General features: G+C 38.5%; 5 protein-coding genes and 1 pseudogene across 7 annotated transcripts in view; all 6 read right to left on the bottom strand.

The window, feature by feature from the left end:
* Nucleotides 1-44,060: 44,060 nt before the first annotated feature.
* Nucleotides 44,061-54,245, bottom strand: LOC131246976 (ABC transporter B family member 9-like). Its single transcript, XM_058247428.1, has 12 exons — nt 54,015-54,245; nt 52,029-52,083; nt 50,124-50,299; nt 49,789-50,010; nt 49,455-49,693; nt 48,700-49,255; nt 48,356-48,593; nt 47,607-48,264; nt 47,297-47,525; nt 45,603-45,869; nt 45,252-45,515; nt 44,061-44,713 (listed from the first exon to the last, which is right to left on the bottom strand). The coding sequence occupies exons 1-12, from the start codon at nt 54,243-54,245 to the stop codon at nt 44,066-44,068; spliced, it is 3,783 nt and encodes a 1,260-aa protein (XP_058103411.1). The 3' UTR covers nt 44,061-44,065.
* Nucleotides 54,246-76,736: 22,491 nt separating this feature from the next.
* On the bottom strand, nt 76,737-86,399 carry LOC131245661 (ABC transporter B family member 9-like). 3 transcript variants are annotated; one of them, XM_058245266.1, is made up of 13 exons: nt 86,135-86,399; nt 84,139-84,193; nt 81,999-82,174; nt 81,661-81,882; nt 81,327-81,565; nt 80,598-81,123; nt 80,242-80,515; nt 79,950-80,150; nt 79,517-79,907; nt 79,212-79,440; nt 78,417-78,683; nt 78,072-78,335; nt 76,737-77,384 (listed from the first exon to the last, which is right to left on the bottom strand). In XM_058245266.1, the coding sequence occupies exons 1-13, from the start codon at nt 86,363-86,365 to the stop codon at nt 76,737-76,739; spliced, it is 3,723 nt and encodes a 1,240-aa protein (XP_058101249.1). In that variant the 5' UTR covers nt 86,366-86,399. The 3 variants fall into 3 exon arrangements, with proteins under 3 accessions (XP_058101249.1, XP_058101246.1, XP_058101247.1); XM_058245263.1 differs by having other exon boundaries at nt 79,517-80,150; nt 81,999-82,207; nt 84,127-84,193; XM_058245264.1 differs by having other exon boundaries at nt 79,517-80,150.
* Nucleotides 86,400-105,082: 18,683 nt separating this feature from the next.
* LOC131245660 (ABC transporter B family member 9-like) lies at nt 105,083-110,786 on the bottom strand (annotated as a pseudogene).
* Nucleotides 110,787-118,643: 7,857 nt separating this feature from the next.
* LOC131246975 (ABC transporter B family member 9-like) lies at nt 118,644-122,839 on the bottom strand. Its single transcript, XM_058247427.1, has 9 exons — nt 122,814-122,839; nt 122,190-122,715; nt 121,840-122,113; nt 121,627-121,692; nt 120,924-121,506; nt 120,620-120,845; nt 120,101-120,367; nt 119,730-119,993; nt 118,644-119,567 (listed from the first exon to the last, which is right to left on the bottom strand). Exons 1-9 carry the CDS (start codon nt 122,837-122,839, stop codon nt 118,920-118,922), a joined length of 2,880 nt encoding a protein of 959 aa, XP_058103410.1. The 3' UTR covers nt 118,644-118,919.
* LOC131246974 (ABC transporter B family member 9-like) lies at nt 122,713-128,676 on the bottom strand. The gene is made up of 5 exons (XM_058247426.1): nt 128,440-128,676; nt 125,174-125,228; nt 124,233-124,408; nt 123,241-123,462; nt 122,713-123,120 (listed from the first exon to the last, which is right to left on the bottom strand). The coding sequence occupies exons 1-5, from the start codon at nt 128,674-128,676 to the stop codon at nt 122,878-122,880; spliced, it is 933 nt and encodes a 310-aa protein (XP_058103409.1). The 3' UTR covers nt 122,713-122,877.
* An 8,617-nt stretch (nt 128,677-137,293) lies between these two features.
* The window catches only part of LOC131246973 (ABC transporter B family member 9-like), a 12,031-nt gene continuing 5,145 nt past the window's right edge, over nt 137,294-144,179 (bottom strand). The window contains exons 4-13 of the mRNA XM_058247425.1: nt 144,151-144,179; nt 142,737-142,958; nt 142,381-142,619; nt 141,243-141,768; nt 140,593-140,866; nt 139,742-140,402; nt 139,433-139,661; nt 138,661-138,927; nt 138,304-138,567; nt 137,294-138,163 (exon numbers count right to left, since the gene is read on the bottom strand). The exon at nt 144,151-144,179 is cut by the window's right edge and continues 147 nt beyond it. Of these exons, the coding sequence (XP_058103408.1) occupies nt 137,519-138,163; nt 138,304-138,567; nt 138,661-138,927; nt 139,433-139,661; nt 139,742-140,402; nt 140,593-140,866; nt 141,243-141,768; nt 142,381-142,619; nt 142,737-142,958; nt 144,151-144,179 (3,356 nt within the window). The 3' untranslated portion in view covers nt 137,294-137,518. The remainder of the gene's footprint in view (nt 138,164-138,303; nt 138,568-138,660; nt 138,928-139,432; nt 139,662-139,741; nt 140,403-140,592; nt 140,867-141,242; nt 141,769-142,380; nt 142,620-142,736; nt 142,959-144,150) is intronic.

Genomic DNA, 144,179 nt, shown 5'->3' with positions numbered 1-144,179 from the left:
ATGAGCCCTATTCGATCTTCCAAGGCATTGATATGATTTGGCCTATGTTTAGTGATCCAAACCCTTCAAGTGCTTTGGGCCAAGTTATATTCAAAGGCTGATGTTTGGTAATCCGATTGATTATATATTTCGATTCAATTTCAAATATCTAAACCAATCCTATATATTTGGGCTGATTTTCGTTGATCTAAACCATTCGTTTGATTGAGCCCTATTCAATCTTCTAAGGCATTGATATGATTTGGCCTATTTTTAGTGATCATCCAAACCCTTCAAATGCTTCTGGCCATTTCGTTGATCAAGCCAAGTTATATTCGATTGATTATATATTTGGATTGAATTTCAATTATCTAAACCAATCCTATATATGTGGGCTGATTTTCATTGATCCAAACCATTCGTTTTATTTGACCCTATTCGATCTTCCAATGCATTCATATGATTTAGCCAATGTTTAATGATCCAAACCCTTCAAATGCTCCGGCCATTTCGTTGATCCAAGCCAAGTTATATATATTGATGTTTAGTAATCAATTGATTATATATTTGGATTGAATTTCGATTATCTAAACCAATCCTATTTATTCTGATTTTCATTGATCCAAACCATTCGTTTGATTGAGTCCTATCGATCTTCCAAGGCATTCATATGATTTGGCCGATATTTAGTGATCCAAACCCTTTCATATGCTTCGGGCCATTTCGCTGATCCAAGCCAAGTTATATTCGATTGATTATATATTTGGATTGAATTTCAATTATCTAAAACAATTCTATATTTGGGCTGATTTTCATTGATCCAAACCATTTGTTTGATTGAGCCTATTCGATCTTCCAAGGCATTCATATGATTTGGCCTATTTAGTGATCAAACCCTTTGAATTTCGGGCCATTTCGTTGATTCAAGCCAAGTTATATTCGAAGGTGATGATTAATAATCCAATTGATTATATATTTGGATTGAATTTCGATCTAAACCAATCCTATATATTTGGGCCGATTTTCATTGATCTAAAGCATTCGTTTAATATATCCCTGTTTGATCTTCCAAGGCATTCATATGATTTGGTTAATGCTTAGTGATCCAAACCCTTCAACGCTACGGGCCATTTCGTTGATCAAGCCAAGTTATATTCGATTGATTATATATTTGGATTGAATTTCAATTATCTAAACCAATCATATATTTGGGCTGATTTTCATTGATCCAAACCATTCGTTTGATTGAGCCTATTCGATCTTCCAAGGCATTCATATGATTTGGCCAATGTTAATGATCCAAACCAATGCTTCGGGCCATTTCGTTGATGCAAGCCAAGTTATATTCAAAGGCGTGTTTAATAATCCAATTGATTATATATTTGGATTGAATTTCAATTATCTAAACCAATCTTATATTTTCACTTATTTTCATTGATCCAAACCATTCGCTTGGTTGAGCCCCTATTCGATCTTCCAAGGCATTCATATGATTTGGCCGTTTAGTGATCCAAACCCTTTAATGCTTCGGGCCATTTCGTTGATCCAAGCCAAGTTATATTCGACAATTATATATATTTTGATTGAATTTCAATTATCTAAACCAATCCTATTTATTTGGTTTTTTCATTGATCCAAACCATTCGTTTGATTGAGCCTATTCGATCTTCCAAGGCATTCATATGATTTGGCCTATGTTAAGTGATCAAACCCTTTGAATGACATGGGCCATTTCGATTGATCCAAGCCAAGTTATATTCGACGATTTTAATAATCCAATTGATTATATATTTGGATTGAATTTCAATTATCTAAACCAATCATATATTTGGGCTGATTTTCATTGATCCAAACCATTCGCTTTGATTGAGCCCTATTCGATCTTCCAAGGCATTCATATGATTTGGCCGATGTTTAGTGATCCAAACCCTTTAATGCTTCGGGCCATTTCGTTGATCAAGCCAAGTTATATTCGAAGGTTATATATTTGGATTGAATTTCAATTATCTAAACCAATTATTATATTTGGGATGATTTTCATTGATCCAAACCATTTGTTTGATTGAGCCTATTCGAGCTTCAAAGAAATGCATATTATCTGGCGTTTGTATACCGATCCTAATGCTTTATATGGGTCAGGCCATTTCTTTTATTGAAGCCAAGTTATATTCAAAGGCTGATGGTTTAGTAATCCAATTGACAATATATTTGGTTTGGTTTTCACTGATCTAAACCAATCATATATTGGGTTTGTTTTCATTGAGCCAAGCCATTCGTTTGAATGAGCCCAAATCAATCTTCCAAGGCATTCATATGATTTGGCCGATATTTAGTGATCCAAACCCTTTAAGAGCTCGGACCATTTAGTTGATCCAAGCCAAGTTATATTCGATGCTTAGTAATCCAATTGATTATATATTTGGATTGAATTTCAAATACCTAAACCAAACCTATATATTTGGGCTGACTTTCGTTGATCCAAACCATTCATTTGATTGAGCCCTATTCGATTTTCCAAGGCATAGATATGATTTGGCCTATGTTAAGTGATCCAAACCCTACAATTGCTTCGGGCCATTTTGTTGATGCAAGCCAAGTTATATTCAATGGCTGTTGTTTAGTAATCCAATTTGTTATATTTCAATTATCTAAACCAATCCTATATATTTGCACTTATTTTCATTGATCCAAACCATTCGTTTGATTGTGTCCTATTTGAACTTCCAAGGCATTCATATGATTTGGCCGATATTTAGTGATCCAAACCCTTTAAGAGCTCGGGCCATTTTGTTGATGCAAGCCAAGTTATATTCGACGGCTGATGTTCAGTAATCCAATTGATGATATATTTCGATTGAATTTCAATTATCTAAACCAATCCTATATATTCGGGCCGATTTTCGTTGATCCAAACCATTCGTTTAGTTGAGCCCCTATTCGATCTTCCAAGGCAATCATATGATTTGGCCTATGTTTAGTGATCCAAACCATTCAAATGCTTTGAGCCATTTCGTTGATGCAAGCCAAGTTATATTCGAATGCTAATGTTTAGTAATCCAATTGATGATATATTTGGATTGAATTTCAATTATCTAAACCAATCCTATATATTTGCATTAATTTTCATTAATCCAAACCATTCATTTGATAGAGCCCTATTCGATCTTCCAAGCCACTCATATGATTTGGCCTATGCTTAGTGATCCAAACCCTTTAAGGGCTCGGGCCAAGTTATATTCGAAGGCTGATGTTTAGTGATCTAATTGATTATATATTTTGATTCAATTTCAAATATCTAAACCAATCCTATATATTTGGGTTGATTTTCGTTGATCCAAACCATTCATTTGATTGAACCCTATTTGATCTTCCAAGGCATTGATATGATTTGGCCTATGTTTAGTGATCCAAACCCGTCAAATGCTTCGGGCCATTTCGTTGATGCAAGCCAAGTTATATTCGACGGCTGTTGTTTCGTAAACTAATTGATTATATATTTAGGATGATTTTCAATTATCCAAGCGAATCGTATATATTTGGGGTGATTTTCATTGATCCAAACCATTCATTTGATTGAGCTCTAGTCGATCTTTCAATGCATTCATTTGATCTGTCATATGTTTACTGATCCAAACCCTTTATAAGCGTCTGGTCATTTCGTTGATTCAAGCCAAGGTATATTCGAAGGCTGATTTTTAGTAATCTAATAGACGATATATTTGGGTTGATTTTCAATAATCTAAACCAACTATATATATGTGGGCTGATTTTCATTGATCCAAACCATTCGTTTGATGGAGCCCTATTTGATCTTTGAAGCCACTCGTATGATTTGCCCAATGCTTAATGATCGAAAGACTTCAAATGCTTTGGTACATTTCGTTGATCCAAGTCAAGTTATATTTGAATGCTGATGTTTAGTAATCTAATTGATGATATATTTGGATTGAATTTCAATTTTCTAAACCAATCATATATATTTGGGCTGATTTTCATTGATTGAAACCATTCATTTCATTGAGCTCTATTCGATCTACCAAGGCATTCATATGATTTGGCCTATGTTTAGTGATCCAAACCCTTCAAATGCTTTGGGCCATTTCGTTCACTCAAGCCAAGTTATATTCGTAGGTTGATGTTTAGTAATCCAATTGATTATATATTTAGGTTGATTTTCAATGATCTAAACCAATCATATATATTTGGACTGACTTTCATTGATCCAAACCAATCATTTGATTAATCCCTATTCGATCTTCAAAGAAATGCATATGATTTGGCCTATGTTTAGTGATCAAACCCTTTGAATGCTTCGGGCCATTTCGTTGAAGCAAGCCAAGTTATATTCGATGTTATATAATTGACGATATATTTGTGCTGATTTTCACTAATCTAAACCAATCATATATATAATTGGTCTAGTTTTCATTGATCCAAACCATTCGTTTGATTGGGCCCTATACGATTTTCCAAGGCATTCATATGATTTGGCCGATATTTAGTGATCCAAACCCTTTAAGAGCTGGGGCCATTTCGTTGATCCAAGCCAAGTTATATTCGACGGTTATATATTTGGATTGAATTTCAATTATCTAAACCAATCCTATGTATTTGCACTTATTTTCATTGATCCAAACCATTCGTTTGATTGTGTCCTATTTGAACTTCCAAGGCATTCATATGATTTGGCCGATATTTAGTGATCCAAACCCTTTAAGAGCTGGGGCCATTTCGTTGATCCAAGCCAAGTTATATTCGAAGGCTGATGTTTAGTAATCAAATTGATTATATGTTTGGGTTGATTTTCAATGATCTAAACCAATCATATATATTTGGGCTGATTTTCATTGATCCAAACCATTCGTTTGGTTGGGCCCTATTCGATCTTCCAAGGCATTCATTTGATGTGGCCTATGCTTAGTGATCCAAACCATTCAAATACTTCGAGCCATTTCGTTGATTCAAGCCATGTTATATTTGAAAGTTGTTGTTTCGTAATCCAATTGATGATATATTTGGATTGAATTTCAATAATCTAAACCAATCATTTAAATTTTGGCTGATTTTCATTCATCCAAACCCTTTCGTTTCATTGAGCCATATTTGATCTTCCAAGGCATTCATATGATTTGGCCTATGTTTAGTGATCCAAGCCCTTTAAGAGCTCGGGCCATTTCGTTGATCCAAGCCAAGTTATATTCGAAGGTTGATGTTTAGTAATCCAATTGATTATATATTTGGATTGAATTTCGATTATCTGAACCAATCCTATTTATTTGGACTGATTTTCGTTGATCCAAACCATTTGTTTGATTCAGCCGTATTCGATCTTCCAAGGCATTGATATGATTTGGCCTATGTTTAGTGATCAAACCCTTTGAATGCTTCGGGCCATTTCGTTGATGCAAGCCAAGTTATATTCGACGGTTATATATTTGGATTGAATTTCAATTATCTAAACCAATCCTATGTATTTGCACTTATTTTCATTGATCCAAACCATTCGTTTGATTGTTTCCTATTCGATCTTCCAAGGCATTCATATGATTTGGCCGATGTTTAATGATCTAAACCCTTCAAATTGTTCGATCCATTTTGTTGATTTTAGCCAAGTTATATTCGAAAGCTGATGTTTAGTAATCGAATTGATGATATATTTGGATTGAATTTCAACGATCTAAACCATTCTTATATATTTGGGCTGATTTTCATTGATCCAACCCCTTCGTTTGATTAAGCCCTATTCGATCTTGCAAGGCATTCATATATTTTGGCCTATGTTTAGTGATATAAATCCTTCAAATGGTTCAGGCCATTTCGTTGATGCAAGCCAAGTTATATTCGACGGTTATATATTTGGATTGAATTTCAATTATCTAAACCAATCCTATGTATTTGCACTTATTTTCATTGATCCAAACCATTCGTTTGATTGTTTCCTATTTGAACTTCCAAGGCATTCATATGATTTGGCCGATATTTAGTGATCCAAGCCCTTTAAGAGCTCGGGCCATTTCGTTGATCCAAGCCAAGTTATATTCGAAGGCTGATGTTTAGTAATCCAATTGATTATATATTTTGGTTGATTTTCAATGATCTAAACCAATCATATATATTTTGGCTAATTTTCATTGATCCAAACCATTCATTTGACGGAGCCCTATTCGATCTTCCAAGCCACTCATATGATTTGGCCGATGTTTAATGATCTAAACCCTTCATATGCTTCGGTACATTTCGTTGATTTAAAGCTAAGTTATATTCGAAAGCTGATGTTTAGTAATCCAATTGATGATATATTTGGATTGAATTTCAATTATCTAAACCAATCCTATATATTTGCACTTATTTTCATTGATCCAAACCATTCGTTTGATTGTGTCCTATTTGAACTTCCAAGGCATTCATATGATTTGGCCGATATTTAGTGATCCAAACCCTTTAAGAGCTGGGGCCATTTCGTTGATCCAAGCCAAGTTATATTCGAAGGCTGATGTTTAGTAATCCAATTGATTATATATTTGGATTGAATTTCGATTATCTGAACCAATCCTATTTATTTGGACTGATTTTCGTTGATCCAAACCATTTGTTTGATTGAGCCCTATTCGATCTTCCAAGGCATTGATATGATTTGGCCTATGTTTAGTGATCAAACCCTTTGAATGCTTCGGGCCATTTCGTTGATGCAAGCCAAGTTATATTCGACGGTTATATATTTGGATTGAATTTCAATTATCTAAACCAATCCTATATATTTGCACTTATTTTCATTGATCCAAACCATTCGTTTGATTGTGTCCTATTTGAACTTCCAAGGCATTCATATGATTTGGCCGATATTTAGTGATCCAAACCCTTTAAGAGCTCGGGCCATTTCGTTGATCCAAGCCAAGTTATATTCGAAGGCTGATGTTTAGTAATCCAATTGATTATATATTTGGATTGAATTTCGATTATCTGAACCAATCCTATTTATTTGGACTGATTTTCGTTGATCCAAACCATTTGTTTGATTGAGCCCTATTCGATCTTCCAAGGCATTGATATGATTTGGCCTATGTTTAGTGATCCAAACCCTTCGAATTCTTCTGGCCATTTCGTTGATTTAAAGCTAAGTTATATTCGAAAGCTGATGTTTAGTAATCCAATTGATGATATATTTGGATTGAATTTCAATTATCTAAACCAATCCTATATATTTGCATTGATTTTCATTGATCCAAACCATTCGTTTCATTGAGCCCTATTCGATCTTCCAAGGCATTGATATGATTTGGCCTATTTTAGTGATCCAAACCCTTCGAATTCTTCGGGCCATTTCGTTGATGCAAGCCAAGTTATATTCGACGGCTGTTGTTTAGTAATCCAATTGATTATATATTTGGGATGATTTTCAATGATCTAAACCAATCATATATATTTGGGCTGATTTTCATTGATCCAAACCATTCGTTTGGTTGAGCCCTTTTCAAGGCATTCATATGATTTGGCCTATGTTTAGTGATCCAAACCCTTCAAATGCTTCGGGCCATTTCGTTGACTAAAGCCAAGTTATAATCGAAGGTTGATGTTTATTAATCCAATTGATTAGCTATTAGGTTGACTTTCAATGATCTAAACCAATCATATATATATTTGGATATCCAAACCATTCGTTTGATTGCCCTATTTCTTCCAAAGCATTCATATGATTTGGCCTATGTTTAGTGATCCAAACCCTTTGAACTCATATTTCATATGAAGTTATATTGCTTTGCATGAATGTATTTTTTTTTTTTTGGAAGATTTTTTTGAAAATGATTTGTTTTTGACCGATTGATATATGTTTGAGCATATATTACTTCAATTTGGCCGATTCGCTGATCAAATTTCTTGCTTTTGATTATTATTTGAATTTTTTAAAGAAATTTTGATTTGAAGTATTCCAAGGTTCCAAATATCCATGTTGTATTGGCCGACGAAGCCATATAAGATCCATATCAGCCAGTTCTTCAACTATATTTAAACCATATATATTTGATACAAACCATTTCGATCACGCATCATTCAATGATTAAGAGCAATGTTGAGAATTGATATGATCTTTATAAGAGAATTCTTCTTTCATGAATGAATTTGGTTTCTATTGGAATTGAGTTTTCCTTTGTTTGGGCTTGATTTTCATTTCTCTCTCTTCCTTTTTTTTCTTATTTATTTATTTGAAAAGGATTTTTATTTCTTTCTTTTTTTTTTTTTTCCCCTTTGATGAATGATTATTTAACCTCGTTATACTATTTTTTGAATTTTCCAAATTACTACCAAAAACTATGAACACTAATTAAGGATTTTATAATTGATTCAATAATTCCATTTTGATTTACTATCGATCTAAACATATTGAGCCCATGATTCTATTTTTGTTGATCATATGTTTTCTGTCAAACTGATTTTGGTTTAAAATGATTATTATATATTTTTTTTTTCATATGATTTAGCCAATGTTTAATGATCCAAACCCTTCAAAGACTTCAGGCCATTTCGTTGATCCAAGCCAAGTTATATTCGAATGCTGATGTTTAGTAATCCAATTGATTATATATTTCGGTTGATTTTCAATGATCTAAACCAATCATATATATTTGGGCTGATTTTCATTGATCCAAACCATTCATTTGATGGAGCCCTATTCGATCTTCCAAGCCACTCATATGATTTGGCCGATGTTTAATGATCTAAACCCTTCTAATGCTTCGGTACATTTCGTTGATTTAAAGCTAAGTTATATTCGAAAGCTGATGTTTAGTAATCCAATTGATGATATATTTGGATTGAATTTCAATTATCTAAACCAATCCTATATATTTGCATTGATTTTCATTGATCCAAACCATTCGTTTCATTGAGCCCTATTCGATCTTCCAAGGCATTGATATGATTTGGCCTATGTTTAGTGATCCAAACCCTTTGAATTCTTCGGGCCATTTCGTTGATGCGAGCCAAGCCATATTCGACCGCAGTTGTTTAGTAATCCAATTGATTATATATTTGGGATGATTTTCAATGATCTAAACCAATCATATATATTTGGGCTGATTTTCATTGATCCAAACCATTCGTTTGGTTGAGCCCTTTTCGATCTTCCAAGGCATTCATATGATTTGGCCTATGTTTAGTGATCCAAACCCTTCAAATGCTTCGGGCCATTTCGTTGATCCAAGCCAAGTTATATTCAAAGGCTGATGTTTAGTAATCCAATTGATTATATATTTAGGTTGATTTTCAATGATCTATGCCCTATTCGATCTTCCAAGGCATTCATATGATTTAGCCAATGTTTAATGATCCAAACCCTTCAAAGACTTCAGGCCATTTCGTTGATCCAAGCCAAGTTATATTCGAATGCTGATGTTTAGTAATCCAATTGATTATATATTTCGGTTGATTTTCAATGATCTAAACCAATCATATATATTTGGGCTGATTTTCAATAATCCAAACCATTCGTTTAATTGAGCCCCATTCGATCTTCCAAGCCACTCATATGATTTGGCCGATGTTTAATGATCTAAACCCTTCAAATGCTTCGGTCCATTTCGTTGATTTAAGCCAAGTTATATTCGAAAGCTAATGTTTAGTAATCCAATTGATGATATATTAGGATTGAATTTCAACGATCTAAATCAGTCTTATATTTTTGGGCCAATTTTCATTGATCCAAACCATTTGTTTGATTGTGCCCTATTCGATCTTCCAAGGCACACATTCATATGATTTGTCATATGTTTAGTGATCCAAACCCTTCAAATGCTTTGGGCCATTTCGTTGATCCCAGCCAAATTATATTCGAAGGCTGATGTTTAGTAATCCAATTGATTATATATTCGAAGGTTGATGTTTAGTAGTCTAATTGATTATATATTTGGGTTGAATTTCAATGATTTAAACCAATCATATATGTTTGGGCTGATTTTCATTGATTTAAACCATTTGTTTGATTTTCATTGATTTAAACCATGCGAAGTTTAATGATCTACACCCTTCAAATGCTTCAGCTAATCATTATATATTTTTGTGCAGATTTTTAATTGATCCAAACCATTGTTTGATTGAGCCCTATTCGATCTTATAAGCCTTTCATATGATTTGGTGTATGTTTAGTGATCCAAACCCTTGCTATCCTTCGGGCTATTTCGTAGAATCAAGCCAAGTTATATGCTAAAGCTGATGTTTAGTAATAAAATTGATGACATATTTAGGCCGATTGACATTGATATAAACCAGTCCTTATATATATTTTGGTTGATTTTCATTGATCCAAACCATTTGTTTGATTGAGTCGTATTCGATCTTCCATGCCATTCATATGATTTGGCTTATGTTCTATGATCCAAAGCTTTCAAATGCTTCGGGACATTTCATGGAATCAAGCCAAGTTATATTCGAAGGCAAATGTTTAGTAATCCAATTGAGAAGTCTTTTGATATTCCTATTGCAATCATATATATTTGGACATCCTGCTTCAATTGAACTTCTACAGCTACATTGTCTAATTTCGCATCAACAATGAGTCTAGCCATTGGTTTGAAATATTTCTCTCTTCTTCAGCCTCCCCTAAGGGGAATCTCTTCCCTCTTTGATTGATATTATTTATCTAAGTTGCATCCACATGAAATAAGCTGAGTTGAGTCAAGATTTATTTATGGAAAGTTTGGTTCATAATCATTAATTTTCAATTGATTATAAACTTCCTATATATTCGATACATGAGCTTTTATATTTTAGTGAGTGCCTAGAGTTAAGACTATGTTTGGTTGCACCAAACTTCATGAAATGCCATGGAGTTTTTACACCAAATTAGATTGATTAATCATGAAATTTCTTAATTTTCAAACTCATCCTAAGAGAAGCTAATCCAAATTTGCTATTTTTAGAATTGGAGTTTACGCAACAATAAAGCATCATTTAAGCCCTTCATAGGATTTGAGTAATTTTCATCACTCATAGCGAAGTTAGCTATGGAGATCAATATTCATGATCCATCCTATTGATGATATATTTGGGTTGATTTTCATTGAACTAAACGACTCAATATATATATTTTGGCTGATTTTCATTGATCCAAACCATTCGTTTGATTGAGCTCTAGTCGATCTTTCAATGCATTCATTTGATCTGTCATATGTTTACTGATCCAAACCCTTTGCCTCGCCATTTCGTTGATTCAAGCCAAGTTATATTCGATTGTTTAGTAATCCAATTGACGATATATTTGGGTTGATTTCAATCTAAACCAATCCTATACCTAATCAATTTTTAATCCAAACCATTCGTTTGATTGATCCCTATTCGATCTTCCAAGCCACTCATATGATTTGGCCTATGTTTAACGATCTAAACCCTTCAAATGCTTCGGTCCATTTTCTTGACTTAGGCCAAGTTATATTCGAAAGCTGATGTTTACTAATCCAATTGATGATATATTTGGATTGAATTTCAATTATCTAAACCAATCCTATATATTTGCATTGATTTTCATTGATCCAAACCATTCGTTTCATTGAGTTCTATTCGATCTTCTAAGGCATTCATATGATTTGGCCTATATTTAGTGATCCAAACCTTTCAAAAATTTCGGGCCATTTTGTTGATCCTAGCCAAGTTATATTCGAAGGCTGATGTTTACCAATTGTTTATATATTTCGATTGAGTTTCAAATATCTAAACCAATCCTATATATTTGGGCTGATTTTTGTTGATCCAAACCATTCATTTGATTGAGCCCTATTCGATCTTCCAAGGAATTGATATGATTTGGCCTATTTTAGTGATCCAATCCCTTCGAATTATTCGGGCCATTTCGTTGATGCAAGCCAAGTTATATTTGCCAGCTGTTGTTAAGTAATCCAATTGATTTTATATTTGTGATGATTTTCAATGATCTAAACCAATCATATATATTTGGGTTGATTTTCATTGATCCAAACCATTCGTTTGGTTGAGCCCTTTTCAATCTTTCAAGGCATTCATATGATTTGGCCTATGTTTAGTGATCTAAACCCTTCAAATGCTTCGGGCCATTTCGTTGATCCAAGCCAAGTTATATTCGAAGGCCGATGTTTAGTAATCCAATTGATTATATATTTGGGTTGATTTTCAATGATCTAAACCAATCATATATATTTGGGCTGATTTTCATTGATCCAAACCATTCGTTTGATGGAGCCCTATTCGATCTTCCAATATTCCTATTGATGAAATATTGGCCATTTCTTTTATTGAAGCCAAGTTATATTCAAAGGCTGATGGTTTAGTAATCCAATTGACAATATATTTGGTTTGGTTTTCACTGATCTAAACCAATCATATATTGGGTTTGTTTTCATTGAGCCAAGCCATTCGTTTGAATGAGCCCAAATCAATCTTGTTACTATCATTTCATTAATTTTCACGTGTCCATATCTTCATATGATCGGGGTAATTTTCATCACTCAAAGCGAAGTGATATTAGAAGTCTCATCTAAACCTGCTTTGTTACCTGGCCCCTATGTAGTGATCCGTCCTATTGATTATATACCCCTATGAAGTGATCCATCCTATTGATTATATATTTAGGTTGATTTTCAATGATCTAAACCAATCATTATATATTTTTTGGCTAATTTTCATTGATCCAAACCATTCGTTCGATCTTCCAAGGGATTCATATGATCAGACCTATGTTTACTGATCCAAACCCTTTATATGTGTCGGGCTGTTTCACCGATTCAATCCAAGTTATATTCGAAGGTTGATGTTTAGTAATCCAATTGACGATATATTTGGGTTGATTTTCAATGATCTAAACCAATCATATATATATTTGGGCTGATTTTCTTTGATACAAACCATACGTTTGGTTGAGCCCTATTCGATCTTGTTGGTATGATTGGGCTGATTTTTAGGTGTCCATATCTTCATATTATCGGGCTTCTGTTTGATGTTTCAAACCATTCACATGATTAGGACTATAATTTGTGATTTAAGCTCTACATAGGATTTGAGTAATTTTCATCACTCATAGCAAAGTGATATTTGAAGGCTTATCTAACCCTGCTTTGTTACCTGCCCCCTATGTAGTAATCCATCCTATTGAGGATATATTTGGGTTGATTTTCAATGATCTAAATGACTCATTATATATATTTTGGCTGATTTTCATTAATCCAAACCATTTGTTTGATTGAGCCCTATTCGATCGTTCAAGAAAGCTGATGTTTAGTAATCAAATTGATAATATATTTGGGTTGATTTTCAATGATCTAAACCAATCATTATATATTTTGGCTGATTTTCATTAATCCAAACCATTTGTTTGATTGAGCCCTATTCGATCGTTCAAGGCATTCATATGATCTGGCCTATGTTTACTGATCTAGCGTCTGATCATTTCGTTGATTGAAGCCAAGGTATATTCAAAGGCTGATGTTTAGTAATCTAATAGACGATATATTTGGGTTGATTTTCGATGATTTAAACCAATCATATATATTTTGGCTGCATTTCATTGATCTAAACCATTCGTTTGATTGATCCCTATTCGATCTTCCAAGCCACTCATATGATTTGGCCTATGTTTAGTGATCCAAACCCTTCAAGTGCTTTGGGCCAAGTTATATTCAAAGGCTGATGTTTGGTAATCCGATTGATTATATATTTCGATTCAATTTCAAATATCTAAACCAATCCTATATATTTGGGCTGATTTTCGTTGATCTAAACCATTCGTTTGATTGAGCCCTATTCGATCTTCCAAGGCATTCATATGATTTGGCCTATGTTTAGTGATCAAACCCTTTGAATGCTTCGGGCCATTTCGTTGATGCAAGCTGATGTATTGATGATATATTTGGATTGAATTTCAATTATCTAAACCAATCCTATATATTTGCACTGATTTTCATTGATCCAAACCATTCGTTTGATTGAGTTCTATTCGATCTTCCAAGGCATTCATATGATTTGGCCTATATTTAGTGATCCAAACCCTTCAAAAGCTTCGAGCCATTTCGTTGATCCAAGCCAAGTTATATTCGAAGGCTGATGTGTAGTAATCCAATTGATTATATATTTCGATTGAATTTCAAATATCTAAACCAATCCTATATATTTGGGCTGATTTTCGTTGATCCAAACCAGTCGTTTGATTGAGCCCTATTCGATCTTCCAAGGCATTGATATGATTTGGCCTATGTTTAGTGATCAAACCCTTTGAATGCTTCGGGCCATTTCGTTGATGCAAGCCAAGTTATATTCGACGGTTATATATTTGGATTGAATTTCAATTATCTAAACCAATCCTATGTATTTGCACTTATTTTCATTGATCCAAACCATTCGTTTGATTGTGTCCTATTTGAACTTCCAAGGCATTCATATGATTTGGCCGATATTTAGTGATCCAGACGATTCAAGCCAAGTTACATTCGAAAGCTGATGTTTAGTTATATACGAAAGTTGATGTTTAGTAATCCAATTAATGATATATTTGGATTGAATTTTAATGATCAAAACCAATCATATATATTTGGGCTGATTTTCATTGATCCAAACCATTTGTTTGATTGAGCCCTATTCGATCTTCCAAGGCATTCATATGATTTGGCTGATGTTTAGTAATCCAATTGATTATATATTTGGATTGAATTTCAATTATCTAAACCAATCCTATGTATTTGGGCTGATTTTCGTTGATCCAACCATCTGTTTGATTGAGCCCTATTCGATCTTCCAAGGCATTGATATGATTTGGCCTATGTTTAGTGATCAAACCCTTTGAATGCTTCGGGCCATTTCGTGATGTTTAGTATTCCAATTAATTATATATTTGGGTTCATTTTCAAAGTTATAAACCAATTATAATTATATATATATAGGCTGATTTTCATTTATACAAATCATTCGCTTGATTGAGCCCTTTTCGATCTTCTTAGGCATTCATATGATTTGGCTTATGTTTAGTGATCGAAACCCTTCAAATGATTCGGGCCATTTCATTGATTCCATCCAAGTTATATTCGAAGACTGATGTTTAGTAATCCAATTGATTATATGTTTATGTTGAATTTTAATGATCAAAACCAATCATATATATTTGGGCTGATTTTCATTGATCCAAACCATTTGTTTGATTGAGCCCTATTCGATCTTCCAAGGCATTCATATGATTTGGACTATGTTTATTGATCCAAACACTTCAAATGCTTAGGGCCATTTCGACGATTCAAGCCAAGTTACATTCGAAGTAGTAATCCAATTGACGATATATTTGTGCTGATTTTCATTGATCTAAAGAAATCATATATATTTGGGATGATTTTCATTGATCCAAACCATTCGTTTGATTGGGCCCTATTCGATTTTCCAAGGCATTCATATGATTTGGCCTAAGTTTAGTGATCCAAACCCTTCAAATGCTTCGAGCCATTTTGTTGATCCAATCCAAGTTATATTCGAAGGTTGATGTTTAGTAATCCAATTGACGATATATTTGTGCTGATTTTCACTAATCTAAACCAATCATATATATAATTGGTCTAGTTTTCATTGATCCAAACCATTCGTTTGATTGTGTCCTATTTGAACTTCCAAGGCATTCATATGATTTGGCCTATGTTTAGTGATCAAACCCTTTGAATGCATCGGGCCATTTCGTTGATGCAAGCCAAGTTATATTCGACGGTTATATAGTTGGGTTGATTTTCAATGATCTAAACTATTCATATATACTTGGGCTGATTTTCATTGATCCAAACCATTCATTTGATTGAGCCCTATTCGATCCTCCAAGGCATTGACATGATTTGGCCTATGTTTAGTGATCCAAACCCTTCAAATGCTTCGGGCCATTTCGTTGTTGCAATCCAAGTTATATTCGACTGTTGTTGTTTAGTAATCCAATTGATTATATATTTGGTATGATATTCAATGATCTAAACCAATCATATATATTTGGGTTGATTTTCACTGATCCAAACCATTCGTTTGGTTGAGCCCTTCAAATGCTTCAGTCCATTTCGTTGATTTAAGTCAAGTTATATTCAAAAGCTGATGTTTAGTAATCCAGTTAATGATATATTTGGATTGAATTTTAATGATCAAAACCAATCATATATATTTGGGCTGATTTTCATTGATCCAAACCATTTGTTTGATTGAGCCCTATTCGATCTTCCAAGGCATTCATATGATTTGGACTATGTTTAGTGATCCAAACACTTCAAATGCTTAGGGCCATTTCGACGATTCAAGCCAAGTTACATTCGAAAGCTGATGTTTAGTATTCCAATTGATGAAATATTTGGGTTCATTTTCAATGATCTAAACCAATTATATATATATATAGGCTGATTTTCATTGATCGAAACCATTCGTTTGATTGAGCCCTATTCGATCTTCCTAGCCATTCATATGATTTGGCCTATGCTTACTGATCTAAACCCTTCACATGCTTCGGGCCATTTCGTTGTTGCAAGCCAAGTTATATTCGACGGCTGTTGTTTAGTAATCAATTTCAACGATCTAAACCAGTTTTATATTTTTGTGTTGATTTTCATTAATCCAAACCACTCGTTTGATTGTGCCCCATTTGATCTTCCTAGGCATTCATATGATTTGGCCTATGTTTAGTAATCCAAACCCTTCAAAGGCTTCGAGCCATTTCGTTGATCTAAGCCAAGTTATATTCGAAGCCTGATGTTTAGTAATCTAATTAATTATATATTTAGGTTAATTTTCATTGATCTAAACTAATCATATATATTTAGATGATTTTCATTGATCCAAACCATTCGTTTGATTGGGCCCTATTCGATTTTCCAAGGCATTCATATGATTTGGCCTATGCTTAGTGATCCAAACCCTTTAAGTGCTATAGGCCATTTCATTGATCCGATCCAAGTTATATTCGATTGATTATATATTTGGATTGAATTTCAATTATCTAAACCAATCCTATTTATTGGGGTGATTTTCAATGATCTAAACCATTCGTTTTATTGGCCCCTATTTGATCTTCCAAGGCATTCATATGATTTGGCCTATGTTTATGATCCAAACCCTTTAAATGCTTCGCCATTTCGTTGATAAAGCCAAGTTATATATATTGATGTTTAGTAATCAATTGATTATATATTTGGATTGAATTTCGATTATCTAAACCAATCCTATTTATTCTGATTTTCATTGATCCAAACCATTCGTTTGATTGAGTCCTATCGATCTTCCAAGGCATTCATATGATTTGGCCGATATTTAGTGATCCAAACCCTTTCATATGCTTCGGGCCATTTCGCTGATCCAAGCCAAGTTATATTCGATTGATTATATATTTGGATTGAATTTCAATTATCTAAAACAATTCTATATTTGGGCTGATTTTCATTGATCCTAACCATTCGTTTTATTGAGCGCTATTCGATCTTCCAATCCATTAATATGATTTGGCCTATTTACTGATCAAAACCATTGAATTTCGGGCCATTTCGTTGATTCAAGCCAAGTTATATTCGAAGGTGATGATTAATAATCCAATTGATTATATATTTGGATTGAATTTCGATCTAAACCAATCCTATATTTTTGTGTTGATTTTCATTAATCCAAACCACTCGTTTGATTGTGCCCCATTTGATCTTCCGAGGCATTCATATGATCTGGCCTTTTTTTAGTAATCCAAACCCTTCAACGCTACGGGCCATTTTGTCAATCCAAGCCAAGTTATATTCGATTGATTATATATTTGGATTGAATTTCAATTATCTAAACCAATCATATATTTGGGCTGATTTTCATTGATCCAAACCATTCGTTTGATTGAGCCTATTCGATCTTCCAAGGCATTCATATGATTTGGCCTATGTTATTAATCCAAACCAATGCTTCGGGCCATTTCGTTGATGCAAGCCAAGTTATATTCAAAGGCGTGTTTAATAATCCAATTGATTATATATTTGGATTGAATTTCAATTATCTAAACCAATCTTATATTTTCACTTATTTTCATTGATCCAAACCATTCGCTTGGTTGAGCCCCTATTCGATCTTCCAAGGCATTCATATGATTTGGCCGTTTAGTGATCCAAACCCTTTAATGCTTCGGGCCATTTCGTTGATCCAAGCCAAGTTATATTCGACAATTATATATATTTTGATTGAATTTCAATTATCTAAACCAATCCTATTTATTTGGTTTTTTCATTGATCCAAACCATTCGTTTGATTGAGCCTATTCGATCTTCCAAGGCATTCATATGATTTGGCCTATGTTAAGTGATCAAACCCTTTGAATGACATGGGCCATTTCGATTGATCCAAGCCAAGTTATATTCGACGATTTTAATAATCCAATTATTATATATTTGGATTGAATTTCAATGATCTAAACCATTCTTATATATTTGGGCTGATTTTCATTGATCCAAACCCTTCGTTTGATTAAGCCCTATTCGATCTTCCGAGGCATTCATAAATTTTGGCCTATGTTTAGTGATCTAAACCCTTTAAATGCTTCGGGCCATTTCGTTGATCCAAGCCAATTATATTCGAAGGTTATATATTTGGATTGAATTTCAATTATCTAAACCAATTATTATATTTGGGATGATTTTCATTGATCCAAACCATTTGTTTGATTGAGCCTATTCGAGCTTCAAAGTCATGCATATTATCCGGCGTATGTTTATTGGTCTAAACCCTTTATATTCTTCGGGCCAGTTTGTTTATTCAAGCCAAGTAATATTCGAAGGCTGATGGTTTAGTAATCCAATTGACGATATATTTGTGCTGATTTTCACTAATCTAAACCAATCATATATATAATGGGTCTAGTTTTCATTGATCCAAACCATTCGTGTGATTGAGCCCTATTCGATCTTCCAAGGCATTCATATGATTTGGCCGATATTTAGTGATCCAAACCCTTTAAGAGCTGGGCCATTTCGTTGATCCAAGCCAAGTTATATTCGATGCTTAGTAATCCAATTGATGATATATTTAGGATTTAATTTCAATTATCCAAGCGAATCGTATATATTTGGGGTGATTTTCATTGATCCAAACCATTCATTTGATAGAGCCTTTTTAGATCTTCCAAGGCATTCATATGATTTGGCCTATGTTTAATGATCCTAAACCCTTCAAATGCTTCGGGCCATTTTGTTGTTCAAGCCAAGTTATATTCAAAGGTTGATGTTTAGTAATCCAATTGATTATATTTCAATTATCTAAACCAATCCTATATATTTGCACTTATTTTCATTGATCCAAACCATTCGTTTGATTGTCCTATTTGAACTTCCAACGCATTCATATGATTTGGCCGATATTTAGTGATCCAAACCCTTTAAGAGCTGGGGCCATTTCGTTGATCCAAACCAAGTTATATTCGAAGGCTGATGTGTAGTAGTCCAATTGATTATATATTTCTATTGAATTTCAAATACCTAAACCAAACCTATATATTTGGGCTGACTTTCGTTGATCCAAACCATTCATTTGATTGAGCCCTATTCGATTTTCCAAGGCATAGATATGATTTGGCCTATGTTAAGTGATCCAAACCCTACAATTGCTTCGGGCCATTTTGTTGATGCAAGCCAAGTTATATATTCGAAAGCTGATGCTAAGTAATCCAATTGATGATATATTTGGATTGAATTTCAATTATGTAAACCAATCCTACATATTTGCACTAATTTTCATTAATCCAAACCATTCATTTGATTGAGTCTTATTCGATCTTCCAAGGCATTCATATGACTTGGCCTGTATTTAGTGATCCAAACCCTTCATAAGCTTCGAGCCATTTCGTTGATCCAAGCCAAGTTATATTTGATGGCTGATGTTAAGTAATCCAATTGCTATATGTTTCGATTGAATTTCACTCATCTAAACCAATCATATATATATTTGGGCTGATTTTCATTGATCCAAACCATTCTTTTGGTTGAGCCCTTTTCGATCTTCCAAGGCAATTATATTATTTGTTCTATGTTTAGTGATCCAAACCCTTCAAATGCTTCGGGCCATTTCGTTGTTGCAAGCCAAGTTATATTCGACGGCTGTTGTTTAGTAATCTAATTGATTATATATTTGGATTGAATTTCAATTATCTAAACCAATCCTATTTATTTGGGCTGATTTTCGTTGATCCAACCATTCGTTTGATTGAGCCCTGTTCGATCTTCCAAGGCATTGATATGATTTGGCCTATGTTTAGTGATCCAAACCCTTCAAATGCTTCGGGCCATTTTGTTGATCCAAGACAAGTTATATTCGAAGGCTAATGTTTAGTAATCCAATTGATTATATATTTGGGTTGATTTTCAATGATCTAAACCAATCATATATATTTACCATGATTTTCATTAATCCAAACCATTCGTTTGATTTAGTCCTATTCGATTATCCAAGGCATTCATATGATTTGGCCTATATTTAGTTATCCAAACGCTTTAAAAGCTTCAGGCCATTTCGTTGTTCCAAGCCAAGTTATATTTGAAGGCAGATGTCTAGTAATCCAATTGATTTTATATTTGGGTTGATTTTCAATGATCTAAACCAATCATATATATTTAGGCTGATTTTCATTGATCCAAACCATTCGTTTGATTACACCCTATTTGATCTTCCAAGGCATTCATATGATTTGGCCTATGTTTAGTGATCCAAACCTTTCAAATGTTTCAGGCCATTTCGTTTATTCAAGCCAAGTTATATTTGAAGGCTGAAGTTTAGTAATCCAATTGATTATATATTTAGGTTGATTTTCAATTATTTAAACCAATCATATATATTTGGGTTTATTTTCATTGATCCAAACCATTTGTTTGATTGAGCCGTGTTTGATCTTCCAAGGCATTGATATGATTTGGCCTATGTTTAGTGATCAAACCCTTTGAATGCTTCGGGCCATTTCGTTGATGCAAGCCAAGTTATATTCGATGTTTATATAATTGACGATATATTTGTGCTGATTTTCACTAATCTAAACCAATCATATATATAATTGGTCTAGTTTTCATTTATCCAAACCATTCGTTTGATTTTTTCCTATTCGATTATCCAAGGCATTCATATGATTTGGCCGATATTTAGTGATCCAAACCCTTTAAGAGCTCGGGCCATTTCGTTGATGCAAGCCAAGTTATATTCGACGGTTATATATTTGGATTGAATTTCAATTATCTAAACCAATCCTATGTATTTGCACTTATTTTCATTAATCCAAACCATTCGTTAGATTGTTTCCTTTTTGAACTTCCAAGGCATTCATATGATTTGGCCGATATTTAGTGATCCAAACCCTTTAAGAGCTGGGGCCATTTCGTTGATCCAAGCCAAGTTATATTCGAAGGCTGATGTTTAGTAATCCAATTGATTATATATTTGGGTTGATTTTCAATGATCTAAACCAATCATATATGTGGGTTGATTTTCATTGGTCCAAACCATTCGTTTTATTGGGCCCTATTCGATCTTCCAAGGCATTCATATGATTTGGCCTATGTTTAATGATCCAAACCCTTCAAAGGCTTCGAGCCATTTCGTTGATCCAAGCCAAGTTATATTCGAATGCTGATGTTTAGTAATCCAATTATTATATATTTGGTTCGATTTTCAATGATTTAAACCAATCATATATATTTTGGCTGATTTTCAATAATCCAAGCCATTCGTTTAATTGAGCCCCTTTCGATCTTCCAAGCCACTCATATGATTTGGCCAATATTTAGTGATCCAAACCCTTTAAGAGCTGGGGCCATTTCGTTGATCCAAGCCAAGTTATATTCGAAGGCTGATGTTTAGTAATCCAATTGATTATATATTTGGATTGAATTTCGATTATCTGAACCAATCCTATTTATTTGGACTGATTTTCGTTGATCCAAACCATTTGTTTGATTGAGCCCTAGTCGATCTTCCGAGGCATTGATATGATTTGGCCTGTGTTTAGTGATCAAACCCTTTGAATGCTTCGGGCCATTTCGTTGATGCAAGCCAAGTTATATTCGACAGTTATATATTTGGATTGAATTTCAATTATCTAAACCAATCCTATATATTTGCACTGATTTTCATTGATCCAAACCATTCGTTTGATTGTGTCCTTTTCGATCTTCCAAGGCATTCATATGATTTGGCTGATATTTAGTGATCCAAACCCTTTAAAAGCTTTGGGCCATTTCGTTGATCCAAGCCAAGTTATATTCGAAGGGTGATGTTTAGTAATCCAATTGATTATTATATATTTGGATTGAATTTCAATTATCTAAACCAATCCTATATATTTGGGCTGATTTTCGTTGATCCAAACCATTCGTTTGATTGAGCCCTATTCGATCTTCCAAGGCAATCATATGATTTGGCCTATGTTTAGTGATCTAAACCATTCAAATTCTTTGGGCCATTTTGTTGATGCAAGCCAAGTTATATTCGACAATTATATATTTGGATTGAATTTCAATTATCTAAAGCAATCCTATATATTTGCACTTATTTTCATTGATCCAAACCATTCGTTTGATTGTGTCCTATTTGAACTTCCAAGGCATTCATATGATTTGGCCGATATTTAGTGATCCAAACCCTTTAAGAGCTCGGGCCATTTCGTTGATCCAAGCCAAGTTATATTCGAAGGCTGATGTTTAGTAATCCAATTGATTATATATTTGGATTGAATTTCAATGATCTAAGCCAATTATATATATTTGGGCCGATTTTCGTTGATCCAAACCATTCGTTTGATTGAGCCCTATTCGATCTTCCAAGGCAATCATATGATTTGGCCTATGTTTAGTGATCTAAACCATTCAAATTCTTTGGGCCATTTTGTTGATGCAAGCCAAGTTATATTCGACGGCTGATGTTCAGTAATCCAATTGATGATATATTTCGATTGAATTTCAATTATCTAAACCAATCCTATATATTTGCACTTATTTTCATTGATCCAAACCATTCGTTTGATTGTGTCCTATTTGAACTTCCAAGGCATTCATATGATTTGGCCGATATTTAGTGATCCAAACCCTTTAAGAGCTGGGGCCATTTCGTTGATCCAAGCCAAGTTATATTCGAAGGCTGATGTTTAGTAATCCAATTGATTATATATTTGGATTGAATTTCGATTATCTGAATCAATCCTATTTATTTGGGCTGATTTTCGTTGATCCAAACCATTTGTTTGATTGAGCCCTATTCGATCTTCCAAGGCATTGATACGATTTGGCCTATGTTTAGTTTTGGGCCATTTCGTTGATTCAAGCCAGTTATATTTGAAGGTTGTTGTTTAGTAATCCAATTGATTATATATTTTTGGATTGAATTTCAATAATCTAATTCTACATTTTTTTGGGCCTACATTCATATGATTTGGCCTATGTTTAGTGATCCAAACCCTTCAAATGCTTCCGGCCATTTCCTTGATTCAAGCCAATTTATATTCGAAGGCTGATGTTTAGTAACCCAATTGATTATATATTTGTGTTGATTTTCATTTATCTAAAAAAATCATATACATTTGGGCTGATTTTAATTGATCCGAACCATTTGTTTTATTGGGCCCTATTCGATCTTCCAAGACATTCATATGATTTGGCTTATGTTTACTGATCCGATCCCTTCAAATGCTACAACCATTTTGTTGATCTAAGTCAAGTTATATTCGAAGGTTGATGTTTAGTAATCCAATTGATTATATTTTTGGGTTGATATTCAATGATCTAAACCAATCATATATATTTGGGCTGATTTTCATTGATACAAACCATTCGATTGATTGAGCCCTGTTCGATGTTCCAAGCCACTCATATGATTTATCCAAACCATTCATTTGATTGAGCCCTATTTGATCTTAAAGGTCATGCATATTATCTTGTGTATGTTTACTGACCAAATCCCTTTATATGCGTCAGGCCATTTCGTTGATTCAAGCCAAGTTATATTCGAAGGCTGATGATTTAGTAATCCAATTGACGATATAATTGGGTTGATTTTCACTGATCTAAACCAATCATATAAATAATTGGGCTTATTTTCATTGATTCAAACCATTCGTTTGATTGAGCCCTATTTGACCTTCTGATGCATTCATATGATTTGGTCTATGTTTAGTGATCCAAACCCTTTAAATGCTTCGAGCCATTTCGTTGACTCAAGCCTAGTTATATTCGAAGGCTGATGTTTAGTAATCCATTTGATTAGATATTTGCTTGATTTTCAATGATCTGAACCAATTATATATATTTGGACTGACTTTCATTGATTTAAACCATTCGTTTGATTGGCCATATTCGATCTTCCAAGGCATTCATATGATGTGGCCTATTTTTAGTGATCCAAACCATTCAAGTACTTCGGCCCATTTCGTTGATTAATGCCATGTTATATTCGAAACCTAATGTTTAGTAATCTAATTGATGATATATAATCTAAACCAATCATATATATTTGGGCTAATTTTCATTGATCAAAACCATTCGTTTGATTGGGCCCTATTCGATCTTCCAAGGCATTTATATTATTTGGCCTATGTTTAGTGATCCAAACCATTCAAGTACTTCGGCCCATTTCGTTGATTAATGCCATGTTATATTCGAAACCTAATGTTTAGTAATCTAATTGATGATATATTTAGATTGAATTTCAATAATCTAAACCAATCATATATATTTGGGCTAATTTTCATTGATTTAAACCATTCGTTTGATTGGGCCCTATTCGATCTTCCAAGGCATTTATATTATTTGGCCTATGTTTAGTGATCCAAACCCTTCAAATGCTTCAGGCCATTTCCTTGATCCAAGCCAAGTTATATTCGAAGGCTGATGTTTAATAATCCAATCGATTATATATTTGGTTGATTTTCATTTATCTAAACCAATCATATATATTTGGGCTGATTTTCATTGATCTGAACCATTCATTTTATTGAGCCCTATTTGATCTTGGAAGGCATTCGTATGATTTGGCTTATGTTTACTGATCCAATCCCTTCAAATGCTACAACCATTTCGTTGATCTATGCCAAGTTATATTCGAAGGCTGATTTTTATAAATCCAATTGATTATATTTTTGGGTTGATTTTCAATGATCTAAACCAATCATATATATTTTGGCTGATTTTCATTGATACAAACCATTCGATTGATTTTGCCCTATTCGATCTTCCAAGCCACTCATATGATTTGGCCTATGGTCCATTTCGTTGATTTAAGCCAAGTTATATTCGAAAGCTGATGTTTAGTAATTCAATTGATGATATATTTGGATTGAATTTCAATGATCTAAACCAATCATATATATTTGGGCTGATTTTCATTAATCCGAACCATTCGATTGATTGATCCCTATTCGATCTTCCAAGCCATTCATATGATTTGCCCTTGATTCAAGCCAAGTTATATTTGAAGACTAATGTTTAGTAATCCGTTTGATTATATATTTGGGTTGTTTCTCATTTGTCTAAACCATTCATATAAATTTGGGCTGATTTTCATTAATCTGAACCATTCGTTTTATTGGGCCCTATTCGATCTTCCAAGTCATTCATATGATTAGGCTTATGTTTGGTGATCCAATCCCTTCAAATGCCTTGGGCCATTTCGTTGATCTAAGCCAAGTTATATTCGAAGGCTAATATTTAGTAATCCAATTGATTATATATTTGGGTTGATTTTCAATGATCTAAACCAATCATATATATATTAGGGGTGATTTTCATTGATCCAAACCATTCGTTTGATTGGGCTCTATTCAATCTTCCAAGGCATTCATATGATTTAGCCTATGCTTAGTGAGCCAAACCCTTCAAATGCTTCGGGCCATTTTGTTGATCCAAGCCAAGTTATATTTGAAGGCTGATGTTTAGTAATCCAATTGATTATATATTTGGGTTAATTTGAATTTATCTAAAATAATCATATGTGTGTGTGTGTGTGTGTGTGTGTGTGGGCTGATTTTCATTGATCCAAACTATTCGTTTTATTGGGCCCTATTCGTCCTTCCCAGGCATTCATATGATTTTGCAATTGTTTACTGATCCAATCCCGTCAAATGCTATGACCATTTCGTCGATCTATGCCAAGTTATATTCGAAGGTTGAAGTTTAGTAATCCAGTTGATTATATATTTGGGTTGACTTTCAATGATCGAAACCCATCATATATATTTGGGCTGATTTCCATTGATACAAACCATTCGATAGATTGAGCCCTATTCGATTTTCCAAGCCACTCATATGATTTGGCCTATGTTTAATGTTCTAATCCCTTCAAATGCTTCGGTCCATTTCGCTGTTTTAAGCCAAGTTATATTCGAAAGCTGATGTTTAGTAATCCAATTGATGATATATTTGGATTGAATTTCAATGTTCTAAACCAATCATATATATTTGGGCTGATTTTCATTGATCCAAACAATTCGTTTGATTGATCCTTATTTGATCTTCCAAGGCATTCATATGATTTGCCCTATGTTTAGTGATCCAAAGCCTTCAAATGCTTTCAGCAATTTCCTTAATTCAAGCCTAGTTATATTCGGAAGCTGATGTTTAGTAATCCAATTGATGATATATTTGGATTGAATTTCAATAATCTAAACCAATCATATATATTTGGGCTGATTTTCATTGATCCAAACCTTTCGTTTGATTGAGCCCTACTCGATATTCGAAGGCATTCATATATGACTTGGCCTATGATTAGTAGTCCAAACCCTTCAAATGCTTTGAGCTATCTCATTGACTCAAACCAGGCTATATTCGAAGGCTGATGTTTAGTAATCCAATTGATTATATTTTTGGGATTACATATTTGGGGTTGATTTTCATTTATCTAAAACAATCATATATATTTGGGCTTATTCTCATTGATCCAAACCATTCGTTTTATTTCGCCCTATTCGTTCTTCCAAGGCATTTATATGATTTGGCCTATGTTTACTGATCCAATCCCTTCAAATGCTATTTTCATTTCGTTGATCTAAGCCAAGTTATATTTGAAGGCTGATGTTTAGTAATCCAGTTGAATATATTTTTTCGTTGATTTTCAATGATCTAAACCAATCATATATATTTGGGCTGATTTTCGTTGATCCAAACCATTTGTTTGATTGGGCCCTATTCGATCTTCCATGGCATTCATATGATGTGGCCTATGTTTAGTGATCCAAATCATTCAAATTCTTCGGGCCATTTCGTTGATTCAAGCCATGTTATATTTGAAAGCTGATGTTTAGTAATACAATTGATGATATGTTTGGATTGAATTTCAATTATCTAAACCAATCATATATATTTAGGCTGATTTTCATTGATCCAAACCATTCGTTTGATTGGGCCCCATTCGATCTTCTAAGGCATTCACATGATTTGGCCTTTGTTTAGTATCCAAACCCTTCAAATGCTTCAAGCCATTTCGTTGATCTAAGCCAAGTTATATTCGAAGGCTGATGTTTAGTAATCCAATTGATGATATATTTGGGTTGAATTTCATTTATCTAATAAACCAATCATATATATTTGGGCTGATTTTCATTGATCCAAACCCCTTCGTTTCATTGAGCCCTATTCGATCTTCCAGGGCATTCATATGATTTGGGCTATGTTTAGTGATCCAAACCCTTCAAATGCTTCCAGCCATTTCCTTGATTCAAGCCAAGTTATATTCGAAGGCTGATGTTTAGTAATCCAATTGATTATATATTTGGGTTGATTTTCATTTTTCAAAAAAAATCATATAAATTTGGGCTGATTTTCATTGATCCGAACTGTTCGTTTTATTGGGCCCAATTTGATCTACCAAGGCATTCATATGATTTGGCTTATGTATACTGATCTAATCCCTTCAAATGCTACGGACATTTCGTTAATCTATGCCAAGTTATATTCGATGGCTGATGTTTATAAATCCAATTGATTATATTTTTGGATTGATTTTCAATGATCTAAACCAATCATATACATTTGGGCTGATTTTCATTAATATAGACCATTCTATTGATCGAGCCCTATTTGATCTTCCAAGCCACTCATATGATTTGGCCTATGTTTAATGATCTAATCCCTTCAAATGCTTCAGTCCATTTCGTTGATTTAAGCCAAGTTATATTCGAAAGCTTATGTTTAGTAATTCAATTGCTGATATATTTGGATTGAATTTCCATGTTCTAAACCAATCATATATATTTGGGTTGAATTTCAACGATCTAAACCAATCATATATATTAGGGCTGGATTTCATTGATTCGAACTTCTAAGGCATTCATATGATTCGCCCTATGTTTAGTGATCCAAACCCTTCAAATGCTTCTGTCCATTTCCTTGATTCAAGCCAAGTTATATTCGAAGGCTGATGTTTAGTAATCTAATTGAATATTTGGGTTGAATTTCAATGATTTAAACCAATCATATATATATATTTGGGTTGATTTTCATTGATCCCAACCATTCGTTTGATTGAGCCCTGTTCAATTTTCAAAGTCATCCATATTATCTGGCGTATGTTTACTGATCTAAACCCTTTATATTGGTCGGGCCATTTCGTTTATTCAAGCTAAGTTATATTCGAAGGCTAATGGTTTTGTAATCCAATTGACGATCTATTTGGGTTGATTGTCACTGATCTAAACCAATCATATATATAATTGGGCTGATTTTCATTGATCCAAGCCATTCGTTTGATTGATCCCTATTCGATCTTCCAAGGCATTCATATGATTTGGCCTATTTTTAGTGATCCAAACCCTTCAAATGCTTCAGGCCATTTCGTTAACTTAAGCCAAGTTATATTCGAAGATTGATGTTTAGTAATCCAATTGATTATATATTGGGTTGACAAGGCATTCATATGATTTGGCCTGTGTTTAGTGATCCAAACCCTTCAAATGCTTCCGACCATTTCCTTGATTCAAGCCATGTTATATTTGAAAGCTGATGTTTAGTAATCGAATTGATTATATATTTGGAGTGAATTTCATTTATCTAAAGCAATCATATATATTTGGGCTGATTTTCATTGATCCGAACCATTTGTTTTATTGGGCCCTATTCGATCTTGCATGGCTTTCATGTGATTTGGCTTATGTTTACTGATCCAATCCCTTCAAATGCTACATCCATTTAGTTTATCTACGCCAAGTTATATTCGAAGGCTGATGTTTAGAAATCCAATTGATTATATTTTTGGGTTGATTATCTAAACCAATCATATATATCGAGGTTGATTTTCATTGATACAAAACCATTCGATTGATTGAGCCCTATTCAATCTTCCAAGCCACTCATATGATTTGGCCTATATTTAATGATCTAATCCCTTCAAATGCTTCGGTCCATTTCGTTGATTTAAGCCATGTTATATTCGAAAGTTGATGTTTAGTAATTCAATTGATGATATATTTGGATTGAATTTCAATGATCTAAACCAATCATATATATTTGGGCAGATTTTCATTGATCCAAACCATTCGTTTGATTGATCCCTCTTCGATCTTCTAAGGTATTCATATGATTTGCCCTATGTTTAGTGATCAAAACCCTTCAAATGCTTCTGGCCATTTCCTTGATTCAAGCCAAGTTATATTTGAAAGCTGATGTTTAGTAATCCAATTGATGATATATTTGGATTGAATTTCAATTTTCTAAACCAATCTATATATATATATATATATATATATATATATATATATATAGGGAAAAGGTACTATGCGCTCGAGCTCATGATAACGTCCCATGAGGTCGAGCTGTGTGGGCCCCACCGTGATGCGTGTCGACCATCTACCCCATCAGTCAGATGCACCATTCCATCATGGGCCTAGGTCTCAAAAATCAAGTCAATCCGTGACTGGTGTAGGCCACACCACATACAGAAGTTGAGAGGGGCCGTGCACCATTAAAACATTCATAATCATTTTTTGGGCCCATCGAGATGTGATTTGCAAATCCAGCCCATCCATTATGTGTGTCCCACTTGGATGAGGGTTCAGACCAAGTTTCAACAGCATTTAAAACTCAAGTGGGCCTCACCAAGTGCTTTTATATGTTTTTGGCATGTCTTCACATGATTTTAGATGGTATGGCCCACCTGAGTTCCGTATACGGCTGATTTTTAGGATATCCCATAATTTAAAGGGGACCCATCAAATGCACGGTGTTGATAGTCGACACGCATCACGGTGGGGCCCACACAGCTCGACCTTATGGGACGTTATCATAAGCTCGAGCGCATAGTACCTTTTCCCATATATCTATATATATATATATATATATATATATATATATATTTGTGCTGATTTTCATTGATCCAAACCATTCATTTGATTGAGCCCTGTTCGAGCTTCAAAGTCATGCATATTATCCGGCGTATGTTTATTGGTCTAAACCCTTTATATTCTTCGGGCCAGTTTGTTTATTCAAGCCAAGTAATATTCGAAGGCTGATGGTTTAGTAATCCAATTGACGATATATTTGTGCTGATTTTCACTAATCTAAACCAATCATATATATAATTGGTCTAGTTTTCATTGATCCAAACCATTCGTTTGATTGAGCCCTATTCGATCTTCCAAGGCATTCATATGATTTGGCCTATGTTTAGTGATCCAAACCCTTCAAATGCTTCGGGCCATTTCATTAACTCAAGCCAAGTTATATTCAAAGGCTGATGTTTAGTAATCCAATTAATTAAATATTGGGTTCATTTTCAATGATCTAAACCAATCATATATATTTGGACTGATTTTCATTGATCCAAACCATTCGTTTGATTGGGCCCTATTCGATCTTCCAAGGCATTCATATGATTTGGCCCATGTTTAGTGATCCAAACCATTCAAATACTTCGGGCCATTTCATTGATTCAAGCCATGTTATATTCGAAAGATGATGTTTAGTAATCCAATTGATGATATATTTGGATTGAATTTCACTTATCTAAACCAATCATATATATTACGGCTGATTTTCATTAAGCCAAACCATTCGTTTGGTTGAGCCTTATTCGATCTTCTAAGGCATTCATATGATTTGGCCTATGTTTAGTGATCCAAACCCTTCAAATGCTTCAGGCCATTTCGTTGACTCAAGCCAAGCAATATTCGAAGGCTGATGTTTAGTAATCCAATTGATTATATATTGGGTTGATTTTCAATGATCTAAACTAGTCATATATATTTGTATTGATTTTCATTGATTCAAACCATTCGTTTGATTAGGCCCTATTCGATCTTCCAAGGCATTCATATGATGTGGCCTATGTTTAGTGATCCAAACCATTCAAATACTTCGGGCCCTTTCGTTGCTTCAAGCCATGTTATATTCGAAAGTCGATGTTTAGTAATCCAATTGATGATATATTTAGATTGAATTTCATTTATCTAACCCAAACATACATACATACATACATACATACATACATATATATATATGGGCTGATTTTCATTGATCCAAACCATTCGTTTGATTGAGCCTTAATCAATCTTCCAAGGCATTCATATGATTTGGCCTATGTTTAGTGATCCAAACCCTTCAAATGCTTCGGGCCATTTCGTTGACTTAAACCAAGTTATATACGAAGGCTGATGTTCGGTAATCCAATGGATTATATATTGGGTTGATTTTCAATGGTCTAAACCAATCATGTATGTTTGGACTGATTTTCATTGATTGAAACCATTTGTTTGACTGCGCCTTATTCGATCTTTCAAGGCATTCATATGATGTGGCCTATGTTTAGTGATCCAAACCATTCAAATACTTCGGGCCATTTCGTTGAATCAAGCCATGTTATATTCGAAAGCTAATGTTTAGTAATCCTATTGATTTTATATTTGGATTGGATTTCAATTATCTAAACCATTCAAATACTTTGGGCCATTTCGTATGGTCACTTACCTTTTTCATAAATTGTTAATCATGTGTAATGTGGCATGAACATTCAATTGAATGCTAGAACCTATAGGGTGGTGGAATGAATCCTGCTTGACTTCCAATTTTCTTTTGCTTGACATAGCCACCGTCGGAAGTGTTATTTCAATTTATTTGAAAGTTTAGAAATGTCAAGAAGAGTGGCAGTTGTCAGGATTATTGTTTCGAAACTGTGCAGCTTGTGCTTGACCAAGCTGCTGCCAGGATGTTGCTTCCCCAATGCAGTGTGCAGGGATTCTCGGCTGGGCACTGCATGGAAATGCCTTTTGATGCGCACCTGATTTTGACTGCCAAATGCCATTTAATTCCACGCACATAACTGAGATGCATTTAAAGGACCAATTTTCTATCATTGTCCTTGCGTGGATCATTGGTAAACCATCACTTTAGCAGGTTGGAGTATATAGTCTTGATTATTTTGGTTTAAGTGAATAAATGGATTGTATTCACCAGTCATCTATCATTTCTATAAAATAATTGATGAATATTTGAAGAATGACAATGTTCTAAACCACGTCATATTATAAACTGACCTATGTTTTTAACATATAATGTGGAGTACCTTCCTTAATCTTAAAGCAAGAAATTTGGCCAAAATTTTGTGAGACCTCCTTTTTTACTCAAGAACATAGCTTTACATGGGATGATTTTTTTTATTTTTATTTTTAGACTTTAGGGCCAAGATATTTTGTATTTTGGAACCGTATGTATTTTGCTAGGATATGGTCTCATACACTGAACATTAAAATTTACGTTTATTCTAGGGTCCGTCGCATAGTCTATTTTAATTATATGAACGCTCAAATGCCAGGTAAAACGAACTATAAAATCCTGCTTCCGCAAAGCATAGGTGGCACTCCGGATATCGGGAGTCGAGTATCTACTCGGCCCCCGAAATTTGGGGTGTTACAGCCCTATTTGATCTTCCAAGCCATTCATATGATTTTGTTTTTGTTTAGTGATTCGAACCCTTCATATGCTTCGGGCCATTTCGTTGATTCAAGCCAAGTTATATTCGAATGCTGATGTTTAGTAATCCAATTGATTATATATTTGGGTTGATTTTCATTGATTTAAACCAATTATATATATATATATATATATATATATATATATATATATATATATATATATATATATATATATATATATGGGGACCATTCATTTGATTGAGCCATATTCAATCTTCCTAAGCATTCTTATGATTTGGCCTATGGCTAGTGATCCAAACCCTTCATATGCTTCAGGCTATTTCGTTAATTCAAGCCAAGTTATATTTGAAGGCTGATGGTTTGGTAATCCAATTGATGATATATTTGGGTTGATTTTCACTAATCTAAACCAATCATATATATTTGGGCTGATTTTCATTGATCCAAACCATTCGTTTGATTGAGCCTTATTCAATCTTCCTAAGCATTCTTATGATTTGGCCTATGGTTAGTGATCCAAATGCTTCATATGCTTCGGGCCATTTCGTTAATTCAAGCCAAGTTATATTTGAAGGCTGATGGTTTGGTAATCCAATTGATGATATATTTGGGTTGATTTTCACTAATCTAAACCAATCATATATATTTGGGCTGATTTTCATTAATCCAAACCATTTATTTGATTGAGTCTTGTTCGATCTTCCAAGGCATTCATATGATTTGGCCAATGTTTAGTGATCCAAACCCTTTATGTGCTTCGGGCCATTTCGTTGATTTAAGGCAAGTTATATTCAAAGGCTGATTGTTTAGTAATCCAATTGATGATATATTTGGGTTAATTTTCAATAATCTAAACCAATCATATATATTTGGGCTGATTTTCATTGATCCAAACCACTCATTTGATTGAGCTTATTCGATCTTCCAAGGCATTCACATGATTTGGCCTATGTTTAGTGATCCAAACCCTTCATATGCTTAGGAAGGTTTCGTTAATTCAAGCCAAGTTATATTTGAAGGTTGATGGTTTGGTAATCCAATTGATGATATATTTGGGTTGATTTTCACTAATCTAAACCAATCACATATATTTGGGCTGATTTTCATTAATCCAAACCATTTATTTGATTGAGTCTTGTTCGATCTCATATGATTTGGCCAATGTTTAGTGATCCAAACCCTTTATATTCTTCGGGCCATTTCGTTGATTTAAGGCAAGTTATATTCGAAGGCTGATTGTTTAGTAATCCAATTGATGATATATTTGGGTTAATTTTCAATGATTTAAACCAATCATATATATTTGGGCTGATTTTCATTGATCTAAACCATTCGTTTGATTGAGCTTATTCGATCTTCCAAGGCATTCACATGATTTAGCCTATGTTTAGTGATCCAAACCCTTCCTATGCTTCGGGCCATTTCATTGATTCAATCCAAGTTTTCACTTTCCAAACTGTCTATAGGATTGGGCTACCCTTTTGAAATGCTTGGGACATTTGGTATAGTTGGTGGATGGGTCTTCCACATTAGTCCTCTTTTTGTTGTAATCCTAGCATTCTTATGATTTGGCCTATGGTTAGTGATCCAAAGCCTTCATATGCTTCGGGCCATTTCGTTAATTCAAGCTGAGTTATATTCGAAGGCTGGGGGGGTTGATTTTCGGGGGGGTGATTTTCACTGATCCAAATCATTCGTTTGATTGAGCTCTATTCAATCTTCATAAGCATTCTTATGATTTGGCCTATGGTTGGTGATCCAAACCCTTCATATGCTTCAGGCCATTTCGTTAATTCAAGCCAAGTTATATTCAAAGGCTTGGGGGGGGGGGGGCGGTGTTGTGGTGATTTTCACTGATCCAAACCATTCGTTTGATTGAGCCCTATTCAATCTTCCTAAGCATTCTTATGATTTGGCCTATTGTTAGTGATCCAAACCCTTCATATGCTTCAGGCCATTTCGTTAATTCAAGCCAAGTTATATTCGAAGGCTGATGGTTTAGTAATCCAATTGATGATATATTTGGGTTGATTTTCACTAATCTAAACCAATCATATATATATTTGGGCTGATTTTCACTGATCCAAACCATTCGTTTGATTGAGCCCTATTCAATCTTCGTAAGCATTCTTATGATTTGGCCTATGGTTAGTGATCCAAACCCTTCATATGCTTCGGGCCATTTCATTAATTCAAGCCAAGTTATATTCGAAGGCTAGGGGGGGGCTGATTTTTTTATTTTCACTGATCCAAACCATTCGTTTGATTGAGCCCTATTCAATCTTCCTAAGCATTCTTATGATTTGGCCTATAGTTAGTGATCCAAACCCTTCATATGCTTCGAGCCATTTCGTTAATTCAAGCCAAGTTATATTCGAAGGCTGATGGTTTAGTAATCCAATTGATGATATATTTGGGTTGATTTTCACTAATCTAAACCAATCATATATATTTGGGCTGATTTTCATTAATCCAAACCATTTATTTGATTGAGTCTTGTTCGATCTTCCGAGGCATTCATATGATTTGGCCAATGTTTAGTGATCCAAACCCTTCATATGCTTCGGGCCATTTCGTTGATTTAAGGCAAGTTATATTCGAAGGCTGATTGTTTAGTAATCCAATTGATGATATATTTGGGTTAATTTTCAATGATCTAAACCAATCATATATATTTGGGCTGATTTTCATTGATCTAAACCATTCATTTGATTGAGCTTATTCGATCTTCCAACGCATTCACAAGATTTAGCCTATGTTTAGTGATCCAAACCCTTCCTATGCTTCGGGCCATTTCGTTAATTCAATCCAAGTTTTCACTTTCCAAACTGTCTATAGGATTGGGCTACCCTTTTGAAATGCTTGGGACATTTGGTATACTTGGTGGATGGGTCTTCCACATTAGTCCTCTTTTTGCTATAATCTAAATACTTGGCAGATGGGTCTTCCAGTATGTTGTTGTTTATAGGATTAATTCCATTATCACTTACCAAAATGTCCGTTGGATTAGGCTAACCCTTTGAAATGCTTGGGACATTTGAACTGATCCTATAGGGCTTACCTTTTGAAATGCTTGAGCCGTGATTCAAATTGTTCATATTATTGGGCTTGCTTTAAGTAATCCATACCATTTATATGATTTGGTCCATTTTAATGACCCAAATCTCATTTTGAGTGATACAAACCAATTGAAATTTTAAGGCTCATGTTATTGTTATTGTAGAGTTTAGGTATTTCATTTTCTTTTCTATCAATTTAGGGTTTAGGATGGATTGTTTTAGGTATTTTATGTTCTTAACCATCAATTTGTTAGAAGCATATTATAATGTTGTAAATTTTCTTTTATCTGGTATACTTGGGGGCTAGTGTTCGAATTATCTCTGATATTATCGAAATATCTCCTATATTATCTTTATCTCCTGCTCAATGATACCGATAACGCTGTTAGTATCAGAAATTCCAGGTATTAGCAATGTATCGCTAAGTATAGCCAACGTATCAATATCGCTAATGTAATCGTCAATATTTTCAAGTGTGTAAATTCTAAGTGTTGCTTGTATTGCCAATGTATCACCAATATTTTCGACTATGTAAATTCGAAGTAATGCTTGTATCATAAGTGTATCGACCAATATTTCAATAATATTGCCAACTTATTAATATCATCAAAATTTTGTTTATTAGAAAAAAATTATTTCATTTTTTTTTCATGGGCACATGATTTAAGGTAGTTTCAATTTGTCATTGATAATATTAATAATATCTCCATATTATCGATATCGCAACATGCACGATATTGTAACCACAATCTTTCATTTCCTTTCTAATTGTTGGATGGAAGATTGGATGGTTAAATAGGCTGGATGAGATGGTTGGACTGATTTCTTACGACACATGCTTTTAAGGCCCAATTAAATGGAAACATGTTATGTATGCATTCTTTTTGCAATTTTTTTAATTTCTAAATATGCAAATATGTAGATTTAAACGTCTCTTGAAGTTTCGTTTGAAAATTCCACTGTTTTCCCCATGTTTCCTCGCATTTCCGGTTATCAATGATATTATCGGCGATATTGATATTATTTCTGTATCCCTGGCCAGCGAAACTTGTAGCGATACCAATACTTCGAATATTGGTTGGGGCGTAGGTCATTCATATTAGGTCTCTTTGTTGTCATCTAAATCTCTTCTTGTGACTGGCCTTATATGATGTAGTGATCTATCCTGTTGATATGATTGGGATGATTTTCATTGATCGAAACCAATCACATATGATGGGGCCCCTATTTGATGTTTTAGGCTATTCATATGATTTGGCCTATGGTTAGTGATGTAAGCCTTTCATATGGTTTGGGACGTTTTCATCAATCCAAGATCGCCAAATGAACCAAATTATATGTACAATTTGGATCCACTGAATGTCCCAAGCATGTAAATGTTTTTTATCTATTGAAATTTCCCATGTCGAAGGTTTGGATCACTATAAATGGGCCAAATCATATGAATTTGGATCGTTGTAAAAAGAAACTTGATTCTTTGATTTGTGTATAGAACTGAAGAGAGTCCTACAAAATTAAAGAAGTGGATAACTGAGAACCAACCTCAAATATTACGAATAGATGGTTCAAGTTAGTAGATAAATTGGGATGGGTCATGGAAAGAGGCTTCAATCATATGAAGAGTTTAGATAACTAACAACAACACGAATCATATGATGCATTTGGATGGCAAAATGGGCTGAATTACATATGAAGTTCAAATCTGTTAAATTGCCCAAGCACGTTAAAGGTTTTGATCCATTGAAATGGCCCAAGCACGTCAAAGGTTTGGATCACAAGAAATGGGCCAGATCATATGAATAATTTGGATCATTAGTAATGCTGAAGAGGGTCCTACAAAATTTAGGCTGGAAGTGAATTCAACAAGATACACACCCGAGCTTCATCTTTGATCACTTCCTCCATCTCCAGCAATTTGCAGATCATCTTGTTAAAATTGCTGATATGGGCCTCAACATCTCCTCCCCCTGCCATCTTGAAGTTGAACAATTGCAGCTTCAAGTGTAAGCGATTTCAAGGGACTTCTTCGCATAGATGTCCTCTAACTTCACCCACAAATTCGTTGTGGTTTTCTCCCTCATAACATTGTAGAGGACCTCATTCATTAAACACAATTGGATTGAAGATTTTCTCTCTTATCTAATTTCTTCCATTTATCATCATCCATAGATTCCTGTTGGTTCTAAAAGACCTCATCCAATCCTTGTTGAATCAATAGGCCAATCATTTTGACCTTCCATAATTCAAAATTAATTTTCCCAGAGTATTTCTCAACATCGAACTTAGGATTGGTAGTCATTGTTACTCACTATCAGATTCAAGCCAGCGCCCCAACATTTGCTCTGATACCAATTTGATGCAGTACAAGTAACCACTTGCTCTAAAAGCTCGAACTGATAAAGCATGGTGAATTAATCCCTTTATCTCATAGCCCCACATCCATGGGTTAGGTCCTCGGACGAACCCTCATCGTGGTCCCCAAATCACATGGGTTCTGCCTCACACGTTTCGCCCACTCCGAGTGTGCCCCTGCATCCCACAGGCCACCCCACTTGAGCCCGGTGTGAAATTGCCCCTGCATTAATCACCCATGGCGAGGAGTATCAAACACGAGACATCCCGCTCTGATACCGCTTGTTGGGGGACCATAGAAGCACATAGAGATGAATCAAGTAATCCAATCACACCAAGCAAGCATAACGCAAACACTCCGTATTTAATGTGGAAAAACCCTTACAGGAAAAAAACACGTCATAAAGCTACAGAAAGCACTATGAAAGCAAAAATTACAAGAGATAAAGAGAATACTCAATTCGAACAAGCCTCGAATCTCCCTTTACAAGCCGTTGAAACCCTAGGAACGAATTAGAAAGCCTTAGATACCTCCCAATCCCTATTACACCCAAATATATAGCCTCTAGGAGAATTGCAATCAAAATTAGAAACAAATCCCGCAAATTCGTAAATCTGCATAAATCAATGTGGAAACGTTCGATGACATCGAACACACTTCGAAGTCATCAAAACTACAATGGCATCGAAAAAATACTAAAACGTTCCAGCGACCAAACATAAAAATTCAGATATTACCGATGACATCGACTTGAGCCCAGTGTGAAAATGCCCCTGCATTAATCACCCCTAGTGACGAGTATCAAACACGAGACCTCCCGCTCTGATACCACTTGTTGAGGGACCATAGAAGCACATTGAGATGAATCAAGCAACGTAGTCCAATCACACCAAGCAAGCACAACACAAACACTCCGAATTTAATGTGGAAAAACCCTTATAGGAAAAAACCACGGCACAAAGCGACAGAAAGCACTATAAAAGCAGAAATTACAAGAGATGGAGAGAATACTCGATTCGAACAAGCCTCAAATCTCCTTTTACAAGCCCTTGAAACCCTAAGAACAAATTAGAAAGCCTTAAATACCTCTCAATCCCGATTACACCCAAATATATATCCTCTTGGAGAATCCCAATCAAAATCGGAAACAAATCCGGCAAATTCGCAAATTTGCAATAAATCTACGGGGAAACGTTCGATGACATCAAACACACTTCAATGTCATCAAAACTTAACTTTCGATGACATCGAAGCCACTTTGATGGCATCGAAAAAATACCAAAACATTCTAACACCCAAACATGAAAATCCAGATGTTACCGATGATATCGACCAAGCCTTCGATGACATCAAATGGTCTTCGATGGTATCGAAAAGGGCACCAAAGTGTCCAACAACCAAATAGATTTATTCCGGAAAATCCCAATGGCATCGAGCTGACTTCGATGACATCGAAGCCTGCTTGATGGCATCGAACCTGTCATTGACAAACTGATGAATTACAAATTTAAGACATCTATCAATAGTAACTAAGCACTATATTGAAATTTATCAAGTACATTAATTTGACATTGGTTTCTTTTTGCAATTTATCTTTAGGTTATTATGAAATACATTTGACTTTTCATCTTCAGTTGCATCAGAGTATTATGTTCTTGAATGCTTTCTCCTGTGGGGATCATATCCTGGGTGATGCTTTCTTGATAGTGTTGTTATTATATACCTTTGTAAACTTTTTTGCCAACTGATGGTTTTCGTTGGTTTGGAATTCAGTGTTGTATAGTTGCTACAGGATATTCTATGGCAAGTCTGTAGAGGAAAGGTTGAGGTGTGTATTCTTCTTCCTTTTCTATCAAACAAAATTTGTGGAGTTCAGAGTTCTCACATGCCAATTGGCAAGATTTCTCATCTCTCTAGTTGACCAATTCATGTTGCGTTACTATGAGATGCATTCTATTTTATCGGTTACTTGAATGGTGCTATGGCAAGTTCGGCAACAACAGAGACAACTCTTTGTTTCTGCAATCCTCTTAACCTTCTGAAAGATCTCTCCCAACAAGTATGACTTATCTTAAAATATCCTATCATTGCTCTTGTGCCAAATCGTCCATAAGGTGGCAAGATGAGAGTGCCACCATAGATGTGTCCTCCTTTTGCTACCCCTCCTGCGGCATGCCGATATCTTTTGCATAAAGGAACATTGACCTGAACTCCAGGACCTGAATTTTGAATCTTGCACTTAAGATATGCTTTTATTTTTCAATGCACAAGAAGGATGTATGTGTATGTGTAGACCCCAACCAAAGTTGACTAGACCTGATACTTATCCAGGTCCAAACGGTGAGACCTGAGCCTGATCCAATTTCTCAACGGGTCCAAAGAAGGGGACCCGAACTGGTTGATGATTTAGGAAGGCTTAATCATTTGTGAAAAACCGAACATCCTTTCCGGCGTGGTTCCAACATTGATCATATATGACTCTAGCAATTAGGGGTTTCTTCTTCCTGTACTTGGTTTCACTTAACGTGTTCATGATGCTTAAAAGTTGCATTACTGAAACTGAATAACCAACTTAATGTTTTCTCTGGCCTTAGATAAGAAACTAAAATATCTGATTACAAATGTTAAACCATGCTTCATGTGATTAAAAGTTGCATTACTTAAATGTTTTCTTTGGCCATTTTCATATATTCATGCTTGTATGCTTTACAGTTTTGAATATTATTGATAAATTAAGGCATGGCCTTTACCCAACTCGAAACCTGAAACAAAATAAAAGGAGAAAAGTATGGATAAATCCATTGTCTAGAGACCCCTGACCTAATTTCTCAACAAGTCCAATTTATTGGACACAAATTCATTAAAATTAGGTCGAGTTCCTGGGTCGAATTCATTGGGTACCCATTGAGAGCTCTTCCGACCCTAACATGACCTATGTTATAAACAAGTAAGATTGGGTCAAAGGGCCAGTATCAACCCATTGAATTAATGGGCCAGTTGCTTATGATTTCGACTTTGACCTGATCTAGACCAGACCCAAATTTTTAATGGGTTGGGTCTAGGTCCAAAACTCCAATTGGATTCTTAAAAGAGTCAGGTACGAGGTGCCTCTCGACTCGTCCCGGTCCACACCAATTTTTTTTTTGTGGTTATAATTATATCATGGCAAGCAGCGGGGTTGGATCCAACAATAACCATATAAAGAAATTTGAATAAGAAAACAACATTTTCACTGGTTTTCTTACATCCTTTCTTGTTTGTACATTGATCAAGAGGCCCACATCATGTGTGCTAACACTAGCCATCATGAGCCATCTTGTATGAGTTTTAGAGGATGGGGTATGGGCAATCTAGCTCATCCTAAGCTCTTAGCTAGGCCCATGCCAAACTGTTTAGTAAGATCAAATAAACCGGTTGGACTTCGTTCTTGGTTCTGCTCTCGATAAAAAAACATGAGCCCATTTATCAATTGGGCTTCAAAATCAGGCCCATACTTGGGTCACAAGCCTGGTGAAAGCCCGTATAGCGCTGGACCTTAAACCGAAAGAGCGAATTTGGCATGTTTCTACTCACGTCTGTAGGTATTTAGTAGAGCATATTTTGGTGTAGTAGGGAGCCGTGTTTGAAATATCGGTATCACATTACATATCACACCCTTGGGATATGGATATGTATCGGTTATCACATGGGATATATCGGTTGTATCGTGTAATGTATCATTGTTGTTGGCAACATAGGAAAACATTAGGAAACAAGTGCACATAATAGTTTTCTTTGTATGGGGTCCTAATCTATGCGTTGTCTAACTGAATTGATGCAAGTATATTCAAAGTCTATGCATATAATTTATAAATGTAAGAAGATGTGTGTAAATACAAGCAATACATTCAAAAGTAAAAGAAAAATCACTAGATCAGGTTACATACATGTTTGATTTTATATTTGGACACAGATTGCAACCGATTTGTGAGAAATTGGGAATTTTTTATTTTTTCAATTTTCTGCAACTTAGCCCATCTACTCCAAATCTCGAAATCAAAGCTATAAAAACATGAAAAATCATGGATTTGTAACAATTTGATACTGATTTAACATGATTTACAGGAAAAAAAATGGTAAAAAATACTTGCCGGATCGAACATGTGGGATATATTGCACTACTATATTGTCGATAATTAAAACACTAGCAGGGGGTTAAGTAGGGTTGTTCAAGGGTCAGTTTCAAGTCTGCCCCTATAGTAGCCATAATCAAGCTAACTAAGTTTGGATCTTGCTGGGTTTGGCTCCTTCAGGCTTCGATTAGATGGTAGACACATGTGCCACTTTTACATTGTACTATTAAAACTAAGTGGACCCAACCCAAACTGGGGTCCCCCAATCCATATGTCCATCACATGGACCTGATAGACCCCAACCACAGTCAACTAGACCCGATGCTTGTCCAGGTCCGAAAGGCGAGGCCTGAACTGAATTCAAATTCTCAACAGATCCAGAGAAGGGGACCTGAACCCCTTAATGATTTAGGAAGGCTGAGGTATTTGATAATGCTTAAAAGCTGCATAATTTGCAATTGACTAGGAACAAGGTTCACTTCAAGTGGGTGGTCCATTACATAGTATTTTCTTTGATTCTTTGGATTTTCAGGTTACAAATGGTTTTGCACTATAAGAGCTTTATCCTAGCAAGTGGAAGATGCCAACTTCCAAATAGCTGTATTTTATTTATTTATTTATTTTGGTTTTCTAAGCTTCTAGAAGCAAGCTAATTTTGGTCCTTGATGTTTTCATAGAATTAGACAGTCATGATCTATCCATGCTAGTTGGCAGGTTCTTGGTCTTGATTCTCAAATTTTACTCTCACCCATTTGCTGCAATTGTTGTTGCTGTGAATGGCTAGATGTTTATTTGGTCTTTGGCTGTAATTCTATTTTGATCTCATAAATCAGATGGAAGCTCCTATTTACATCCTCATATAGAACGATGATATCTTAGATTTCTTAATTAAACATGATGTGAAGGCGTAGCTGAGGCATCATAAATTTACTGTTGAAATTGGAGGGTTTGAAGTCAGTGCTTTCCATCTTTTAATGGATCCTTTGCTGTTTAAAATATAAGTAAGATCGTGGAAATATCAATTGATGGCTTTCAATACATGCAGATGTTTCTGTTGGACAAAGGCATGACCTATTTATTTCAAGATATGCTACTTATTTCTATGTATTTCAATTTATTTACTCCCACATGTTACATGCTCATCCCACCAAAGCAGCCTTCTTTTAATGATAAAATGCGTCAGATATTAGAATTTGAGATCTATGGTGGATGAAGACATAAGCTTCAATGTACAACTGGTTTGTTGGGCAGCTCAATACGGTCCAAGTTTAATAAACAGATTGCCTCAAACTCTGCACTCTGCTAAGAAAGCACTGCTTTACGATTTGATCCTATGTGCCCAGAGAACGCAATCTTTGAGAAGGGGACCAATCTCGTATTTGAAGGTCGGTGTGGCAATAGGCTCTTTGAGGGTCCAAGTTTAATAAACAGAACTCTGAGGTTATGAATGTCCAGTCGATCTGATTTTGGGGTACTTTCCATTTAAAGTGTGGCCCATGACTTCAGCCTTCTGCCACCTATTAACAGTCTTTCACACACAAGCAATTGCTTGTTCCTATTAACAGAAAACATGATTCAAGCCCACATAGGGAACGCGCTAAGGGTTCTTGAAATAAACAACCTTGTATCCTAGAGAATGCACCTTTCTTCTTCTTCTTCTTTTTTAGTTCTTTGAAGTTTCCATTTGTTATGTGGAAGAACTTGACTGCACTGCTACTAAAGATGAGTATACTCCATCCTTCATCTTCGTCAGTGTTTCATGTCTTCCTTTCTCTGCAATCACTCCATTCTTCACCACAGCAATTAAATCAGCTCCCTTGATTGTGGTCAGTCGATGAGCAACGACAATCGTTGATCTGTTCACCATCACCCTGTCCAATGCTTCCTGGACCACATGTTCTGATTCCGCGTCCAATGCGCTTGTTGCCTCATCAAGCAGCAGGACTTTTGGGTCTTTCAGCACCGCCCTTGCGATGGCGATCCTCTGCTTCTGTCCACCTGACAATTGCACTCCTCTCTCACCTACATGTGTATTGTATCCCTTTGGAAGTGATGATATGAAGCTATGAGCATTAGCTGCCTCTACAGCTGCTCTAATCTCATCTTCAGAGACCTCCCCTTGCTTCCCATAAGCTATGTTGGCACGGATCGTGTCATTGAACAATATGGGCTCTTGGCTCACCAACCCCATCTGTTGTCTCAGCCATATTAGTTTTAACTTTTTTATTTCCACACCATCCAACAATATCTGGCCAGCATCAGGATCATAGAACCTCTGCAGTAAGGCAATTACGGTTGACTTCCCGCTACCGCTCTCACCCACAAGAGCAACAGTCTGCAAACAGATCAATTTCAAAATAAAATAAAATAAGGGGAAGATCAATCTCAAATTCGTGCCAGTCACAAAGAACTAGGATGGTAACTAAAAGTGATGAAAAGTTTAAATATAATAGTATCTGAGCTATAGAAGGTTTGCTAAGCCACAATCCCTATAGGACCATGCTCATCCACATGAAAGCTTGGTTCCAGTGTGGCACACATATTTGAATGCCATGCTTTCCATCTCATGGATGTGCTGATTTGATCTTCTGGCTCAAAAATTAGGCTGCTTCTCCTTTGGCAGCAATGTACAAAGCAAATGAACACTAAAACAATTCTTACTAGCCCTCTGCTTCTTTTGGACACCAAAGCCCACCTGAATTAAGCAGCCTGATTCTAGATTGTGTGACCTCCTAGATGGAAATCTCTGATCTCACTCACACGTGCCATACTGACACCTGTTTGATGAATCTCAAAATTAGGTCTCCTACCTCAGTATTGTCCAAAGATTTATTTTTATTTTTTATTTGTTAATGAAGCAAGAACAATGGTACCTTTCCAGAAGATATGCTGAAACACAAGTCTCTGAAGATCTGCACTTCTGGACGAATTGGGTACTTGAATTTGACATGTTGGAATTCAATGTTACCCTTCACATTGGACAATGTCATACCCTCATCCTTGCTCGAGTCGATCATGGATTGCCTATCAAGAATTGCAAAAATAGAAGCCACTGATTCCTTGGCTTTGGTGGCGTCTGGAGTTATTGCACTGCTTTGTGATGCTCCAATGGCTGCTGTTGACATAACAAAGAAAACCTGCAATTGAAAACCCAACATAAACACATAGAACAGGACCAGCACAAGAATGAGCTGAAATAAGGAGAGGGAAAAAAAGGTTCCTACTTTGAAAATTTCAGAAAATGTCGCCTTCCCATCTGCAACAAGACAAGCTCCCAAGTAGAAATTGAGGGCATAGGAGCAGAAGAGTACAATGTTAGAGAAGCCAAAACCAACACCACTTATAATTCCTTGACGCATTCCATTTCTCATTGGGGCCTCACATTTCTTCTTGTAGAGATCCATCACCTTTTGTTCTGCACAAAAAGATGCAACCGTCCTAATGCTGCCCACTGCATCGTTAGCTACTTGACTGGCTTCTTCATACATCATCTGCATCCAACAGTAATCCTGTCAATCAACATATTCTGTGCATAATGTGTACTAACATTTGTTGAACTTTCTCACTTAGGGACTGTTTGGATACCACCAAAATAAGTTACTTTTCCCACTTAAGTTAGTTTGGTAAGCATTATTGTAAAAGTATCTTATTAGCTGAAATTTACTTATCTTGATAAGTTCTTGTTTTTTAATAGCTTTTTGACCTATTACTTATCTACTTCTCTCTCTCTCTCTCTCTCTCTCTCTCTCTCTCTCTCTCTCCATGTCAAAGGAGGCTCTCTCACTGTCCATATCAAATAAGGCTGCACTTGATGGACTGTCCACATCGAAGGTGGGGGCCATACGCTGGACAGTCTACATTAAATGTGGCCCCACATGATGGATGATCCCACATTAATGTGGGCCCACATAATGGATGGTTCATGTCAAAGGCCAGCCCCTAATGGTAAACAACCGACATCCAAAGCAGGTTGGTATGATGGGCGGCCTACATCAAAGGTGGGGCCTACATGATGGATGGCCCACATCAAAGGTGAGCTCCACATGATGGGTAGTAGACGTTGAAGTGGGACCCCACACGATGGATGGCCCACATCAAGGTAGGCCCCACATGATGGACATTCCACATCAAAGGTCGGCCCTTAATGATGCATGACTTACATCCAAGGCGAGCTCCGCATGATGAGCGACCCACATTGAAGGGGGGGCCCACATGATGGACGGTCCACATTACAGTTGGGCTTTATAGGATAGGCAATTGATAATGAAGGTGGCCCCACATGGTGGTCGGTTCATGTTGGAGGTGGGGCCCACATAATGGACGGTCCTCAAGATGGGCAATGGATATTGAAGGTGAGTCCCACATGATGGACAATAACATTGATAGTGGGTCCCACATGATGGATGACCAATTTCAAATATGGACCCTACATAAAGGACAGTGCACATTAAAGGTCGGCCCCTAATGGTGAATGTCTCACATCCACAATGAGTGAATATGAAGGTGGACTTAAACAAACTTGAGGGATAAATACTCACTTATGTTGGCCAGAAACAGAATATGCTTTTCTACTTTTTAGCTCACTAGTATGCTGTTTACCAAAGAAGATTATCTACTAATTAAGTTGGTGCGAAGATTAAGTTACTTAAGGCATAAGTTACTTAAAAGGCATTAGGTACGTGAAAGTACGTAATTGCAATTTGAAGCCATGCCCTCAATATGAATCCCAAGGAAGTAAATTGCAATTCAGTTATGACACGCTTTATTAGATTTTCCAATTTGATGGTGCACCCAAAGACACCTTAAACATAAGTTTCTGACCATGTCTGGCAATACCTATCCATGCAGTTGTACTCAAGTTAAAAAAGAAAAGAAAAAAGGATGTTTTGTAGTTTCAGAAGCAACTGGAGCCACTGACCTTTGCATCTACACTGGAAGCTGTTAAAAATTTCATCTGAAGATATCCTTGCAGACCCAGCAAAGGTAGAATACCTAGGATTATAAGTGCCAACCGCCAGTTGGATAGCATGGCTACCACAATCCCTACAATGATCGTTGATATGTTCTGAACCATTATTGCTAAGGAATCACCTACAAGACTGCGAACAGTAGAAGCGTCTCCTGACAACCTCCCCCCAATCACCCCACTGCAGTGAAGCCAGAAAAAACCACAGTCAGAAAGGTTGAGAGATTTAAGAAAAACGAGGGTCAGAGTCTGTCGAAACAACCTCGAATTCATGGGGTCATCAAACCAGCTGATTTCTTGGTGGACCACCCTTTCAAATGACAAGGAACGAATGCGTTGGATGAGCTTACTGCCAGCTACTCCAAATAGATACTGCTGTAATGGCACCACAAACAGGCACATGATCCCTAGTCCCACGAACGATAGGGCCCGAAATCTGGAATCTTTCTGAAGCTTGGGTGGGGGTTCATAAAACATATTGACAGCGTTCGAGAGCAGCATTCCCAATAGAGGGAAGGTTAACCCCTGTATGACTGCAGCAATGGATCCTACCATCAGAACTGGCAGCTCTGGCTTGTTCAGGTATGCCAAACGTCCGATGGAGACCTTCTTTGGGGTTTTCTCACTCTCATTGCCTCTTTCCTTGCCTTCATCACTGGGCAAACCAGAAATAGGCTGCTTGCTGCTTCCCACACCTGGAGAATTGATGGTTACTGATCTCCTTGGAGAAAACCATGGGCTTCTCCTTGGAGAAAACCACGGGCTTCCAGGACTAGCTGCCCTTCTTCTGGCATCAGAGCTTGAACTAATCTTGTCTGGATCCACAGCTGGGGTTTGGTCGACTTGATTATTTATCTCTTGCAGATGGATGAGCTGAGAATAGACTCCATCCGGATTGGCAACTAGCTCCAAATGAGGGCCTGATGGAAAGTATAGAGCGTAGAAGATCATTTCATTGGAAGTAGAATTCATGAAATGGGACTTTATAACATGAAAATGTCAGACAGTTACCTTGTTCTACAATTCTTCCCTGATGCACGACTGCGATTGTATCAGCATTCCTCACTGTACTCAAGCGATGGGCCACAACTACAGTTGTCCGGTTTGACATGATCCTCACCAGTGCTTCTTGAACTATCCGCTCTGACTCAGCATCCAGTGCGCTCGTCGCTTCGTCGAGAAGCAAGATCTTGGGGTTCTTCAAAATTGCTCTCGCAATCGCAATCCTCTGTTTCTGTCCGCCGGACAGCTGGGTTCCATACTCACCAACCATTGTATCAAGTCCCTGCACAACACAGCCTTACTAACTTAATGAAGTCTAGAGCGATCTCCATGTGAGAGAATGGTGAAGTCACTGAAAGAAGAAGATTGAAGAAATAGATTACCTCTGGCATCTTGTCTATGAATGTCTTAGCATTAGCCAGCTCAATTGCTGTCTTGATTTCTGCAAGCGTTGCGTCTGCCTTTCCGTATGCTATGTTCTCTTTTATAGTAGTCATAAACAAGATAGGCTCTTGGCTCACCAGCCCGATTTTCTCCCTGATCCATCCAAGCTGCAGCTTCTTCAGGTTGATGCCGTCTACGAGCACCTCGCCAGCTTGTGGATCATAGAATCTCTCCACCAGACTGATCACTGTTGACTTCCCGCTGCCGCTCTCTCCAACTAAAGCCACTGTCATGCTGCTCGGGACATGCAAAGAGAACCCAGAAAATACCTGAATGTCCGGCCTTGATGGGTAGCTGAAGTATACATCCCTCAGTTCAATGTCACCCTTGATGTCTTCCAAAACCATCCCGCTCGTGTCGTAGGCATCAATCTCTGGTTTCCGGTGGATTGTCTCGAACATCTTGTATGCTGCGGCTTGCCCAGCCGCAATTGCATTAATTGAAGGTGAAGCTTGACCTAGTGACCTGGTTCATTGCAAGCAGTAGACCAAGCAAGTTTGGGAATAAGTATCTAATGTCATCAGCAGCTGCAATACTTCCATGGCTGCTGCATTGAAACCGGATTCCCATCCAATGAAATATAACTTACATGTGTGTTTGTGGCATGTCATGCATATCTATATATGTGTGTAATGTATGAATACATCGACGGATTCTGACTTACATTCCGCCGGTCATGACTGCAGTCATGACAGTAATGACATCTCCACCGTTGTACCCTTTCTGAATTATCAATTTGGAGCCATACCAAACAGCTAATCCATAGCTGCTATATATGGTTAACATGACAGCACTTATTCCCAAGCCAGTGGCCAGCCCTTGTTTGACGGTGGATTTGTATGCAGTTTTCAGAGACTCGTTGTATTTCATTATAGCTTGCTTCTCACCGGTGAAGGATGCGACCTTGTATGTATGTTAGAAACAAGAAATCAGTTTATGGTAGATGGTATAACTGTCTAGAAACGCGGCTACGCATCTCATTCATGAAATGTTCCTACCGTTCTAATGGATCCAATTGTTTGTTCTACAGTAATTCCCGCTTCGGCGTATGCAATCTGTCCCCTGCTTGCCAATTTGGATATGATGATTGCCATGGCTGCGCCCGCTGCGACGATGGGAGGAATGCATGACAGCATTACAAGTGCCAGATGCCATCCTTTTATGAATGCTACTGCGAAGCCACCAAAGAAATATGAAACTAGCTGTATTAACTTCCCGACCTGAAAAGAAATGCGAAGCTGCATGATGAGGCTTGGGTGGACCGCGAATTCTATGCTTCTTGAAAACAATTTGCATTTATCAGTTCTGCTGTTTGTAATTCATAAAACCTCACCTTCGCGCCCATGGCTTCTTGAATGAGGATGGTGTCCCCCGACATTCTCCCGATAACCTCTCCCGTCGACGTTTCCTTGTCGAAGAATGCAATGTCTTGTCTCAGTATGGTTTTCAGGTAGAGACCCCGAATGCGCATCGCCTGCCTTTCGCCTGTCACCGTCCAGCACGACACCTCTGCGAGTGGACAATGGTTTTCATTAGTTCCCTTTGATACCACTTATCCTGGAGTAAACCAGTCTACGGCTCCATGCATCTAAAATCACACGTGCATTGGATTCAAACCGTTGATTTCTCTCAATAGCTTACTTTTGTACAGTTACGGTCCACCTGCACTGACGAGTGGATCTGATCTTGCACACGTGTAAGAAGCGTCCATTTTCGAAGTCTTATTTAAGCAAGCATCTCGTGGTAGGGTTGAAAGTTGGGTGGGTTCAACCCGACCGACCTGACATTGGGTTGGGCTTGGGCAGGAGTTATCGTGTTTGGTCTCGGGATTGGGCCATACAAACACCAAACCGGTTGGGCTCAGGTTGAGGTCTCGGGTTGCCCGACCCAACCCAAACCTGATCAATATATGAGTTCCTTATAAATTAATTATAATTGGGTGCGTATTGTCTGTATTGAAGGCACAAGGAATTCCAATGCTGTTGGATTTCATTAGTCCATTTTGTTTCTAATGACTCAAGCTAATGAGATACGTGAGATTTCTCTCCCAAATAGATTGCTTGATACATAATGTCTTTTAAAAGTGTACTTGTCCTATATTTGAACTTGTTTGTTTAGAAAAAAATAAACTTCTTTACAATGAATAACTATATATATAACTAATAAAATTATAGGTACAAAAAACTAGATGTATATTGAAAATATAGTAAACTAATGTAATAATGAAAATATTATCATATATATATTCCGACCAACCCAGCCAACCCGGGCCTGCTTGGGTTGGGCTTGGGTTGAGAATTCCCAACCGAGGTTGGATTGGGTTGGGTTGAGGTACAGGAACCATGGTTAGGCTAGGGTTGAGCACCAACCAAACCCGCCCGAATTTCAGTCATATCTCGTGGCCTGGAATTTCCAGTGGGGAGGTTTTGATTCAGCAGCCAAACAGTATTAGCGAGGACACCGGTTGAAAATCCAGACCGTCCAAATATTGGATCCACTATATCCGGAAAATAAAGCAAAAATTGCACGAGTTACCTGTTGATTGATGGGCCCTACCATTTGGGCAGTTCAGATTTTAGGCACATGGCATATACTCGGCAGTAGGAGAGCCTACATGTACCCTAGCTATTATCATAACCTTCTATGTAAAAGACAAGTCCGTTCCAAGCATTTTACACACCATTTGTAGGGCATCTGGATGGTGTATAAGGTGGGCTCCACTATAAAACTAAACCGACAGAAAAATCAGTCCGGTCCAATTTTCAAGTGGACCACCATTGTACAAGAAAATCGATGGTTAGAAAAAATTCTTCTCGACCTATATGGACCACCCTGATTTTTGTGTAAGGCAACCATCATGGTGGAGCCCACCTTATCCACTGGCCAGATGTCCAAATGCGTGGTGTTGATGCCTACGCTGCATGTATTTTGCGTGTGGCACAATGCACTATAAGATGTGAAGCAAAGTTCCCCAGCCCATCTCATGCGAGCGAGTAGAATCTGATTTCTGATACATCCGGACTTATTGCTGTAGGATACATCGGGACCTTAGTCTATAGATCTTGTGTCATCTTTAAGTGATCCAAACCATTTATACGATGGGCCTCACCTCGGATGGTGTATATCTGTGAAGAAGACGGCACTGTAATCGGCCATGCGGTTTACCTGCAGCGATGGGTGTGTGCGCATAAAAAATGAGGGTATAAATATCAGCTTTGAAACGGATGTTTGTACTTACGTAGGAACGACGCTACACCAGAAGCTGCGGCCACGTACAGCAACCGAAGGGATCCCTGAAACAAGACCGTCCGACCAAAGGTCACCTCACAGAAGGTTACTTGGGCCCACACGCACCCGCACCTGGCTGGTATGCAGAACATCATTTCTGTCAGGTGGGCCCCACTGTGCAGATTATCTAACCTAAGTACGGAAACGGATTGGCTACTCCCCCTTCCACCAGCCCGGTGGCTGGTGGTCGGTGCTCTGTGTGCCCCACCGTGATGTATGTGTCTCATCCATTCGGTTCATCCATTTTTACAGATCATTTTAGGTTCGATTCCAAAAATGAGAGGGATATAAATCTCAGGTGGACCACACCATAGGAAAACAATAGTGATTGGATATCCACCATTAAAATCCTCCTAAGGCCTACTGTACTGTTTATTTGACATCCAATCTGTTGATTAGGTCATACAGGCCCAGATGAAGGGAAAAACAAAAATCAGCTTGATCCAAAACTTTTATGGCCCCCATAAGGTTTTTAATGGTCAATGCTCATTCAACACTGTTTCCTGTAACATGGTCCATTTGAGATTGGGATATACCTCGTTTTGGTCTTAAATCATGAAATGATATGGAAAAATAGATTAACCGCATGGATGAAACACAAACATCATGGTGGGGCCCACAGAGCACCGACCACCAGCCATTAGCTGGTGGCAGGGGAGTAGCCAATCCGTTCCCCCAAAGTACCAGGCTGGCAAATTATCAGGTCGTACAGAAATACGGAAAGGTGGACCGTGTAAAAGGAGTTGCAAATAGTTTTAGGCCGTCCATTATTTTTGTAAATGTGGGGCCTACCTGATTTTTGACCTGCCTATTTGTTGGGAAGATCATCTAAACGGTGGAGCTTACCCGATAAGCGGATCAGATTTTGTACAAACATGCTAATGGGTTCGTGTGGTTGTGCGTATAGGTGCGTGTGGAGGGACGCGGATTAGCTACTGAAAAGTTGAGCAGTGAGACTAGCTACTAAATTGACGCCGCCAGTTCTGCGAGCCCTATCATGATGTATGTTCTGTATCAACACCGCCAATCCATTTGGAGAAATCATTTTAGGGCATGAGCCAAAGAATGAGTTAGATCCAAAAGTCGAGTATACCCCGCTAAAGAAAACAGTTGGGAGAGTGACGCCTACCATTAGTGTACTGATGAACAGGTTGGATCTCAAATAAACATCATGGTGAACCTTAGGAAGGTTTTAACGGTGGGCGTCACTCTCCTCCTGTTTTCTGTGGTGGGGTCGACTCCAGCTTTGTATCTATCTCATTCTTTGGCTCGTACCCTAAACTGATCTCTCCAGACAGATGGACGGTGTGGATACAACACATACATTATGGTGGGGCCCACATAACTTGGTGACGTCATAGTCTCTAGCCAATCCGCGTCCAAGCGCCCCACACATGTATGCCATACGTAAAAACCAAAAAAAGCAGGTCGTCACCTTTTCCTCACTGTACAGATTTCGTACACATGTGGTACAGATGAACGGTGGATTACATGAACTTCAACCCAGACGATCCGAGTTGTGGGCCCCTTTCTAGATGAGCCTACTCATCGGACTATTTTAACCGTCTGACTGTTGAATGGAGTGCTGAACTTTTCTTTTAATTGAATCTTAGGTCCTTTCCATCAAGTTTCAGGGCCATAATTTCGATGGTCTGGATTGTCCTGGATGTATGCCATGTAAAGAGCGCATGAATATCCACCGTTTAATTAAAAAAAAAAAAAAAACTGTTTGTTTGAATAGCATATGAAAATGGTAGATTTATCAAAACAGTCATTTCCCGCTGTCCAAAGAGCAAGAAATGATAATCGAAAGGAGTTGCATGTCGCGTGTGTGACGTGGACAAATATTAGCCAATAAAATCTAGTTCTGTAATGGGCCCCACATGAGGAACCCTAAAATGTTGAACGATAAGACCAAGATGAGTTCGGATCATACCTTGGAAACCTCGGTAACAACATCGTTCTTGTTGGAAGCTCCAAAGGAGTTGATAAGCTGTCCAAAGATGAGTATCATAACAGGCATGGCGAGGCCATCACCAATGGCAGAGACTGTCCCAACACACATCAGCACTATATCCAAAGGATCTGCCAATGAGAATAGCTTGTGGAAGGAAACCTTCTCATCTCCACCGTTCGAATTACCAGCTTTCTCGGATCCTTCCTCCATCTTTTGCCACGTCACTCAACTAACACATGGGAGCCATTGATTTAATGACCAGCGGTGTGAATGATCTATATATGAAAAAAAAGAATTACATTGATCAATCAACCACTAATGCGAGATATCCAATGCATTAGCCGTTATTGACTGAAAAGTTGCACTAGCTAATTGGATGGCTAGGATTATGTTTATCAATGACCAAATGTAAGCTATTAAAATTTGCTTATATTTATTATGGTAACTTGAATTTGAATCAATGAGCCATGTTTAAAGAACTAACCTTCATACCATATATGCAAGTGATGGATAAGAGAATAAATTAAAATAAAAATATTTTATTATTTTTCAACTCTCTCTGTTACATCTCTACTCTCTCTTCCTATTTATAAATTTCTAAAGTAATATAATTCATATTTGAAAATAGAAAGCTAACTCTTGAATTTAAAGTATAAACTTGTGACAATTAATTCTAATCCTCGTTATACTAGCTAAGGCTAGAAATCAAGTTTACTTAACTTCTAGCTAAGGGTGTACATTGAGTTGAACCGAGTCGAGCTAGCCTTAGCTTGACTTGGCTTGGCCACTAGTTGACCCCAGCTCAAACTAATCTCGGCTTGTATTCGAGCCTGACTAGCTAACTCCGCTCGGTTCGGTCAACAAGTCGGGCCAATTCGAGTTGAGTTCAATCCAAAATCAAGCCTTTGTAGCATTTTCACAAACACATGCTGTGCACTTTCAATTTTTCAGTGTGTGTAAAATAGCAACAGCTGTTTACAAGTATTTTCATCAAACATCTTCCAGGCAACATCAAAATCAAGAAAAAATTATATTTGTTTTATATACATACCTTCCTTGCCACTAGCTGGTACTTTGTTAAGTCATTTCATTAAACACTTGGTGAGCAACATCAATATCAAAGTAACCGAATCACCAAACTAATTTGATTTGAGTTGGGGTTCAATCTGAGTTGAGTCAAGCTTGAATTCGGTTCAAAATTTTTTCGAGCTAAAAAAAAATTAGCTCGACTCGGCTTGAACTCAGCTACGAACAGAGTCGAATCGAGCTTTTTCGAGTCAAGTCGAGTCGAGCGAGCTAACCGAGCTAACACAGTTCTGTGTACACCCCCTACTTCTAGCATTCTCTCTTATACTCAACTTTCTCTCATTTTCATTAGTTCAACCAGAGAAAATCTTCTATCTTCAACACTTTTGTAAAAATGTCCCCCATTTGATTTTTAAATTTGTAAAACCTGAGCATGATCACCTTATCTTTTATTAGCTTGTGAATATAATTAATGATACTTGATGCCAATGTTACTGGTTTTGTAATTAATGAATTGTTTGCATTGTGATATTAGTGATCTAGTAAACTTATCCACTTCTACATCTCTTGGCTAGTAACACACGAGCTCTACCTTAGTCATGTCAATTACTAGGGTTACCATGGCCATTTGGACTGATGTGTGAATTATATTTGGCAATTTTGCCATTTTTAACAAACTCATGACATAACAAAATTCGAATTTTGCATGTTTCATCTTAACCTTCGCCTTTGGTTATTAAGTGTTCTCTTAATTATATTTTGTATCACAAGATACTGTTGCTTTCTCACATTCACCCATAGATCCTGATGGAATTTCTCTAAATTCAGTTCATGATACTTTAAGAAATAGTATTTCATTAATACAAACATACAAAAACCAGTTCATGCTTTCTTTTATATTCACAGAGCTTTTTAAGTTAAGCAGAATATCATTCTCCTTTTACAAAGAGTTCTTTGTTCCCCTAGTCATTATTTGCCACCTTATTGAAATTGAGGTGATTAAAACTTAACAAATTAAAATCTATAATTCAAACTCAGGGATACACAGAGTTTGCTATCGCCGTGCCGAGCGGATATTGGTAGGTGCATAGTGAGGTCTCTTCCACTTGCATGGTTGCATGTCTAGTGGGAGGCGATCTGGTGTATAGTGTACTAGACCTCGGTGATATATATATATATATATATATATATATATATATATATATATATATATATATATATATATATATAATTTTTTCGTTTTTCATATCACTTGGAGTGTCACAGGATATTTCACTTCTCATTTAATGCTTAAAAATCAAGCTTAGTAATTTTATCTTTACTAAACTCATTTTCTTTAAAATCACCAATCCCATAGTCTATTGGTACTTGTGAAACTCCATATTTTAAAAAATGTCCCTCAAATTTACTCTATATCTAAACATCTTGACACACGTCAGTGGACAAGATAGAGCCACGTGCCAAAGTTAGCGTGATCATTTCTCCACGAAAATGGAAAAAGAGTTACTTTTTCCTCTTTTTCCATGAAAGTTAGCATGATGATTCCTGCGTGAAAATGGAAAAAAGAAATGCATGCAATCCCGACAGGGAACTTTGCATGAGAGCAGCATACCGCTGATGTGGGTGTGGGATACATAGGTAAGATCCAAGCCTTTCATCAGGTGGGCCAGTCCGTGTAGACACCCTAGGCGAAAATTAGGCCAGTCTCACCACACTACGTTGTTGTTAATCTTTTCAACTATCTGTTTCTTTTGTGCGTGGTTGGCCCATCTGATTAGCAGACCTGTCTATCTTTAGGCAAGTGCGACTTGCTCTGGGGCCCACCTGATGAGCGGACTAGATTCGAAAAGTGGCAAATCCAATCGATTTAAAGGCCAAAAAGTAAAACAATAGCAGGAGAAAAAAATCGAAGTTTCTAAGAAACGAAGGGGTAAAGAACAATAGTTTCGAGAAGTCTAAAACGGATACTACCACCCATGCTGCCACAGCCCCACCACGCTGCTACTTTTTTTCCACCAATGTATTTCATGTCTAGGAAATCTGAGCCGTGCAAAATCATCTATATCACCCATCACGAAAATCAGCCACATCTAACTAGTACGTGGCCCACAGAATTAAAATGAATGGGCAACTGAAGATCTGACCTCTCACACACATACATAGCATATATCACAAATGGGTCAGTCTTATTTTGAGAGTGGGTGATCTTCCTGACGTGGCCAACCTTTTGAACGGATTGGATTTTCTAAACACGTCGACACATAGGCAGGAAAATGTGAAGTACGGTAAGTTTATTGTACTAAAAAAAAAGGAAGAAGAAGAGATGTATGGGCTTATCACCTGAACAAAAGAACACCACTAGATGTATCAGTACTCCTTCCTCATCCTTCTCTTTTAAAAACCAAAACCTAGAGCATCAATCAATGGAAAACTCCCTTGTATTTCTATGGAAGTTGTAGCTGTCTTTGAGGATGCACAGAAAGATAAATGAAGAAAATATGGCTATTCAAAATGCATTAGCTTGTCTTCTTGTGATTGACTTAACCTCAGATGCCACTGTATACCGATAAACCTGAAAATGACTTACAAAAGGAATGGAAATTTTCTTTTATCAGGTCTCAGTTTTGTCTGGCGGCAGACCTGAGATTCTTGAGTGCAGGTTACACGTTGGTGGATCTGAACCGTCCATACGGTGGGAGATGCTTTGGGTGGCCCATGATACAAAAGAAGTTACATTATTAGACAGATGTAGAAATCAAGAGGGTTCAACGGTTATGATTCGGTAGTTGGGGAGGCATCTACTAGAAAGAGTGGCTAGGATTTTGTACAGCAGGCCGTCCACGGAAGGATCTGCCAGATGCTGGTCCAGTTCACCAACGTTACAACCAAACTAACATGAAAGCTCCTATGCTATTTGCTGGCCACACCTGCCCTCCTTTTCACAGTCCACACCCAACACGCTTTCCAACGTGGCAACTCCCTGAAATCTGAACTGCAGGCAGGTGTGGCAATGGGTAGGGTTGCCTGTAGGTTGACTGCTCCGATATGCTTCAGAGGCAGGTTTGGGCCTACCTAAATACGTGGTGGGTATTGGGTTTGAAAATGTGATCCGATTTAGATGGAACAGGCTTGGGTTGAACCCAACCCAACCCGCACATATAATATAATTAGATGATCTAACAGTTGGGGTTGTAGGCTAGAAAATCAATATTTGTAATCTTTTATATATCTCTTGCTTATTAGTGATGCATTCATTCGGTAGCCTTATTAGTGGGTGTGGGACATGTAAGGATTGATGAGAGATATTCGTTTGTTTATTCATGAAAACTTGAGATTGGACACAATATATGTCCACTGGCTAAGGAAGAGTTACGTATCATGGATCTCAACGCTTAATTAACCAGTGGCCAGTGGCAATATATTGTGTCCAATCTCAACCAAGGGATGGGATCAATTTTAAGGTAATGATGGTGATGTCTGTGGATTGTTTTAAGATCCATGGGATTGCTTATATCCCGGAACAAGTTCACCTGGTCTGTTTGGCTCGACATGCATATCCCAGGATATCACGATCCCATCCCTCCTAATACCGTGGGATCGGTCCGACCAAACAGGCCCTAATGCACATGTACCGAATTGCAGGTGGGCCTGCCAAGTGCTTTTACATTATTTAGGCATGCCTTCACATGATGTTACATGGTATGGCCCACTTGAGTTCCGTATGCAGATGATTTTTTGGATATCTTATAATTTAAAAGGGACCATCAAATGCAAGGTGTTGATGTTCGACATACATCATGGTGGAGCCCACACAACTCAACCTCACTTTCCCATGATCACCTAAGAGGTTACACGATAAACTTGTGGTTATTCTTGCTTTGGTAATCTTATTTGAGGAGACTGGCGATGAGCTGGGATGTAAAGTTTTGAGTCGGTGTCCCTTGACCCTACTGCTCTTAGGTTAAACTTGTTGGGCATTTACATTAGCATCATCAAATAAAAGTTTTTAGACCGCTTGGAGTGGATTGATTTGTAAATGCATTAGCTTTGGCTATTTTTTAAACCGAAGGAGGTGGTGTAAAAGGTCTTAGTAACATGTGTTTTGGCTTGCTTTATGAGGTCATCTTATGGCCAACAAAAGTTAGTGTAGTTGGTCATAAAAATTAAGGTCTATTGAGTAGGGGTGTCAATGGGTCGAGCTTAGGCCCGACAAAATCAGAATTTTGAATAGGCCGGCCTGACGGACCGGCCCAAACAATTCAAAATCCATGCAAGATAGTACCCAATCAATGTTGTTGTTGGGTACGCAAAGAATGCAAATTGGATGAGACATGGATTGCCTAGCCCACCTAGTCGTGATGTTTGTGAGATATCCAACCCCTCCATCCATTTTGCTAGCTCAGTTTATATATAAAATGAGCAAAAAACGAAGCAAATTCAAAATTCAAGTGGGTCAAATGCTAGGAAAAAGTGGGGAGGAAATGACTATGGTTAAAACTTTCCTGGGTGTACAATGATATTTATATGCCTTCCAAACCATTCGTAAGGTCATTCTCTAGAGATGTACGGAAAACAAAAATATTAGACTGATCTAAAACTTCTGTCCCATGAATGTTTTAATGGTGATTGTTCAATTCCCTTTGTTTCATGTCATATATATAGCCCACTTGAGTTTTGGTTCTACCTCATTTTTTATATCATATCCTAATATGATCTAAAAAAATAGATGGATGGGTAGATTTCTCACAAACATTATAATGGGTCCCACCTAGGTTGTAACCGCAAGTTCCATTGGTTGGGGCACAGCAGTTGTCTTAAAACCTTCTTATGGCGTACTGTGATTTTTATTTGCCACCCAATCTGTTCATAAGGTCACTCTCACATGACTGGGTAACACAAACATCAACTTTATCCAAAACTTCAATTTCCTCTAAAAGCTTTTAACTGAGGGTGTTCATTCCCCACTATTTCCCCAGGTATATATGATCCTGATCATCTGCCTATCCCCACTATTTCCCCAGGTATATATGATCCTGATCATCTGCCTAATATTTAGGCTTATGTGCTAAAAGCTGGAGACTTGGATGGATAGCCTATATATAGCACATACATCACAGTAGGCTCACAGAACTTAGTGCTAGCTGCAAGAATCTCCTGCCGGCGCGTCCTGATGTCAATGACACTTGCAGGTGATACTTAGCTTGTGTACGACGCTTGATACTAAGCACTTAAAAATTATACACGTGGCAAAATAAAATCGATTAAACTGTCAAACCAGCTGTCGCCAGGTTACAATCCCTAGATCAGACTGTTTGAATATTCCTAACTTCTGATTAGTTGACACTAGTTTGCAGAACTAGGACCGTTGGCTAATTTTCATTACTAACCGTTCCATTAAATGTCCACCAATCCAATAGTCAGCTATCAACTAAGCTTAAATTTTTGTATCACTATACATCTATATAGGATACGATAATTTGGACCGTTTAATTATTATTGTATGCCACGTGTGTAATTTCTAAGTGCCCACGAATCATCCATCACATGCCAGAGTATATATCCAAGGCTTTTTCGTGATCCCACAAGCACACGCACATATAAAAATCCTATTTAAACTGCAGATTGTGTCATTGTAATGGAGACTGATTTTATATTTTTCCACGACAATTTGTTTTATTGATTGAACATGGTGTGCTCTCGTCAGCTAACTTGGATTGGGGCTACTCATCTGCCCTTCTTGTGTGGCATACAAACACCCAATCCAAACCATCCAATTTGCAGGCCTTGTTACGGATGGAGCATTCACAAGAAATCACACATACCAGACCTTCTTAGCCACTTGATGTCATCAGATGAATTTGGACAGTCAACCATCTTGGTTTCAACAGACCATTTGAGGCCTGGCTATTGGATTGTTAGGTTATCTGATCGGTCCCACTTTTGGTCAATGCTCTATCCGCAATGTGGTCTGCAATTTCAGTGGTCTGGATTGACATTCATAGGTGGGACGATTAGGGTGGATTAGCTTCACTTTCTGCCATCCATTAAATCGCTGCAAATACACCCCATAATATCGTCGGCCAGATAACATTTTTTTAAAGCCGCATGATGTTTGCTTTTGTCTCTCAAATCATTTATAATAGTCAGAAAATCTACAACGTGCATATCGATGCTAATGTAAGACGTGAGACAGTTTGATGTTAGATTACAGGTATAAAGTTGTTAAAAGTTATTTTGCAATATCTATTTATTTAAATTTAAATCTGTCAATCAAGGGCCATTTGATCATCAGTTGGATGGTATATCACAATCTCCGGTTCACTTATATTGCATATAATAATTCTGTAGCTTTGCACCTTGAGCTATGAGCATGATTTATAAGATTTTGGAAGGATGTGATGTGGGGACAAAGCTCCAAGTCAAATGTATGATGGTCTTTATAATTTTTGGTACATGATAGACGGTTCTTGGCTTCTCAATGATATGATCAAATTAGAGATCATATATATGGATGCTGGGTTAGGATTAATGTATAGTTAGGAGTTAAGTTTGAGGGGTAGGACATCAAGTGTATAGTGCTTCACTACCTTATAGGCCTTGTTGTGCAATACTTTATACAAAGCTTATGATCTAGCACATTCATGTACTTATATTGACTTAATCTTTTTTACTCTTATGGTCATAATCCTTGACTCATTGTATTATGCAAGTTCAAATGATAGACCAATAAATCTTAATTATTAGATATCCATCAAGATTGATTTAAGACAAATCAACGGTTAAAAGTGAATTTCAACAATTAAAATACTTTGATTAATCATTACAAAATATTAAATTGGCCAGCTTAAAAAACACTTGATGGACAATCCAAACTATAGGTCAATCCATAAACATATCCCAAGTAAACAAGCTGATTCCATGTTAAATTGTGTGAGCCTTAATTTGAACCTGGTCGTATGCATCCAACATCACGCATGTGTCTTTGGTCATTAATATAATCACAGAGTGAGCCAAGCACATATTATTAAAATCTTAAGCTACTCACATGTCTTTAGGTCCAAAGATTAGATTTGTTAATATTTGTACAATCACAAATTAGTCTAATTCAGGCATGATGGGTCTCTTGGTCTAGAGACCTGAAATAATCGACCAATGAGCCCATCACCAAGAGCCTATTCCTATGGCACACACTCCTGTAGAGAATAGTGGTAGTATTGATTCGTTACCATGCCGGATGGTAGATACCTTACATCTGGAGTTGTTATCAATCCATTCATACAAGATGACTACATCAGAAGTAATTAAATAATCATAGGTTCATTCTACAATCTGCTGAGTGGTTATAGTTAAATAGGGTATTGGAATCCATGGCCTATAGTTCTCCCTTACAAGAAACTGTTGTGTCCTATCTCAAGTTCTTGAAACATAGAGGAATTCTTTTCATAAACTCATACATGTAACGCATTATGTCAAGTTCCACATACATTAACGAGATGAAGGAATGAAACATACTATGATAATAAGGTCTATAGCATAAGCATTGTTTTTTTCAAGCTAACGTAGCTTAATTTGCTCAACCCGAGCCCAATTTGATTTGAAATCAAATCAGGTTGGTGTTCACCCAATCCCAACTTGCAACCCTACATAATAGGTGAAAGGGATGCTTGGATATGACAATATGAGAAGATAGGAATTTTTGCTATTGAATCTTTCTATGCTTCTTTGGTAAAGGGAGGAAAGAGGCTGGAGAGGGCTTCAATGGCTTGTATATAGAACTATCCTAGACTGCCACAGTTGATAGCATTTTGTTGGCTTTTCCATAAACGTGCTCATTGTTGATTGTCTGAGGAAAAGGAAGATGATTATTTTAAACTTTTGTATCTTATCCTTTGAAATAGGGAATTTGTGTACCTATTCATGCACTATGATTATTTGAAGGTGGTTTGTACTCTGTAATAGGCTTCTAGGAATCTTTAGGATGCCATGGGTGATGCAATGACAATTGAAAGCTTGTATTCAGGCATGACAACATTGGCATAGAGGAGGATGGGAAGTAAGGCGTAAAATTCTCTCACCTCTCACTTTGCACTCGGGCTTTGGTCAATTTAAAAAGAATGCAATAAAAGGATGTTATGTAACAAAACCAAAGTAGCCAACAGGAAAAGCTAGAGGAAGAATTGTTAACTAGGTGGGTATTTAGAAGCCTCAGGGGTTGCATTTTTGTGCAGATCTTAGATTTATTTTTCTTTTTATTTATTTATGTTTGGGTGCACTATTGGATTGAATTGCAATAATTAGTTTGATAGACAGGAATGACCTTAGCGACTTCTTCATGATGAGGAAATAGTTCTTAAATTGCAGTTCTATTTCTATAAACTGCATTTTCAGAGCCTAGTCCAATGATATGGACACTGAGGAAGGTGACTAAATTAGGTCATTGCTACTCTACTACTCAGAATAATATAGCATAAATTGAAGTGAGCATGCAGATGTAATACATAATAAACAAGGGTTTTTGCTATTGAATTTGTGAAGGCAGCCAAAGAACATCTCTCACCTTCTCCCTCATGGCCTCTTGAACGAGTTGGGTATCCCCTGACATCCTCCTAATGACTTCTCCGGATGGTGATATCGATGACTTGATGGTGAATGCAGATGATGGTATGGATGGTGGCGAGACAAATGGAGGTGATGCTGAAATGATGGATAAGAAGACAATAATAAAAAGAAGAATGCAGCAATAGAGGGAAGTGACTGAAGCTGATGAAGGGATGAATGCCAAAGTGAATGATGGTTTGTGTAGTAGTGATGGAATGAAGAAAAGCAAGGCTGAGAAGCTGGAGGAGAGAGGGAGGGAAGTGAAGAAGAAAGCCAGTAAGAGAAGGCAGTGAAATAGAGTGATTTGTTTTGATGGGGTTGTTTACTTGCTGCTTGTAAGTTATGTGTGTAAAAGGCATCACGTCGCGGAGCTCTTCGTCTGCTTGATGGACTTCATTGGAATTGAGTATGTCTTTCTATATTTAAGTCTTTCATTGCAGATTTTGGTTTTTGTATTTGTGTTTCTACTTAATTATGACCATTTACTTCCCCCCCTGAAATGTCTGGAATGATAGATATTAGCAAAGTGAGAATTCATGTATTAGTTACGAGGGTAGTTTGTTGCATAGCCAGACAAGTTGAATGACTTCCCAAAATATTTTAGCCGAGTAAAATGCACTAGTGATATAAGATGTGGTATAACGAATCCTTAACAATTTGATAGTGTGCTGGTATGAACGAAGTTTTGAATTGTGTGGCTAAGTTTATTTGGTTGACTGTCGACTTCTCATGTGACTCTGGATCACTTCTGTTCCTAGCCTATTATTTACAGATCAGATCAGACAATTCAACTTGATTCTTAGAGAAAGTGATCCATGATTAGACTTAATCCTGTTTTATAGGTGGTGTACATGAATTGTATGATTCACCAAAGAATGACATGGTGTAGGGTTCGCAATTGTTAATGATTTTAAATTGAAGGGAGATGAATTTGAATTGCAGCTTGCTCAGACTTGTTATTTTAACTATATACCAAAGTCCTGTATAACATTAATAGTGTGTGTGTGTGTATAATATAGGAGTGTCATCTGTTGAGGGTCAAATATTACACATCAGACCCCAATTATTACTCGAATTTACAAGTATGATACTGTTTAATGGCTCGTTTAATCGTATTTGTGATGCAGGTTGTATTTACGAGCTTGGATCGAAATAAGGTGCTAAAAGTATGGAGTTAACACTCAGAATTCACCAAGGCAAGGTACGGACTCCATGGGACCAAGATCGACGGATTTACACACTAGAGATCCAAGGAAATTGAGAAGCTGAAGCTCAAGTGGCCTAGAAGTCAGCCATAATGCAAGATCACAAGGTTTTCACCATCCGTTTAGCTCGAAACTCCATATGTGGCCTGAGGATCATAAATGAACCATACAAGTAAAATTTGAACCATCGGATCCCTCTGAAAGTGTCCCAATGGACAGATCAGCTTATAAATTAGTGAATTAGGGCCCACCTGCTGTATGAATGCGCTTCATCTTCAGTCCCCACGGTTAAAATGAGATGAGTGAACGGATGGACGGATCAGATTTTACACATACGTCACCTTGGAACCCAAACACATGATGCGTGTATACGGGGTGTGTATAGGGCTGGATGCGCGCCATAACTCAAGAAATCGATCAGCGTGCGCTGACCGATATTTCTTTAAAGAAATCTCAAATTCCAGCGCCTTCACCGCCGATTGGCGTTTTTGGCTTGTGGGACCCACCCATCATGAATTCTGATGATCAGAACCTTCCATTGTGTCCAAGGTGTGCCTATAAGCCTCACTTAGGTGCCCTTTTGGACCCATGAACGTAATAATAGGAAGATTACTGTCCAAACGGAAGATGGACGGCGGAGCAGAAGGATCAGTGGACCACACCTAATCCAAGCCAAACAAGCCATCTCCAAACGATTTTTCGAGGGTATTTCAACGGACGGTGTGGATTTTCTTCCTGATGTCAATCAGTGCAACACCAGCTATCACAGCGTGACGCGCGTCGGCTCTGTTCCGCAACATAGGTCGCAGTTGATCTCTATGGGCCACCATTAGGGCCCATTGAGCTAATCAGGACCATCCATCAGAAGCCTACGCTCCATATCATCCTAGCCTAGATGACGAAACTTCAAGAAACAATGAAGATCAGTTTTCGATCGTTCAAACAGAATACAGACGGTGGAATAAAATAATTCGTGGGCCACCACGAAGCTGATCCAAAACTGATCAAATCCGACTGGTTTTTCGAGAGGAGACCAATGGACGGCATGGATTTCGTTGATAAAAGAGATCATGGGCCCCATCAGCAGCTCAGCGCAAGTTTTGCGCAGACAGAGCATCCAAGGAGAACCCGGACGCTGCCGACTCCCATGTCTCACTGTATGATCTCGATCGTGGCCAGAATAATGATCCGTCCGTCCAAAATGTCCACAAGGAGGCCATAACCCTGTCTAAGGAGTCTGTTTTGAGAGATCTTGACGGCTAGTCGCTCACACTCGGCCCAAACGTAAGTTTTCTTGCGTTATTGCGCGTTCCGGCTGCGGAACAGGTTGCTGCGTAATGATTTTCGCACATGCACTGTCTCCCAGCCGAGCTTCTCATCAATAAAACGGAGAAAGAGTGAGAGAGGAAGGGAGGAAGGTTTGGGGAGTAATGGAATTTTGCAGGATCTTGGCTGCTGGAACGTGAGAGAGAGAAAGAGAAAACAGTGGGTTTTCTTCTTTTCCTTCATATTTCTTTTGCTTTTTATTTGTTTTGTTAAAAGGTTCAGCCCATTCATGTGTGGCTAAACCTCTTAGCTAGGGCTAAGAGGTGAAGCCTGTAGCAAGATGGGAGATACTATTTCATGCTTTTAATTTAAATTTATGAACTGAATTTGATTTTAGTTGATTATTAAAGGAATGTTTTCTTAGTCTTTAATGGTCTGTTGTGACTGAAATTACAATGGGTTTGCAATGGCTTTGAATATTTCTTTTTCCCTTTTGATGTTTATGACGTCAGGAAGCCCTGTTGTTCACCATCGTCTCCTGGGCATGGTTGGATGATGGTACCCTTCCTAACTTTCATGCACTGTTGATTGGTTGGTAATTAGTTTAATCCTGTTGTTTGCTTTGTCTCCTGGGCATGGTTAGATGATGGAATCCATTCTAATTCATATACCTTTCATCTTGTGAAGACTAGATCAAGTAAGTTCAGTTTGATTTCCATGATTTTTGAAACAGGCATAAGATTTCCCTGATCTCTACAAGTGGATCCTCTGAATCCCTAGTTTCTTATTTTTGATTCCTCTTAAGTTTTACATAGATTATTTCACAATTATTCCCTAAATTCCATTTAATTTAGATTTCATTTTAGGCTAGTTCTATTTCTACCTAGTTTCAGGTAACGTACAAGTATCAGTCCCTTGGGATTCGACCTCGGTCTCACCGAATTTATTACGACATCACAACCCTATACTTGGGGAGTGAACATCATCATTGTAACAATGGTCCAAAATATTGGCCAATATGTGTTGTTTTGCCTGATGTAGATTCCCGGTACGATGTTTTGATTTTTTATTGGTGATACACATTTTTGGAATGGAGAATCCTAATGAAGGATTAATCATTGTGGCACAGAGGTATCTCTCCTAAGTAGTTGGGAGATGAGGACCCCTATGAAGTGACAATCAAAGCAGTTGATTCCATGATATGGTAAAGTATCCTAAATGCTTGTCTGTTTCTAAATGAAGGGTTGCCTCATGTCGTGGGATCTGGAGAAAATATTACAAGTTGCACACATGGATGTGGTCCTAACCTCTTGTCCTCCAAGAAACTAACCACAAGGTTCAGGACTCTGTGCAAAAGCTAATTATCTCTGCTGGAAGGCAGAGGTGGAATGTAGATGTTATCAAGAGAATGTGGAGATAAAGAGCATGACCCTGACAATGAGAACAACATGATTATTTGGTGACTAGAGTTCCAATAAATTTCATTTGTAAACTCTTTGCTGATAGGGGAGATGGAGATGGCTGGTTCTCTAGAAATGTGAAAAAGCAGTCCAGGGAAAGCTTCTAACCCCCTCCAAAGTCAAGATTTATGGGAGCACCATTTTTAGAGCTTGCAAATGAGGACTCTACCAATCACATTCTCCTAAATTTCCCAGTGGCCTTGCTAGCTGTTAATCATCCCAAACTTACTGGATGCTTAGAGGTCATGATAGAATGGCTCAAACAGATGGCGAAAGGTAGTGCAGAGGAAAAATCCAAGTCAGACATTTTTCCATTTATCGGCTGGAATATTTGGTTGGCCAGGAATGAGCTATTTTTGAAGGGATTATTTCCAACCTAGAGACAACCAAATCCAAAGCCAAAATGGCAGCTCATAAGAAAGATGTATTTAAATAGCTTTTGCAATCTGAGAATGCTGTTGATGGGGATGGATTGATGCTTCTTGAGCATCTCTTCTTTGTTGTCCATACATGCCAGGTTGCAGGATGTGAAAGGCATGGTTGCTTTCGATTGGTTCTTGAGGTGGCCCTTTCCCATGGAAGCTGTGAGCCAATTTCTATGGCTTCCTTGACAAGGGTGGGGTCTGTGAGTAATATAGGACAAATCTGTCCAGCATCCATATGTAGATATTCTGGGAGACGGGGCAGTTCTGCAAGAGATGATCAATGGACTCTTCTCCCTGGCACAGAGATCATTGATATCCATTCTTCTTCTACTCAGCTTGTCTTTCATGGGGAATGTTGATTTACATTGGGGCATTCCTTATTTTGGTCAAGGGATCGGTATGGTCTTTGGCAGGGAGTACGCAGACTTGACAGAGATGTCTCTTTTGGGTGTGCTGTCAACTCAGGGTGTCCTGGGCTTGGAATTCGGGGTGCAACTTGGGGGGTTTACTGGGGTTGAGGGTTAACCCAAGCCCAACCTGTCCTCAAGAGGACCCAACCGGCAACCCAACCCAACCCTAATTCCAATCAAAGGTGCCCAGCCTGAAACCACCCTGAATTCCCCTATTCTCAACTGACCTGACCTATCGTAAATGCCATGTTATTTTCCCAACCCGACCTAACCGGACACAAATTTGCTCAACCCAAACCCAACCTAATTTTAGATCAGATTGGTGTTTTCCTACCGAACCCAACCAAAGGACCTTGACAACCCGACTCAACCCAACCTGAACTCAGGTTGGGTAAACTGACCTAAACCCAAGTTGGAGCCATACTTAGGAATAGAGGGATAGGGATTCTTTCAAATGTTATTCGCCTGGTTTTTCTTGCATAGCCTCTGAATTAGGTTTGAGTTCCATCCCTATTTTCTCAATCGGTTCAAACACTCTTACCATGATGTGACGGGCATTTCCAACTCTCCAATGAGCTAGACTTGAGGATTTCTTTTCATTTCACAATCTACTTCTAGCTGTGAGAATGGTTGGCTGCTGTAGCGTGTGGCAAGTTTGTGCTATGGACACAAATCATATTTTGGGAAAGGTCACTACTAGAACTATTTGGATGTCAATCTTTCCCATTGTAATCTGGCACAGCTGGTGAGAACAAATAATTATATCCTTAAGAACAATATTGTCTGATCGTTGCAAAGGCACTGGCGACATTAATGGGACTAACAAGAATACCATATGTCCTGCTCCCAACACAACCTTACTCCAGTCACACCTGAGGCACCCCATTAAAATGGATTTACCTGCTCCAGGATCCCTCTTCTTTAGAAGATGTGTAATTCCTTGTTCCATTTCAAATGTTATTCGCCTTGTTATCAAAAGAGAAAAGAAAGATTAAAGAAGAGGAATCACATGTTTTGCTTATTAGCAAAAACATAGTTCGTTGATCAGTTGGATTTCATACATGTGGGGTTCATGTTTCCATGATCCAAACTAATGATATGATGAGCCTTACTGTCGATGGAGATGCCTCAAAGTGTCCCGCAAAACCCTTTGACATTGTGGCCTACAAACACCCAGCTGGAAGGGAAAAAAAACTGTCCAAATTTAATGAGAAAGGGCCAAATATTAGTGTTATGATCAATTAGTTGGGTTAAGGATTTTTTTTAGATGATAATTAGTTGGGATAAGGCTTCAATGATAATGATACTCAGTTGGGATATATTTGGTATCCTACATCCAAAATTAGATCGATCATATCAATGGTTTTGGATCATCAATATGTGTACTTAACATGCTAGAAATTTTAGGACCCTACAATTCCTTTTCGTTGATCTTTATTTGTGATAGGAACTTTATCATTGTGGCATAATATTGCCATCTATCTCAAGCACACACGTGGCATGCATGTACCCAAGCCAAACTGTTCAAATAGTGGGCCCATTATAGATGGATCATAACCTATAAGTCATATGGATCTTTACAGATGCCCTAATTGTGGCCGACAAATGGACGATTAAAATGAAAGCATTTAAGCATTTAACGGTCTAAATTCATAAGAAAAAAGTCCATCGAAAGAAGAGACGTCAATAGAAGTTGACAACATTGTAACTCCTTTTTCTCATTCTCGTTATAAAGGTTTGCCTCCCTTTAACAAAGAACTTTATGATCTTTATCAGAAAATGTGGGGTTTGCTTACAAGTAGGATCAGTGTTGTTATGTGTGATTAAAATGAAAGCATTTAAGCATTTAACGGTCTAAATTCATAAGAAAAAAGTCCATTGAAAGAAGAAACGTCAATAGAAGCTATTGTAACTCCTTTTTCTCATTCTCTTTGGAAAGGTTTGCCTCCCTTTAACAAAGAACTTTATGATCTTTATCAAAAAATGTGGGGTTTGCTTACAAGTAGGATCAATGTTGTTATGTGCGATCGCACATTCGCATATGCGCACATATGTGGACAGATCGCATATGCCACATGTACCATGATATGCGATCACATATGCGATGTATGTAATCGCATATAGCATATGTGATTGCATATATAGTCGCCAACGGTCAGAAATCTAATCATTTTTTTATCGTTGGAATTTTATTTTATTTTTAAATCCTAATTTTTTCTTTATAAAAAAGAATTCTAAGCACTCCTACATACACTCAAAGCTCAAATTTTATCTCTATCTTTATTTTGCTCTCTTACACACTCTCTTACACAATTTCAAGCCTCAAGCTCCACTCCATCCATATTTCTTTCAAGAATCAAGATTGAAGTTACCTAACGAGGTTTGGGCAAATGGTCTTCACCATAGCTTTGCTCTCCATAGGTGAGGGTTCGATTCCCCTCCTTGGCTTCACCCGATACATGTGGTTATGGGTAATTGCCTGTATCTGCAGGAATTAGTCTTACTTCAAAAAAAAAGAGGTGGGGACACCATGTGCCTTAAAAAAAAAAAAAAAAAGAATCAAGATTGAAGTTTCAATCAAGGGACAACTACATATATCCACAAGGATTCAAGAGACATTACAAGACAACCAAACTTTCCATCCGTTGAATTGAACTCTCTTTCTAGTTTCTAATTTTTCTAAGTTATAAATATTCACACAACACACTCACCAGGCCACCATTCTCTCTTTCTAGTTTTAATCTATTATCTATCTCCCTTTCTACCTATCTTTCTATCTCATTCTCTCTTAAAGTTTCATATTATCTAAGTTCTAAGTTTTCTAACAACTAACATTTTTTTTTTTAGTTTGTTTGTTATTTTGTTACAAATTACAAGTTAGTGTTGTGTTAGTGACTTAGTATTACAACTTATAACTTACAACAACACAACTTTACAAGTCTACATTCTTCATAATTCTAAAATCAAGATCAAGACTCAAGTCAAGGGTCAAGGACTCAAGGCAAAAGTGAAGAGAAGACAACTTAGACAAGAAGTAAAAATTGAAGAATTTGGAATCTCTTTTTAAATTTTTAATTGTAATTATTTTTTTTGTGTGTAAATCTCACTCTCCCCTCTCTTTTCTACAAGTCTACAAGTGTAACTCAACTCTCTCTCTCTCTCTCTCTCTCTCTCTCCTTTTCTTTTCCCTCTCCCTTTTTAGTTTCTACTAGACTATTACTAGTCTGCTACTAGTGTAAGTGTGTAAGTGTGTGTGTGTGTGTGTGTAACTCTCTCTCTCTCTCTCAAGTCCCATCTCTTTAGTTTCTTTACTCTTAGTCTCTTACTTTACTTTAGTTTTTACTTTTTAGTAGTAGGATACAAGTAATCAATACACACACCACCAACATAATGTCTTCTTCCCAATCTTCCTTTTTGAAACCCAAGTCGAATGACCCGGGTTGGAAGTATGGGCATTACCGTAATGTTATGGAAAAGACTCACATAGTATGTGAGTTATGTGGGTATGTGAGTTTCGGTGGCATTGCAAGGCACAAGCAAAACCTTGCATATTTATCGGGTTCAAATGTAAAAGCATGCAACAAAATTACTCTAGAAATCTGAAGGAAAATCATGAAGTATATGAAAAAACAGTCAAGAAAGAGATGTAATAGTGCCCCACGTCAGGAGGAATATTTGGAACGAGATGCAAATGAAGATATAAATGTAGTTAATGTAGATGAAGCTAGTCCCACTCCCCCTACTTCGAGAGGCCGGTCTAGACCACAAGCACAACTAACGGTCTTGAAAAGAGCCCAAGGGCATAGGCCCATGAATAGATGGTGTAGACCACACCCTGAGGATGTGATCGACCAAAGAGGTAGAGGCAAATGGCTGACTCAAACAACTTTAGAGAACCGGTATAAACACAAAGATAAGAAAATCACTATTCAATATATTGCTAAGTGGTTTTACCAAACTGGCATTACTTTCAACGCCGTTAAATTGAGAAGCTTCAAAGTAATAGTTGAGGCTATAGGTCAATTTGGACCTGGGCTTAAACCTCCTTCATATCATGAAATGAGAGAGACATGCCTGAAAACTGTAGTTGAATATACACGATCCTTCATAACCGAATATAAGGAATCGTGAAAAACATATGGGTGTTCACTAATGGCCGATAGATGGACTGATAGATCCGGTTGTTCTCTAATTAACTCTTTGGTAAATTGTCCAGCTAGGACAATGTTCTTGAAGTCCATGGATGTATCGGGTCATCCACACACAGGAGAATACTTGTTTAGATTACTAGATAATGTAGTTGATGAATTATATAAGGAATATTTTATATAAGTAATTACAAACAACGCAGCCTCGTATGTAATGGTCAGGCATCTTCTAATGGAGAAGAGGCGTCATTTATTTTGGATCCCTTATGTGGCCCATTGTATTGATCTTATGTTAGAAGATATAAGTGGGTTATTTATAAGTGTGATTGGAAGGGCTAGAAGAATCACAGTCTTCATGTACGAACACGCCCTTTTTCTCAGTCAAATGAGAAAACACATTGGGGGTAACTTGTTAAGTCCAACAGTCACCCGTTTCATTATAGCCTTTTAACACTATAAAGATTACATGCAAAAAAATCAGAACTTAAAAACTTTGTAATATCGGTCGATTTTACAAGTGGGCCTTGGTCAAAGAAGACTGAAGGGAAACAGGTTCAACAAACAATCATTTCTCAAAGTTTTTGGACACAAGTGGTAAATGCACTAAATGTTAGTATACTCATTTTTGCACCCTGGTTTGTCAAACACGTGAGTCGTTGTGTTGTAAAGTCGGTTGAGCCCTTGGAATGTGAAGACCGAAGACACGGCGGAGCAGAAGCATCAAGATGGCAACAACGGGTAAACAAGAGGCCTTAGTGATCCTAACCCTTATCCCAAAATAACTCATTAACCTTTAGATGATTTGGACCCAAATAGGAAAACCCACTTGGATCATCTATTCAAGCCATTCTAAGTTCATATTTTCCATCATTTTAGAGTTGGCTTAAGGAAGAATGAAGTTGTTGAAGATTTAAAGGACAAAGAACTTAAACAGGAAAATCTATCCAATTTAGGTAGCAGAATGTGCCACCGAAGTTGCCACTGAAAGTGACTGTTTTTGTCCAGCAACTTCAGGATAAAATTTGGTACCACCGAAGCAACGGTGATACTAGCACCATAAACTAGCCATTTTCTATCCATTGAGACTTTTTCTTTATAAAAGCGGCTTGTAGAAACTTGCAAAATGGATGGATTAAGGCATTTTAGAGACTCTAGTGCATCTCAAGCCTAATCTGTAGCCTAGAACTCTTTTCCATTGAGATTCATGTCCTCTTCCCTATGATTCATCACTCAACAAGCATTACATGCTTCTATTAAGGAAGAACATGATCTCATGCCTTCTCTAGAGTATTGAGACCAACCTTATAGGTATATCTATAGTCTCTGTGATACTCTAGAGTGTCTATTGGTTGAATTACCTAGGATAAATAACTTCTCATTAGTTGTACGAGATTCAACTCACTCCCATTACCTTGGTCATCTTGAAGAAGAATCAAATGCAAGGAGATTGATCGTGGAGTTGAAGCCTTGGCGAAGCAGCGGTAACATGATCAAGGGAGCATCAGGGAGCTAATTGAAACACAGGAGAGCGGAGATCAAGCAACCCAAGATGAGCTACAAAAAGGGACTCAATCTAACAAGTAAGTGTCATTGTTAGGAGTCTAAAGGTAACCTCCTTCCTTGTGAAGGATCTAGGCTACGAGTTTACTATCCACAAACTCGATTAGGTTTGAGATTAGGATCTTGGCTTGTGTGGCCTAAATTGTTAGGTTCAGGAGTAGAGCCCTTGCTCTTAAGTAGAGCATAAATCTTAGGTTCGGGATTAGGACCTTGGCTTGTGTGGCCTAAATTGTTGGGTTTGGGAGCAGGACTCTTTCTCTTGTGAAGAGCATAAATCTTAGGTTCGGGATTAGGACCTTGGCCTATTTGGCCTAAATTGTCAGGTTCGAGATTAGGACCTTTGCTCTTGTGTAGGGCATAAATTGTAGAGTCCTTATGTAGGGCTGTAAAAGTTTAAGGTGAACCTGATTTGAAACCTCCAATAGTGAAATCCGGTGCACTCATAGGTTGAGTACGTCTGCCGGGAGTAGAGTAGGCACGTAGCTAAACCACTATATATGATCGTATTTGGGATTGCAATTTGCCCATTTATTTAATTATGCTTATGTGTCTTGAATATTTAAATATTATGCATAATTAGATGAATGTTTAAGATTGACTGGAATCACATCCCGCACACTCATATACACTATCTTATATAGACTAGTTGCTTAACTTGCATATCTAGTGTAGCTTACGTGATTGGACCATCTATTGGCTTGGAAGCCTTTAGAGTTATATTACCTTGCTTAGTTTAATTGCAAATTAGTTTAAGTTAAGCAATCAGAATTTTAAATTGGCATAATTTTTAATTGGTCCTAATCACCACCCCACCTCCCCCTCTCTAGGACTTAGTCTACATTCTATAGCTCCGCCACATTCTGCACTTAGATGCATTGCATCCCCATAACCGCAATTTCACTAAAAGCATTCGAGCCCTTAGTCACTGTATTGCGATTAGTGGACAGGGATGAAAAGCCTGCAATGGGTTACATATATGATGCGATAGAGAGGGCGAAAAATAAGATCATGGACTATTTTAACTATAGAGACTGTGATTACAAGCCAATTTTAGTTATTATAGATAGAAGATGGGGCAATCAAATGTCATCTCCATTGTATTCGGCTGCTTACATTTTTAACCCAGCCTGTTTATTCACTTCTTCTGATCTAGTAGAAGCACTAACTATGCATATGGTTGGATTTATTAATGTCTTGAAAAGAATGATTCCAGATAGAGAAGAACAGGACAAGATCTCAACTTTGCTGGACTTCTATACAAAAAGCGAGGGGATATTTTCAAGGGATATCGTAATAAGACATCGGACAATGAAATTACCCAGTAAGTACTAGTACTACTATGAATGTCAGTCTTAGTATCTTACAAATAGTCTTTCTACAAAGTGTCTCTAACTTACTTAAACTGTTTTTCTCAGCTGACTGGTGGGCTGCTTATGGAGTTGAACCAAACAAGAATGATCCAGCTCTAAAAAAGCTGGCTATGAGAATTCTTGGACTCACGTGTTCTGTCAGTGGTTGCGAGCACAATTGGAGCACATTCGAGGCGGTAAATTTAAACTGTTTAGTAATTGTAAACTTCAATTTTTTTAGACTTTAGTATAAGGCCTAAGCTAAATTAATTACTTAAATAGCTAATACCAAATGTGCTTTCTTTCTTGCAGATTTATACCAAGAAAAAGAATCGCATTGAGCAAAAAAAGCTCAACGACTTGGTTTTCATTCAATACAATCAAAAATTGTGAGAACGATTCCAAATTAGGAAAGAAAAGCCCGGTTTCTTTAACCCTATCTGCTTAAATGAGTTGCATGCAGATAACGAGTGACTCGTAGAGACGGAGGACTCGGTATTTGCTGGAGAAGACCTGACACGGGCACAAGTTGAAGATGCCGTATACGGATCGACACCTGGTGAAGGTCCACTCGAAGACGAAGGATAAGGGGGAGTCAGGGAGATGAGTAATAGCCGTCAACCCATTGAAGAGATTGAGAAGATGGTGATAGTGATAATCAAGCTGAAGATCATCCACCATTGAATGTTGATGAAGTATTAGTACGTACAGATGATGAAGAAACGGAAGAAGAAGTGTATGTGGAAGAAGGAGATGACTCGAATGATGATGGTGATGATGATGATGGTAGTAGACCTGGTGATGATATGCCACAATGGCAACTAGATCAATGTATATAGTATATGATTAGATGAATAATAAATAAATAACTTCTTCATTTTCTTTACTAAGTGTGTTGATATATGTAGTGTAGTAGTACTGAATGTTTATTTTTCATTTCCAATCTTTTTTTTCCTTCCCACCTAAAAAGGGGTTAGGTTGATGTATGACAATCAAAAAGGAAATAATGGATTGTTTGACAGTTGATATTTTTACATTTTCAAATAAATTCATGAAAAACTGACACTGCAAAATATATGACTGATGTTATGGAATCTACAGTTGTCCCTTCCAGCGGTATTCCATATTCATCTTCGGTGTCCATTTTTTGTTGCCCAGGAGAACAATCATGTCCTAAGATGTCTTGAAATAAACAACCTTGTATCCTAGAGAATAAACCCTTCTTCTTTTTTAGTTCTTTGAAGTTTCCATTTGTTATGTGGAAGAATTTGACTGCACTGCTACTAAAGATGAGTATACTCCCTCCTTCAGCTTCATCAGCGTTTCATGTCTTCCTTTCTCTGCAATCACCCCATTCTTCACCACAGCAATTAAATCAGCTCCCTTGATTGTGGTCAGTCGATGAGCAACAACAATTGTTGATCTGTTCACCATCACCCTGTCCAATGCTTCCTGGACCACATGCTCTGATTCTGCGTCCAATGCACTTGTCGCCTCATCAAGCAGCAGGACTTTCGGGTCTTTCAGCACTGCCCTTGCGATGGCTATCCTCTGCTTCTGTCCACCTGACAATTGCACTCCTCTCTCACCAACATGTGTATTGTATCCCTTTGGAAGTGATGATATGAAGCTATGAGCATTGGCTGCCTCTACAGCTGATATAATCTCATCTTCAGAGACCTCCCCTTGCTTCCCATAAGCTATGTTGGCACGGATCGTGTCATTGAATAATATGGGCTCTTGGCTCACCAACCCCATCTGTTGTCGAAGCCAAAGTAATTTTAAAATTTTAATTTCCACACCATCCAACAATATCTGGCCAGAATCAGGATCATAGAACCTCTGTAGTAAGGCAATTGCTGTCGACTTCCCACTACCACTCTCGCCGACAAGAGCAACAGTCTGCAAACAGATCAAGTTAGTTTTTTTAGGGAAGATCAATCTCAAATTCATGCCCGTTACAAAGAACTAGGATGGTAATTTGAAGTGATGAAGAATTTAGAAGTAATAGTATCTAAGCTATAGGGGGTTTACTAAGCTACAATGCCTATCGGACCCTGTTCATCCACATGCAATCTCGGTTCCAGTGTGCCACACATATGTGAATGCCAAGCTTTCCATCTAGTGGATGTGCTGATTTGATCTTCTGGCTTAAAAAAATGGCTGCTTCGCCTTTGGTAGCAATGTACAAAACAAATGGACAACCAAAGAAATTCTTACTTGCCCTCCGTTTGGTTTGGATGCCAAAGCCCGCCTGAGGAGTGAAACAGCCTGATTCTAGACTGTGTGACCCCCTAGAAGGAAATCTCCGATCTCACTCACATATGCCATATCGACACCTGTCTAGGGAAACGTTTTCTTCAAACCCAGAAACGTTTTCTTCAAATCTCAAAATAGGTCACCTACCTCGGTTTTCTTTTCTTTTATTCTCTCTCTCTCTCTCTCTCTCTCTCTCTCTCTCTCTCTCTTAATGAAGCAAGAACAATAGTACCTTTCAAGATTTTATTTTTTTTTATTTTTTTTTTTACACACACACACCACATGGGTACTTGAACCCATGACCTCAGTGTTGAAACCCGCAGGGTCTACCTTTACAGAAGATATTCTCAAACACAAGTTTCTGAAGATCTGCACATCTGGACGAGTTGGGTACTTGAATTTGACATGTTGGAATTCAATGTCGCCCTTCACGTTGGGCAATGTCATACCCTTGTCCTTGCTCGGGTCGATCTTGGATTGCCTATCAAGAATCGCAAAAATAGAAGCCGCAGATTCCTTGGCTTTGGTGGCATCTGGAGCTATTGCACTGCTTTGTGATGCTCCAATAGCCGCTGTTGTCAAAACAAAGAAAACCTGCAATCGAAAACCCAACATAAACACAGAGAACAGTAGTAGCACAAGAATAAGTTGAAAAAAAAAACAATTTCTACTTACTCTGAAAACTTCAGTAAATGTTGCCTTCCCACTTGCGACAAGCCAAGCTCCCAAGTAGAAATTGAGGGCATAGGAGCAGAAGAGTACAATGTTAGAGAAGCCCAAACCAATGCCACTTATAATTCCTTGACTCATTCCATTTCTCATTGGGGCCTCACATTTCTTCTTGTAGAGATCCATCACTTTTTGTTCCGCACAAAAAGATGCAACCGTCCTAATGCTGCCCACTGCGTCGTTAGCTACTTGACTGGCTTCTTCATACATCATCTGCATCCAACAGTACATCCTCTTAATCAACATATTCCATGCATAATGTATACTAACATTTGTTGAAATTTCTCACTTAGTGAAGATCAGCCTCCTTATTTTATTTGTCTCTTGTTAAGATGATACCCAAGGCTGTGTTTGGCAGCACAAGTGAATCTGATTGTGGACTTTCAGTTACTTTCACTTGGTGCAACCAAACGCTCACTAATTGAATGATTTTGCCTAGTATTCTTAGTGAAGAAGTAGCAAGCAGCCCCCAAATTGTGATTATGTTTCTTTCATGTCCAACTCGAAAGTACCATAATTGCAATTTGAAGCCATGCCCTCAATATGAATCCCAAGGAAATAAATTGCAATTCAGTTATTTCATGCTTTCTTAGTTTTTCCAATTTGATAGTGCATCCAAACAAGCCTTTAAACATAGGTTTCTGGCCATGTTTGGCAATGCCTATCTATACAATAGTACTCAAGAAAAAAGAAAAAAGAAAAAAGGATGTTATAGTTTCAGAAGCAACTGGAGCCACTGACCTTGGCATCTTCACTGGAACCTGCTAGAAATTTCATCTGAAGATATCCTTGCAGACCCACCAAAGGTAGAATACCTAGAATTATAAGTGCCAACCGCCAGTTGGATACCATGGCTACCAGAATCCCTACAATGATCGTTGATATGTTCTGAACCATTAATGCTAAGGCATCCCCTACAAGACTGCGAACAGTTGAAGCGTCTCCTGACAACCTCCCCCCAATCGCCCCACTACAGCGAAACCAGAAAAATCCAAAGTCAGAAAGATAGAGAGATTAAAAAAAGTTGGTATAGTCTGTCGAACAACCTCGAATTCATTGGGTCGTCAAACCAGCTGATTTCTTGGTGGACCACCCTCTCAAATGACAAAGAACGGATGCGTTGGATGAGCTTACTGCCAGCTACTCCAAATAGATACTGTTGTAGTGGCACCACAGCCAGAGACATGATCCCTAGTCCCACGAACGATAGGGCCCATAACCTGGAATCTTTCAAAAGCTTGTGTGGGGATTCATAAAAGATATTGACAGTGTTCGAGAGCAGTATTCCCAATATTGGGAAGGTTGATCCGTGTACAACTGCGGCAACAGATCCTAACATCAGTACTGGTAGCTCTGGCTTGTTCAGGTATGCCAGTCGTCCAATGGAGACCTTATTTGGGGTTTTCTCACTCTCATCACCTCTTTCCTTGCCTTTGTCTCTGTGAAAACCAAAAATCGGCTGCTTGCTGCTTCCCACACCTGGAGAATTGATGGTTACAGATCTCCTTGGAGAAAACCATGGGCTTTCAGGTCTAGTCGCACTTCTCCTTGCATGGGAGCTTGAACTAATCTTGTCTGGATTCATGGCTGGGTTTTGTTTGACTTGATTATTCATCTCTTGCAGATGGATGAGCTGAGAATAGACCCCGTCCGGATTGGCGATTAGCTCCAAGTGAGGGCCTGATGGAAAGTACAGAGTATAGATGATCATTTCTTTGGGAGTAGAATTGATGAAATTGGATTTTATAACATGAAAACTTAGGACAGTTACCTTGTTCTACAATTCTTCCCTGATGCACGACTGCGATTGTATCAGCATTCCTCACTGTACTCAAGCGATGGGCCACAACCACAGTTGTCCGGTTTGACATGATACTCACCAGTGCTTCTTGAACTATCCGCTCTGACTCAGCATCCAGAGCGCTCGTCGCTTCGTCGAGAAGCAAGATCTTGGGGTTCTTCAAAATTGCTCTTGCAATTGCAATCCTCTGTTTCTGTCCACCGGACAGCTGGGTTCCATACTCACCAACCATCGTGTCGAGTCCCTGCACAACAGTGTTACTAACTGATGAAGCCTAGAGTGATGATCTCCACACTGAAAGAAGGAAGTTCGAAGAAATAGGTTACCTCTGGCATCTTGTCTATGAATGTCTTAGCATTAGCCAGCTTAATCGCTGTCTTGATTTCTGCGAGCGTTGCATCTGCCTTTCCATATGCTATGTTCTCTTTTATGGTAGTCATAAACAAGATAGGCTCTTGGCTCACCAGCCCGATTTTCTCCCTGACCCATCCAAGCTGCAGCTTCTTCAGGTCAATGCCATCAATGAGCACCTCACCAGCTTGTGGATCGTAGAATCTCTCCACCAGACTGATCACTGTCGACTTGCCACTGCCGCTCTCTCCAACTAAAGCCACCGTTGTGCTGCTTGGGACATGCAAAGAGAACCCAGAAAATACCTGAATGTCCGGTCTTGACGGGTAGCTGAAGTATACATCCCTCAGTTCAATGTTGCCCTTGATGTCTTCCAAAACCATCCCACTTGTGTCGTAGGCATCGATCTCTGGTCTCCGGTTGATTGTCTTGAACATCTTGTACGCTGCGGCTTGGCCTGCTGCAATTGCATTAATTGAAGGTGACGCTTGACCTAGAGACCTGGTTCATTGCAAGCAATAGACCAAGGGTGAGAATGAGTATCTAACACCATCAGCAGCTGCAACATTTCGTTGCTGCTGCATTGAAACCAGATTCCAATCCAATGAAATATCACTTGTATACACGTATGTGAGTGCATTTGCAGGGCATGAATGTCGATATACATGTATATATGTATGCATGCATGATGGATTCTGACTTACATTCCACCGGTCATGATCGCGATCATGATGGTGATGACATCTCCACCATTGTACCCTTTTTCAATTATCAACTTGGATCCATACAAAACAGCTAATCCATAGCTGCTACATATGATTAACATGACGGCGCCTACTCCTAAGCCTGTGGCCAGCCCTTGTTTGACATTGGATTTGTATGCAGTTTTCAGAGACTCGTTGTATTTCATTATAGCTCGCTTCTCACCGGTGAAGGATGCAACCTTGTATGTATGTCAGAAACAAGAAATCAGTATTTTGTAGATGGTGTAACTGTCTAGAAACACAGCATTGCATCTCATACCCAAAATGTTCCTACCACTCTAATGGATCCAATTGTTTGTTCTACAATATTTCCCGCTTCGGCATATGCAATCTGTCCCTTGCTCGCCAATTTAGATATGATGATTGCCATGGCCCCACCAGCTGCAACAATGGGAGGAATGCACGACAGCATTACAACTGCCAGAAGCCATCCTTTGACAAATGCTACTGCGAAGCCGCCTAAGAAATAGGAAAGTAGCTGTATTAACTTCCCAACCTGAAAAGAAATGTGAAGCCACATAATGAGACTTGGGTAGACTGAATTCCATTGTTCTTGAAAACGATATTTGCATTTATCAGGAGTTCTGTTGCTTGTTATTCAGAGTATCTCACCTTCTCGCCCATGGCTTCTTGAATGAGGATGGTGTCCCCTGACATCCTCCCGATAACCGCTCCTGTCGAGTTCTCTTCGTCGAAGAATGCAATGTCTTGTCTCAGTATGGTTTTCAGGTAGAGGCCCCGAAGGCGCATTGCCTGCCTTTCGCCGGTCACCGTCCAGCATGACACCTCTGTCGAGTGTACAATGGTTAGAATGCAATATACTTAGATTTTAGATAGGAATCTGGTGGACTAACCATATATCTATGTTGCATGGGAGCTATATGGCACGGTTGCGGGTCCAAGCCCACTTGTGCTTGCAGGGCTTTAAGGCTAGGACTGACTCGTTCAGTCCTGAGTCGAGTTCTGACTCAGCTGAGTTGGAAGTAACTTAACTGATGCAAGCTGCTGTGTCAAACCGGATCGGGTTTGATTGAGTCCGAGTCAAATCGGACGAGTCGCAGAGGATTCGTCCCAGTCTTAAACCATGGGTGGTTGGCTCACCCCATTGCATGCTGCAACAGGGTTCCATTTTCACCTGAGGCATCCAACGTGATGGATTGCATGACCCCACAAACATTCTCCATTTCATCTACTGTGGTTATTCTTGGATACGTGTGACGTTCCCTTTCTTTACACGTGGCATGTACATCAAATCCAAACCGCCCAAATAATTGGAAACACTGTAGATTGGTTGGTGGGTCCCCCCTATTTTTGTTTAGATGTTAGGCACATGGTACATGCCCCATGGGAAGGGAGGCTACGTGTATCCTAGCTATTATCATAACCCTCTTGTGTAAAAAGACAAGTCCGTTCCGAGCATTTTACACGCCATTTGTAGAGCATCTGGGTTGGTGCATAAGATGAGCTCCACCATGAAGGTAAACTGACAGAAAAATCAATTCGGTCCAATCTTTAGGTGGGCCACCATCGTACGAGAAAAATGGATGGTTAAAAATAAAAATAAAAAATTGCCGATGGTCCACATTAAGTGAGCGGTTGTGGGCTGCCTGATCCATGGACCACCCTGATTTTTTAGTAAGGCCATCATCATGGTGGAGCACACCTTATTCACTGGCCAGATGTCCAAATGTTTGGTGCTGGCGCTTACGCTGCATGTATTTTGCGTGTGGCAGACGCACAGTACGGACGCGAATTTACTGGAAAGCCTTTTGCAGGAAGTTCCTGCGCTGGGATGCAAAGTGGGGTCTACCGTTATGTTTATGAGAAATCCAACCCGTCCATCCATTGTTCGAGCTCATTTTAAGACACTTGAAAGAAAAATGAGGAGGATCCAAAACTCAAGTGGGCCATACTAGACGAAGCAGTGGGGAAAGGAATGCCTACCGTTGAAACCTCCCTAGCTCCACCTTGATGTTTATATGCCATCCAAACCGTTTATGAGGTTATTTTCACTGGGACGAATTTAAAATAAAAAATAAATAAATAAATAAAAAACTAAAAACTTAGACCGATAAAAACTTTTGTGGCCATATAAATGTTTCAACAGTAGTCACTAAATCCTCACTGTTTCCTCTCGCGTGGCCCATTTAAGTTTTGGATACATCTTAGTTTTGGTCGAATCTACTAAAATGGTCTCCAAAAACAGATAGACGGGTTGGACTTCTCAAAAACATTGCATTGGATTCCACCCAGAATCCTTGTGCAGGAAATCCGCGTCCGCACAATACGGTGTGATGCGAAGTTCCCCAGCCCATCTCATGCGAGGGACGCGCTGCGCTGGGAACGCAGGTGGGGCCCGCTGTGATATTTTTGAGAAATCATCCCCGTCCATCCGTTTTTTTTATTTCAACTGTGTACGTCCAATTATCACGTTTTCAGTCCACTTGAGCATTGGATACCGTTCATATTCGGCATCATGTCCTAAAATGAAATCACAAAACTGATGGACGGGGAGGATTTCTCACAAACATCACAGTGGGTCCCACCTGGGTTCCCAGCGCAGGAAATCCGCGTCCCAGTGGACATCTTTAAGTGATCCAAACCGTTTATACGATGGGCCTCACCTCGGATGTTGGATGGTCTGGGAAAAAGACACCATGGTAACTGGGCATGCGTTTCATCTACAGCGATGGAGGTGTGTGCATAAAAACGAGGGGTAAATATCAGCTCTGAAACAGACATTTGAACTTACGCAGGAACGACGCTACACCAGAAGCTGCGGCCACGTACAGCATCTGAAGAGCTCCCTGAAACAAGACCGTCCGACCAAAAGTCACCTCACAAAAACACTAGTGAAGAGGTTACTCGGCCCCACACGCACCCACACACGTGCCAACCTGTCTGGTATGTAGAACATCCTTTCTATCAGGTGGGCCCCTCCGTGCAGATTATCCAACCTAAATTTCAGGCTGGCAATTATAAGGTCGGACAGACATGCGGAAAAATGGGCCATGTTAATGGACTTGCAAATACTTTTTAAGCCGTCCATTACTAAATGTGGGCCCTACCTGATTTTTGACCTACGTATTTGTTGGGAAGATCTTCTAAACGGTGGGCCTTACCAGATAAACGGACCAGATCGATGTTGTAAAAACGTGCTAATTGGGCTCGTGTGGTTGTGTGTAGAGGTGCGTGTGTGTAGGGGCGATTGTGGGGCTACTAAGCTCTGAAAGTATAATGATAGGCAGGGCAGGACGCGGATTGCGTTCTACCGGGTCCACCGTGATGTAAGTGTTTTATCCACGCCATTCATCGTTTTTATCAGATCATTTTGAATTGTGATTATAAGAATGAAGCAGGTAAAAATCTCCAGTGGACCACACCAAAGGAAGCTGCAGTGATAATGACACCCACCGTTGAAACCTTGCTAAGGGCCACGGTGATGTTTTTTTGCCATCCAACCGATTCATAAGATCATGTAGACGTGGATTAAGTTTAAAAACAAATATCATCTTGATCCGAAGCTTCTCCAGCTCCCAAGAAGTTTTTAATGGTGGACGTTCAATCCCAACTTTGTGATCCACTGAAGCCTCTACCTGCCTCATTTTTGGTCTCATACATTAAAATGATATGATAAAAACGATGAACGGCATGGATAAAACACTTACATCACGGTGGGCCCCACAGAGCCCTGCCCGGACGGATTACCGTCCGAGCGGGGGTAGGACGCAATCCGCGTCCGGCATGCAGATGTGCCAAACCCAAGCGCAACATGCAAGCCAAAAAAAAAACAGGTCGTCCAAACATTCACGTTAAAAATGTGGACCATTGGTTACCCTTTTTCTCGCTGTGCAGTTTTCGTAGGGAGTGGATTAGGTATTCCCCGGGTAACACCTTACGTGGGCCCCATCTTGATGATATGTTGTATATCCACGCCGTCCATCCGTTTCTCCAGCCCATTTTAGAACGTGGTAACAAAAATTAAGCAGATCCAAATCTCAGGTAGACCACACCACAGGAAATAGTGGTGATTGAGTGACTCACCATTAAAAATTCCAAAGGCTGGTCGCAAAGTTTTCCTAATGATTATTTTCTATCCAACCTGCTTATTATATCAAGAAGACATGGATGAAGGGAAAAAATACAAATATCAGCTCGATCCAAAACTTGTGGCCTATAATTATTTTTTTTAATGGTCATTTATCACACTTTAGTTGTGTGGTCCACCTGAGATTCGTATCTTCGTAAGGTTTGGGATCACATCCTAAAATGAGATGAAAAAACAACATGGACATATAACAACACGCGATGGCGTTTATCACTTGACTCAAGCGGCCTAAATTGCCCTTAGCAATATTTTGAATTTTTGAGACAGCTGTTCTCACATTGGTTTCATGAATATGAATAAATCTAATGATTAATTTTTCTAGCATTGTAATTTAATAAATTTTAAAAATAATAAAATATTAAATTTATTAAATAGTTATTTCGCATAGTTTAAATAGTAAATAATAATAAATAGAGAGAGAATTGATTGTTTTCCTTCCAAATCAACCAATGAGAAAACATTAAGATGGTGAGTGAACAGTTGATGTGCATGTCTATCAATAAATATCAGCCAATAAAATCTACTTCCAAAATGGGCCCCACATGAAGAATCCTAATTGGATGGTTTTTTTTTTTTTAATGACCATAATAATCACAGCTAAAATAATGAACCATAAGACCAAGATGGGTTCCAGTCATACCTTGGAAACTTCAGTGACTATGTTATTCTTGTTGGAAGCTCCGAAGGAGTTGATGAGTTCTCCAAAAATGAGTGACACAACAGGCATGGTAAGGCCATCAGCAACGGCAGAAACTGTCCCAACGCACATCAGCACAACATCCAAAGGATCTGCCAATGAGAATAGCTTGTGGAAGGGAACCTTCTTATCTCTACCCTTCAAAGCACCAGCTTTCTTGGACCTTTTTTCCATCTCTGGCCACGCCACTCTTTTCACGTATACAAGAGGCAAAAAAAAAAAAGAAAGAAAGAAAAGAAAGTTAGCCATTTGGCTTGGAGTCCCACTTATCTACTGACACATGGGAGCCATTGATTTAATGGCCAATTAACCATGTGAATGATCTAGATATGAAAGAAAAAGGAAATATATTAATTGGTCAACTACTAATGCACCTTATACAATGCATTGCCTGTAATAACGTGAGAAAGTTACACCAATTGGATGGCTAGGATTATGTTTAAGAATGAGCAGGGGCTTTACTCATGACACGGTTGCAGACTCACTGGAGTTTTAACACGAGGTCATGGGTTCGTGTACCCATTGTGGTGAAAGCCTTTAATGGTGTGAGTGTATGGGTGTGCATAAGGTGTGCATATGTAAAAACCAAAAAGAGAAAGCACCAAATGCAAATTATGAAAACCTGCTTATATGATTGTACAATTGCGCGCACACACCCTCTCTGTCTCTGTCATGTCTCCACACCCTCTCTATTTACAATTTCTTTAATGCAGTATAACTCATAATTTAAAATAAAAAATTAAGTTGAACTCAAAATAGACACTTGCCAAAAAATTTGTTAAAAAGAGGAGTACCAATTGATTTTAATCTTAGTTGCACTAAGATTTAGAAATCTCAATTGGCTTCTAATAGCTTCTCTAAAACTTGACTTTATCTTATTCCCATCCATCTTTGAATCAAGAAAAACTTGTCCTAAATGTTCCCCATCTGATCTTTGAATCTACATGACTTGAACACGATGACCTTGGCTTTGACTAGCTTGTGAATGTAATAGTACTTGAATGGTAATGTTTTTTCTTTGGTGATTAGTGGATTATTTGTCTGTGGGACCTTCATTTATTAGTGATCATGTAATTAAATTTATTTGCTTATGCAACTTTTAACTTGCAAAACACAAGCTCTACCTAAGTCACATCAATCGCTACCGTTACCATGGTAATTTGGACTGATGTGTGAATTATATTTGGCCATTTTACCATTCATGAAAAACTCCTTACTTAACAAAATTTAAGTTTCGCATGCTTACCTTTAGCTATGGATAATAAGTATACTCTTAATTCTTTTGTATGTCACTAAGTAATTTTTTCTTCTCACATTCCTCAATAGATCCTAATAAAATTTCTTTTAACTTCAATTCATGATACTTCAAGATATAGAGTTTCATTAATACAAAAGCAAAAAAAGCATTTTTATGCCATCTTCTACATTAATAGAGCTTTTCAAGTGAAATATTTATTTTTACACCCTTCTCTTTTTTCATAGAACTCTCTATGCCCTTTGTTACTGTTCTCCATCTTATCAAAATGGATGCAATTGAAGTTAAATAAATTAAAATCTATAGATTCAAATTTGAAAAAACATGCCTTACCTATGGCCCACCAATGTGTTTCATGTCTAGTAAATCCAAGCCGTAGAAAAGATTGGTGCAAAATCATATATATCACCCATCACGAAAATCAGCCACATCTAACCAGTACGTGGCCCACAACATTAAAATGAATGGACAGCTGAAGATCTGACCTCTCTCACACACAAACAGCCTATATCACAAATGGGTCACCCTTATTTTGAGAGTAGGTGATCTTCCTGACGTGGCCAACCTTTTGAACGGATTGGATTTTCTAAACACGTCAACACATTGGCAGGAAAATGTGAAGTACGGTAAGCTTATCAAGCTTATCGTACTAAATAAATAAATAAATAAAGAAAAAAGAAAAAAGAAGAAGAGATGTATGGGCTTAACACCTGAACAAAAGAACACGGCTAGATGTATCATTCCCTCCTCATCCTTCTCTTTTAAAAACCAAAGCCCAGAAGAGCATCAATCAATCGAACATTCTCTTTTTTTTATTTCTTGGGATGTTATAGCTGTCTCTGACGATACAGAGAAACAAAAAAGATGAAAACACAGCTATATAAAATCCATTAGCATGTGTTCTTGTGAACGATGTAACCCTAATGCTATTATTTCCTAATCAAAATGAAAATGACTTGCCAGTAAATCGAACGTTTTTCTTCAACAAGTCTTAAGTTTCGGTCGGGCGATGGCCCCAAGACTCTCGAGTGCAGGTTTCACATTGCTGGATCTAACTGGCCCATGCTACGAAAGAAGTTGAACCACATCTGATCGTAGAAACCAAGAGGGTTCAACGGTTAAGATTCGGAGGTGGGGGGAGCCATTTACTATAAAAGGATGGCTAGGATTTTTGTACAGCAGGCGGTCCACGGATGGATCCGTGAGATGCCCTGGTCCAGTTCACCGACATTACAACCAAACTAACATGAAAGCTGGCGTCTGTAATCTTGCAAAATTAGATCAATGGTGCAGATTGTGACATGTGTCATATTTAATATTAGTAGTAAACTATATTTTTAATTAGCCTCGACAACATCAGCAACAGAGGACGTTTGGAGAAAATATACCACGATAGAAAAGGTGTAATTGCTTTTTTTCACGGTAGAAAAGGTGTAATTGCTCCTTTTCCCAAATAAGCAATCCCTCCGCTCCCAATCTAAATCCGAAATCCTACGGGAGGAAGTAGAATCAATCCAATGGGATGATGTTTGTCTTAGTATAATATTAACCTCTCTACCTCTCATTAGTCCTGAACCATCGGGTTAGAAATAGTTTCAGTCTATCCCCTCAAGCACGCTAGGCCGAGTCATAGCTGTAGCCAATAGTTGTAATTCTCTTTGATTTGTGCTTGTGTGTCAGATCTGAAGAAAGATCTTAGTCTTGTAATTTGTCCACTCATGCTCATGCATTAGGCTGATTATAGTTGTAACTCTTGGAATCGTCATTACCTTACTTAGCAGTACTCTACTTCAAAAGGAACCCCGCTTTTCAGCTAGACTGGTGTTCCTATTTTAGTGGTAATTTTATGTGCATTTCCACATTCATCTCTTGATCTCCTTTTGTTTTGACAAGACAATTATTGCACCTTCATAAAGTCCTTGATTATTAAGGCAAAAGGAGTTCATTGGAGGAAGAACCTAACCTCCGCAAGTCGCCTGATCAACGAGCACATTATAGGTTGAATAGACGGTTGACTTGTTGGTTGTGCGACCAAAACATCACTAAATCTCAACACCAGGGCCAATGGTGATCATAGTTTGAATCAGACCCAATTGGTTTTGATACGCCCGCAAAAGCAACACACGTATCTTACGTGTTGAAAATCGCACCAACACCATTTTTTGCACACTTGGTGGAACATGTGTGCAATCATTGATTGAGGTTTATAATGATATCATGAGTAAGCGATCTACTTGAGTTAGTGGAAATATTGAAAAAGCATTTTAAATGCATGTCGAAATAGATGTCCCAAATCCTCCACTTCCACTAATTTTGGAAGGAGGATCATCATCCCAAAATAATTCTATAGAGGTAAATGAAGTTTTGGACAACATCAACATTGGCATAAGAGAACTAACAGAATAAGGAAGGGTGCAAGCTGAGTATTTTAGGGCTCAAAGTGAGGCTATCAATAAAATGATGGTATTCATTCACGACAGGTTGTCCAATAACCATCATTATAATAAATTTGTAAAAGGAAGCCTGTAAAATTTTTCATAGATGAAACCTTCACAAACTTAATCTTTTTTGCTAATAAAAGGTAGACCAATCACCATACTTTTTTGCTTCAACAATTTTAAGCCTATGAAGTTTAAATGGTCATATCTCAAATGTCATAGTCAAATTTCATCAACATCTTTAGATTTTAATATAAAATTTCCTTTTAATGACATTCTAAGAGGAAAAACCTTGTTTGACGCCATTTCACTATTACCACAATATGCTTTTTCTCTTTATCTAAAGATCATGCATTTAGCTTTATCAAAATTAACAGAATATCCTTTTTAAATTAATTGTCCAACACTTGGTAAATTTGAGCTAAAGTAAGAACATAAGAACATAAAGAACTATTTTGACAAGATTTGGTAGCACCAGATTAATGGCACAAAATTAGCTACATAGTAAGCACCATATTTTTATGGCGTACACCGAATATGCGGAGAATAGATCATTAATGTGCAAATCTTCAAAGAGTTATGTCACTCACGTGCTTTGAGGATAAGAGCTTGTAACCATTAGAGCTACGTCAGCATCAAGCCACATTTGATGGCTTATTAGCAGGATGAGGATACATTCGTTAAAGGTAAAGAATGATTGAGTAAGAGCAACTGTGAGCTTACAACTGACAATATGCGAAATCACCACGCAAGTAACGGTTATTGCCATAACATTGCCTAGGAATCTATAAAAAGCAAAAGAGCACAAAGAGTAAAGGATTCCATAATCAAATAAAAAACACAATTAACACAAACTTATACCTAGCGCAATGCTATTTATTCAGCCTTTTGGGACACTTATCCCTTCCACTGCTCATTAGCCATGAAATCTTTAGTCTCTAGGAGTAGTTCAGTCCATCCTTGGTTCAAGCTGGATCGACTTAGTGATAGTCAATAGTTGTAATATCATTCCATCTGTGCTTGCGTGCCGAATTTGAAGGAAGACCATAGTCTTAGGAATTGTCCACCTACGCTTATAACTAGGTTGACAGTAGTTTATAATCTCACCATTGCCTTCTACTCACTTATCAGCGTGTTGCTCGACAAAGCACCATGCTACTCTAAGCCAGGATCATGATACCTATTAGTAGTATGTTTCATCATTCCCAACCATTGTATCCATTTCCGGCTTCCATCATCATACTCTGCTCAACCATACACTTGTTGCACTCTTAAAAGTCTTTGGTTCTCAATGGAAAAAAGAACTCATTAAAGGAATAGCCCCAATCTCCATAAATCACCTAATAAGCACACTTGACAGTTGGTAGAATAGACAATTTGTCTTCTGACTATTAGATAACACACCGCTTTATCTTGACTTTAGGCGTCAAGGCGGTTTGAATTGGACTATAAATCAGTTCTGACAAGCCTGCAAAAGACACACGTGCGCCATGTGGCTGAATTCAAGACCAATAGGAACATCATGAATAAGTTGAGAATTATATTCCTTTGTTTGTATGGTTATGATTCATTTTCCTTCAATATTTTGAAGCTTCCTATCTTCAAGCTATATTTTGAGAATGCACTTCTTCATTCAAATCAACAAAATAACTTTGATATCCTATCATGTGGTTATCGCAACCACTATTCAAACACTAAATATCATTTGATTATTCTAGAGTATTCAAATAAGAATAAAATAATTTTTTTTTTTTTACGTCTTTATATATATATATATATATATAATGCTTCAATTTTTTAACTTATACCAATACTCTTTATCTATGCGGCTTGATTCTTTTGCAGATATTGCACTTGTTATACAAACAATTCTTATCAGCATGATTAGATTATTTTTATTTTTATTTTTATTGCAACTATAGCATTGAGAATCAATTTACTTATTACCTCTTAAATTTCTTTGGTTGTTGAAATCAAACATTCTCTGCCTTTTCCTAAAACATAGTTAAAGTTTGTCTCCGTGTGAATTCTTCTAGATTACTAATATTATATTTGATTTGAATGTGTCTCTTGACTTCTTATTTGCTTCCATATCCTTCATTTCTAATATATTTATGCTTTACCCTACAAACGTACTCATCCTTTATTCATGTGATTAAAGAAAACCCATAAGCTCATGCAAAGTTAACTTAAATAAGTTCTTATGTCACTTACTACATAATCGAATTTTACCACCAGAGTTCTTAAAATCTTTTCCAGAACTCTCTTCTTTCATATTAGCTAGAAACACAAGAAAAGTAAATTTTAATTTACTGACATTCCTTTGTATGCCATAAATAATGAGCCCCCGACCTAAAAAATCCTCCCTTGAGCATGTGCCTTTTCCTGCCATTTTTGCAAATGACTGGTCCACCATCCACGTGGCATACGTCCATCAAGATCACTAAAATCATGGTTCCATTGAGGATGGAGCATAGCTTTAAAACCTCAACGATCAGAAGATCTCAACCGTTTAACATCATTAACCTAAATAGGACTGTTCAGCTTTTCCTTGTAACCGTCCATTTAATCTTTAGGATTGCTATAATTGATCCTTATCACCTTGTCAAACCGTATGAACAGGATTGATCTACATTTGTGAGTGGAAATTATTTTAGTTTGGGTTGGGACGAGACGACTAGGCACGACCCACCCGACCCTAATGCCCAAGGCCTGAACCTAGGTCCAAGCAAGTACATTGTCAAGCAATGCCCAATTTTGACTAGGCCTACCCAATAGCTCGGCCCAAAAAATACAAAATCCGGCCCTAAAACAACCTTAGGTCCAGACCACCGACAGCCCTAGCAGCAAAATCTAAAAAACTTGAATGATTGGTCCATCACATAAATGATTAAATCACGTGAATGTTCCGGTTCCATTCAAAATCAAATGACTGCAGATGGATAGAGAAATACGTATTTAAAAACGAGAGATGCTCACATGCAACTGACTGTATGTCCAACTAGTTGGAGTGTAGGGCCCACCATGCCTAGCCATTCTCCTATCCTAAAATGGAAGTGGATTGGCTGGTGTACCCAACACCACCGATCTGGCTGATGGGTTGACGTCACCAAGTTCAGTGGGTCCCATCATGAGGTATGATTTATATCCAAACCGTCAGTCCACTTGGGGAGATCGTCCTACGGGTTGAGCCAAAAAATAAGACAGATCAAAATATCAAGTGGACCACATGTAAAAAGCAGTGGGTGATTGAACATCTACCATTGAAACCCTCTTGGGGGTCACAGAAATTTTGGATCAATATAATATTGGTTTTTCCTCTTAGTCCAGGTCTGTGTGACCTTATGAACAGATTGGATGGAAAATAAACGTCGTGGTGGGCCCTATGAATGTTTGTCTCACTTCTATTTGTAGTGTGGTCCACTTGAGCTTTGGATATGACTCATTTTTTGAATCAAGCTTTAAAATGATCTTTCCAAATGGATGAACGGTGTGGATATAATAAATACGTCACTGTAGGGCTCATGTAACTTTGATCTCCTTTGAACCCTCCGTATGACTAGGAGACTAGGAGCTCGAGGAACGCTCCTCTTCACACGATACGTACCCACGCCAGCTAGGTTGGTGGTGCATGGTACACCATCTACTACGCTTCCAAAGTGGGGTAATGCAACGGTAAGGCGGGGCAAATTATAGAAAACCGTGCACAACTGCTTAAAAAGAAAAATCTAGGGCATCTTATTTTTCCCGGTTGAATGGACAGATATTTGGGTTATCATAGGGCTTTTTGGATTTTTCATCTCCACTATAAATACCTTGTAAATAAATAATAATTATTATTTCACCCTTTCAAAACCATTCCAAAAGCACCAACTTAAATTTGTGAGCACTATCCTGATATATTCACACCGTCCATCCACTTTTCTAAAATATTATAGGGCATGAGCCAAAAAGATGAAGCAAATCTAATGCAGAAATAACCCACACCAACTGAAAGGGTCCACAGTTGAAAGTTGTTTCCTTTTATAGGCTTATATTAATACTTATTTATCATCTAACCTATTCATAAGGTCATACAGAGGTGAATAAAGAAAAAAATTTATAAATATAAGCTTCATCCAAAACTTTGAAGGGCCTATAGAAGTTTTTAACCATATGCATCTCATTCCAACTGTTTCGTATGATGTGGTCCACTTAAGCTTTGGATTTGTTTTATTTTTAAGCTTGTGTCCTAAATTCAACTAGCACAACAGATGGACAATATGGATAAGCCATATATGTCACGGTGGACCCTACATTTATTTCACAATATCCTTCATTTTAGTGTCTAAAAAAGTAGATCAGTCACGGTCAGCAATCCGATAAGTTGACATGATTACTTAAGTAACTAATTATTGCCCATTTACAAGATAATTGCAGCTTGCATGGAAAATCAAAGTCCTTATTTTCAGGGTGTGATAGCTTTGCTAGATGGGAAGACGTCATACAAACACCATGGATGACTCCACACACCAATTAATTGGATGCACAAGATATTTGTTGTGAGCATTTCTCTATTTTGGGATGCTCCAAAAAAATGAAGTTGATCTAACTTTCAAGTGGGGCCGACAAAAACAGCCATGAATAACAACTAGAAAAAACTCCTTAGTCAACTGCCATCCCATTTTCACGGTAGGATAGACCTAATTTATAGGCTTTCCCATTCTCATTGCATATGCTATGATTTCACAACACTACCCCTTTTTATTCAACCAAAGTTCATAGCATGCACTTTCATGGTGAAACAACCTTACTAAAAAGGCAAAATGTCATGGAAACTCCATGGTGAGCCCCACATGCCAACTAGTTGGAAGTACAGCTAGTTGTGCCAAATAGGCTTCTACACCTAGTTGTAACATTCAACTGGGGTTTTAGCATATAACATCTCTCCCTTTTGGCTAAAGATGGGTAATTGCCTCCCTTTGTGCGAGGGTGTTAATAAGGTAAGGTCCCACACCATGTTAAGCTTACCAGGGCCAGTTTTCACCCCATAGTGCAACCTTAAATGATGATCCTAACCATTCATTGTTTGGATTCTATGTTAGCCAGGCCATTATAGAAAATATTTGTTTAAATAGGTGATTGTATCCGAAGATCAATATATAATGGCTCATATTCAAATCTAAGATTTCAAAAGTCAGGATTATCAATGAAGTATGATTATAAGAAGGTAGCTTTTATATGGCACAAATAAGAACATGAATGATTGATATCAATTCTAGGATGCAATCCAAGGGTGATGTAGGCAGGGCTTTATGGCTGATGTGGTAGGTCCATGCAGGGCTTGGAACAGGGTCCTACCTCAGGTCTTACATGTCCAGTGGGCCCATACGCGGGCTATTGCTAGTCGATGCATTAGCCAACTGATGTGTGGGCTTACCATCCATTTTATCAAACATGTGGGCTACTGATGTGCAGGCGTTGTATTTTTTTTTGGGCCGAGACCTCTTCATGGTGGGCCCCACCTGGTGAATGGTCAGAATCCCTGGCCCTGCACAAACCCTTGCAAAATCCCACTTCCACACCCTATCCATCCCTCACCCGTCGACGATCGTTCGAGGTCCGGTCTCACCTCCAAATCCACCAAGAAGAAGATCGAGTCCGAATTATCCCAATCTCTAAACTCCTCACCCTCTCCAAGCTCAAATTCGATTACCGCCCGTTCAAGGCCTCGCGCCAGCTCTGCGGCTCCTATTGCCTCTTCTTCGCTGACAAGCGTGTCGTTCCGCTCCTCCCATGCGTCCTCGGCAAGCAGTTCTTCAAGAAGAAGAAGATCCCTATCCCGATCGACCTGCGGCAAAAGAATTGAAAGGAGCGGATCGAGCAGGCATGTGGATCCGCGCTGCTGTGCCTGCGGACGGGTACGTGCTGCACTTTGAATGTGGGGAGGGTGTTGATGGGGTGGGACAAGGTGGTGGAGAATGTGGTCGCCGCAGTTGCTGGGGCGGTGGAGATTGTGTTGAAGAAGTGGGCGAACGTGCAGTCCTTCCATTTGAAGGTGCTGGGTGAAGTGGCTCTGCCAATTTATAAGGTGGTGCCAGAGATGGGGTTGAAGATTGAAGCGTTAAAGGAGGAGACTATTCCAAAGATGGAGGACGGGCTGGAAGTCGCCCAAGAGAAGGAGCCAGAGAAGAAGGTATTGTCTAAGAAGGGGAGGATTCGTGGAGTTCGGTACATACGGATGGTAATTTCGAGCATTGATGGCAAATGTAATTGATGATGATGAGGCAAAAAGAGGCTATGCCAAATTGTTGGGTAATAAGAATAAGAACAAAAGGAAGAAGACATCGTTGATGGAAGAGTTAAATGGATGGTGATATTGATGACTTGATGGTGAATGCAGATGGTGGCGAAGTGAATGGAGGTGATGCCGAAATGATGGATAAGAAGAAAAGTGATAAAAAGAAGAAGGCAGCAGCAATGGAGGAGTTTGGGTGGTGGGACACTGAAGAATTCATCCTGAAGAAGTTATCGAAGGTAAAGAAGGAATGGAATGTGGTAGTGAATGATGGTTTGTCTAGTAGTGATGGAATGAAGAAAAGCAAGGCTGAGAAGTTGGAGGAGAAAGGGAGGGAAGCGAAGAAGAAAGCTATTATGAGAAGGCGGTGAAATAGAGTGATTTGTTTTGATGGGGTTGTTTACTTGTTGCTTGCTAGTTAGGTACATAAAAGGCAACACGTTGTGGAGCTCTTCATCTGCTTGACGGACTTCATTGAAATTGAGTATGTCTTTCTATTTTGAAGTCTTTCATTGCAGATTTTGGTTTTTGTATTTCTGTTTCTAGTTAATTACGACCATTTGCTGTTTTCCACTCTTTGAAATGTCTGGAATGATAGATCTCTGCAAAGTGAGAATTCATGTATTAGTTAAGAGGTTAGCTTTGATATTGATTTTGTTGCATTGCTAGACAAGTTGAATGACTTCCCAAAATGTTTTAGCTGAGTAAAATACATCAATTATGTAAGATGAGGTATAACAAATCTTCAATAATTTGATAGTCTGCTGGTATGAATGAAGTTTGAAATGTGTGGCTAATTGGTGTACATCATCATGAAAGAGATAATGCATCGTGTTCTTGGTTCTCTATCTTCATCATAAAAACTGATGGGCTATCATTCTGTGGTTGTTTATTGCATCCTTGAATTTAAGTTTGTTTGGTTGACTGTTGACATCTCATGTTATTCTGTATCATGTCTGTTACAAGCCTATTATTTACAGATCAAATCAGACAATTCAACTAGATTCTTAGAGAAAGTGATCCATGATTCAATTTAACCCTGTTTTACAGATGTTGTACATGAATCGTTTTATTCACAAAAGAATGACATGGGTGTAGGGTTTATGATTTTTAATGATTTTAAACTGCAGGGAGATGAATTTGAATTGCAACTTGCTCAGACTTGTTATTTTAGCCATATACCAAAATCTTGTATGACATTAATGGTGTTATTGAGTTACTTATTTCAAGTACCAACTACCAATTAAAATATGAAAAACAAAGAAGAACATAGACGGTTTTTTTTTTTTTTGAAGGATATACATAATCATCATTGCAACAATGGTCCAAAACTTTGGCCAATATGTGGTGTTTTTCCTGATGCTGATTCCCAATACAATGTTTTGATTTGTATTGGGGATACACATTTTTCAGCGGGCATCGGAATGGAGAATCCTAATGAAGGATCAATCATTGTGGCACAGAGCTATCTCCCCTAAGTAGTTGGGAGATAAGGACCCCTATGAAGTGACAACCAAAGCAGTTGATTCCAGGATATGGTAAAGTATCCTAAATGCTCATCTGTTTCTAAATGTAGAGCTGCCTCATCTTGTGGGATCCGGAGAAAATATTACAAGTTGCAGAAATGGATGTGGTCCTAACCATCTTGTCCTCCAAGTAACTAACCTCAAGATTCAAGACTCTTTGCAAAAGCTAATTATCTCTGCTGGAACGCAGAGGTGGAATGTAGATGTTATCAAGAGAATGTAGAGATAAAGCACATAGCCCTCACAATGAGACCAACAAGTGACATGATTATTTGGAGACTAGAGTTCCAATGAATTGCATTTGTAAGCTCTTTGCTGATAGTGGAGATGGAAATGAGTGGCTGTCTAGAAATGTGAAAAAGTGGTCCAGGGAAAGCTTCTAACGCCCTCCAAAGTCAAGATTTATGGGAGCACCATTTGCAGAGCTTGCAAATGAGGACTCCACTGAGCACATTCTCCTAAAATTTCCAGTGGCTTTGCTAGCTGGTATTCAAACCAAGCTTACTACATGCTTGGAGGTCATGATAGAATGGCTTGAACAGATGGCTAAGGTAGTGCAGAGGAAAAATCCAAGTCGGACATTTTTCCATTTATCGGTTGGAAATTTTGGTTGGCCAGGAATGAGCTATTTTTGAAGGTCCCAATCTGGAGAGAACCACGGCCAAAGATAAAATGGCAGCTCATAAGAAAGATGTATTTAAATAGCTATTGCAATCTAATAATGCCGTTGATGGGGTGGAATGGATCGATGCTTCTTGAGCATCTCTTCTTCTCTGTCCATGCCAGGTTTCAGGATTCAAAGATGTCTCCTTAAGCTTTGGAGGCAATCTAGGTGTTTTTTAAACACCTTTGTAGTCTCTTGCATTGTAGATTTTCCAGAATGTGAAAGGCATGGTTGCTTTCGATTGGTTCTTGAGGTGGTCCTTTCCCTTGGGAGCTATGAGCCAAATTCTATGCTCTCCTTGACAGGGGTGGGTTCAGAGTAATATAGGACGAACGTGTCCAGCATCCTTATGTAGATATTCTGGGAGATGTGGCAGTTCACCAAGAGATGATCAATGGTCTCCTCTTCTCCTTGGTGTGGAGATCATCGATATCCATTCGTCTTCCACTCAGCTTGTCTTTCATGGGAAATGTGAGGGTTACATTGGAGCATTCCTTATTTTGGTTCAGGTAGCGTGATAATCTTTTGCAGGTAGTATGCAGACTTGACAGAGATGTCTCTTTTGAGTATGTTGTCAACTCAGGGTGTCCTGGGTTTGGAATTAGGGGTGCAACTTGTGGGGTTGGGTGGGGTTGAGGGTTAACCCAAGCCCCACCTGACCTCAAGAGGACCGAACCAACAACCTGACGCAACCCTAATTCCAATCAAGGTTGCCTACCCTGAACCCACCCTGAATTCCTCTATATTTGTCCCGACCCAACCCAACACAAATGCCATGTCATTTTACCAACCGGACCTAACCCAACACAAATTTGCTCAACTCAAACCAACCCAATTTCAGATTTTCCTACCCAAACCCTACCAGGGAACCTTGACAACCTGACCCAACCCAATTGACCCAAACCCAAGGTGCACCCATACTTTGACTGGATGGACAGGGATTTTTCAAATGTTATTCACCTGGTTTTTCTTCCAACCCTATTTTCTCAATCAGTTTAGGCACTCTTACCATGCGAGGACATCCCTTTTCCTTCAGGGGACTGGTTCCAGATTTTGATTTGACAGGCATTTCCAACTCTCCAACAGGCGCCAGACTGAGGATTTCTTTTCATTTCATAATGTCCTTCTAGTTGTGAGAATGGTTGGCCGCTGTAGCCTGTGACAAGTTTATGCTGTGTATACAACATATTTTGGGAAAGGTCACTACTAGAACTATTTGGAAGTAAATCTTTTCCAGTTGTAATCTCACACAGTTGGTGAGAACAAATAATTGTATCCTTAGGAACAATGTCTGATTTTTGCAAAGTCACTGGTGACGTTAATAGGACTAGTGGAATTTTATATCCTCCTTAGACAACAGATACCATCCAAGAATCTCTCATGTCCTGCTCCCAACATAAACTTTCTCCAGTCACAACCGATGCACCCCACTCAAATGGATTTCCCAGTCCAAGATCCCTCTTCTTTAGAAGACGTGTAATTCCTTGTCTGTTTCAAATGTTATTCTCCTTGTTACCAAATGAAAAAGAAAGATTAAAGAACATAGGAATTGCATGTCTTTCTTATCAGCAAACACATAGTTTGTTGATGAGTCGGATTTCATGTATCTGGGTTTCATGGTTCCAGGATCCAAACCAATGATATGATGAGCCTTAAGGTGGATGGAGATGCCACGAAGTCTTCTGCAAAACCCTTTGACATTGTGACCTACAAATACCCAGCTGGAGGGGAAAACAGTCCAAATTTATCGAGAGAAGGTGAAATATTAAAGTGTTATGATCAATTAGTTGGGATAAGGCTTAGACGATGAAGAATCGATTGGGATATATTTGGTATTCCCATCCAAGATTAGGTCAATCATATCAACAGTTTGGATCATCAAAATATCTGCTTCACATCAAGAAATTTTAGGACCCTGAAATTCCTTTTCTTTGATCTTTATTTATTTTATTTTTTTTATAGAAACTTTATCATAGTGGCATAACATTGCCATCCATCTCAAGCACACGTCTCCTACATGTACCCATTGTTCGAAGTATCCTCAATATTATCTGTATCTCTAGCTCGACGATACTGATAACACTGGTCACGATACTGATAACATTGGTAGTATGAAAAATTCTAGGTACTGGCAATGTATCGCTGAGTATCTCCAACGTATCACCAATATTTTCCGGGTGTTGCTTGTATTACCAATGTATCGATATTGCCAACATATCTCCAATATTTTTAACTATGTAAATTCCAGGTGTTGCTTGTATCGACAGTATATTGGCGATATTTCGATAATGTCACCAAAATATCGATATCACCAAAATTTTATTTATTAAAAAAAATTCCATTTCAAATTTTTTAATGAGCTCATGGTTGTATGCAGTATTCAATTTGTCGACGACAATATCGATAGTATCGCGATATTATCATTATCGCAACATGGGTGATATCAAGACCACAATCTTTCGTTTCCTTTCTAGTTGTCAATGATTTTTCAATGAAATATCGTATTTTGTCAATATTTTGAAATATCGATATATGTATGAATGGAAGGTTGGATGGATGGATGGATGGATGAGATGGATGTGTAATGGGATGGATGGGATGGTTGGACTGATTTCTTATGACAACATATGCTTTTAGGCTCCAATTTAATGGAAACTCATTATGTATGCATTCTTTTTGCAATTTCTTTTCTTCTTCTTTTGTTTTTTTTTTTTTTTTTAAATTCCTAAATATGCAAATATTTGTATTTTAGCATCTTTTGAAGTTTCACTGAAAAATTCTACCGTTTTCCTTATGTTTTCCCAATGTCTACCTGCATTTCCAGTTGTCGACAATATTATTGGCGATTACAATATTATTTTTGTATCCCTTGCTAACAAAACTTAAAGCGATATTATACTTCAAACACTGCATGTACCCAAGCCAAGCTATTTAAATATTGGGCCCATTATGGATGAATCATAACCTATAAATGGATCTTTATAGATGTCCTAATAGTGACCAACAAATGGAATTGTCTAAATTCATAATAATAAAAAAATGTCCAATGGAAGAAGAGACTTCAATAGAAATTGACAACATTGTAACTCCTTTTCTCATTCTCCTTAGAGAGGTGCATCTTTTTAACAAAGAACTTTATGGTCTTTTGATGAAGCTTAGGAGGGGCTCCAACGGTCACCTTGGGCATTTCCTCATTTAATGCTCCTCTCTCGCCCACCCACCCACCACCATTTACTCTCTCTCCCTTTCCTCTCCCTCTAACTCTTTCTATAAATATCATTCTGTAAGTGGAGAAGAATCACTAGTGTATTTTATTATTATTTTTTCCTTTTTTTGTGAGATCTTTTGATCATATTTAAGAGTGAGTGAGTCCTCTTGTATTTGGGGTGAGTGAATCCTCAAGCCATCTGCTATATATTGTTACCATTATTTCGAAACAATCTTCCTTTTCTCTTTACTTCTTACTTGTGTGTCGTTTCCCTTTATTGTGTGTTGGATCATCATCATTTGGTGTCGGAGCAAGTTTGGTTCTTGGATCATGCTTGATTTCTTATGGCAAGAGAAAGACAAAACTGGGCTGAACAGACAACTTCAATTTAAGATATATCCACCTTCGCGAATATATTGAAGAATTGAGGAATGCCAATAATAACCTACAACGCATGATGGATGAGGTTTTGCAAAGACTCCCCACACAAACCTCCACAAGTATTTTGATTTATGATGAAGATGTCTATGGGGTGTTTGATGAAATGATTAGACTGAATGAAGGTGAGTGAATGAAGATCACATGGAATTTGATGATGATGAGCCGATTTATGACGAATATGCTTGTTTGATGAAATAATCAGACCAAATAACGGTGAAGTGAACAAAGACCACATGTAAATTGATGATGACGAGCTAATTTATGACAAAAAGCTTATGAATTGCTTGATGAAATGACCGGATCGAATGAATGTGAAAGTCTTGTTATTCAAAAAGTTTTGGTTGCTCCTCGAGCACCTGAAGACAATTGGTTAGGGACTAGTATTTTCCGTATACGTTACACGGTGGACATGTGGTAGAAAGTTATACAATGTCATCATAAATAGTGAGTGTTAAAATTTTGGTCTCCAAAGAGATGGTGGACAAGCTACACTTGAAAGTAGAGGAAAATCCTAAGCCTCATAAGATATCATAGTTCAAAAGGAGCAATAAGGTAAGCATTTTTAACCAATGTCTCATTTCTCTTATTATTGGAAAAATATACAAATATGAAGTATGGCGTGACGTGGTACGCATAGGTGCATGCCATTTGTTGTGGAGAAGGCCATGGCAATATGATAGGAAGTTCAAACATGATGGGGAAAAGAATACTTACACATTGTGGAAGGATGGCTGTGTTGCATGATGGAACCTCTTCAAGGAGGTCCAACTATGTGTTCCGGATTGTTTACTTCAACAGCTATTATTGCGGAGCTTCATAGTGGTGGGCTTAACGGTCACTTTGGGCATGACAAGACGATAACCATAGTTTGGCAGGAAAATATTTTTGGCCAAAGTTACGACGGGGCGTGGCTTGGTATGTGGAGAGATGTGGAATTTGCCAAGCTTCTAAGGGACATGCACAAAACACAAGACTCTACATGCCATTGCCGATTCCTATGTTTCCTTGGGTTGTTATTAGCATGGATTGTGTTGGGGCTTCCCAAAACTCAACGAGGTATGGATTTAATCATTGTTGTTGTAAATTATTTTTGAAATATAGGTCATTTTATTGCTTGCAAGAAAACTGTGGTTGCTACACATGATGTTAACATGTTCTTCAAAGTGATTGTTCACTTGCATGGTGTACAAAGGTCCACTTCGAACTGAGATTCAAAATTTCTTTGTCATTTTTGAAAAAATGTGGAAGAGAACTAAAAAAATATATAAATAGGATGCCGACACACACAGGCGTTCTATGGCGTTTTCCAAAGGTGATTTGGTTATAGTGTACTTCTGCAAGGAACGATTCTTAACTGGCACCTACAACAAGTTGAAGCCAATGGAAGTTAGCCCATGTCGGGTGCTAAAGAAAATCAATTGCAGTGTATCGGATCGAGCTACCGGAAGGCGTAGATATCTTACCTACTTTTAATGTGGCAAGCCTTTTTGAATTTCATATTTTTAAGATAGCAATAAAGCGAACTTGAGGGTAGGTTTTTTTGATGAGGGGGAGATTGATGTAGCTTAGGAGGAGCTCCAACGGTCACCTTCGGCCCCTCCCCATTTAATGCTCCTCTCTCCCTCCCACCCCCATTTACTCCTCTCCCTCTCCCTCTCTCTATAAATATCATTGTGTAAGTGGAGAAAAATCACTCGTGTATTTTTCCCCCTTTTGTGAGATCTTTTGATCACCTTCGAGAGAGTGAGTACTCTTCTATTTGAGTTAGTGAATCCCCAAGCCATCTACCATGTATTGTTACCACTATTTCAATCAAAATAATCCTCTTTATCTCTTCTTGCTTGTTTGTCCTTTTTTCCTATCTTTTGTGTTGGATCGGCATCATCTTCATCAGAAAATATGTGGTTGCTTACAAGTAGGGTTTGTCATTCTTGTTGCATAACGATCCAAACAGATGATATGATGAGGCTTACTATGGATGGCAGAGTCCCCTGAAATCTCCCGCAACATAATAGTCCTTTGATACTGTAGACGACAAATGTACAGTTGCTATGGATGGTGGATTCTCCTCAAATCTCCCACAACATGGTAATCTTCCGATATTGTGGACTACAAATGCACAGCCTAAATAAAGGAAATAGAAAAGTGGTCCAAATTCAAAATGGAAAAATGCCAAATAGGAATGGTGATGTCGAATCTGGGATCTCTTGGGTATCCCCATGCAGGACTCAGACTATCAAGTCAATAGTTTGGACAATTAGTAGAGGGGCCTAACATGCTAGAAATCCTTTTTTTTTTACACACACTCACACCCCACGCACATTCGCACACTCACACCACAGTGGGATTTCACCTCAATGGGTACTCGAACCCATGACCTCATGTTGAAACTCTTGTGAGTCTACCACCAGGGCATGAGTGAGGACCTGACATGCTAGAAATCTTACTAATCTGTCTTTCACACACAAGTAAGACATGCTAGAAATCCTACTAATCTGTCTTTCACACACAAGTAAGACATGCTGGAAATCCTACTAATCTGTCTTTCACACACAAGTAATTGCTTGTTCCTATTAACAGAAAGCATGCTTCAGGCCCACATGAGGAACACGCTAAGGGCTTTTTGCTGTGTGTGTATGTGCCTTTTTTTAAAAAAAAAATTTGCACAATATCTTTGAAGTGAAAAGGTTTCCCTCAGAATCCCTCTTTTCCTCTGCTTGCGAAAAAGGACTGGCATATATTTTCCATTTCCACTCTTTTTTTTCCCCCCGCCTAAAAAGGCATTAAATTGATTTACAAGGCTCAAAAAGGCAATAATGGATTGTTTGACAGTTGATCTTTTTACATTTTCACATAAATTCATGAAAAACTGGCACTGCAAACCATATGACAGATTTCATTATGGAATCTACAATTGTCCCTTCCGGCGGTATTCCATGTTCATCTTCCATGTCCCTTTTTTTTTTTTTGGTTTCTTGTTTCCAATGAGAACAAGCATGTCCTGAGATGTCTTGAATAAACAACCTTGTATCCTTGAGAAGGCACCCTTCTTTTATTTAGTTCTTTGAAGTCTTTCCATTTGTTATGTGGAAGAACTTGACTGGACTGCTACTAAAGATGAGTATACTCCATCATTCATATTCATCAGCTGTTCATGTCTTCCTTTCTCTGCAATCACCCCATTCTTCACCACAGCAATTAAATCAGCTCCCTTGATTGTGGTCAGTCGATGAGCAACAACAATCGTTGATCTGTTCACCATCACCCTGTCCAATGCTTCCTGGACCACATGCTCTGATTCTGCGTCCAATGCACTTGTCGCCTCATCAAGCAGCAGGACTTTTGGGTCTTTCAGCACTGCCCTTGCGATGGCTATCCTCTGCTTCTGTCCACCTGACAATTGCACTCCTCTCTCACCTACATGTGTATTGTATCCCTTTGGAAGTGATGATATGAAGTTATGAGCATTGGCTGCCTCTACAGCTGCTCTAATCTCATCTTCAGAGACCTCCCCTTGCTTCCCATAAGCTATGTTGGCACGGATTGTGTCATTGAATAATATGGGCTCTTGGCTCACCAGCCCCATCTGTTGTCGAAGCCATAGTAGTTTTAAATTTCTAATTTCCACACCATCCAACAATATCTGGCCAGAATCAGGATCATAGAACCTCTGTAGTAAGGCAATTACTGTTGACTTCCCACTGCCACTCTCGCCCACAAGAGCAACAGTCTGTAAACAGATCAAGTTAGTTTTTTTTAGGGGAAGATCAATCTCAAATTCATGCCAGTTACAAAGAACTAGGATGGTAATTTGAAGTGATGAAAATATTAAATATAATAGTATCTGAGCTATAGGTTTGCTAAGCCACAATGCTTATAGGACCCTGCTCATCCACATGCGAGCTCGGTTCCAGTGTGGCACACATGTGAATGCCGAGCTTTCCGTCTGGTCAATGTGCTGATTTTATCTTCTGGTTCAATCTTTGTTCTCACTTGCATGTGCCATATTGACACTTGTCTGATGAAATGTTTTCTTCAAATCTCAAAATAGGTCACCTACCTCAGTATTGTCCAAAGATTTTTTATTTATTTATTATATTTATTTATTTTTATTTTTATTTTTATTTTTATTTATTTTATTTTGTTTTTTTGTTTTTTTGTTTTTTTTTAATGAAGCAAGAACAATAGTACCTCTCCAGAAGATATGCACAAACACAAGTCTCTGAAGATCTTCACATCTGGACGAGTTGGGTACTTGAATTTGACATGTTGGAATTCAATGTCACCCTTGACGTTGGGCAATGTCATACCCTCATCCTTGCTCGAGTCGATCTTGGATTGCCTATCAAGAATCTCAAAAACGGAAGCCACTGATTCCTTGGCTTTGGTGGCGTCAGGAGCTATTGCAGTGCTTTGTGATGCTCCAACGGCCGCTGTTGTCAGAACAAAGAAAACCTGCCATCGAAAACCCAACAATAAACACAGAAAACAGGACCACCACAAGAATGAGATGAAATAAGAAGGGGGGAAAAAGGTTCCTACTTACTCTGAAAACTTCAGTAAATGTTGCCTTCCCACTTGCGACAAGCCAAGCTCCCAAGTAGAAATTGAGGGCATAGGAGCAGGAGAGTACAATGGTAGAGAAGCCAAAACCAATGCCATTTATAATTCCTTGACGCATTCCATTTCTCATTGGGGCCTCACATTTCTTCTTGTAATGATCCATCACCTTTTGTTCCGCACAAAAAGATGCAACCGTCCTAATGCTGCCTACTGCGTCAATAGCTACTTGACTGGCTTCTTCATATATCATCTGCAACCAACAGTACTTCTTTTAATCAACATATTCCGTGCATTATGTGTACTAACATTTGTTGAAATTTCTCACTTAGTGAAGATCGGCCTCCTTATTTTATTTGTATCTTGTTAAGATGATACTTAAGACTGTTTGGCAGCACAAGTGAATCCGATTGCATACTTTCAGTTACTTGAGGGTTAGTTTGGTTGCACCAAATATCATGAAATTTCATGATCAATCAGTCCAATTTGGTGCAACCAAATGCACACTAAGTGAATGATTTTGCCCAGTATTTTTAGTGATATCAAGTAGTCCCTGAATTGTAATTATGTTTCTTTCATGTCCAACTTAAAAATACTGTAATTGCAATTTGAAGCCACGCCCTCAATATGAATCCCAAGTAAGCAAGTTACAATTCAGTTATCTCACCCTTTATTAGATTTTCCAATCTGATAGTGCACCCAAACACACCTTAAATATAGGTTTCTGGCCATGTTTCGGAATACCTATCTATGTGGTAGTGCTCAAGAAAATAAATGACGTTAAGTAGTTTCAGAAGTAACTGGAGCCACTGACCTTTGCATCTTCACTGGAACCTGTTAAAAATTTCATCTGAAGATGTCCTTGCAGACCCACAATAGGAAGAATACCTAGAATTATAAGCGCCAACCGCCAGTTGGATTCCATGGCTACCACAATCCCTACAATGAGCGTTGATATGTTCTGGACCAGTAGTGCTAAGGCATCCCCTACAAGACTGCGAACAGTTGAAGCATCTCCTGACAACCTTCCTCCAATCACCCCACTGCAGTGAAACCAGAAAAATCCAAAGTCAGAAAGGTCGAGAGATTAAAAAAAGTGGGTCAGAGTCTGATGAACAACCTTGAATTCATTGGGTCATCGAACCAGCTGATTTCTTGGTGGACCACCCTCTCAAATGACATGGAACGGATGCGTTGGATGAGCTTACTGCCAGCTACTCCAAATAGATACTGCTGTAGAGGCACCATAACCAGACAAATGATCCCTAGTCCCACGAGCGATAGGGCCCAAAAACTGGAATCTTTCCGAAGCTTGGTTGGGGGTTCATAAAAGATGTCAACAATGTTCGAGAGCAGTATTCCCACTACAGGGAAGGTTGATCCATGAATGACTGCGGCAATGGATCCTAATATCAGTATTGACAGCTCTGGCTTGTTCATGTATGCCAGTCGTCCAATGGACACCTTATTTGGGGTTATCTCACTCTCATCACCTATTTCCTTGCCTTCGTCGGCGGGCAAAGCAGAAATTGGCTGCATGCTGCTTCCCACATCTGGAGAATTCATGGTTACAGATCTCCTCGGACTAAACCACGGGCTTCTACCTGGAGAAAACCATGGGCTTCCGGGTCTAGCCGCACTTCTCCTGGCATAGGAGCTTGAACTCATCTTGTCTAGATCCATGGCTGGTTTTTGTTCGACTTGATTATTTATCTCTTGCAGATGGATGAGCTGAGAATAGAGCCCATCCGGATTGGCCATTAGCTCCAAATGAGGGCCTGATGGAAAGTACTGAGTATAGAAGATCATTTCATTGGAAGTAGAATTGATAGATGAAATGGGATTTTATAACATGAAAATGTCAGATGGTTACCTTGTTCTACGATTTTTCCCTCATGCACGACTGCGATTGTATCAGCATTCCTCACTGTACTCAAGCGATGGGCCACAACCACAGTTGTCCGGTTTGACATGATCCTTACCAGTGCTTCTAGAACTATCCGCTCTGACTCAGCATCCAGAGCGCTTGTCGCTTCATCGAGAAGCAAGATCTTGGGGTTCTTCAAAATTGCTCTCGCAATTGCAATCCTCTGTTTTTGTCCACCCGACAGCTGGGTTCCATACTCACCAACCATCGTGTCGAGTCCCTGCACCAAACACAGCCTTACGGTACAACTGATGAAGCATAGAGCAATCTCCATGTGAGAGAATGGTGAAGTCAGCGAAAGAAGAAGATTGAAGAAATAGGTTACCTCTGGCATCTTGTCTATGAATGTCTTAGCATTAGCCAGCTCAATTGCTGTCTTGATTTCTTCAAGCGTTGCGTCCGCCTTTCCATATGCTATGTTCTCTTTTATACTAGTCATAAACAAGATAGGCTCTTGACTCACCAGCCCGATTTTCTCCCTGATCCATCCAAGCTGCAGCTTCTTCAGGTTGATACCGTCTATGAGCACCTCGCCAGCTTGTGGATCATAGAATCTCTCCACCAGACTGATCACTGTTGACTTCCCGCTGCCACTCTCTCCAACTAAAGCCACTGTTGTGCTGCTTCGGACATGCAAAGAGAACCCAGAAAATACCTGAATGTCTGGCCTCGACGGGTAGCTGAAGTATACATCCCTCAGTTCAATGTCACCCTTGATGTCTTCCAAAACCATCCCGCTCGTGTCATAAGCGTCGATCTCTGGTTTCCGGTTGATTGTCTTGAACATCTTGTATGCTGCGGCTTGCCCTGCTGCAATTGCACTAATCGAAGGTGATGCTTGACCTAGAGACCTGGTTCGTTGCAAGCAATAGACCAAGCAAGGGTGAGAGTATCTAATGTCTGAATTCCAATCCAATGAAATATCACATGTATGTGTGTTTGTGTGCATGTGTATATATGTGTGTAATGTATGCATGCATCAATGTATTCTGCTTACATTCCGCCAGTCATGATTAAGATCATGATGGCAATGACATCTCCACCATTGTACCCTTTTTGAATTATCAACTTGGAGCCATACCAAACAGCTAATCCATAGCCGCTATATATGATTGTCATGACGGCGCCTACTCCTAAGCCAGTAGCCAGCCCTTGTTTGACGTTGGATTTGTGTGCAGTTTTCAGAGACTCATTGTATTTTGTTATAGCTCGCTTCTCACCGGTGAAGGATGCAACCTTGTATGTGTGTTAGAAACAAGAAATCAGTAGCGGTAGATGGTATAACTGTCTGCAAACACGGCATCGCATCTCATACACGAAATGTTCCTACCATTCTAATGGATCCAATCGTTTGTTCTACAATATTTCCTGCTTCGGCATATGCAATCTGTCCCTTGCTCGCCAATTTGGATATGATGATTGCCATGGCCGCGCCAGCTGCAACGATGGGAGGAATGCATGACAGCATTACAAGAGCCAGATGCCATCCTTTTATGAATGCTACTGCGAAGCCAGCAAAGAAATTCAAAACAAGCTGTATTAACTTCCCGACCTGAAAAGAAATGCGAAGCCGCGTAATGAGACTTGGGCAGACTGAATTCCATGGTTCTTGAAAATGATATTTGCATTCATGATGAATTCCATTGCTTGTAATTCCGAGTATCTCACCTTGTCGCCCATGGCTTCTTGAATGAGGATGGTATCCCCTGACATCCTCCCGATAACCTCTCCGGTCAATGTTTCCTTGTCGAAGAATGCAATGTCTTGTCGCAGTATGGTTTTCAGGTAGAGGCCCCGAATGCGCGTAGCCTGCCTTTCGCCTGTCACCGTCCAGCATGACATCTCTGCCGAGTGGACAATGTTTAGAATGCAATATGCTTAGATGTAGATGGGAATGTCTGGTGCAGTAGCCATATCTCCATGTCCAAGCTACATGTTCTTGCATGGTTTTAAGACTTGGACCGACTCGTTCTGTTCTGAGTCGAGTTTTGACTCAGCCAAGTTGGAAGTAAGTTGACTGAGTCAGGTCGAGTCACCCCCTGTTTTTATGTCTGACTTGCGTTGTCAAATCGGATTGGGTCTGATGGAGTCCGAGTCAACTCAGACGAGTCGTTAAGGAGTCGTCCCGGTCTTAAACATTGGGTTGTTGGCTCACCCTCATTGCTTGCTGCAATGGGGTTCCACACAACACTGGCTTGCTGCTTGGGGCAGCCAACGGTATGGATTGCATGGCCCCACAAACATTCACCATTCCAACTACTATGATCTCGCTATGATACGTGTGGCGCTCCCTACTGTACACGTGGCATGTACATCAAATCCAAACCACCCAAATGGTGGGAACCAGTGTAGATTGGTTATGTAATCAAAATAGCCTCAGAGAAATGCTCATCGTACTCAACTGCCTTTTGATACCACTTACATGTGAGTAAATCAGTCTAGGATCCATGCATCCAAAATCAAGCACCAGGAGGGTCACACGTGCACTGGATTCAAACCATTGATTGATTTCTCTTAATAGCTTACTTATTTTTGTACGGTTATGGTCCACCCACATTGCTCAGTTTGCCTGACTAGTAGCTCTGATCTCACACACGTGTAAGAAGAGTGCATATTCAAAATTGCATTCAAGCAAGAGCTATTAGCATTCCCTAATAACAGGCTTACGACAAGAGCATCTAGCCGGGGGGGTTTTGAATACAGACAAGCCATATTGTAGCGAGGACACCAGTGAAAAATCTACACCGTCCAAATATTGGTGGGTCCCACCATTTGGGCAGTTCAGATGTTAGGCTCATGGCACATGCCGCACAGTTTATGGGATCCTACATGTATCGTAGCTATTATCATAACCCTCTCGTGTAAAAGGCAAGTCTGTTGCAAGCATTTTACATGTCATTTGTAGGGCATCTGGGTGGTCTATAAGGTGGGCTCCACCAAGAAGGTAAACTGACAGAAAAATCAGACCGGTTCAATTTTCAGGTGGGCCACCATTGTACGAGAAAAATGGATGGTTAAAATTTTTTTTAAAAAATAAAAAATTGCCGATGGTCCACATTCAATGTGCTCTTGTGGCCGGCTTGATCCATGGACCACCCTGATTTTTGTGTAAGGCCATCATTATGGTGGAGCTCACCTTATTCACTGGTCAGATGTCCAAATGTGTGGTGTTGACGCCTACGTTGCATGTATTTTGCGTGTGTCACGATGCACTGTAAGTTGTGATACGAAGTTCGAGTTCCCTGGCCTGTCACTGCGAGCGAGGTCCACTCAGCTCTGGAGGTTCGGTAGAATACATCCCGACGTATTACTGTAGGATACGTCGGGAGTTTTAGTCTTTGGATCTTGGGTCATCTTTAATTGATCCAAACCGTTTAAACGATGGGCCTCAACTCGGATGGTGGATGATCTGTGAAGGAGATCCCATGGTAACTGGGCATGCGGTTTACCTACAGCGATGGGATGTGAGGATAAAAACGATGGTATAAATATCAGCTCTGAAACGGACATTTACACTTACGCAGGAAAGACGTTACACCAGAAGCTGCGGCCACGTACAGCATCTTGATGGCTCCCTGAAACAAGACCGTCCGACCATAAGTAAAGTCACCTCACAATCACACAAGTTAAGAGGTAACTTGGCCCCACACGTGCTAACCTGTCTGGTATGTAGAATATCCTTTTTAATCAGGTGGGCCCCACTGTGCAGATTGTCTAACCTAAATTTCAGGCTGCCAAATAATCAGGTGGGACAGATACGGAAAAATGGGCCGTGTAAAAGGACTTGCGAATACTTTTTAGGCCGTCCATTACTTAAATGTGGGACCTACCTGATTTTTTACCTGCCTATTTGTTGGGCCGATAATCTAAACGGTGGGCCTTACCAAATAAACGGATCAGATGTTGTACAAACGTGCTAATTGGGCTTGTGTCGTTGTGTATACAGGTGCATTTATCCATGTGAATATGTATAAGTTTAATAATTTTTTTTTTCTAGAGCTATTTTAATAAATTAAAAAATAAAAACAAAAACAAAATATTTGAATAGCAAGTGAAAATGCTAGATTTATCAAACAGTCATTTCCTGTAGTAAAAAAAACATTAAAAGATAGTGCGTGTACAGTAGATGTGCATGTCATATGTGCAATGGGGATAATATCAACCAATAAAATCTAATTCCAAAATGGGCCCCACATGAACAACCCTAAATAGATGGTTTTAAAAAGCTATCATAATAACCACAGCTAAAATCATGAACGATAAGACCAAGATAGGTTCCAGTACTCATACCTTGGAAACTTCAGAGACAACATTGTTCTTGTTGGAAGCTCCGAAGGCATTGATAAGTTCTCCAAAGATTAGTATCACAATAGGCATGGTGAGACCATGGGTAGCAGCAGAAATTGTCCCAACACACATCAACACAATATCCAAAGGATCTGCCAATGAGAATAGCTTGTGGAAGGGGACCTTTTCATCTCCACCTTTCCAAGTACCAGCTTTCTCTGACCCTTCTTCCATCTCGTCACACCACTCTCTTTCCATGTATACAAGAGGCAGACAAAAGTTAGGGGTTTGGTGTGGACTCTCACTTATCTATTGACACATGGGAGCCATTGATTTAATGGGCAACTGTGTGAATGATTAGATATGAAAAAACTAAATATATTGATTGGTCAACCTCTAATGCAGTTTATCCAATGCATTGGCAGTTACACCAATTGGATGGCTAGGATTATGTTTAGGAATGAATCAAATATAAACTATGAAAACCCACTTGTACCGTTGCTATGACAACTTGAATCAATGAGCCATGTATCTAGTTATAACAGAATTAGCCTTCATACCATATATGTAAAAAATGAATAAGAGAATAAAATAAAATAAAAAATGCTTCATTACTTTTTCAACCAATTCTCTCTCCCTTTATATATATATATATATATATATATATATATATATATATATATAGATATAAAATTTCTCTAAAGCAATGTAACTTATACTTGGAAATCAAAAGCCAACCTAAACTCTCAAAATAGAAACTGTCAAAAAAAAAAAAAGGAAAAAAGTAACAAGTAATTCTAATCCTAGTAGTGCTGAGAACTGAAAATCACTCGGCTTCTAATACCCTCTCGTAAACTTGACTTGCTCTTATTGCCATTAGTCTCCAACCTTAGAAAATCTTATCTTCAATGCTTTTGTAAGAATGTCCCCACCTGATCTTCAAATCTGTAAGACTTGACTCACCTTATCTCTGACTAGCTTGTGAATATAATGGTACTTGATGGTAATGTTCTTGCTTTTGTGATTAGTTAATTGTTTATTTTTAAGAGATATTCAATTATTAGTGATCTTATAAGCTTATTTATTTTTGCATCTTTTGACTTGCAAAACATGAGCTCTACCTTAACTATATCAATTAATATACTTATCATGACCATCTGAACTGATGTGTGAATTATATTTGGGGATTTTATGATTCATGACAAACTCAGGACATGATAAAATTCGATTTTTGGATTCTTGATCTTGACCTTTTTTTAGCCATGGATAATAAGTGTTCTCTTAATTCTTTTTTAATATCACCAAGTAATTTTGCTTTCTCCCATTTGCCAATAGATCCGCAGAAAAACCTATTTATTTCTTCTTTTATATGTATAGAGCTTTTCAAGTTTAGTAGACTATTTATTTTTACATCCTTCTCTCTCTCTCTCTCTCTCTCTCTCTCTCTCTCTCTCTCTCTCTCTCTCTCTCTCTTCTTTTTTTTTTCTTTTTTTTTTCTATGCTCCTTGTTATTGTTCTTCGTCTTATTAAACTAATGCAATTGAAGCTTAACAAGTTAAAATCTACGGATTCAAATTTGGAGATACATACCTTTGAGATTTCAATACTGTGATTGTAGTATTCACTTTTTGTATCTTCAAATTTATTTATTTTTAATATACTTACTTGTCTCTTCAACAAGGCTTTTAAATTGACATATTAATAAGTGCTTTTATTCTCTTCAACAAGGCTGCAACTTTTTTCCCATCAATTTATTTCACGTCTAGGAAATCCGAGCAGTGGAAAGATTGGTGCAAAATCATGTATATCACCAACACGAAAATCAGCCAGATCTAACCAGTCAGTGGCCCACAGCATTAGCAGCTGAGATCTGACCTTACACGCACGCACGTACGTTCAGCCTATATCACAAATGGGTCAGCCCTATTTTCAGAGTAGCTGATCTTCATGATGCGGCCAACCTTTTCTACGGATTGGATTTTCTAAACACGTCGACACATTGTCAGGAAAATGCTTATGGTACTAAAAAAAGAAAGAAAAAGAAGCTAACGGTACCAAAAAAAAGAAAAAGAAAAAAGAAAAGAAAAAGGAGATGCATGGACTTACCACCTGAACAAAAGAACACAACTAGATGTATCACTCCCTCTTCGTCTTTCTCTTTTAAAAACCAAAGCCCACAGCAACAATCAATGAAAACTCTCTTTTTTCTTTTTCTTTTTATAAATTTTATTTATAAGGAAGTTATGGTTGTCTTTGAGGAGACAGAGAAAGAAAAATACGGCTATATAAAATGCATTAACTTGTGTTCTTGTTACCGACCAACAAGAAAATAATCAAAAGGAATCAAATATTTTCATAGATAAGGTCTAAATTTCGGCGGGTCGATGGCCCCGAGACTCTCAAGTTCATGTTACATGTTGGTGGATCTGAAGCTGGAACCGTCAGGAGATGCTTCGGCGGCGGAAGGTAGGTACAAAAGAAGTTACACTGTGTCTGATCGTGGGCATCAGAGGGGCGTAGAAATCAAGAGGGTTCAAAGGCTACGATTCGGATATGAGGGAGCCATTTACGGCTGGTTAGGATTTACATGGAAGGGTACGCCAGATGGCTGGTCCAGTTTACATACAAACGTTCTAACCAAACTAACATGAAAGCTCCTCTGCTAAGTGAAGAGGGAGGGAAGAATTTCCAATAGGCTCCTAGGCTGTATCAGTTGGGTAGTTATATTAGTAGGATTAAGCAAGTTTTTAGATGGGGAGACCCATTAGACCTGGTCAAGATTGGTTTGTGGATTCACTGTCTTTAAGGGGCTACCATTATGTATGTGTTTTATCCACACTGTCCATCGACTTTTTCATATCATTTTAATATATATAAGTTAAAAAATGAGGCAGATTCAAGGCTCAAGTGGACTACACGGTGAGGATTAATCTCCTATCATTGAAAACTTGTTAGGAGCTTCAGAAGTTTTGGATCGAGCTGATATTTGTGTTTTCCCTTCATCCAGGTCTATGTGACCTTATGAACAGCTTGTACGACACTTAACCATCATGGTGGGCCCTAGGAAGGTTTCAACATAGGTGCTACTACCATTGCTACTTCTTGTGGTGTGGTCCATTTGAGCATTGGATCTGTCTCATTTTTGGTTTCTATACTAAAACAATATGGCAAGGTCAATGGACGATGTGGATAAAGCCCTTACATCACGATGTTCCCTCATAGCACTTCCCCGTTTCAATCCGGAGACGGGCTCGGCTAGGACGCATTCGGGCGTTCAACAAAAGTGAGGAGTAGCTGAGCACAACATCAAGGTCCATTAGAGCTTACATAATTCACTAAGAGATGGACTTAGCTACTCAAAATATTATTTATGGACTAATCTTATGCTTTAGACGGATCATCAAGTGTTTTAAAGGTTAGTCAATGCGTTAAAGATTTTTTATTGATTAAATAAACTTTTTAATCACTGACTTTTAATTTTAATAATTGATTTATTTTAAACTAAACTTGATAAACATTCAATTGTTAAGATTTAATAGTTTATATCTAAGGCCGGCATGAGACATTGGCTAAGGATAATGGCCATAATGAGTGGAGGGAGTTGGTCAATTGAGATACATGGTTAAAATAAGATCACAGGCTTTTGATGCCTTGAAGCATGCAAAAGGCACCTTGATCTAAAGACTTTAATGACCCCAGAAAAAGTTTTTGATTGAGGGCCGTTCAATCCATGCTATTTCTTGTGGTTTTATCCAATTGAGATTCAGATCAACCAATTCAAATTTGGGCCTTGGGCCTATGTGCTAAAATGAGCAGGGAGAGAAGGATAGATGGTGTGGATATAACATACCCATCACGGAGGCCCCACAGAGCTTAGTGTTGCAGGAATCCCATACAGCACGGCTTGGCAGGATATCCGCGTCCGGACATGAATGACACTAGCACAGGTTGGATCCACGGGGAGTAACATGATACTCCGACTGGGCATTACGATTGATACGGGGGCACTTAGAAATTGTAAACATATCATATTAACTCCAATAAAATCGATTAGACTGTGAAACCCGCTGTCGCCGAGTTACAATTCCTAGATGAGATTGTTTGAATATTCCTAACCTATGATTCGTTGACACTTGCTTGCCAAATGGATAATTTTCATTATTAACCGTTCAATAAATTCCAGCAATTCAATAGTCAGGTAATCAAATAAGCTTAAGTTTTGGTTCATTATACAACTATATTGTAATATTTTGGACAGTTTAAGTTAATTAAATTCTTATATGTACCGTCTGTAATTTCTAAGTGCGGATTGAGTCCCTTGAAATAAATAAAAAAATGCCCACAACCATATGGACACATCTTTATAATTTGGTGCAAGAGAGATGGCTATCGGCTTCTGAATGCTATGATCAAATTAAAGATCATATCAAATAGATGCCGGGGTAGAATGGATACTTAGTGGGGAGTTTCGTATTCACGTGAGACATCAAGTATGATGCTCTACCCCTCTACAAACTTTGTTGGTATCCATGTGCTTATATTAACCCAACCTTTTCATTCTCGTGACTACATCTTTGACTCATTTGTCTTATACAAGTCTAAATAATGGATTAACATATTTTAACCATTAGATATCCATCAAAATTAATTTAAATTAAATCAATAACAACATTAAATTTAAACAGTTAAAATACCTCGATTAATCATTACAAACATTAAATTGGCTAGCTTAAAAAATAATTGATGGATGGTCCAAACCGCAGTATTACTCCGTAAATATGCCATAGGTAAACAAGTGGATGACTCTAACGTACGCACTCAATATCATATATACGTGTGTGTGTGTGTGTGTTTTTTTTTTTTTTTGGACAGTTAAAAACTATACTTTGGCCATCAATGTAACATCATAAAGCAAGCCAAAGCACATGTTACCAAGATATTGATCTCTTCACATATTCTTAGGTTCAAAGATTAGAATTGTCAACGCTAACACTAGTATATTCACAAGTCAATCTAGTCCAAGCATGACAGATTTCGTATCTAGAGTCCACCAATGAAGGTGTCTAGTAAACCTATAACCAGGAGCTTGAGCCTATTCCCATGACACATACTCTTATAGGGTGTAGGGTGGCAGCATACTGACTCATCATCATGTTGGATAGTAGAGATCTCTTATCCTAACTTATCATAAGTCCTGTCACACAAGATGACTACATGGAAAGTAAAACTCATAGGTTGTGCTTGTGACCAACCATTTTTGTAGGTTTTCAAACGGCTTTTTCCTAATGAAAATGTGGCAGTATCTTGGGTTCGAGTCCTCACGTCAGTGGTAGACTCTGGGGAGTTTCAACACGAGGCCTTGGGTTTGATACCCATAGGTGGTGAAATCCCACTACGGCGTGCGTGGGTGTGTGTCGGGTGTGTCTGTAAAAAAAAAAAATAAATAAATAAAAATGTGGCAATATCTCACTAAGGCATGACATTGGCATGGAAGAGAGGTTGGGAAGCCACGTGTAAAATTCTCTCACCTCTCACTTTTCACTCTAGGTGGGGGTTTAGAAGCCTTCAGGGGTTGCATTTTTCTTCAAATCTTAGATTTCTTTTTATTTATTTATTTTGGGTGCACTGTTGGATTGAATTGCAATAATTAGTTCGATAGACAGGAATAACCCAAGTGACATTACCTTTACACTCATAATAAGGAAGTAATCCTCAAATTGCAGTTATATTTCTATAAGTACGCTTTCGGAGTAGTCCAATGATATGGACACTGAGGAAGGTAACTACAATTTGGTCATTGCTACTTTACTACTCTTCTGTACTAAATATTTCTATTCATTTCATCTGTTTGCTTCTCTACTAATTTTTCAGTCCATCGAAGGCATTCTTCTCTAAATGTAGGCTTCTTCTGAAAATCAAAATGACTTTCTCAGCTTAAACAAAAAATATTCTATGAAATTTTTTGTATGGCCTAGCATGATGCGTTGCTATTACCAACAATTCTCAGTTACCTGCACCATATGAACTAGTGCATGTATTCACTGAAAAGCTTCTCCTAGAACCAGTCCCATCCTCATGCATTTTGGTTGCCAAGAAGTAGTAATACAAGTAGATTGAATCCATCTTCCCCATTTTCTTCCCTTTGTTATGTTGAAGAGCTCATGCCAAGTGTTACTAGAGATGCATAGACTCCACTGGTTATTTTCATCAGTGTTTCATGACTTCCCCTCTCTGTAATCATCCCATTCTTAACCACTGCAATCTCATCAGCTCCCTTGATTGTGGACAGACGATGAGCAACGACTATGGTCGACCTATTCACCATTACCTTGTCTAATGCTTCCTGAACTACATGCTCCGATTCTGCATCCAATGCGCTTGTTGCCTCATCGAGTAAAAGGATTTTTGGGTCTTTTAGTATTGCCCTTGCAATGGCTATTCGCTGCTTCTGCCCACCTGATAACTGCACTCCTCTCTCGCCCACGCAAGTCCCATATCCCTGTGGAAGCCCTGATATGAAGTGTTGTGCATTTGCTGCTTCTGCGGCTGCAATAATCTCATCTTCAGATACTTCCCCTTGCTTTCCATAAGCTATGTTGGCACGGATTGTGTCGTTGAACAGAACGGGTTCTTGGCTGACCAACCCAATCTGTTGCCTCAACCATTCTAACTTAAACTTTTGGATTTCCACACCATCCAACAATATCTGGCCAGAATCAGGATCGTAGAACCTCTCTAATAGGGCGATTATTGTCGATTTCCCACTACCACTCTCTCCCACGATAGCAACCCTCTGCATAAAAAGAACCAATCTCAGCTTCACACTAATAAAAAGAATAGTGATGGCAGTGTACATTGAAAAAATAGAATAGATGAGAGGTTTTGAAATTCAAATTATGTTTCTTGCCTCAATTTGACACTATTATATTGCAAAGAGAGGTAAAAACAGTAACACCTTTCCAGAGGGAATGCTCAAACACAAGTCTTTGAAGATCTGCACGTCTGGTCGAGTTGGGTACTTGAAACTGACATGTTTGAACTTAATGTCACCTTTCACATTGGGTAATGTTGTACCCTTTTCATTGCTTGAGTCAATCATGGATTTCCTGTCAATAATTTCAAAGATAGAAGCAGCTGATTCCTTAGCTTTGGTGACATCTGGAGCCAGAGCACTGGTCTGTGAAACTCCAATAACTGCCATTGTCAATGCAAGGAAAGCCTGCAATTGAAAACCCCACCACACAACCCAAATGAGCACTGAAGAGTAGCAATAAGGAGAGAGAGAGAGAGAGAGAGAGAGAGAGAGAGAGAGAGAGAGAGAGAGACTTTAAGGAAATCAGGAAATGTGGCTTTCCCATCTTCTACAAAACAAGCTCCAGCATAGAAACTGAGGGAGTAGGTGCAGAACATCACAAGGTTGGAGAAGCCAAAACCAACACCACTTGCGATTCCTCGACGGATTCCGTTTATTGTTGGCGCCTCACACTTTTTCTTGTAAAGATCCATCACCTTTTGTTCTACACAGAAAGACGCAACAGTCCGAATGCTACTGACTGCATCGTTCGCCACCTGACTGGCTTTTTCATACATCACCTGCAACCTATCATACATTCATGAAATTGTATCTCATGCAGCAAAACCGTTATTTTGGCATCAATCTAAGATCAATCCAACGGTTATTATACATATTATTTTTTAAATCTTACATCATATACACATCTTGTTAAGATTAACCCCAAATGTCCGAGATTGAATATGATTATTAGGTTCGCGGTTTTTTTTATTAGAACACATATCAGAAAAAGGAGACATGCAAGCAATATCAGATGAGTTGGAAGAATGGACCTTCGCATCTGCACTAAACCCTCGCAAAAATTTCATCTGAGCATATCCTTGCAGACCCATCAAAGGAAGCAGAGCTAGAACTATAAGCGCCAATTGCCAGTTAGCTACCATGGCTATTACCACCCCTGCTGTGATTGTGGACATGTTCTGAACAATTAGTGACAATGCGTCCCCTACTATTCGCACGCATGAAGCATCGGTCAATAGCTTTGCGCCAATTGCTGCACTGAAATGAAAATATAATTTCACAATCACAGTTAAGGACGAGAGATTCAGACAAGTGGGTTGTAGTGTGCCTACCAACCTTGAATTCATAGGCTCATCAAACCAGCTAATTTCTTGGTGGACCACCCTCTCAAATGACAAGGACCGGATGCGCCATATGAGCTTACCGCCTGCAACTCCAAACAGATATTGCTGTAGTGGAAACACAACTAGAGTAATGATTCCCAGACCGACGAACATCAGGGCCCAAAACCTCGAGTCTTCCTGAAGCTTGTGAGGGGGCTCATAGAAGATTTTGATGATACTTGAAAGCAATAACCCATACACGGGTAATATCACTCCATGTATAACTGCAGCAATGGATCCCAAGAGCAGGACTGGTAGTTCTGGCTTATTCATGGAAGCTAGCTGTTTGATCGAAACTTCACGATAGGTTTCCTCATACTTTTCATTGCCTTCTTGTCCTTCTTCTCTTCCTTGGCTACCCTCCTGGAAGCTTCTCATGCGAGGGGAACTAAAGGAAATTGGAGAGTTTCTACTGCTTATTCCATCTGGAGAACATTTGTTTATCCATGGGGAGTTTCTATTGCATATTCCATGTGGAGAATATTTGTTTATCCATGGGGAGTTTCTACTGCTTCCCCCACCTGGAGAATCTTTGCTTACCCATCTCCTTTGAAAGAATGACTGGCTTCTAGATCCACCAACGACCTTGCCATCATCAAAGCTTGATTCAATCTCGTCTGGGTCGATGGCCGATACTTGTTCAGCTTGATTATTCTCCTCTTGCAGATGTATGAGTTGAGAGTAAGCCCCATCTGGATCTTTGATCAACTCCAAGTGAGAACCTGATAAACGAAACCAGAACATTTATCTACAACATGAAACCTGAAAGGTTTTGCTTTATTTTCTAGTCTCAGGTTTTTCATCAAAATCTTAAATAAATAAATTTTTAAAAAAAGGAAATTGAATTCCATAAAATGGTAGACAAGTACCTTGCTCCACAATGTTTCCTTGATGAACCACTGCTATCACATCGGCATTCCTCACCGTGCTCAACCGATGTGCAATGACCACAGTCGTCCTGTTCAACATGATCCTCACTAGTGCTTCTTGAACAATGTGCTCAGACCCGGCATCTAACGCACTCGTCGCTTCATCGAGAAGCAAGATCTTGGGGTTCTTCAAAATCGCCCTGGTAATCGCAATCCTCTGTTTCTGCCCGCCAGACAGTTGATTTCCATGCTCACCAACCATAGTGTCTAGCCCCTGTAGAATACAACTCTAATTAGCTAGTGAAGATGATAGCAACCTGTATAGAAAAGAAAAATGTAAATTATGTTACATGTGGCATCTTCTTTATGAACTTTGTAGCATTAGCAAGCTCAATTGCTGTCTTGATTTCTTCAAGTGTTGCATCAGCCTTTCCATACAGTATATTCTCCTTTATGGTTGTCGTGAATAAAACGGGTTCTTGACTAACAAGCCCGATTTTCTCCCTGATCCATCCAAGCTTCAGTGTCTTTAAGTTGATGCCGTCTATGAGCACTTCACCTGCTTGAGGATCATAAAATCTCTCCACCAGACTGATCACGGTTGATTTCCCGCTTCCGCTCTCTCCAACTAGAGCCATAGTTATGCCACTCTGAACATGCAGCGAGAACCCAGAAAATACCTGAAAATCAGGCCTTGTGGGGTAGCTAAAGTAAACATCCCTTAATTCGATATCACCTTTGATATCTTCCAATATAATCCCACTTGTATCATAGGCATCGATCTTTGGTTTTCGCCTGATTGTCTCGAACATCTTGTATGCTGCAGCTTGCCCTGCTGCAAATGCATTCACGCATGGTGATGCCTGACCTAGTGACCTGGTTCAATGCGAGTTTTTAAGAGACAAAGGTGAGAAAGGGCCACTAAAATTAACGGCATGGCACACACAACATAGATAATGGCCCCAGTAACAGACCAATCTCTGCTGCTGTGAATATCCATTTCACATATATCATGCTTGTATGCACTAGCAGACTGACTTACATTCCGCCGGTCATGATTGCGACCATCACAGTGATGATATCTCCACCAGTGTAGCCTTTGTGAATTATCAACTTGGAGCCATACCATGCTGCTAATCCATAGCTACAAAACAAGATACATAGAACCGCTCCGATTCCAAAGCCAGTGGCAGCCCCTTGTTGGACAGTGGATATGTATGCAGCTTTCAAAGACCTGTTATATTTTTTGATAGCTTTCTTCTCACCAGTAAAGGATGCAACCTTACATACATTAGTAGTGAAGAATGAATCAATACAACTATGTTTGGTGATCTGAGAATGCCAAACAACAGCATATGAAAAGCCAATCAAAATATTATTTTACTGACAAAATGTGCTTACAGTTCTAATGGATCCGATCGTTTGTTCTACAACATTCCCTGCGCCGACATATGCTATCTGTCCACGGCTTGACATTTTTGATATGAATATTGACATGGCTGCACCGGCCACAACCATCGGAGGAACACATGAAAGCAATGCGAGAGAGAGAAGCCATCCTTTTATAAAGGCTACCAAAAAGCCACCAAAGAAGGCTGAAACAAGCTGTATGAACTTCCCTACCTGAGAAGAATGCCAACCATGAAATGGATGAAGCAGCCTGCAAGGTATTATTGACTTCAATAACCATAGAAACTTCTAATGTGAGCTTCTCAACCTTGGGTTGAAGCCAAGTTCCATGTTTCACTAAGAAAAAAATTTTTAAAAAAGAAGAAGCTATCTACAGGTATTATTGTCTTCAATAACAGCAGAAACTTCTTATAAGACTTTTGTTATACACCTAATCAAAGACCCTCTTGAGTGATTCCTGGCCATTACAGGTATGGAACTAATTCTGTTAGAGGTTCTTGGATCCTCTCTTTACCTTTTTCTTAAATCTGTAGTGAAATAATAACTAAGGCCTTCCTCAAATGCATTATTGAATCTTGAATTGCAATAACTAGTTCTAAATTAAAGTGTAAGATGGGATCCGTAATAAGTAGCCCTCTGGTTGAAGTTGCTTTTGATTTGAGTCCAATTTGAAAATAATGTAATTGCAGTTTTGATCAAAAGTCCTTCAATATGGAAACTAATGTAATTGCAATTCACTTCAATAGTGCAACCAAACACAGATTAAAGGTATTTCTCTTTCATCATATATCTTGTTTGATCCTTCATCTATTTGTCAATAACAATGTAATTTTGACGGGGCAAGGGACCGAAAGTCCGAGATGTTGGGAACTGATAACAATCCTAGAAGAAGCATAAATGGAAGGAAAATGCATATATAATACACAACGAACAAGGATTTTTGTTACTGAATTTGTGATATGCAGTTGAAGAACATCTCTCACCTTCTCCCCCATGGCTTCTTGAATGAGTATGGTATCCCCAGACATCCTCCCAACAACCTCTCCGGCTCTTGTTTCCTTGTCGAAGAATGTGATGTCTTGCCTCAGTATGGTTTTCAGATACAGACTCCGAATGTGCGCTGCTTGTCTTTCACCCGTGACCATCCAGCTCGAAACCTCTGCAGTATGTAATGGTTAGAAAACCACTGCCTACATTGAGATGACAATGTCTTGTATCATAGTCAGATCAAGTCCCCTGGGACAAGGTGGGCCACCCAGTCCATTGGCTGATCTAGTAGGGTCCACCCAAGTCATGGTTTGTCCCACTGCAGCTGACAGTGAGACGAACTTCATACCATTTCCCCTTTCTATATATCAGAGACGTACTCTGACTAGAACTAATTTCTCAAGTAGTCCTGTAGAACTAGGCATTTCTGTGTATGCATTTGGATCCATGTTTAGCATATTTAGAAAAAGCGAATGATTTCTCTATATGCATTTCTATCGATTGTGTTCGCTCCACCCTTATAACAATAGCTCAATCCCTGCTATTTGGGATCAGCTCAACAGATACTGTTTTGCCAGTCATCTTTCAAGTAGAAAATTGGATTCTCTTGATTGCTTCTAACAAGAGTTCTATGGCCCAATTGCCTCAGAAACCAGATATTCTGAATGGGAAAATACAATGGCCTGTTAGGGTGCCACCAAAAGATGAGCCCATCTTAGTCTACTTAATTAACAGCAATTATGTATTAAAGATTTATAGTTTATGGCGCGTTTGGTTGCACCAAATATCATGAAATTTCACTATTAATCAGTCTAATTTGGCGGAACCAAACACACCCTTCTAATCTAACCATTATATCTAAAGAGAAGGGGTATCTGTATCAAGATTAGGGCTTTAAATATCAACTCCAATGTTGGAAACGGAGATATGCACTTACGAAGGAAGGAAGCGGCACCAGAACCTGCAGCCAAGTACAGTAACTTCAAACATCCCTGAAATATGACCATAGACATAGTATGAATAATTTCAATGCTATTTAAACACAAACCTCCAACGCATCCAAGCCGTTCATCACGTGGGCCCAGTCAATATGCCATTAGAATCAGGTTGGCCTACTCATCAGGTGTGCCAAGGAACATTTTACATGGGACCCTCTTAATGAATGGCTGCTTATAATCTCATCCATTTGGGAGAGTGAGCATAAGTGGGCCACATTGATGGAAACCCACCTAATTGATCAGAAGAACTGGAATATGGCAGAGCCATCTCTCTACATTACAACATTACACTTGGTAGGTTTGTCCATCAATCTGAAGTGTCCTGTCCAACTAAGATTATAGATGGATGGATCCATGATGATTTGAAAATCATACCTATCAGTAGATCATAGAGCTGTCGCTGTATCTTTAATTACTTTCAGCCCCCTGACATTTACCATTAACTGCTTTTTTTTCTTTTTTCTTTTTTGCACCATTAGATTGGAAGGCCACTGTTCAGATGGCTAGGATCATTACACCCTATGCATAACCGTTAAGTCAACTTCCATCCATGGTGGGTCCCCGTGAACGGCCAAATCTAATGAAAAGATAGCCCTGCCATGTATGATGCAGCCATATGAAACTACCCATATTCCAATTCTTGTAGATGTAAGGTATTTCTCCATGGAATGGGAAAGGATGGAAGAGAAGACCCGCCATGTAGTCGGAGTTGAAACCTACTAAGGTAGAGCACCACTTAATTAGGGGGTGTTTGATTTTTCATATCCTAGTAAATGCTCTTAAATGCACAGCATTATTACTGGTAAAGAATCTTTGGTACTGGACGATTATTTTTACTTCGAAAACCGGTAAAATCATGTGGGCCCCACCTTGATGTATGTGACTTATCCAAGCTGTCCATCTGTTTTATTAAAATATTTTAGTGCATGAGATAAAAAATAGGCAGATCTAATGCTCAAGTGAACCACATATCTTAAAACATCCTTCTTCTTTCTTTCTTTTTTCTTTTTTTTTTTTTTTTAAAGTTGTTTCCTTCCCAGGCCCCATCTAACCTGTTCATAAGGTCTCACGGACACAGACAAGGGAAAAACACAAATATCAGCTTGATCCAAAACTTATGGGAGCCCTAAGAAGTTTTCAACGGTAGGCATATAATTCAAATTATTTCCTGTGGTGTGGTCCACTTGAAGTTCGGATTTACTTCATAACTGGGAACATACTTTAAAAGTAGCTGGCAGAACGGATGGACAGTGTGGATAAGCCACATACATCACGGTGGGCCCCAATTTTTTCACACCCGTTCTCAGTTTTAGGATTGGTTGCTTCAAAAAAGCAAAGCTGTCAATATCTGCTTGGATTAGGAATTCGGTAGGTAAATAATTATTATTTATTTATAATGATTTACAAAGTAAATTAAAAACAAATACCTTGTTTATTTTACCATTTACCGTGATAATTGCAATTCAATGGATAATAATTATTTACCATTCGAAATTTATGTGAACAGGATCTTGACATTCACGGTATCACCAAAATAGAGGTGGAGATACAATGAAAAATGTAAAATCTGAGGGGGACACCGTGATGTATGTGTCTGATCCTGACCGTCCATCTGTTTTATGAGCTCATTTTAGGGCACGAACTCAAAAATGAGATATCCAAAGCACATGTAGACCACACCACATGCTACAGTGGGAATTGAACACCAATCATTGAAAACTAATTGGGGGCCACAAAAGTTTTTGATCAAGATAATGTTTGTATTCATAGTTCATTTATTTCTTTCTAACCTTATGAGGAAGTTATATGACAGATACACATCACTATGGACCCTATACAAATTTTTGGTTTTAAATATGGACGTCATTATCCCCTTGTTTCCTGCAGTGTGGTCCACTTGAACTTACAATTTACCTCATTTCTAGGCTCATGCCTTAAAATGAGCTGGTAAAATGGATGGACAGCATAGATTAAACATATATATCACAATATATATAGGATCCATAATTTTTACAAAACCAATTTTTGTAATGCAATATCTCTCTCTCTCTTTATAGGGAAAAGGTACTATCCGCTCGACCTCACGATAAGCTCCCGTGAGGTTGAGCTGTGTGGGCCCCACCGTGATGCGTGTCGACCATCAACACCGTGCATTTGATGGGTCCCCTCTAAATTATGGGATATCCCAAAAATCATCCGTATATGGAACTCAGGTAGGCCATACCATTTAAAATCATGTGAAGACACCGTTGAAACGTATAAAAGCACTTGGTGGGGCCCACCTGAGTTTTGAATGCTGCTGAAAGTTGGTCTGAACCCTCATACAAGTGGGACACACATAATGGATGGTCTGGATTTGCAAACCACATCGGTGGGCCCAAAAAATGATTATAAATGTTTTAATGGTGCACGGCCCCTCCCCACTTCTGTATGTGGTGTGGCCCACACAAGGAACAATTTGACTTGATTTTTGAGACCTAGGCTCACGATGGAATGCTGCATCTGACTGATGTGGTAGATGTTCGAAACGCATCACGGTGGGGCCAAACAGCTCGACATCATGGGACGGACTCGTGAGGTCGAGCGCGTAGTACCTTTTCATATATATATAGCTACACACACCTCGGGAATTATATTTCTTTCCTAATAGAGATTAAAAGTAATGTAAATGATTACACAAACAGGCTGAATAATAATAATAATAAAGTGCTTTTAGACACCAGGTCAACTTCAATTGATGCCCAACCTTATTAATATTCAACTGGCTCTACTGCATCATTTCTCCAATGTAACATCTCAAGTGGACAAATACCTTCAAAATACCAGAGCAATCATATGATGGAGCCCTGGAGCTGGAATATAGTGGATCCATCTATCCGCAGCACACATGGCAGGTTGACACAGTAATCAGAGCCGTCCATCCAGTCAGCTCTCTATCATTGATGTACCCTGCTTAAAAAACCATGCATATGGACCACCTAGCCATTACTTCTCTACATTCGATACGTCATCATATAATCTTTTGAAAGCCAACGATTGGATAAGTACTTAGATAATATGATCAAAGTGGTCAGTTTCAGTTGCTATATATTCACCCAGCCATGTGTACCATGGATGGACGGCTCTACCGTATTCCGAGGTTGATGGGTTCTACCATATGATATCTTTTCCCATGAATATAATAACATGTGGGGCCTGATCATACCTTGGACACTTCATGGACAAGGCTGTTCTCGGTAGGAGCTCCAAAGTAGTCGAAAATCTCACCGTAGATGAGCGTCGCTAGAGGGGTAGAAAGCCCATCAGCAATGGCTGCAACTGTCCCAACAATCATCAATACAATGTCCAAAGGATCTGCTAATGAGAAGAGCTTGTAGAATGGGACTTTCTCATCTCCACGCTTGAAACCATCATCTTTCTCTTGGGAATTACTTTGTTCCATCTTTCAACAGTAACTCTTTCTTTTAACACACACACACACACAAAAAAAGATGTGCAAATGTAAGTAAGAAGAATGAATTGTTTGGAGCATGTGAAAGTGAATGCATTAACACATGAAAGTTCCCTTCTTATTGAGGGAGCGGAAGCAACAAGGTTTTCTACTCTCTTCAAAAATCGAATAAATTAACAGAACTTTATTCTTCTACTTGTCTTATCTCCGGACGCGACTTGGCTGCACGACCTCAAATCCAGCGATATGCATGGGAAGCCGATTGCGCGGTGTGCCGCACACCACCGGCCCTCCATGGTGTTTTGACGTCACCAGATTCTGTGGGCCCCACCATGATGTATGTGTTACATCCACACTGTCCTTCTATTTTTCAAGATCATTTTAGGGCATGGGCTATAAGTGATGAAGATCCAAAGCTCAAGTGTACCACACTACAGAAAAGTAAGAAAGAAACGGATGCCACTCTTGAAAGTTTCTTAAGGCCTACCATGATGTATATTTTCCATCCAACCGGTTCATAAGGTCACACAGATCTGGATAAAGGGAAAAAAATATCAGCTTCATTCAAAACTTTTGTGGCCTCCAAGAGTTTTCAATGGTAGGTATTTATATGGTGTGGTCCACTTGACATTGGATCTGCCTCATTTTTGAGCCCATGTCAAAATATGTTATGGTAAAATGGATGTACGGTGTGGATATAACACATACATCATAGTGGGCCCACAGAACCTTGTGATGTCAACACACCAGGCAACGCTTCTATTTGGGTAGGATGCTGATCATGGGCCCACCTGGATGTATGCATTATATATGTACACCGTCCATCCATTTTCTAAACTTATTTTAGAGAATGAGCCTAAAAATAAAGCAGATGCAAATCTCAGGTAACATTGGTCCCTAGACACCCGTCATTAAAACCTTTTTGAGGTACATCATAGTGTTCATTATCCAAAATGTTGATAATGTCGCACAGAACTGGATGAAGGGAAAACACAAATATCAACCTAATTCAAAGCTTTCGTGGCCATGAAGATTTTATTAATCATTCGCCTCTATTTTTTGTGTTGTGGTTCACTTGAGATTTGAATCTACTTGATTTTTGAACCGATATCCCAAAACGGATAGATGGCATAGATATACCATACATATATTGAGGTGAGTCTCATGGTCAGGGTCTCACTCCACATCACTGGCTTGGGTGACAGCTAAGTCGTGGCTCTCTACGAGTGGTGAATCCCAACCCTCCATATGGTGGGAGCCGTTCTAGGTGGCCCATGGTTGGGAATCCACACCAAGCCTGCAGTCCTTGCTGTCCGATCCGTGGCATAGTCGGTTGAAAATGAAAAGAGAAAAAAAAAAAAAAAAAGGGTAAGCCTATTAATAAAATGGAAAGGATTCTTCATCGTCAGCTTTTGCATGAACGCGCGACCTCATAACTAGACTGTGTCTGTGGAACCCATTATGATATATGAGTTTTATCCATGCCGTCCATCAATTTTGGATCATTATTTTAGGACACATGCCCAAAAATGATGCAAATCCAAATCTCAGGTAGACCACATCACAGGAAAACAGTGATGATTGAACACCCACCATTAAAAACTACTTGGTTCATTGTAATGTTTATTTGCCATCCAACAACCTGTTGATTGGATCGCAGACCTGATGAAAAAGAAAATATAAATATCAAGTTAATTTTTAAATTTTATGGCCCCCAAGAAATTTTTAATGGTTGACCATCCATGAAATGTCCTTCAAGTTAATGGTTCGATTGGCAACCTAACAACCTTGTGCGGTAGATTCCCGATGAAGTGCGTGTAAGATGAGAGCAGAGCTGCACTGGCATCATCAAACTGAATAGGAGGCGACGGTACCAAGGTCTCTTAGCGTGGAAGCGGATAATTGAGCGGGGAGCCCAACATTACTGCTGGTGACGGACTATAGGGCCCACTATGATGTATGTGTTTAATCCATACCGTCCATCTGTACCATTAGTTCATTTTAAGAGCAGCGCTTGTCGAAAGCTCAGCTGGACCACACCATAGAAACCAACTGGGAATAAACACCTACCGTCCAAAACTTCTTGGAAGTCACGGAAGTTTTGGATGTAATATGATATTTATGATTTTCCTTCATCTAAAAGTCTGCGTGAACTTATCAACGAATTGGATGGTAAATAAACATCAAAGTAGATCCTAAAAAAGGTTTCAACTGTGGATGTCATTATCCCGATTTTCCTTTTCCTGTGGTGTAGTGCACGTGAGCTTTGTATGTACTTCAGTTTTAGGGTCAAGTTTTAAAATGAGCTGGCAAAATAGATGTACTGTCTGGATAAAGCATATGAATCATGGTAGGGCTTGTAGAATTCAGTTAACTTATAGATCTCCCTCACAGAAACTTAGATTGAGCAGTGAAACCCACACCACGTCCATAATTGTGAAATTATATGGAAAATTTTGATTGGCCCATGAGCACAGCCACCGCAAAATAAAATAAAATAAAATCTTTATAAAAAAATTATATATATATAAAAGACTGCAGGCTTACATGTGGCGTGCCTATCTTATCACGCTGCATTATTTTACTTCCGTTTGAGGTGGGTTGGTTTCACTGCCCAATCTGTATCTCCTCGTGACATAATGCTAATATTTTAATACATAAAAATTCATTGGAGATGCGGATCATTGCTTGGCACATTTGCACGCGATACACGCATAATTCAGTGTCCTCAAAATATTTTTATTGATAAAAATATCATGCCTAAAAGCTCCAAATTAATAACGACAAGAAAATGAAAGATAAAAAGATACCCATCAAATCTCAAAAAAAAAAAAAAATAAATAAATAAAAATCTAATCTTTTCAATTAGGGCACACTGTGATCAAGCCATGTCCCAAATATCACAAAAGTGAGCCACACATGCATAGTGTGAAATTGCATGAATTATCTACTACAACATACGGAAGATTAGCCGGGCTTAGAATTACGACTAAGTGTTAGAGGGGGTGAATAAGACCACACAAAAATTATGTGCAAATTAAAAGCAATTAACACTTAGGCTTCCAAGCCAAGTGGTCTAATTATATAGAATATAAGATATGTAATATCATAGGCAACTAGTCTATATGAAAAGATATGAAAATACTAATTGTGTGCACTCCAAGTTAAGTACTTACTATACAATTTATTTCATGCATTCATATACCTAAATCATCCACAAGCATAAATAGAATTAAAACCACATAAACAATCACATAAACACATGAAGGTATAGTGATTCGACCACTTGCCTACTCAACTCCCGATGGACGCACTCTCTTTGAGTGCATCAGATTTCACTATCTCGAAGGTTTTCAATAAGTTCACCTCTAACCTTTACACATGTACACTTTCGACGGATGACTAAATAAGATCTTACAAATGTACACTTTCGTCGGAAGCCTACATAAGGGCTTAACACATGTATAATCCTGTCAGAGGCTTACACACAAAGATTTAATACTCATCAAAGGCCTACATAAGGAATTAACACACCTATACTCTCATCGGAAGCCTACATAAGGACTTGTTCAAGTTTGGTTTTCAAACTCTGTACTTAATTCTATAGAAGGAAATAATATATAGATTATAAATTAACAACTTTATTTGTTGGATTAAGCTCCGTTGATACGCCTTGCTTGAAATATATCTTTACTTCTTCGACCCCTTCTCTTGTATTCCACCGATCGATCTTTGAAGTCGATCTTATATATTTCGTTGAATTGACTACCTTGCACTTGATGCTCCAATGAAACTACCAAGATAATTGGAGTATTGTGAAATATTCTTCAACTAATGTATAATTGGTTTCCAAATATAGATTTACCTAAATAGGCACTCTATAAGTTAATAGATATTAGAATTTTCCTATATAATTGATGTCAAACTCTAGAGAATGATTGAGATCATGTTCTTCTTGTAATGGAACCTGAAATGTTCATTAGAATGAAGAATCACTAAAAAAAAGGTATGAATCTCTTTGAGATAAAGCGTAGGAGGTTTTGGGGAAAGCACTAAGACTTTATTCACAAAAAATCTATTAATTCCACAAAGATATATATAGTTTCTAGTTTTATAAAGAAAATGCTCCAATAAATCTATAACGATTAATATTGATCAAGCCAACGTCCCCTTCAATCGATTAAACTTAATTCAATTAATAAGCAAAATGTTGGTGGACGTTTTTGCGCACCTTCGATCGATTGATCGAAGGCCTTCAATCGATCGAAACCAATCAAAGGTTTGCTCGATTAATTGAAGATTGATCGAACTTGTGCATTTTGGTTTTCATTTTTTCTTCGCACTTTTCACATGATCTTATCGATACAAACTTGATAACTAAGGATTTTCCTATATATGGAACAAATCATCCAAGGTAAGTTGTTTTGGACCTAAATGAGTTTAAATTGTCACTAAGGCACCTTAATTTATTTGTTTCTTCACTCTAATGCTCATAGTCTTCATGTATCTCTGGTCTTCAACTTCCAAGGGCTCGGCCGACTCACCAATATATTGACATATATGATTGACAAACAACAAGTATACTTACACATTGAATTTAGATTATTATATTTTTTAACCATTCATTTTTCTCATATAATTTTAATCCATGACATGTTCATGATATAAGTTATTAATTCATGAATAGGTGGATATGATATGTGTAACTACGTGATGTTTGACATGTGTGTCATGTTACAGAAAAACGTTTGCACGTGATTAATGTAACCAAGGTCAAAACACAAAAGAAAATGGTCAAATCAAAACAAGATACAAGAGGAATAAAAATTTACGTGGTTTAATAATATGTCTACTCCGTCAGCAGCAACATAGAACTTTCTTTTTCACTAGAAACAAGAGAAATAAATACAAGGCTTACTTTTCTCTCACACATAATTTTAAAAAAAAAAAAAAAAAAAAACCTAGAAAATAGATTAATGGAATCTCTTTATCTATAACCCTGTTTATATGAACCACATGTAAGTGCATAACACGGCATGTGGCTATATGTATAAAGAGATAGAGGGGAGAGAGATCTCTCACTAAAAGACTTCTTTAAGTGTCCACCGCCATAGCACGTAACTCCCTCGAGAGCTTCTACTAGGTGTAGAAATGCTTTCATCATCTTTTCTCGTTCTTATGCATGGTGTCTAACCCAAAAGAAACGGAAGCAGATTGAGTTCTAACCTACCTGTCCTAAGCTCGGGACAGGTTGGTGCTCTGAGTGGCCCACCGTGATGTATGGGTTTATCCACACCATCCATCCATCTCGGAGCAGGCTTGTGCTTTGAGGCACCCACGATGATGTATGGGTTTATCAACAAGAATAATGTTGTTAACAACGCATCCAAGGTGGCCTCTCTATATGCGCGGAACAGGGAATGGCAGAAGTTGTGGTTGAGAGCGACTCCAAGTCGGTCATATCTGCCCTATCCAAGCAAGTGGGTTGCGCCTGGTCAATGTGGTATTGGGCGGTCAGAATTACATCCCTCTTGAACGTTATGGATGTCCGCCTTGTCTTTATTCCTAGAGAGGTGAACTCGGTTGCGGATGGGCACGCTAAGCTAGTAAGTGTTGCTCAAGGTTATCAACAGTAACTATTGCAGAGCATCCCCCCTTCGCCCATTCATGGCCTGCTGTTCCTAGATAAAGTGGGGCTAGGCTCGTTTCGAGAGATCTAACTCCTTTCTTGCTTTTATTTCCTTTTATGATAGGCAGGCCTACCGCCTTTACCTGGCAGGCCTCCCTGAAAAAATCTTGTTCAGCTGTATTTACGGATCTTATGAATATACTTGATGATTTTGAAGGAAAAAAAAAAAAAACGCATCCAAGGTTAAGAAAAGATCTAATCAATATCTACCATAGTTACTATGCAAATTTTGCCCATGAGCCTCACACCTTTTGATTTTTGTATTAGTTTCTTGGAGGTTTACTAACATTTATATATAAGTACCCAAGGCAGTTACTTTTGAGTGCTCTGAGGGGCCCACCTTGATGTATAGGTTATCCACACCATCTATCCATTCCATATCATTTTAGGATATAAGCTTTAAAATGAGGCAGATCTAAGGCTTAAGTGGACCACGCCAAGGGAAACAGCAGTGATAATGAAACCTCATATGGCCAACCATGATTTTTATTTGCCATCCAACCTGTTCATAAAGTCATGTCTACTTGATGAAGGTAAAACACAAATATCAGCTTGATCTAAAACTTCTGGAGCTCCTAAGAAATTATAATGGTGGGCCTTGGATCTGCCTCATTTTTAGGCTTATATATATATATGAAATTTAAAATTGATGGCCGGTGTAGATAAAACCATACATCAAGGTGGGCCCACAAAACACCATCCAGTTCCGTTCTTGGGAATCCACGATCCAAGAGTAATTGCCTTATAGGGTGCTTATAATACAAAAATCAAAAGGTGGGAGGCTCATGGAGAAATTTACATAGTAACCAAGGGTAGATATTGAATAGATATTGGTGGGGAATCAATGGGCCCACCGCACCTTGGATGCTTCATTAACGAACATTGTTCTTGTTGATAAGCCTACAAAGATCAGTGTCATGACTCACTATAGTCTTATCTTGCAAAATAATAATAATAATGAGAAACAATGGCAACAACTGTCCCGACAGTGGTCATCACAACATCCAATATCGAAAGAATCTTCAAATGAAAAAATGTTGGAATCAACGTAACTTTCTACCATCCAAAGCTACCTTTTCTCAGTTGAACGTTTGACCCATTGTTGCATTTTTCTTCTCAGAAATCAAAAGACAGAGACTATCCTAATGGGAAGATCTTGGGGAATGGTTTCTCTAAAGATGGGGGTAGAGCATGATGTAGATAAAGTTCAGGACAATCACATAAACGGCTAGGATCAAAGGAAATTGAGCTGAAAAGTTCAATCCAAAGGCCCAGCGGCATCGGGAAATACTGACAAGGGTGGAAGGACACTCACACCATAAACAAGCTGAGCTTGATTTCCAGGTCCCTAGGCCGGACCTGATTTTCCTGACCCCCGTGGGAGAATAATATATTACCGAGGCATATTTGTTGCTCTCGGGATTCGAACATAGGACATTCCGCTTTAATACCATGCAAAAAACCATTTACTCCAAAAGCTTAAGTTGTCAAAGTGTGGTGTATCAATGTATATCAAGGGACTTTTATTACTCCAATACGTGGACGTATTGGAGTAATAAAAGTCCCTTGATATACGTTGATACACCACACTCTGACAGCTTAAGCTTCTGGAGTAAATGGTTGTTTGACATATCGCAAGTATTGTATGTTGTTGGAAAGTGATGCCAAACTCTGTATGCTGGCCAACGTGGAGGGCGATTAGCCTTTGAACAGTTTTTAAAAAATAGGCCATTTAAGGGTAAATTGTGAGTTTCAAGCCTAACTTTACTATGTTTGGTAAGCTATAACTTTTGCCATTTTAAAGTTCAAAAGGCCCTTAAATAGCTTAAAGTTTTTGTTTGAATCATGAAAAAATACTTGAGTCAATTTAGAAGTCATTTAAGGGGGGTTTGGATAGTAAGTTACCTTAGAAAAGTCACTTATGACATAAGTAGCTTGTTTTGGTTTATGTTTAAACATCAGATAAACATGTTTGGTAAACAACTTATCATCCAAAAAGTAGAAAAACATATTTGGTTTGTCTGAAAAATTTTGGAAACTCCATTCCACATTTAGTTGAATGAAGAATGTAGGCAAACCAGCTCGAACTGTGACGCAGGTAGGAACATGATGAATTTGATCACTGTCTTCCTCCAGGGATATCTACTCCGAATCCACAGAGTTCTTTGAAATCCTTGTAGAGCATTAAAATAAATTGATTCATGATATATAAAAAAAATGAAATTACAACCCTTTAAATAATGAGCTTAAACCTAAGACGGAGTTTTAGACTCAAACTCCAACTCATACACCCTAAAAACGTGACTTACTATAAATAGTAAACTACTATTTATAGATGCCTCCATTCCTACTAGACTTCATGTTTTTTGGCCAAAAGTAGTAAGTTTCCAATTGGCCTAACCACATTATTCTCCTAATTTTTCTAAGCCCTTTTCATGTAGGGCACGACTTCTACAACTCAAATGATCAAAAGTTATACTTGAACTAAAACTTACTATTTATAGTAAAAACGAAAATAAAAGAGACTTGACCATCGATCTGATGGAATGTCACAAATCTGGCATGGGCAACCCAGCGTAGCAGGGTTGGTTGGCTAAGGTAGTTTCTCCTTCCCCAAAATCATACATGATATGTCGAAAAACTCATCCCAGTTTGTGAGATATGGCTGTTTTAAGGTTCTAACGGTCCGGATCATTTGCCTTCTTTAGTCCATCTTTGCCATAAAAGTGTCTGCAACATGCTCTGCATCAAACTGGCAAGTAGAACTCAATGCAGCTCCTGCCACCATTCAACTCAATACAAATACAACAGCTTCCATGCTCTCTGTCGAGTTCCTTTCACAGTACAACCAATCATCCTATGTTATCTTACCTCAAAACTAAAATCATATAATTCCATTCAAATGTGAAAGTATAATTTAAGCAATCATATGTAGAACAACACAAAGTATGTATGATTGGATACAAATAGCTGTAGTAAAATAGCTTAAGAATATTTGCATAAAAGTAATATGATCTTAAGTCTTTCTATTTAATGAAGAGTACTGCTAGTTTTTCTTGGAATCACTTCAGGAGCAATATTTCAAGAAGTGAGAGAACCAAGCAATGTGTGAGACTCTTCTCTCTCACCCTTTTTGTTTTTTTATCATGTGGAAGACATGCGAAGTGCTACTAAAGATGCATATGCTCCATCCTTCATCTTGATCAGCATTTCATGTCTTCCTTTCTCTGCTATCGCCCCATTCTTCACCACTGCTATCATGTCAGCTCCTTTGATTGTGGAGAGACGATGCGCAACAACGATGGTCGACCTGTTCACCATCACCTTGTCCAATGCTTCTTGAACTACGCGCTCCGATTCTGCATCCAATGCGCTTGTCGCCTCATCAAGTAATAGGATTTTTGGGTCTTTCAGTATTGCTCTTGCAATCGCTATCCGCTGTTTCTGCCCACCCGACAGCTGCACACCTCTCTCACCTACACAGGTATCATATCCTTGCGGAAGCCCCGATATTAAGTGGTGTACATTCGCTGCTTCTGCGACTGCAATGATCTCATCTTCAGATACCTCTCCTTGTTTCCCATAAGCTATATTGGCACGGATCGTGTCATTGAACAAAACTGGCTCCTGGCTAACCAACCCCATCTGCTGCCTCAACCACTGTATCTTGAACTTTCGAATTTCCACTCCATCTAGCATTATCTGGCCAGAATCAGGATCATAGAACCTCTCTAGTAAGGCGATTACTGTAGATTTTCCACAACCACTCTCTCCCACAAGAGCTACAGTCTGCAATCATATTAATCCAAGCACAGTGCTAATTATCCAGTGACAAGAAATGAATTACAATAGTAACTAAGCTGACTTACAAATGAAAGGTTTTTAAATATCGAATAATTTTCATTTCTCGCTATTGATAAAAATGGTACCTTTCCAGAGGGAATGCTTAAACACAAGTCTTTGAAGATTTGCACATCTGGACGAGTTGGGTACTTGAAGCTGACAAGTTTGAAGTCAATTTCACCCTTCACAATGGGTAATGTTGTTCCCTCACCACTACTCGAGTCAATCTTGGACTTTCTATCAAGAATTGCAAAAATAGAAGTAGCTGAATCCCTAGCTCTGGTTGCATCTGGAGCCATTGCGCTAGTCTGCGAGACTCCAAATGCTGCCATTATCAAAGCAAAGAAAACCTGCAGTTGAAAGCCATCACACAACCACAAATGAACATTGGAGTAAGAACAAGAAGAACGAGAATGAGAAGAATTCACAGATTCTCAACTTACCCTGAAAACTTTGGAAAATGTTGTCTTCCCATCTTGTACAAGATGAGCACCGGCATAGAAAATGAGGGCGTTCGTGCAGAAGACCACGAAGAAGGAGAAGCCAAAACCCATGCCACTTACAATTCCTTGTCGGACTCCATGCTTCATTGGGATTTCGCATTTCTCTTGGTAAAGATCCATAACCTTCTGTTCTCCACAGAAAGATGCAATTGTCCTAATACCACCAACTGCATCATTTGCCACTTGACTGGCTTCCTCATACATCTCCTGCAATCAACCTCACAATCTCTTAATACTTTATGCATAATGTACTGAAATTTTATCTTTTGAATATTTAGTTGAAGTATGTGACTGTGATTTACATATGAGGAATGATACAATCCTCATTCTGAGTATCCACACACCATGCTTGAATTGTCAGTTTGTACAGGTGGGGTCCATGGTTCAGTAATCCAGACTACTCGTCTGTGGTATCGACCGTGTCGTATGGACAATGTCCTGGAAATATCCTTGATAGGACAAATCTATACATTCAATTCGCCGCCTGCATAATAAACATCAAGAAGAGAAATGCACCAATGGTTGACATTCAACTGAGAAAAAGGCCTAGTCTGGTGGCTGGGATCTTCTGATTTGGGAGATTTTTGGATCATCATCCATCTACAGGGGACCCAACAGACAAATGATCTAGATCAAAGAAGAATCCCATAGTATATTATCCATGTTCTTGGGTGGATGCAAAACAGTATCAAGCACGATTGGAGCCACCGACCTTCGCATCTGCGCTGAACCCCTGTAGAAATTTCATCTGAGCGTATCCTTGCAGACCAACCAAAGGTAGAAGACTAAGAATTATAAGAGCTAACTGCCAGTTAGCAAGCATGGCCATCACAAGGCCTGCAGTGATTGTTGATAAGTTCTGAACCATTAGTGCTAAGGTGTCCCCCACAAGACTTCTCACAGTCGAAGCATCCGTCGATAACCTCGCACTGATGGTCCCACTGAAACATAACCACAACTTTACAGTTAGGAAGAGTGGTAGAAAGATCAAAACAATCAAGTATGCAGTTTCTAAACAAACCTTGAATTCTTCGGCTCATCAAACCAGCTTACTTCTTGGTGGACCACCCTCTCGAATGACGAGGAACGGATGCGTTGAATGAGCTTACCACCAGCAACTCCAAACAGATACAGCTGCAGTGGTACCACTACCAGAATAACAGACCCTAGACCAACAAACATCAGTGACCAAAACTTGCAATCTTTTTCAAGCTTGTGGTGAGGCTCATAGAAAATCTTTATGGCACTTGAAAGAAGTATCCCAAATAGAGGGAAGGTCACTCCATGTATGGCTGCAGCAAGAGATCCTAACAACAGTACTGGCAGTTCTGGCTTATTTAGGTAGGCTAGCCGTCGCGTTGAGACTGTATTTTTGGTTTCCTCTTTATCACTTTCTTCACCTTCTTTTCCTTCTTGGTCCTCTCGCGTGCTTATGGCATGAATCAAACCGTAGGCAAGTGATGCATGCGTACCACTTCTCTTACCTGAAGAAGCCCTGCTTGTAGATCTCCATAGAGAGGACCTTCGGCTTCCCGATCTGCTCGGTACCTTACTAATCTCAGACCTTGGATCAACCTCATCTGGGTCCATGGCCAGTTCCTCATCTCGAGTGTTCATCTCTTGTAGGCGTATAAGCTGAGAGTAAGCCCCATCAGGATCAGCAATCAACTCTGAATGAGAACCTGATGAACAAAACAAATGTCTAAAATTTCAACATGTAATTTGAAAAGGATAGATAATTTTGTTTCAAAATATTCAGTCTTGGAAATTTTGGTAAGATACATTTCTCATTTTTCAGGTACCGATATCAAAGGCAATGAAGAAAAAATAAGAAGTGGATGTAGTTTCAGATGAGTGTTGTTTGATTGCTACCTTGCTCTACAATTTTTCCCCTATGCACCACAGCTATTTGATTAGCATTCCTCACTGTACTCAAACGATGGGCAACAACCACGGTCGTCCGTTCTAACATGATCCTTACTAACGTTTCTTGAACTATCCGCTCCGACTTGGCATCTAGTGCACTAGTCGCCTCATCAAGAAGCAAGATCTTGGGGTTCTTCAAAATTGCCCTGGCAATCGCAATCCTCTGTTTCTGTCCACCAGACAGCTGCGTTCCGTGCTCACCAACCATCGTGTCGATCCCCTGTAACATACCAAACAGTTAGCCAATGAAGCTCTTTGCATCCTATGATACCTGGATACTTGTATAACCCTCACTACAATGTCTGAAATCATTCTGTTTCGTAATGTATCATTCCCCACTGATACCACTACATATTGCTCTATATCAGGCTGTTTCGGACCTGATAGACCTGTATGAAACCAGCATGTATCGGGTGATACTTTATACCTTACCTCAATTTCAGTATTCAAATAAGCATTAAAGATACAAGTAGGGGTACAGCAGCATATGAAATTCATGTGGATTTTGACATTTCATCTTGTTTTTATAGCTAATTAGACCATACAATGCTAGATAATCTCTGCAACACAAGTACAAAAATGTAGGAGTGGGTTACCTGTGGTAACTTATCTATGAACTTTGAAGCATTGGCAAGCTTAATTGCCCTCTTAATTTCTTCACGCGTTGCACCCGCCTTTCCATATGCTATGTTCTCTTTTATAGAGGTCATAAATAAGATGGGTTCCTGGCTAACGAGTCCGATCTTCTCCCTGATCCAACTGAGTCGTAGGTTTTTCAGGTTGATGCCATCTATTAGCACTTCACCAGCTTGGGGATCATAGAATCTCTCAACCAGACTGATTACTGTCGACTTCCCGCTGCCGCTCTCTCCAACTAGAGCAACAGTCGAGCCGCTTGGAACATACAATGAAAACCCAGAAAATATCTGAACGTCTGGCCTTGCTGGGTAGCTGAAGTGTACATCTCTTAATTCAATGTCGCCTCTGATGTCTTCCAAAACAGCACCGTTCGTGTCATATGCATCGATCCGTGGTCTCCGTTTGATTACCTCAAACATCTTGTATGCTGCAGCTCTCCCAGCGGCGAATGCGTTCATGGGTGGGGAAGCTTGGCCTAGGGACCTGGTTCAGTGCAACATTTCAAGAGATCAAACAAAGGTGAGAAAAAGCCCCCATTGGTTTTCTCTTCAGGTAAAAAGATAAGAAAAACAATAAGCTATCATGCGGTCCATTTAACATGGACCAAGCTTGATCAAAGGTCCAGACATAGTAAGGATTGACAGACTGAGACCTCTTTCTTGATTCTATGGGTGGTGGTGCATAGCCGTTCTTAGTTGTTTGCGTGATTTGTCTGGTTATTTCCATTAACTAATGAGAACTCAGCCTGCTAACTAGCTATGTGGAGGTGACCCTCCATGGCCAGCTTCTTAGAGGGACCATAGTCATTTAGGCCACAGAAGTTTGAGGCAATAACAGGTCTGTGATGCCCTTATATGTTCTGGGCCGCACGGCGCTACCCTGATGTATTCAAAGAGTCTATAACCTTGGCCAAATGCTGATTGAATTTGTTGATTGTGGAGGATTAGGATTGTCTGCCTCCCTGTGATGTAATTCATATTCATCTATCTAATAAAATCTCTACAATACAGCCCACCTTCACCTTCGCTAAAATTTTAAATTTTTAAAAAATTTTTAAAAAATAATAAGAAGAAGAAGAAGAAGAAATCCACTCACATTCCACCAGTCATAACTGCCATCATGACATTGACAACATCTCCACCAGTATACCCTCTTTGAATTATCATCTGGGAACCATACCATACAGCCAATGCATAGCTGCTAAATAAGACCAAGACGACGGTGCCGAGTCCAATGCCTCCAATCAGCCCTTGTTGGGCAGCAGATTTATATGCAGTTTTCAGTGATTTGTTATATTTTTCTATGGCTTGCTTCTCACCAGTAAATGATACAACCTTGCATACATACATGGTAAAAGGAATCAGTACAAAATGCTTCATGACTTGAAAATTGTGAATGACACATCACATGATCAAACAATAAATTATCTGTTCTTATAAATAACTTGTTACCGTTCGAATCGATCCTATCGTTTGTTCTACAACATTCCCTGCTTCAGCATAGGCTCTCTGTCCTCGAACGGTTGCCTTTGATATGAATATCGACATGGTTGCACCAGCTACAAACATGGGAGGAATGCATGAAAGCATCACGAGCGCCAGATGCCATCCTTTTATAAATGCAACTGTGAAGCCGCCGAAGAAAGTAGAAACAAGCTGTATGAACTTGCCAACCTACAAACAAAAGGAAGCATGTGGAAACAAGCTTCTGAGTATTGGAGTACGCATTCCATTCCTCATCTTCTACCTTTTACTTTAATCAGAAGAACAAGTAGAGGTTATGTTTCTTTCAAGCTGTAAAAGTCTCTCCAGGATTGCCCCTATATCAATTCAGATTTTCAACTTGTACAAGTGGGGACCTTGATTCAGTTATTGGTGGGCCCACAATGGCTTGACCATGCCACAAAATTCTCCCAGATTCATTTTGCCTCCATTGCGACTTGGATAAAGCATGTGTCCCCACCCATTGTGATGTAGAGCAGGTCGCAGACATTCTCATGGCAAAGATGGCCTAGAAAAGTCACAATCGGAGGCGGAAATGATCCGGACCGTCAGAACCTTGAATCAATTGTATCTCGTGACCTGGGATGAGTTTTTCGACATATTATATATGATTTTGGGTAGGAGAACCTACTTAAGCTAACCAACCCCGCTATGCTGGGTTGCTCACGCCAGGTTTGCAAGATTCCATCGGATCGATAGTCAAAAGCCCCATTTAGTTTCATTTTTTAAGTAAGTTTTAATTCGAGTCTAACTTTTGATCCTTTGAGTTTTAAAAGTTGTGCCAACATGAAAAGGGCATTGAAAAATTAGGAGAATAACATGGTTAGGCCAAATCAGACCCTTACCATTTTTGGCCAAAAACCATGAGATCTATTAGGAATAGAGGTTGTCTATGAATAGTAAGTTTAGTATTTATAGTAAGTTACGTTTTTAGGGTTTTGAGTTGGAGTCTTTAGTCTAACTCTCCATCCTATGTTTGAGATCCTTATTTAAAGAGTTGTAATTTTATTTTTTTATCATCAATCAAATTATTTCAAATTTATTAGGAATTACTCCTGCTTTTATCAAAGCTTTGTGAGGAGTCCATAGAGATCCATGGATCTGGAGTAGTTATTCCTTGAGGAAGAGCGTGATTGACCTCATCACATCCTTCCCACATTCGCAGAGAGCCAAAACAAACTCAATTAGAAGAATCTAGATATCCAATCTTAGGCCTTTTTTTCAGTACAATGTGGACCATTGCTGTATTTCTTTAAGAATCTAGTTGCAGGCCAGTAATTGGATGTTTTGATTTGTCCAATGGAGATATGTGGGCCATTGGCCCACTTGTAATAGAGCTATTAGTTTTTGTGTTGATATATACCTTTTCACCCATTGCATCTTGAATGAGAA

The sequence above is a fragment of the Magnolia sinica genome, chromosome 5, assembly GCF_029962835.1.
Source record: "Magnolia sinica isolate HGM2019 chromosome 5, MsV1, whole genome shotgun sequence".
Taxonomy (NCBI): Eukaryota; Viridiplantae; Streptophyta; class Magnoliopsida; order Magnoliales; family Magnoliaceae; genus Magnolia; species Magnolia sinica.
The sequence above is the reverse complement of the archived record's forward strand: the minus strand, read 5'-3'. Positions and strand labels throughout refer to the sequence as shown.

Excerpts from the sequence above, each read along its gene's own strand:
- LOC131246976 (XM_058247428.1), bottom strand. The coding sequence starts at position 54,245 with ATGGAGGAAGGATCCGAGAAAGCTGGTAATTCGAACGGTGGAGATGAG. Across the intron at positions 48,594-48,699 it reads TCTTCAATCTTCTTCTTTCA|CTGTCCGGCGGACAGAAACA; the intron begins GTGACTTCACCA and ends TATGGAACCCAG. Across the intron at positions 45,516-45,602 it reads CATTTTCTGAAATTTTCAAA|GTTTTCTTTGTTATGTCAAC; the intron begins GTAGGAACCTTT and ends TTTCAATTGCAG.
- LOC131245661 (XM_058245263.1), bottom strand. The coding sequence starts at position 86,365 with ATGGAAAAAAGGTCCAAGAAAGCTGGTGCTTTGAAGGGTAGAGATAAG. Across the intron at positions 84,194-86,134 it reads TAGTCACTGAAGTTTCCAAG|GGAGCTCTTCAGATGCTGTA; the intron begins GTATGACTGGAA and ends GTCTTGTTTCAG. Across the intron at positions 81,566-81,660 it reads CAATTGGATCCATTAGAGTG|GTTGCATCCTTCACCGGTGA; the intron begins GTAGGAACATTT and ends CATACATACAAG.
- LOC131246975 (XM_058247427.1), bottom strand. The coding sequence starts at position 122,839 with ATGGATATTCACAGCAGCAGAGATTG. Across the intron at positions 121,693-121,839 it reads AGGAAACATTGTGGAGCAAG|GTTCTCACTTGGAGTTGATC; the intron begins GTACTTGTCTAC and ends TTCGTTTATCAG. Across the intron at positions 120,846-120,923 it reads GATGAGCCTATGAATTCAAG|TGCAGCAATTGGCGCAAAGC; the intron begins GTTGGTAGGCAC and ends TTTTCATTTCAG.
- LOC131246974 (XM_058247426.1), bottom strand. The coding sequence starts at position 128,676 with ATGGAACAAAGTAATTCCCAAGAGAAAGATGATGGTTTCAAGCGTGGA. Across the intron at positions 125,229-128,439 it reads TTGTCCATGAAGTGTCCAAG|GGATGTTTGAAGTTACTGTA; the intron begins GTATGATCAGGC and ends GTCATATTTCAG. Across the intron at positions 124,409-125,173 it reads TGGTGCCGCTTCCTTCCTTC|AGGTTTCGAGCTGGATGGTC; the intron begins GTAAGTGCATAT and ends TACATACTGCAG.